Below are 122122 nucleotides of genomic sequence, written 5' to 3' on the forward strand. Positions count from 1 at the left end.
TGTGGAAGTTTCAAATTTCAATATTTTATTCAGAATACAACATAGATGATATTATCAAATGTTTAAACTGAGAAAATGTATCACTTCAAGGGAAAATAAGTTGATTTTAAATTTCATGGCATCAACACATCTCAAAAAAGTTGGGACAAGGCCATGTTTACCACTGTGTGGCATCCCCTCTTCTTTTTATAACAGACTGCAAACGTCTGGGGACTGAGGAGACAAGTTGCTCAAGTTTATGAATAGGAATGTTGTCCCATTCTTGTCTAATACAGGCTTCTAGTTGCTCAACTGTCTTAGGTCTTCTTTGTCGCACCTTCCTCTTTATGATGCGCCAAATGTTTTGAAAGATCTCGACTGCAGGCTGGCCATTTCAGTACCCGGATCCTTCTTCTATGCAGCCATGACATTGTAATTGATGCAATATGTGGTCTGGCATTGTCATGTTGGAAAATGCAAGGTCTTCCCTGAAAGAGCCTTTCCAGATGTGTAGGCTGCCCATGCCACACGCACTAATGCAACCCTATACCATCAGAGATGCAGGCTTCTGAACTGAGCGCTGATAACAACTTGGGTTGTCCTTGTCCTCTTTAGTCCAGATGACATGGCGTCCCAGTTTTCCAAAATGAACTTCAAATGTTGATTCGTCTGACCACAGAACACTTTTCCACTTTGCCATAGTCCATTTTAAATTATCCTTGACCCAGAGAAACCGCCTGCGCTTCTGGATCCTGTTTAGATACGGCTTATTTTTTGCCGGCAACGGCGAATAGCACGGTGGATTGTGTTCACCGACAATGTTTTCTGGAAGTATTCCTGAGCCCAGGTTGTGATTTCCATTACAGTATCATTCCTGTATGTGATGCAGTGCCTTCTGAGGGCCTGAAGATTACGGGCATCCAGTATGGTTTTCCGGCATTGACCCTTACGCACAGAGATTGTTCCAGATTCTCTGAATATTTGGAAGATATTATGCACTGTAGATGATGATTACTTCAAACTCTTTGCAATTTTTCTCTGAGAAACTTCTGATATTGCTCTACTATTGTTCACCGCAGCATTGGGGGAATTGATGATCCTCTGCCCATCTTGACTTCTGAGAGACACTGCCACTCTGAGAGGCTCTTTTTATACCCAATCATGTTGCCAATTGACATAATAAGTAGCAAATTGATCCTCCAGCTGTTCCTTATCTATACATTTAACTTTTCCGGCCTCCTATTGCTACCTGTCCCAACTTTTTTGGAATGTGTAGCTCTCATGAAATCCAAAATGAGCCAATATTTGGCATGACATTACAAAATGTCTCACTTTCAACATTCGATATGCTCCACTATACGATATGTTATCTATATTCTATTGTGAATTAAATATAAGTTTGAGATTTGTAAATTATTCCATTGCTTTTTTACTCACAATTTGTACAGTGTCCCAACTTATCTGGAATCGGGTATGTATTTGAAATCATGAGAAACCTTATTGCATACATCTGGACTCCATCCAACTAATTACAGGACTTCTAAAGACATTGGATTGCACCCCAACTCATTCAAAGGTGTCATAGCAAAACAGTGTGAATTCTTATGCAGTCAATTCATTTTATCACAATTTGCAGAACTTATTTTTCACTTGGACATTATGGACTGTGGCAAACACTCTTGATTCAATCCATTTTGATTTCATGTTCCCGAATAAAATGTGGAAAAATGGGGGGTAAATATTGGTCAGAAACATCACTCTCTTGAGCAGTTTTAGGAATGCAGTGTAGAAAAACTGGAAACCATGAAGTTCAATATCTAAGATCATCTATTTAGGGGTTTCGAGTTTATTGCAGCATGAACATTCATCTGGTCCACACATCATAAGTCAATTTTTCGGCAGTGTTATTTATGCACCATTGGTTTGATAGGGGTGGATAAGAGCTGATGAACATAAAGCAATAAATTAATGCTGCAGAAGGTCCCCACGGCAATTTCCGTGGGGGTGGATGCTTGGAAAATGAGAAACTACACTCTTTTTATGTGTAAGTATCCAACTTGTTCCTTTTATTTGGTTTTATTTGTTTTGGCACAAAGACTTTCAGTGCTTGACTAAGCCTACACAGATAACAGTTGACAGCCCAGTGGGAATCGCCATGAATGCTTTCTGTAAAATATAGCAAAACACTGATTTACAAATTCATTCCATTAACCTTCATGTGACTGAGGCACAAACATACCTGGTCAAAAACAGCGCACTATTTCGGTGATAGTGAGCCTTTAGGAATGTAACTACAAGTTAAAGGACGTAATTAACAATTCTGTAACTTCGTATGTTTTCAAGACACACGGAGCTGATCAGCCCGCACAGGTTCCATCAACTGGCTAGCATGTGTCTTGGTACAGGAGCATCCCTCAGAAAAGATCCACAATATCATCAATACCGCATTTAGTAAAACTGAACGTTGTGTCAAATATTTAAAATCAAACAACTGTGTCTTTAGTTTCAATGGTGCTTAAAGCAGCAATGGGATTCGCCAGTATCAGCAATCAACCAGACCATAGGAAAAATGCATGTCTTTAGCCAACATCTGATTTCCGTCTTAGACTTCATTAGGTCCCTGAGAAGGGCGCCCTCTGCCTCTTTAGCGGAGTGTGTGTGTGTCAGGGATCGGGTCAACTCCTTAATTTATCGCAAATAAAATGTAAATATGTTGCTGTGTTAGTCGTTAACAGTTATGGAATTCAAATTAAACAGATGTTTTTAATTGGAATTGACATCTAATCTGTGAAATTTCACTGAATTAAAATTCGATATTTTGACATCTAGCACTGAACAGAAGTCTCAAATTGGTTCAATTGAATTCAAAGGGAGAGTTTGAATAAAAAAAAAACATGAGTGTGTATGTGTATGACTAATTGTGATGACCAGGTCGGGCCGTGCACAGACCACATGTATGTAAGTGTGTGAGGTCTCCGTTAAGGTCTCCATTTGACATGAATCCTTTCAAAAAATGTAAATGTCTTAAACTATCAGCGGTATAGTTAAAGACATGTATTAGGGGCAGAGCTGAAAAGCAAAAGGAAAAAAAGGTTTAACACTTTTGAGATGTTCTACATGTACCACTGACCCAATCATTGCTTATTTCCTACTGTCTCAAATATCAGATGAATAACATGAAATCTCGTAGTTACTGCCGAATATGAAATTGAACAGTACAGTTTTACACAGAAATAATCATTTTGTGGAGCCTTAGCCCAGTTAACAATGCCTTAAATTAAATGCAACTGTTGTAATTATATTCAGTGAGCAGTGCAATGAATGTTTATGGAGCAGAACATCATATTCAGTTTACCATTTCAGGTTGATATCGTAGGGCAGGGACCACACGGTCATATAAGACCTGATCATCCATGGAAATGAAGTGACTGTATTGCTGATAATGTCTTTCACAGTGACACTCTGTATCCCCCTTGTTAACATAGAAATGGCGGGGAAAATATTGGGAAGTTTAACAAAATGCAGGACACAGTGTCTATCTACTGCAGAATTAATCTAAGTAGAACAACAGAAGGTTCTAGTTTACAAATGGTGACAGCACAAGATTGTGTTGTCATATTGTCAGTTCTGCGAGTAATTACCTGACAGAATGTTACTTTAAAACTAATTTAATTGAATGTTTCGTGGCTGCGCTCATTGGATATCATTTCCTGATCTGACTGGCTTCCTGAAGTTTTACATATTTGTCACAATTAATCTCCTGAAAGCATTGTGCCGTTAAATCCGCCTGTCCTGGTCTTGAAGAAAGCATTAGAAATGGCTTGTCATTTGGTTGATGTATCCTGATAAGTGAAAGCCTCAGATCAATAAAAAACACTTAAAATACATACATTTGTGTCTCAAATGACGAGAGCGGTAGTTGAGTGGCCAGAGCACAAGAAAACCAAACGCGCTTTTCTCATGGGCAGAGGATTATATTGGTGCGTTTCTTTTCCCACAACGGCGGTTCCTTCTGTCGAATGGCCCCCCTTAACCCGATGTCTCCGGCCTGTCCGTTAGACTGCCGACAAGCTGACCGCCACTCATGGTCATGCCTTCACCATGAGTGACTGACAGAACAGAGATGGCAACATATGAACTGGGTTCACGTTAGGATATATGGCTCTCACTTCGTTCCACTGCGGCCTGTGAATGCACACACAAGGGAACTAGCAGCTAAGTGTCCATTACCCGCAGGTAATGTTAGCGAATCACCTATAATTTCAGGGATTGAGTCATTATATAATTTAGATTGGCTAGTGGAGCTCCTCTGCCTGTCGCCAGCACCGTTTCCTGCTCTAATCCCTTTTCCAGGACAGTATCAGACATACAGGAAGAGTGGGCCCTGCCAGGTCACTGATGGCAGACACCGTTACCATGACAGAAATTACTTAAGTACAGATTTCCTATGACCTGGTGCTAATGGGAGTACAAATCCATTTACAGCCGAGTACTTCCTAAAACACAGTGTAAAATCTTATGTAATTTGGTTTCCATGGAGATGGCGGGAGATTGATAGCCATGGGAAGAAGTTTAGATTAGAAGAATAAAAACAAAGGATTTGCAGGCAAAGAATAACAATCTTAACAACTCTTAATGAGTAGCCTAAGCACAGGGCAAAATTATGTAACAGCACTGCAACTCAGGGATCTCCCCAAAGCACGAGGCGCACCTGATCTCATTATGGGCCCAGAGAATGTACTGCCCATTCAAATGTATTCATCAAACCAAAGTGATAAACAAAAAGCTATAGATAAGCTACAGTCCTTGCCAAACCATTACAATGGCCTAAAAATGAATTTAAAAGGACTGCTTGATTTAAAATATGTTGAGTGAAACAGTGCCAACCATCCCTTCCTTATTTCAACTGACAAAAGTGCCATTCGACTTCACAACCATTATAATAAATGCCTCAAAAACATTTCCTCAGTCAGCTTACAATGCCATGCCAGCTACCTCTGAGGCTCAGATCACAAACCTAAACCAACTTACGAAACCTTGGCCAACCCACCAAACCCAACCAAATGATCATAAAGCAAAAATAAAAATAAATCACCTATTAGAAAGACACCAAAAAAAAAAGGATGTAAACCTCAGTGGCATTTGGCTTCGGTCAGATAACACGCAGTGGCAGAACTGTAAAGAAAAACAAGTAAAAATTCTCCCTAGCTGAAGAGACTACATTACGCTATTTCAGGTCAAGTGGGCATCAGCACCAACTGATTCTAGGGGTGTACTTTTCTGGACTATGAAACTGAATTTCTGTAGACTTTTTATGAATAAATGACAGCAAAGTATTTCAGTGTCATTGATCCAGTCACCTTCATCTGTCAAGTTTTGAAATGACGATAACATGGTCATGTTAGAAAGACGCGGGGCACAGCCGCACACAGAGGCTAATCTACGGGAGCAAATCACTCCCTCGGACTCCCAGTCCAACATGGACATCCGATTCCAAATCAATAGTCCTGTACAAGTCAAACCGAGGTTAAGGATTCAGGGTGCCAGGAGGACACGCTCGTTAATTAAGTCAAAATGTCCCCCCGGGTAAACCCAATAAACCATTACAGGCACACTGTTAAAGAGATGAATACATGGCCACAGACTGATGACGCCGTACATTCTGCAATATAAGGGGAATTCAAGGGAAGACAGAGAGGATCTTCGAAAATGGGCTTCCCACCAACCTGCTCATTACAATTTTCTAAAGTACTCCCCCCTTTCCCAAAACAGTGTTAGGACGAGGGGGGGTACAGCTCTGGATCAGACCATAGGCCAGGATGTCTAGTCTGGCCAGGTTAGTCAGACTCGCAGTCATGGCCTCTGGAGAGGACACTCCCCTGGTGAATTGCCTCTGGAGAGGACACTCCCCTGGTGAATGGCCTCTGGAGAGGACACTCCCCTGGTGAATGGCCTCTGGAGAGGATACTCCCCCGGTGAATGGCCTCTGGAGAGGACACTCCCCTGGTGAATGGCCTCTGCTAATGCCTCAGGCTGCTGCTTGCGAGCTTAACCCCAATGAATTGTTCTTGAATCACCCCTGATTGCAGCAGAAGTAGAAATTGGAGTCAAAACATGGTGTGATTTCAAAGAATAACAAGTAATTGGCAGTATCTACGTCATGGTTGACAGGTACAACATGGTTTCCTCATCCCAGAAGGCACCGAATCTTGGCACGACCCTGAACACACGGTTTTTCTGTGCACAAATCAAGGCTTTGACGCACTCCTGCCGGTAAAGTACCACATTACCTCACACAGAAGGTGCAAAGCTAATAATGTAGGGCATTTCACAACAGTACTACTTGATTCACTGTTGGTAGGGCAGCTTGCTCATGCCATCAAACCCCAGCAACATGTACAGTACACTGCAACTTCACAAAACACTTATCTGAAATTACCTTTGTAAATCTGCACCATTTTTTTGCTGAAAGCTCTGAATAAGAGTGTCTGCTTAATGGTCTGACGAGTGTCACATTAAATGTAATGTCTTTTTTCCCCCCCTTTAACCTTCCTTCTGCCAGGCAAGTCAGTACAGAACAAACCCTTACTCACAGTGACTGCCTGGCAAGAGGAAAAAAGCTCTCCACCAGCAGGATCTTACACTAAAAAATAAGCCAGTATTGGTGGCACCCCTGGAATTCCCATGAAGCAACTCCAATGGAAGTATCTTCTTACAGAAGACAACAGCACACAAGTCAGCAGACGTAAAGCCAAGGCCCATCAAGACAACCCCTCCAAACCCTGATGATAGACCCACAACACCACATGCCACAGGTCACAGTCACAGTCCAGTCATTTATCAAACGCACTGATCCACAGCCACTCACCGTTAATGCACACATTTAAGTAGCTAGGAGGAACTACAATCACATCTCAGTAGTAATAGTGAGCACACCAAATAATTAGCTATCGGGCAAAGCCAGTAGTGTGAATAAACATGACAAGTGCTCTAACGCGAGCAGACAACAGCACATGGGACAGAGTAAAGAAGGAACATTGCACAGCAACTGTGTCCATATTGGCCTTTCTGTCTATCAATGTGTCTGTCTGTCTGTTGTTGGTCTAATTAGAAATCAGACTACAAAAGCCAGACTGGGTTTGAACGTTAGTGTGTTTATTGTGTTACAGTATTAACATCTTTCACAATAGCGCCCTTGAGTGTCATAACAACACGTGGTCCGTGTTTTCTTTCGATTTTCTTTTACAATTGACAAAAAGATACAGGTTACTGACGGCAAATGAATGACAACACACCTCCTGTATAGAAAAAGTCCTGAATCCAACAGAAATAAAATAAATAAACATTTACACATTTACTGTTACAGCATCACCTTGGAATTGTTATGCATGAAAACATAATGGAAAGAGTTGCTGTCTCAAAAACAATTAATTTTTTCTAATCTCCCCAATTTCTACTAAATTAAGTACTAATGCAGAGGCCATGAGGGAGGTTGTTTGTTCAATAAAAACACACATATGACGGAAAAAGAAACATGCGCAGCGAGTGCAAATCAATCTAAATACACATATAAATACAGTGTATCATCTATAACCATTTCATATTTTCAGAATCAACATATATTACCGTAAATCATTCATGGACTCAACTAAAATGTGGACAAATAAAAGAAACAGTATTAGCCCAGGACTCAAACATGCCCTAGGTATCTATATAGGATCAGCACTTTCACTTCACCAAACCTAAACTCAATCCTAAACCCAAACGGACCCCGGCGACTTCAACCTACACCGCTAGAACAACATAACAAAAATGTAGTGCTGCCATCATCCGTAATGGACATCATCCGTAATGGACAGCGGAAGGGCACTTGACACCGGACGTCACTATATGGGCTTGACCCCTAAAAGAGCGTCCTCATCCCACTGACCCCTAAAAGAGCGTCCTCATCCCATTGACCCCTAAAAGAGCGTCCTCATCCCATGCAGTTTCACAAAAAGTGTCAGAGCACGGGACAGTGGGAGTAAAAACCCTTTCCGGATTGCCTCAACAATCTCAGTAATACGAATAACAATTCACGTTCAAACGATTCGTTCCGCCCACTTCCTATCGGCACAAATGAATTACATTAAGCTGTGCAGACAGAAGTAAATAACACATCTCTGCCAGTCTGTTCACATGGAGTTTCATGCAGCAATTCAAGTAGTTCATCTTAAAAGCAGAGTCCTTCCTCACATTCCTGTATATTCACAACGAATCAGAAACAAGAGCATCTCCGTGACGACATAAAAAAATGCAGCGAAACTGTAAGCAGTGTGTTTGCGGATACTGAATACGAAAATGAAGAGGCACAATTTTAGCCTGGATGTATTAACTGTAACATGCTTGTTTGACTATTTGCTTGTATAACTTAAGTTCCTGTTTTATAGATTTCCTTCTTTACTTGGAGGTAAAATTGGGCATTTTAGGGTTGTAAGGATCCAGCAACTTGCTTCAAATTGCCAGGTTTTCCAGATCCCAGTAGGAAGATTCCTGGAATCAGAAGTATTGAGTAAATACTGGGAAGCCTCCAAACAGGATTTCTGGAAAGTCTGGGAATTTTGGGGATCACTCCAGACGCCTATCTCTTCGGCCGGTCGATGTCGTCGATGGCTGCCAGGAGTTTCTGCCGGGCCTTCTTGTTGATGTGAGAGCCCAGGCACACATTCACCAGGTTTGCCAGCTGTTTCATGGAGTACTCCTGTTAGGACAAACAGACACACATTACGGCCAAACGCGTCATTTGTCTCAGATTGTTTTTAGCGCACAACATGCTTCTCATGGCTGAGGAGTTTCTCGCAGGCTATTGTAACAACAGGCAATTGTAGCAGTGGTTAATAACTGTTATGCTTTCACTGCACAGATTTTAGATAATGTATCACCAAGCCCACCACCCAGGTTTGAGATAATGTATTCCTAGACCCACGACCCAGGTTTGAGATAATGTATTCCTAGGTACATGACCCAAGTTTGAGATAATGTATCCCTAGACACATGACCCAAGTTTGAGATAATGCATCAACAAGCCCACAACCCAAGTATAAGATAATGTATCACCAAGCCCACGACACAGGTTTGAGATAATGTATCCCCAAGCACATGTAGTAGTGCATCTAAAAGGCTTCTTAAGTCAATTTCGCTGGTCTATTCAGAACAATCAACATAATGCTCTTAGCAGCAGCACGACGCCACGGCGGCAGACTGTGTCTGGTAAAGGCTCTTGGTGGAGACGTGGAGCGCTCCCCACCCTGTGGTTCTTGATGAACTGCTCCATGTCGTTCTCGGTCAGGTAGTAGGCCTTGACATAGGTCTCCACAAACTCCTTGTCGGGTATGGGCCGGATGTCAGTCAGCCTCTCCAGCTTCATCAGGAACTGCTGGAAGTCGAGCTGCATCAGAGCCCGCCCCTCGTTGCTGCACTTCTTCACGTTGGCATACCTACAGGGTGGATGAGGAGATGTTCAGATCAAAACCGCCCCCGAAACACCCACACACACACACAGGAAGTGATGGCTCGGCTGTAATGCAGTACTCCTGGAGGCATTGTAGGGGGTTACGTTTGTTAGCCAAGGGCGCAACAGTGGGCAAAATAATGCACCAGATGTCCCTGTTTCTGACAGACTGCAGTTCAAGACAGGTTTTGGTAGACATGACTTGTGCTCTCTCAGTGCACAGGGCACAAGAAAGAAACTAAAATGTCAAAAGACAAATTAACAGGGAGCAAAAGCCACAGCAGTTTAATCTTAATTCTGCTCAGTTTTCTTTAAGGCATATTTGTCCCCAGACAGTTCAATTGTTTGTGTGTGTGTTTGTGTGCGCACGTGTCTATTCATGTTTGTGTGTGTAAGCAGCAGAGTGGAACCACATCTACCAGATCAGTGGCTGCTGACATCAATGTTTGCTCTAGTCCTGACAGAGTTCTGAGGACGGGAGATACTGCCAGAGTCACCAGGAAGACCCATCTCCCCCACCTCCCATCTCCCCCGCCTCCCATCTCCCCCACCTCCCATCTCCCCCACCTCCCATCTCCCCCACCGGCCTCACCCTCGTCGGCCTTACCCCCGCCTCCCTCTCCCCCGCCACCCTCTCCCCCGCCTCCCATCTCCCCCGCCTCCCATCTCCCCCGCCTCCCTCTCTCCTGCCGGGCGCTCTCCTGACTCCAAATTAAGGGGATTCTGATTCTCTCTCCTTGGTTCTCCCTTTTCAAATTAATCTCTTTCGGACACTGTGGCTCCTTCCAATCTCCTCTCTGGTGAGTCAGACTGGCAACGACTCCTATCTGGACAATGCCGGCTGGAAGTGGGAAAGGAAGCAAACAAAAACAGCAAACAGACAAGTGGGAGAGTAAAGACAAAGGAACAAACAGACCCATCTGGCCGCACAGAGAGGCCCAGCAGGATCTACTTGGTTGGAGAAGAGATTTAAAAAAAAATAAACAGGTCCCACACCATGCGAGGTTTCTGCCTCACCTCTGTCCTATTTCACAACATGGTAATTGTAATAATCTCTCAGGGCCAAAAAGGATGTGGCACCTCTCTGTATCATACTCTGCCTGTCACCCAACTCTGCCTGACCCCTGACCTCACACACAACCCATGGAGGGGCACGACGACACAGCAACCCTGTGACGGACACGGTCCAAGCTGGGTCTCTATGACAACACAGCAGGCCCGGGACGGCGTGCTGGGAGAATCAAGCAGACAGAGACGCGAGCTGACACCATATGGATGTGTTGACAGGACATCTCGGGAGACTGTCTGAGAAAAGCTGCTGAAAATCCAGGGAGCGCCACGCAGTAGCACGTTTCGCTGTGCTTCAAATATTTTATTTATATATTTACATTTTGGCGAGCAGATGTTCAAATAAGTGTAGGGTGAACCCGAAAAAAAAAAAAAAGATGAGACAAAAGTAGAAATAAAACAGAATCAAACTTTTCCTGATCGATGGTAGAGCTTAAAGCGTCTGGTGGTCGTGCCTGGCCATGGGAGGTGCACAGGGCTCTAACCCAGCCGGACTCCATAACTCACGGAGAGGTATTCAGCATATGGCACACGGACGGTGTTCATATTTACGAGCAAAGCCCGGGAGCCGAGGAACAGGCCATTCGACCAAAAAGGCCAAATACATCAAAATAATAGATGAGGCAGCTAAAGTTTCCACAAATCTCCAATCCACTGGCACTTAAACCCTGTATTCCATGTGTGGATATTTGCACATCCTCAGAGATTAGGAATGGGAGCTTCACACCATAGATGAACCAGCAGTAGGTTTGTGTTCACGTTATTTTCCCTGCTGTTGTTATCATAAGATAACCGCGACTCGTCTACAACTTTTCACTGCAAATTATTATTTTTTTTTATCCAAACAAATTGTCAGATTCTTGCCTTTACAATACCGAATCACATCAGATGTACTGTCATGTAAAAAAGAAAGCACAGCCCCTGGAAAGTTGTCTTTATTTGTTTATTTTACATATTTGGACAAATGGCAATTAATTTAAGTAATTGATAAAGGTAACTAAATTTAACAAATCAGACAAAACAGATTTAACTTTGAAATAATTTATGCAATTAAACAAAATTACCTTTCCTATCATAGAACATTTCTAAAATTAGAATCAGGTGCACCAAAACAGATTAAATTAATTACGGAGTAACTTGAAAGGCTCCAGCCTTTCTTACAGATTAGAAACTGGTTTGGTCTTAACCATATGGGTGTGTGGTAATATGGAATGACCAATATACCTATCCAAGGCCATTAGAGGAAATATAATTGATGTCCATATGTCACTGATGGGGTACAAAGACACCGTATGACAGACCATTGACACATGGAGATAATTCCAGACCACGGCGAATCTACAGTACGTAGGACAGGTGATTCCACCAAATTCAACCCAAAAGCCTGGCATGAAAAATACTCATAGAAGCCTGAAAGAATCCCATCGAAATATCAGGGGATATACAGGCCTGTCTTGCCACAATGAATGTCAAAGTGCATGAGTCAACCGAAAGAGACTGAGCACAAACTTACGCCCACGTGAGAGGTCAGAAAACACTGCCCTGAAGAAGGAATATCAAAATACAGCTGACATTTGCCAGACAATTTACTCCGGACAGACAATTGTTTGCACCACTGCCAGACGCCATGTTGGGTGAAAACAAAACGTTGTCCTAGAACAGAAGGACCTCATACCAACCGTAAAGCATGGAGGTTGTGGCATTATGGTTTGGGGCTGCTTTGGCCTCCTCTTGAACAGACAAACCTGCCATCAATTCAACCACAAATTCCATATTGTACCGGATAATTCTGGAGGAAAATGTGAAGTCATCTGTCAAAAAGCTGAATAGGACATGATGTTAGCAACAGGACAACAGTCCGTCATTGAAGCAAAGCAACAACAGAATGGCTGGAAAAGAACAAATTGAGGGTTATGGAATATCCCAGCTCTATATCCTATCAAAGGTGAGGAGACTTGAAGTGGGCGGGCCTTGCAAAAAAGCCCTTGAACATGACAATTGAAGCAGTACTGTAAAGAAGAGTGGGCAAAAATGTCTACTAGTTAATATAAAGACTTTTAGAGAGTTAAAAGAAACTGAAACATGAAGTTATTTCAGCAAAAGTGGGCAACACCAGCTACTGAAGCAAGAAGTGTACTTACATTTTCTGAACTACGAAGTTGCATTACGGTAGATTTTTTCTGAATAAATGATTGCAATGTATAATCTTTCAGTGTCATTTGGTGAATTACCTCTACCTGTCAATATTTTTTGTGTGAAAGTTACATATCCATAGGTCCAAATATGTAAAACAAAGAAACAAAAAGATGACTTTCCAGGGAGTATACTTCTTTTCACATGTATGTTGACTGGTTGAGCATTTTTACAATATCTTCACATTTTATTTACTTGGATTCAATGGAGGCGGCACCACTCAGAGGCAGCAGTGTATGCTGAAAACGTTTTCCTTTACATAGGAACTTAAGTTATTGTGTAACTGTTAGTAACCACAAGAGCAATATATCTCTGTCTTCTGAAGCCTACAAACACAACCTCTGAAAAACCCAAACTGTTTTACATATTGAGACTTTGGAGGTATATAACTCACCCCTCTACCAGAGTCCTGTTGGCCAGACGGATGCAGTGTTCCCACAGGACATTGGACACGGGCAGCGGAATTCGAACATGTTTGGACACATCACTCAACCTCTGGTTAAATTCCTCAAACTCCTAAGGAACAACACACAAAAAAAAACAACATGACATTCCATTAGATCTTTTTGATTGATGCTTCTAGTCCAGTGTTAAATAAACATAACATAGCAGGTTTTCAAGACTTAAAGATAAAAATCCCTAAAGGGAATCCACTATTTTGGCAGAGATACGTGTACTTTAATTAGATTAGTTGATTGAGCATTTGGTGTGTTGATGAGCCAGCAGCCTGTTCAACAGATTCCACTGCTCAGCTGGTGAAAAACACTGGTTGACAAGCGTTCTCTGGCAGAACAAATATCCATGTGACCTCACAGCCCTCACATTCTTCCCCTGTCCCACAGATGTCCCAGCAACCATTGCCATACAAATGGCTGCCGACTACGCTTTATTCCAACTTGAACAGCAGAGATACATCAGTCATGAACATGTTGATTCAGCTGGGATTAAACCTTCTGTGAATTCACCTACTGTCCTTCTTTCAAATCACCCCAAAACATACACAGTAGAAATGTACTGTAGCATTTTAGACACAAACATGTTTCCGCTCAGCAGCCCTTCTTACACCAAAAGCTACATGTATCGAAGTGTTCTTACTAGTTTGTTGCAGAGTCAAAGACCCCCAAGAAGTATAACCTAGGAATTTTAAAAAAAAGGTCAGCAATCCTTTAAACGTTTTCCTCAGTGACTCACTCACTCACTGCGCCAGATGTCTTCTCAATTTGGGTGATTAATTTGCTGCACAGCTACAGCAAACACACAGTGTGTTTCTTACAGTCTGCAATTTTCAATTACAAGTGAATGAATGCAATTATGTTGAAGGGTGTAGTGGAACATATAGGGAAATGGCACAGAAACAGAAATGAACATGGCAAATTTTTCACTAAAGAGGTTGGGCGGAAGGTTTTGCATCCAAGTGTCATTACAAAGGAGAAAAAAAAAATATATGCAGTAAAATCCAAAATGTAATCACAATTTCATAGGTCACAAATCTAGAAATAGGGTTTCTACTGCATTATGTCAATGCACAAAAAAAAACTCTTCTTTTTCCAAAGACAAATGGGTCAACAAAAAACATTTTCTTCCAGAAAAAAAAAGTTCGTGAACGAGTCAATATAAATGCTAATATAAGCCCATTTTGGATGCTAATAAAACAAACAGAAACACTCCCATAGAGCATGTTGTAATATGTACACCGTGGATCAATAAATTGATCAGAAATCTATTGGAAGAGTAGCAGACATTTTAAAGTGACATTTTCTCTCAGTTTAGTAGAAACAGTAATGCATTCCGACTTAAAACCTAGTTGAAATACATACCAGACACACCATGTCGCATCAACTCAACTCTCGGGGTCCACGCAAATCTTGATATTTAACTCAGACCAGTGAGGCAGACAATTTCACTCTGACTATTTGGCTTAGACAAAATGAGTTTGGCTTAGGGCGGCTTTATAGTGCTTCCAGAGAGGCGTATTCCAGCCTGCCGATCCAAGGATGCTGAAAGGTAAGCCTGATTTGTTCATTAGCGGGTGAAAATTCCCAATGATTGGAGGCAGAGTGGTGGTTTGGAAGGTGCAGTTCAGGACTAAAATTCTATGGCTGTTCTAAGACATGATTATGCATATTTGGCGGATTCTTTTGGCTTGCGGCTTGCAAGTAAGGCCCACGGTCATGCTTCCATCATAAAACTCCCATCTGTTTCTAAATACCAGAACAACTTCCCTCCATATGCTGCAGCTTCATGCTAATCGAGGCGGGCGTCCCCATACAAAATGCATGATTGGATAAGTGGAAGGCATGAATACCAATTTCATGCTAATTTGAAGGGGAACTTTAAGCCTTGAGATAGTTAGAGTAGAAGACCTTAGAGGCTCACCTTTCCTTAACAATCCTCAAACATACCTTCTCAAATCTGTATTAAACTGCCCAAACCTTTAGCGTTGTTTGAATTATTCATCCCTTCGCTGGCAAATAATTAATAGGGAAGGACCTGTGAAACGGATAAGAAGAACGAGAAGCTGAAGCATCAGACCAACATCTGGACATGTTGAAAGAGATGAAAAGGACCTTGTGATACTTCCGGGTCAATGAAAAATGGACCAAACAAAAAAAAGCCCCTGTGCGGTAGGTGTTGCAACTAGCTGGTTAGCCATGTTGGACAGGAATTGTAGGTGAGGACCTGTTGGATGGTGTATTTTAGAGTTTCTCACTATGTATGCTGGCAAGGGCACATATGACAGACAGGTAAGATTGCGGGTGAAGGGTTTAACATATTTGTTCTGAGAAGACCAAAGTCAAACTTTTAGGCAGAAATGGCAAGCGGAGTGGCTTTGGGGCTGCGCATGAAAATGTTTGAGTGGCCCAACCAAAGCCCTGAACCTCTGTGGGGAGATATGAAGATTGCACTGGTTACCAGGTCCAGTAGGAGGTCATGTTTGAGTCCTTGTTTGAAGGGAAAACATTAACAACACGTGCAAGGCAAGTTCATTTATCGACAAAACATTTAAACTAAAATATGTAAGGGATGGTGGCTTTTACTAAATAGTTTGGTTGAAAATGTAACCTTGGTTTAACAGTACAGGTGTGAATGTCCTCAACAACAGAATTCATGGTCAGCACGGTCCAGAGCAACTGTCTCCACTGAGGTCTGAGGCCATCCTAGAGCAACCGTCTCCCCTGCGGTCTGAGGCCAGCCCAGAGCAACAGTCTCCCCTGAGTTCTGAGGCCAGCCCAGAGCAACCGTCTCCCCTGAGTTCTGAGGCCAGCCCAGAGCAACTGTCTCCCCAGCGGTCTGAGGCCAGACCAGAGCAACTGTCTCCCCTGCGGGTCTGAGGCCAGTCCAGAGAAACTGGTTCCCCTGAGGTCTAAGAGCAATAGGGGGGATATGACAATTATACTTTAACCATGGTTAAATACACTTTGCCAACTTCCTCAACGTGTTCCCCCAAATGTGTCGTTTATATACAAGATAACTGTATGTTTTGTGACGAGAGTACATTCTGTTTTGTGACGAGAGGACATTCTGTTTTGTGACGAGAGGACATTCTGTTTTGTGACGAGAGGACATTCTGTTTTGTGACGAGAGGACATTCTGTTTTGTGACGAGAGGACATTCTGTTTTGTGACGAGAGCACATTCTGTTTTGTGACGAGAGGACATTCTGTTTTGTGACGAGAGGACATTCTGTTTTGTGACGAGAGGACATTCTGTTTTGTGACGAGAGGACATTCTGTTTTGTGACGAGAGGACATTCTGTTTTGTGACGAGAGGACATTCTGTTTTGTGACGAGAGCACATTCTGTTTTGTGATTCTGTTTTGTGACGAGAGGACATTCTGTTTTGTGATGAGGACATTCTGGAGAGTACATTCTGTTTTGAGATGAGAGTACACTCTGTTTTATTCATTAGTCTTAGGTTGTGGGTTGGTCAGCTGTAGTCCTGGACCAGCAGTTGCATCAACAGCATCTTTCAAAAAACAATTCAATTGTGTGAGTCTTCGTTAACAAGTTCCTCAATGGAGATCTGAACATCACCAGAACCACGGCAGAGGGTTAAGTGAAGGACAGACAGACACACAAACACACAGAGAAACACAAAGACACACACACACACACAAAGACACACACAAAGACACACACACAGAGAGAGAAACACAAAGACACACACAAACACACAGAGAAACACAAAGACACACACACACACACACACACACACACACAGAAACACAAAGACACACACAAAGAAACACAGAGAAACACAAACACACACACACAGACAGAAACACACAGACAGACAAGCACTGGTTGTCCTTGACCATTTCATTTGAACCCCCCCCCCCCCCCCCACACACACACACACACACACACACACAAACAAACACAAACATTTGGAACTCACACATGATACATTACCTTTAAAAGGACATCCACGTAGATGTTGTGCTGTGACATGATCTCCCTGATGTCCCATTTAACTCCAGCCATCATCAGCAGCATCTGTTCATAGTCTATAGCCTTGGCAGCCACAATCCAATAGATGGGTTTACGCAGCTCGCTGGCCGTGGACACAGTCTATAAAAGGACATGCAGGACCATGTTCATCAGAGACCCATGGACACAAACAAGGACAGTGTCACTGAACACTCCCTCACATGACCTCACACAGTTCAGTCAAGACATAACATACCACAAAGGTGAAAAGACATTAAGACACATAAGATAAAATGTTTGTCCCATTGAAATACCTTCTTTGAAAACGTGAACGTTTTTGGGACCGACCTGTGAGTAAAACTGCTGTAGAAAGGGCTTCTTAGTGCCCGGCATCATGGAGTCCAGGTGAGACTGCAGGAAGTCAAACTGCTCAGCCAGAAACACCCTGGAGAGAGTGCAAAAATCAGTGCAGGCTTTCAGCGAGCCAGACAGGCCTCCCAAATCAGCCGCACAAGCAGGGTTAGAGGACTACAGTGTGGTAGGGGGGAAGCCAGATGGAACAGCCCAGGAAAAGTTGCCATTATATCACAGTTTTAGAAACCTCTCTTGATCCCTGGTGCTTGTTACCAAGGTCGTCTCAGTCCTAAAATCCCAAGAAGGTGGAAGGAGGACGTTTTTTTTCTCCGGCCAGCTCCTTTGCACCACATCCTATGGTATGTTTTTAGGTTCACTGGGGATTTATCATCACCAGAAAACTACACAGAGCAGAGCATTAGCGTTTCAGTGAGAGATTCAGTCGGGGAGTTCAACTGTGAAAACTAATGAAGGCAAAAGAAATGGTCGCCCTGTCATTACCCTGCACCGGGGGGCTCTGGTCAGTCCAGGCACAGCGTAACAGGGCTGGAGTCAGGTCCATTTAAATTCCATCGCAGGGACTTAGCGGCATCTGATCATCAGGCCAAATGGCTGGCAGCTGGCCGAGCCTACCCAGTACTCAGAACCACATCAATGGGACGACAGCGTTAGAGTCGAAAAGACGTGACAGCAACCAGCCATTCCTTCCCAGGTCCTCAGCTACCTCGGAGTTACTAGATACCGCTCCAGAAAGCAATTAAACCGCCGGAACACGCACATCAAAAGTTATATCAAGGATGCCACGATAAAAGATGTGGGCTGCCAATGGCTCGGCCCGCTTTCGTAACAAACACAATCCACACTCCAGAGGGAACAAGGAGAATACACCTTTTGAAACATTAATAACCCAGTTTTGTTTCTCAGAGAAATCATTACATAAGGATCTGGGCTGGAAGGAAAAAAGCGCATGCTATGATCATTGTGTGGGGCGGAAAAGTAAAAAGATGCATTCTGAGTCTCTCCCCATGAGGACATGCCATGTTTGGTTAAATTATGTAGGACATACAATAAACTGAAAAAGGACCCAGTGGTTCCAGTCGTAGAAAAGAAATGGAACAACATTCAATTCCCTCAGGAAACTGACTAAATCAAGCGAAAAAGTAAGTACTACCAAAAAGGCCCTCAGAAGAAATATTATTTTTTATTCACTATTAATGTCCATGTCTGGAAGGGGTTACAAAGCCATTTATAAGCAATTAAAAGTACATCATTCCACTGACCAACAAATGGAGAAAATTCCATACCACTGGGAATCTCCACAGGACAGGTCATCCCAATAAATTCACCCCAAAAGCTGACCAAAAGATGCTCATTAAAGTCTCTAACAATGCAGGGTGACATCAGGGGATCTACAGGCCTGTCTTGCCACAACCAATGTCGAAGTGCATGAGTCAACTGTCAGAAACAGACATTGCACAAACTTGGCCTACATGGGAGGTCAGAAAGAAACAAGCCTTTACTTAAAAATAAATAAATATTAAGACACAACTGACATTTGCCAGGCAAAAAAAAACATGTAAATGGAATATACTTTCTGGGCTAAATGCAAAGCTTATGTCTGGGAAAAAGCCAACACAAAACAACGCTGAGTAATTGCCTTTTGAATTTAAATCATGGTGGTGGCGATAGCGTGCTGTGGATAAAGTATGCTTAACATTAGCACTGACTGGGGAGATTTACAGATGAAAAGAAACAGGATACCGCCAATGTTTCTGGTCCTGTAAGTGGAAACTTGAAAGTTGTGAGAATTCGGTGCAACTTCAAGCCCATGTCAATAGAACCCTACTCCAGAGCATTTCGGCTCGGCCGTGTAGCGTATGAGTTGGTTTTGTTGCACGAGAAAGGGATTGTTGTATGTTATTTCGATCTACAACCAGTTTCCAAAAAAGTTGTTAAACTGCGTAAATGCAAATAAAAACAGAATGCAATGATGTGAAAATCAATTATCCCTATTCAATTGAAAATAATACAAAGACTACATATCAAACGTTGAAACTGAGAAATGTTTTTGTTTTTGGAAAAGTTCCATATTTGAATTTGATGCTCGCATCATGTTTCAAAAATGTTGGGACGGGCATAATTACCACTGTGTTGCATCACCTCTTTTTTAACAATACTCTGTAAGCGTTTGGCAACTGAGGAGACCAATTGTTGTAGTTTTGTAAGTGAAATGTATTCCCCCATTCTCGCTTGATATAGGAAAGCAGCATATGTTGCTCCAAAACCTGTATATATTGTTCAGCATTAATGGTGCCTTCATAGATGTGCAAATCAGCCATTTCATGTGCACTAATGCACCCCCATACCATCGCAGATGCTGGCTTTTGAACTGTGCGCTGATAACAGGCCGGATGGTCCCTCTCCTCGTCCGGAGGACACGGCTTCCATGATTCCGAAAAATTATTACACATTTTGATCCTTTAGACCACAGGAACGTTTTTCACTTTGCCTCAGTCCATCTTAAATGAGCCCAGGCTTAGAGAAGTCGGCAGCGGTTCTGGATCTCGTTTATATATGGTTTCTTCTTTGCATGGTTTGCATTTGTGGGTGCAGCGACAATCTGTGTTCACAGAAAATGGCTATTGGAAGTGTTCCTGAGTCCATGCAGTGATTACAACTACCGAATCATGTCAGTTTTTTATTGCAGTGCAGCCTGAAGGCCCGAAGATCACGGCCATCCAATATTGGTTGCTGTTCTTGTCCCTTGTGTACAGTCATATCTCGGAATCCTGGGAATCTTTAAATTATATTATTTACCATAGATTATTATAACCCCAAAACTCTTAGCAATTTTATGTTGAGAAAAGAACCCCTCCCAATCCTCACTTCTGACAGACCCATCCACTCTGGAATGATCTTTTAATATGCAATCATGATACTGACCTGTTGCCAATTGACCTAATTAGTTGTGTGATATTCCACCAGGTTTAATTCTTTGGCATTACACAACTATTCCAGTCTTTGGTCGCACCTGTCCAAACTTCTTTGAAACACGTTGCAGGCACCAAATTCGAAGTGGGCATATTTTTTTCAAGACACAAATACATTTCACAGCGTCAACATTTCCTAAGTTGCCTTTGAACTTTTTTTAATGTATTTGCACATCACTACATACTTTTAAGATCCAGTACAACATACGTTTTTAATTTACATTTTACGTCCCAACTTTTTGGAAACAGGGTTGTACTGGATCTTATTCTCAAGGTTTACTAGACCTAATTCAAACGGTATGCAAACTGTTAACCAACCAGTATAATACACCCTACATCAGGACAGCAGTTGAAAATGCTTCTAAATGAGTGAAGAGGGAAATGTGTATGAGTGGTTGAACATAAAGAGCTGGTCTTTAATTTGCTGATGCACTCCGACCCCAACCGGTGTACTTACCAAGCAATCATTTTAAATGTAAACTTTGTGAATATACAGAACGTTAGAAATCCAAGCCATGGTTACATAAGCGCGCAAGTACACATTCTTCACTAATAAACGCTTGTTCCTGCTAAATAACTACCCCCTGAGAACCAACTGAAAGGGACCCAGAAACACATTGAGACATATTGATGAATCAATGCGGATTCTCGCGAACAACTGCAAAGGTTGCGCCAAGCACAAGCGCGAGACACAAACAGAATGGCGAGTGCATTAGATTCACCCGTTGAACATTAAGAAACCCACGTGTTGTCCAACACATCGCGAGAAGTACAGATGAGTAGCTCCCGCGTTAATATGACAACGGACACATAAACAAGCCTCGGCAAACACATTTGCTTTTATGGACTCTGAACATTTTCATTACACGTCACTTGCCACCGCGAACATAAAATCATATGTTTACGGCAGGGTTGAGGAACGCTGCTAAGCCGTCGGGGGGCCAAGCACATTTTACAGGGTTATGCTAATATAAATACGGAATTAGGACAATAGAGAAAGCTCTTTCCATTATTCCTCAATGCCTATAATCTTGATCTGTGCCCAGAGGCGGCAAGCCCTCATTGATTATTCCATTAAAACAGGGAATGAGGTGTCACAGGTACGGTAGCCCTTTCAGAAGCCTAACAGCCAGTAATGGCCACATTAAAGTCGCAGTGCTGTATGCTGAGCATGTTTGGGCGCTTTGTTGGAGGTCTTAGGTGGTGTCCAGACCTTGCACTGCTCCAGTGCAGTACATTAAAAAAGGCTTTTATTATACACGGAATTATGCACAGGCACTGGGGTGGACGGATGGATGCCTGACCCCCCCCTCCCCCTTTGTTGAGTGGTATCCTTCTCGACCAGGTAAAGTTCTACGGAAACTTTTTCATTCTTTTCCCAGTGTATGGACATGCTCGCCGTGATCTGGAGGCGGATGAGGTGGCAGGTGCTGGCATACCGGATTCCGTGAGCGCCTTCGTACAAGAAACCTCCGACTGAGGAACAACTCAAGTCAGGGCTCAGCCGGAGCTATTATTAGGCTTTAAGTAGGCACACGGGGGAAACGTGCACGTTTTGCGTGCGAGTGTGTACGAGGCATGGGAATGATGGAGAGACCGAGAGAGAGCTGGAGAGAAAGCGGGAGGGAGGGAACGAGAGAGAGAAGCTGGGTTCTGTTTTGGCATTAGCCTAATGCACACTGGTCATTTCGACCTGCCCAAGCCGGCACTCTGCTATTCTCAAAGTATTGTGCAGGAGTCTGAACATGTACTGCTGCAGCATGGGTAAGAATCCAGCCAACGGCTGTTTTAGGAGAAGAGAAAAAAATAACTCTTCAATATTTATCCCCCAACATCTCGTACAATAAAGAAATGCTGGAAAATATATTTTGAATGAAAAAAGGGCAGAGACTAACAGTGCCGAACTGCAAACAACAGCAAAATGCAAATTGACCAGAGTAATATCCACAAACTCAATTTAGGTATAAAGAAGTGATTTAACAGCCCGCCTTCCTGCACCAGCAGCATATCCAGGATCAGAGAGCATCCCGGTGGCACCCTACATCCCATACACTGCACCCATGGGAGGGGACCGAAAGTGTCTCCTGCGTCACACCGCTTGATGAAAGGAACACCCCCAGGGTGGCGGGGTGCAGTCTGGATACGCCCTCGATTGACTGATGTGGAATAGTGATTGGCTGATGACAGCAGTCAGCTTTAGAGCCCTTGTCCAGCGGTAGGAGAGGCAGGGGGGTTGAAGAGGGACCCACATAACGAGATTCATAAGATTCATTCTGTGATTTTTGCCCACTGGTTTTAAATGTGGCGCAGTCGAGACCAACAGGGTCCCCAGACATGGTGTACCGTGTCACGTCTGTGTCAGTCGGTTCCATTGTAATCATTCACTTCAAAACCTGGAATTTTGTGGCCATCTGAGGTATGAAAGTGATTTCACTTATAGATTACGCAAATCCAGACGAAAATAGGAGGTCTGAAAAAAACAGCCAGCCAACTGTAAAGTTACTTGGAGATAATTAACGAAATATTTAAATGCTTGATTCTGCTGACATACTCTAGGTCAACGCATTGGTTCTTAGAAATGGTCAGAGACTAAGGGCAGTGCCACTGGTTATTAGGGGCCTCACATCACCCACCTCACAGTGACAGTACGGTCAACATTTAGAAAATACGGATTTAAAAAGTAATTGCTCATAACCTGCATGTTTTCCCCCCTTCAAGTGGCATGTTTGCCTTGCTTCAAAGTGGCCTTGCAAAATTACGCCTATGGTGCAAACGTGCCCAAACCCCACATATCAGCGTCGCACCAACGCCCCCAACATGTTCTGTCTCTACTCTGTATCCATAAACTGATGTGTGGTGCAATTTGAGAGCACCTTCCCAATTATGTGTAGGCTACTGTGGTGTGGACATTTCTGTGCTTTTCTGAAATAAGAATTGATATAGTAAAACCCTGCAACATGTGGAACTGTCCCTGATAACTAACTACAGTGCTCTCGTCGAACAAACAAACTGACATTCTGGGGGGAATTTACGAAGGTTGTCAGAGAGACAGGGGAAAGTGCGTTCTGAAATTACCCACAAAATTGTACCCTGAAAATAGGCAAGACAAGATGTTATCCCACACCAAATTTAGGATGGGGAGAAAAAGCAAATAGGGAAAAAGCAAAAAATTGCATGCTACTATTAACTCATTAAGTGGTGAGAAAACAAGCAGGTGTTGCTCTCTCAGCTTGTCATGTTCCAGCTGAAGCACTTTGCCAGCTTTTGAAAACAAGCTCTTCAACCCGGGTCAAACACATGCTGTCTAACTAACGTGTTGACTCTAGTGCATAACCGAAAGAGATTGCGCGCATTAAAACAAAACCCGTTGAAGGACCATACACTGGCATTAAAACAGGATTTCAAAAGAGTTCCTGAAGGAAGAAAGAGAAATGACTGATATATATAAGAGAACACAAAGGCATTTAGAAAAGAAAGGTTTCTTACAGTGACTCGGTGGCGACAACCCTCTGAGCCAGGCCAAAGAGGGTTCCGCTGGCTGTTAGGTCCACCAGCTGGCTGAGATGAGGGCTGGGCACCTTCTCCTTCCTGTCCTCCCCTGGACCGCCATGGACACTGGAGCCCCCTTCGCCCGTAGGCTCCTGTAACAAACGGGCAGAGACAAGACAATAGTTGGCCCTGACAGACAAAACAAATATATAGAGAGGGAATAAGTTTCAGACAAAAAGATAGAGAGGTAGAGGTGGAAAGAGGGAGAGACTGGTTAGCGTTGAAACAACATCAACTAAGAGACAGAGAAAGAAAGAAAAAGAAAGAAAGAAAAAAGAGAAAGACAGGCTAACAGACCATGGAGACATACTGTATATAGTCTTCGGATGAACTCTTTGAAATAACAGGCTAAAAGCACAACATACATTGCCCCAGGGTCCAACTTTTAAAGCCGGAGCATTGAACTGTAACTGCAAACAATACCAGCCAGAGACAAGCGTTGGCTGTACCACCCAGAGCTCAAACAGGGCGCCAGAGCAGTGTGACGCGGTGTTTGCATCTAAATATCTGTACGATTGCTATCGTAATCCCATTTTCTATTGAGTGCACTGCTTTCGACCGAGGAACGACTCTGGTTAAGTGCAGTATAGGAATAGGGTTCTATTTGGGACACATACTCTGATCTTTAGATGCAACTCATCTCTTGGGTCAGGATAGACAAACACATTTGCTGGCTTAACACACAGTAGTAACGTTGTAGTAAGCCTTAATAGTAAGACAGAAGTAAAAATTGTGCTATTTCATAGACAATGGATTAGCAAAACAATCACCTTTACAAAATATTTAATTAAAATAAAAACTGTGAAAATACTTGCTAAAGTATTTTTCTAAAAACACTGGTCTGAAATTTCTAGGTACCAGATTTTTTCACAGACCAAGATGGCTAAATAAACCATGATGCTAGGCACTGACCAGCTGAGCTGATAATTACATCCAGTAACTCAATCCTTATCAGCCAATTAAAATTGTCTACGTAGTGTAATGGTACCCAACATCATCTCACTAAAGCAGCTTTACCAAGTCCATTGATCAACTACACCACCACACAACGTTTGTCAGGATAACTAATGTACAGTTACAGATACCCACTTCCTGAAAGGTTCCAACACTTGTGGTGTGATTTTGGACGCCTTTTTACATATACTGCTACAACCAAAAATAGGAAAAGCATTGGCACAGAGAATTTATTTTTATTTTTACAATAAACCTTTAACTTTGATTACTAAGTGGTTAAAGATTAGCTATATGTGGCACTTTACGATCCTCTGTGCTTAAAATGCATTCATATGATTGATCAGCTATGGTCTTTTCATGGCATAGACTTCAAGGTTCACCTGCTACTAGTAAAATTTGTGTTTTGAATAATAATCACATTACAGAAAACAGGTAACTGAAAGGACATTTCCCCACCCACATGTAGGATGACTTTTGGCTGTCCATACCCTGTTGCCTAGCTTTCCTTAGCTGAATTAGATGTCACAACATTGCGTTGACTAGGTTAGACAATTATTGTGATTTAGTGTTTCCTTAGGGCCTAATGTTGGCCTATACGTTCTGACAACAAACCTAGGCTTTGTCAAACATGCTGTTGATATAAAGCAACCTACTTTAGCAACCATTCACACCAGATGTTGCTGTTGTATTTCTAGAAACGTACATGGAACTTTAGTGCAGTCTACATTTCACTTTCACAAATGCGTGACCAAAGCACTTCGGTTAGGGCTTACAGCCTACGATATAAACTCGAGGATCAGCAGTGGAGGGTTTTCTGAACTGTTCTCCTTCTAAATTATATTCCCTCGAATGGGATTTGAAATCATTACAGCAACATACCATCATGGTGGACTAAATCAAGTCAAATGCTCTGTGTGTTGGTCGATCATGGCACCACACATCACCAAAGACTAGCGGCAGCAACACTAGATAAATGACTTATTTGATAAGACAACAAGAGACCCTGCCATGTCCTGATTCAAATAACTTGTTACAGAAAAGTGCCTGATACGTTATTTTCTGTTGTTATAATTATCTTACCCCCAGCCTGGTGAATAATTGTTCCCGTATGGTCTATAAGAAAAGCTTTCAGTAGCAATTTGAATTTAATGAATTAAAACAAATAGTTTAAACGAATGTTGACTATGAAACCTGTGGGGTTTTTGAAAGGTCTGTGAGATACACTGAAAGTTGCAAATCTGATATTTTTCCTTAAAGTCAACCATCATCAACGCTCCCAGGATAAGGGGAAACTAAAATCCTTTGCCAAACTAGTTAAAAGGAAGGGTCACCAAAACAGGGAAGAACTAAAACTTTGGGCTTTGTCAGGTAACGACTGTACGAGATAACCAAAGGTGCTGTTCTTGTCATTGGGCTTAACAGACTAAAATATCAGCTGTTTCTGACTAACCCATCTTCACCCAAAAAAACTATTCACCACAACCAAGCACAAAAATCAAAAAGAAACAATCTATTTGCACCTTGAAGCAGACCTTGGTTTTGTATTTAAAAAAATTAAGAATACAGGATTGTGGGCGGGGAAACTGATTGCAGATCTGGATAAACTTAATGACAGCCACCCATAGACAAAACAATAGGTCCTAAAACCTTTAACCCATGTATTTCCTGGAAAACACGATGGTAACATGTTTTGGTCACTGGCAAATTTCACTTAGGGTTACAACAGAAACCTTCACTGAAGTCCAAAATACCAGTATGATAATGTCTTTGGATGCTCATGTTCCATAATTCCACCCATGACAACAGATACACCCAAAGATCTGCCACAGGTGGTGCCAAAACATAATTATTATAATAGGTACACTTAAATTAAACAAGTACTAAGCTGAAAAAGATGAAATAAACAGTAATAACAAACATTAACACATTACGATCATTCCAGAATGTGAATATATTTTAATCATCAACATATTATTTAAATCACTGTTGCCAACCCCTGTATTAGACTATGCAAGAAAGCAATTTGGTTAAGCAATACCTCTCTGGACTAAATCCACAAAACGATACACAGGGAACTACATTACAGGCCGTTTCTGAAGCACAAACATGATTAACATTCTGCACTGGTGGAGGTTATCCAGAAAACCCATTAGCCCTCCACTATTCAGAACCTGAACGTGACTCACGATACAAGATGCACTAAAGTAAAAGTAATTTAGGAACTGACAACGACCCCAAACCTCCGTCCAAAATCTTTATCCACCATTTGTAGAACAAAAATAAAATAAAAATCTCAGCCGAGACTATTCTGAGCAGTGTGCTTTCCAAGCTAATGGTGATAAGCTCTTGGATTCACACTGTAACCCATGAATAAAAAATTCAAAAGCCTAGTGTTGTTATATTTTTACAGCAACAAAACCATTAAAGCCTTAAAATATGCACAATCTTGCCTCTAACATCTACAGCCACTTCATGAAAATCCATGTCAGAAAGTCGAATACACTTCTTGGGTACCTGTTCTCCACTGAGCTTGCCATCTGAGGTACAATACAAACTAAATTGTAAAGCTATTAATCCAAACCTTAAAAAAATGGCAGAGCAAAACAAATCTCCCATCCCTCCCGCTGATTGGATGGGGAACTTAGTTTGTAGGTTCCATTCAGATAATTGCTTACATGTACATATCGCACAGCTCACGCATCAAGTCAGAATTTAGAAAATATAATCTAGAAATGCATGCTGAGAGAGCGTTATGCAAAAGCGCCCTGAAATGTCAGTTTAACAGGACGTGCTGTGAAAATTAATATCCACTTCTTGCTGGACAAAACATGACAGGCAACCAGTAAAAAAACATTTAAATCAATTGTATTCAACATTCTGGCTTGTAGAGACAATTGTGTCTGGTTTTTCACGTGACATGTTTCAGAATCACCCTCCATGGAGCAACTACGGTAACGGTTTGACGTTTAGGCGACTGTAACTCACACAGCCACCGACTCATTCAAATGTATTAGTAACAATTTACTATTAAATGCTCAAAACAACACACACAAGTTAATTGGATGAAACAGCATTAACATAACCACTACCGGTTCCCGTCGGAACCGGTTCAACATTAACATTAACTTACAACGACGACACAGCAGCGCACCGAACATTAAATCAATCCCGAGAAAACAGTTCACATTAAAAGGATTTGGAGGCGTACAAATCAGATGTGTCAACTGCAAGTTTCTTGTTTTATATCTGCAAAACGGTAATGAGATTAAAGAGATGAATTAGCAACAGGTTACTGGCCCCTAAATAGACACCAGTTTTTAGAATTGTTAGCCCTTTAGATCAATCCACTTCAAAAAAGGTACCATTTACCAGAATATTCTATACCATGGTATAAAGGTACAGTAACATGTATAATGGCACAGTAAAATGGTATATCAGTATATGATCCGATCAATGCCATGATTCAGAATATACAACGGTATGAAGTGGACGCGCCATATTAGCACTCAGGCGTATGTTTGTAGGGGTCATATTTTCACCTTAAACAACACTTAGGTCTGAGAGAGGACTGAAGCACTTCTCAACTACCAGTAGCACTGCAACGTGAAAGGAAGAATCTCGTACGGTACTGAAGAAAGATCGAACTGTAGATTCTACGCCACCACACACCAGATAATATGGCATGATGCCGTTGTTAGGGAGCCACTTTTCCACCACTGACATCAGAGACATTCTCCCCATTCCTTTAGTGTCTGCGCATCAGGCTTTCTCTTGCCAGAAAAAAGAATGAGCCAATAGCTTATAAAGACAGAAATCTTTGAGTTTACTTGTTTAAATGGTACAGCTGGATTCTGATATTCGGGGAGATGCTTATCCAGAGTAGTAGTTTCCATTACCCTCCTGTTTGAGAGATGTCCAAAAAAGGCTATTTTTGTCTGAAGGAGTCACGGCTTTCATCTCACTTGACAATTAGTGGTGTCGAGTGACATGTGTTTATTGGCTGCAAAGAAGTTTAAAGCCCAAATACAAATGGATATTTCCATTAAATCATATGGACGTAACAAGTCAACTTCCTGGAAGTTTAAAGCCCAAATCCAAATGGATATTTCCATTAAATCATATGGACGTAACTTCCAGGAAGTTGACTTGTTACGTCCATATGATTTAATGGAAATATCCATTTGGATTTGGGCTACTTTGACTTTATTTTTATGTTCATGTTCTCTTGCTATGAAATCGGTGCAGTTCAAAGCCCATAATGTCAGTGCAAGTGTATTTTCCCAGTGAAAGACCGGGAAAATACTTAACATCTTAACATCATTTACATTTTACTTTCTTAATAAATCAATCAATCAATCAAATGTATTTATAAAGCCCTTTTTACAACAGCAGTTGTCACAAAGTGCTTTACAGAGACACCCGGCCTTAAACCCCAAGGAGCAAACAACAGTAGTGTTGGATTTCAGTGGTTAGGAAAAACTCCCTAAGAAGGCCGAATTTTAGGAAGAAACCTAGAGAGGACCCAGGCTCAGAGGGGTGAACAGTCCTCTTCTGGCTGTGCCAGGTGAGATATTAAGAGTCCAATTGGAATAATAAATACACTTCTCTGGGCTAAATCCAGAGTCTATTTGATTCTAGACTAGGTCAAAAGTATGACCAGATGGACAAGGACAGGGACAGCCAGTCATCCAGTCTGTAATTAAAGTGTTACGTGTTCCAAATCACATTTGTTATATATTTTCTCTCCTCCAATCCTCCCTTTTATATATATGATAAACTGCTCAGGAGTACTTTGCTTTCTGTTCATTCAAAACGAAATGCAATTGAGGAAGTGTGAGTTTCTGTAGTGAAAGGGAGGCCGTCTTTTACATGAGGTATTGATTTCGTTGGTTAGACCTGGAACAAACTGGTTCCCAGGGTGACTCAGCATTTATTTTAATTATCTTATTCTCGTGGCGTGTTACAGTTGAGTTAAATAAAATAATGTACTTTTTTGTCACAAGCGCACTATCATAGGGTGTGAAAGACACTGCGAACTGCTTGCTAGACATTTCCCCTCTGCAGTGCTCCGTAATGTAATGAAGCGCGGCAAAACCAATCAGTCATGTTTGTGAGGCACATTGAGTCCACTGCACCAGTTCCCATGATGCATTTGAACATGCTCCATAAGCTACTTTCATACCCCGTGGGTAACATCACTTCTGGATTACCGGAAGCCGGTGATATAATCTGATCACAAACACCCAAGATCCATCAAACGCGTTGTTGTGCTTTGTCAGCTCTGCGGCAAAATGGCTTCCCACTGGAGGCTTGCCTTGGAAGTTAAACGTCTGGAAGCGAGACCGGTTGCTTTTGTGGACTGTTGTGTGCTGGCGTCTTGGTTAAATTGTCAAGTGACCTTCACGCAACGCAGTCCAATCATCTCCAGCTTCCAATTAGAAGTTGGTCAAAAGAGTCGCAGTGTTGGTGCCAAATCACTACAGTTGCATATTGGTGTCCTAAATGTATCAGCTCAATGGAGTAAATTGCTCTGGAGTTAAATGACTAAACATTTAATTGAAGAGCTTGGTGGTCTCTGTCTGACATGTGATCGGACTATAATGTTTGTCTAATTGAGATCTCTTCAGTTGGTTGACGACGTTGTGTGACTGTTTTAAGGTGATCCATGAGCACACTTTCCTCCCCATGTGATTTAGCTATTTTCTTTTAACGTGGATTGCTTTGATGCTCCATTCTGCCTGATTGTCTGCCTGCTTGACTGACTGTCTGCCTGACTGTCTGTCTGTCTGTCTGTAGGCCTGTGAGTGGCCATGTCAGAACAGAGGCACGGTATCACAGTAGTATATTAGAGTCAGTCCACAGGGTCACCCATTCATTTCCATTTCCTGTCTCCTTAATGCTCTTGTTGTCACCCTGCATGATGTTTTGCCAGTGAATGCTGTGGGAATTCATAACCACACTTTATAAACTGATTTTCTGCAACATCCTATCCTGTTTTTCATGAAAGGAAAAGTCTTAATTGAAAAGGGGTCAATAAGAGATTTACCTAGAAAGCGAGAGATTGAATAATCAAAAAAATGAAAGCAGCAGTCCCAGATTGACCTTTACAACACTCCACGAAGTTCAGAAGAAACTGAAAAATGTGCCCCCCCTCGAGGAAGCAGCCCTCATGAGCTGTACATTTATGTCTCTTTTGGTGACTGATTCATTTTTTTCAGAAGATATGCTATTACTGTAGATTGGATTCTCCTTAATGCTGTTACTGACTCAGTTTTGGGATGTTTTATAGAATTCAGCCAAAGGGCTTCTCAATGTTTTTTGTTCTTCACTTAATTGAATCTTTTTCCCCTCTTGGATGCTGCGCTCAGTTTTGAGAAATCATGTCTGTGGCATAATGGAATAAATTCAAAGGGTTTTGCAAGCATTAACACATTGGCACAGTCTATATCCATTCAACATGCTAAATCACTACTCTCCTGTTTTCCTCACTGCTCAGATTTTTACTTTCAGTGAATGTTTTTCATTTCAGTTTTTCATTAAAAAAAAAGAATTGTTTTCATAGTCAGAATTATTCCAGTTGAGTAAACGACATCCGCTGTTACAAATAGAAATACAACAGTGTGTTTTTACTGTGTAGCCAGTACAGCTCATGAAGTATTGCAGTGTTCCTTCCCTGGGATGTTATATCCATATTACTCCAACATTTCAGTTAAGGTCGTACAGTTTTTCGTATCTGCCCTACTGTGCACCCTCGTGGAAAATGCCCAGGAAGTTGACTTGTTACGTCCATATGATTTAATGGAAATATCCATTTGGATTTGGGCTTTAAACTTCCAGGAAGTTGACTTGTTACGTCCATATGATTTAATGGAAATATCCATTTGGATTTGGGCTTTAAACTTCCAGGAAGTTGACTTGTTACGTCCATATGATTTAATGGAAATATCCATTTGGATTTGGGCTTTAAACTTCCAGGAAGTTGACTTGTTACGTCCATATGATTTAATGGAAATATCCATTTGGATTTGGGCTTTAAACTTCCAGCAAGTTGACTCGTTACGTCCATATGATTTAATGGAAATATAAATTTGGATTTGAGCTTTAAACTTCCAGGAAGTTCCTATTGGACGTAACAAGTCTCCAATAGAATGTCTTCTATTTGAGACATTCAGTTAAGGTCGTACAGTTTTTCGTATCTGCCCTACTGTGCACCCTCGTGGAAAATGCCCAGGAAGTTGACTTGTTACGTCCATATGATTTAATGGAAATATCCATTTGGATTTGGGCTTTAAACTTCCAGGAAGTTGACTTGTTACGTCCATATGATTTAATGGAAATATCCATTTGGATTTGGGCTTTAAACTTCCAGGAAGTTGACTCGTTACGTCCATATGATTTAATGGAAATATCCATTTGGATTTGGGATTTAAACTTTCAGGAAGTTGACTTGTTACGTCCATATGATTTAATGGAAATATCCATTTGGATTTGGGCTTTAAACTTCCAGCAAGTTGACTCGTTACGTCCATATGATTTAATGGAAATATAAATTTGGATTTGAGCTTTAAACTTCCAGGAAGTTCCTATTGGACGTAACAAGTCTCCAATAGAATGTCTTCTATTTGAGACATTCAGTTTAGTCCCTCAATCTTGTGAAAATGTTTTTGTGACTAAAACTTTTGGTAGGTGACTAAGCAATTCCTAAATCAGAATGGTGCAAATTTTTGACACGAAAAAAAAGAATCAATGACGAAAAAAGGAATCAAAACCGATAATAGTTAAGTACAGTTTCCTTTTACATTCATGCCTAAAAACATTGTGGCCAATATTATGGAGTAATTGAAATTACTTGCTCAATTTACGGTTCATTAAATGCTTATGCAGTTTTGGGCTATTTAGTTCTGACAGTAGAGCTAAATGAGCAAAACAGTTGAAATGTGTATTTTTGACTGTCATATATTCAAAGTGCTACATAGCTGTCTCTCTCCAACCTTCAAAAAGTCCTTGCTATTATCCAGAGGTGGGCTCAGGCTTTACAAATTGTTTTAATTGAAAGGAGAAATAAAATACTTCTGAGGCTTTAATCGACTGATCCTTTTAAGCAGGTATGTAGTGTCAGTTTGCTGACTAGCTCCAGTTTCCTGTTCACTCAACATGTTTTCCCGTCTGGACTCATATGTCTTCAATAAGAAGTAAATTGTTCTGTCATAATTTAATTAACCATCTTGTTAAAAAGATTATTCTTTGTCAACATTGTAACGGTTACGTCCCTTCATATACCATAATTTCATAAATGGGCTCGTCCTCGCAACCTGCCATTTCTTAATTAATACCAAAGTGTAATTTGCTTTTTGAAATGCTTCATTAAGAAAAACATCCATATATATAATGTAGGGCAGGTCTTGAAAGCAAATGTTGAGCTCCTGTTTTCAAAGGCATAAGCCAACACCAAAGAAAATGGACACATTGAGAACACAGAAATGAAACAACAACGGAAAGAGGAGGAAACGGTAATCATGTCCAGGCCTCGAGGCAATACCCCAACACACAACAATGCAGCATAACCAAAAACATTTGCAAATCCCTTCGACACTCACATTTCTTTATCTGTAGACCAATAATTCAAAATAATAGCCTGAATAACATACGCGGTATAACCCCCAAGCCCTCGGAGTGGTTAACGCACCCCTGTGCACCCTCACTTGTGTGTCAAATATCTTCCTCCTTACCGAAATACAGTACCCCATATGTTCCCCTTCCTCTAAAAAGGCCTAAAAAGGGATACAATGAACACTATTGACAGAAGATTCCTAGGTTTTTGATTCATAACAGTGATAAGGAGATAATGAAGGAACTTTTTTTCAGGAAAAGCTTTCCCTTCATAAATAAGATATGAGCACACAGACATATTTATTCCCTGGGAATAATCTTGTTCTATTGTCTAAACCATAATTGACATCAAGAATCTTGACGTATTTTACATGATGTGATGAGTAAAACAGATCAGCTAGCTGATATTAACTGATATTACATACTTATTTCTCCAGTCACCAAAACAGTGCTTCAAAATAAAAGTCCAACAGTTGTCTTCCACAGAAAAATATTTCTTTCTGAACAACAATTAGGCCTAATACACAACCTTGTAGCAAGTTAATAAACCACCATTTAAAACGGACAGACATTTTTTTCTAGCAAGCAATCTTTTTTTGATGAGGAAACCAGTTCAAAGATAAATCTGCACAGCATTCCACTGATCTATAAAATTCCAATGTGATCCTTGTGTCAAAATGATTGACCATCCCTGAGATAAAATATGATATCAGCCTTGAAATATGCAGACAGTATCCGACCAATATACAGCACTGGAAAAAATTAAGAAACCACTGTACATTTTACTTTCCGTTACAAAAAAAGCTGAAAAGGAAAGTTTTGAGTGAGGAACAGAAGCGTTCAATTTGCAGTGGTCTCTTAATTTCAACCCTCCTGTTCCTCACTCAAAACCTTCCTTTTCAACTTTTTTTTTCCATAGCTGTATTTGGACAGGTATCCAGTTATATTTAAAAATGTTCAATCAAAGGCAAAGCTTAAATGTCTTTCCACAGAATCCTGGTCATATAAAATTCAAAGACTGGCATATGCATTTCCGGAGCCCAAATATTTCTTTAACACCAGTTATGTAGCACCATGACAACTTCAGGGCTTCAAACCATGGCACCAAATGGATAATATATGTGGTATTGTTTTGTATCATGAAAGCACAGGGGGAGTTCATGTAGCTGCACTTGATAATTAGAAGGAAAAAAAATCAAGCCCTGGAGAAAACAAAAACAAGATGAGTGACTGCCCTGGGAACAATCGGAACAGACATCTAGCTGCCAATGCAGACTTCTTCCAATTTTAGGGAGCTCAGACATTCAGATGTTGATCGTCCATTCACACAAAGTTCAAAGTCTTGTAATCAGGACATCTACATGTTCTAGAAGAGTCCCTACTGAGAAAGGGTTGAGGTGTCAGGAGTGAAGATAGCGCACTGGGAGATAGTGTTGTTCTGCTCCGCTGGATAACGATGACTTGCTCTTGATTATGTACAGATTAGAGCTTGTGTCAGCGACCTAAGGCACGTGCTTGAAATTGCATTGGTTGTCACGGCAACGTTATATTTCCCAGAACAATCTTTTGATCTTAACCAGGCAATAATCTTTTAGGATTTTGCAGCAGTTCTTTCCAGTCAATCTGCCTCTTCCTTCCCAGCTAAATACAAAACCAAACTGTGTTGATGAGATTTCACAGTGCTAGCTTTCTTCCATTCTTTTACTAAGTACAGAACCAAACTGGCATCTGCAAAAGAAAAATCTACACATGCCTTTTAAAAGTCTATAAATGGAGCAGGAACCTCTGGAATCAAACTTCCTGTGTCACCCCTCAATCCACTTCAATCCCCATGGGGAGTAAGTCTTTCTTTAGGACTCAGATTATCTGGTAGATACCTTGAAAAGTGACACATGACAACTGACATTTTCACCCACTTAGACAAACAAATGTATCTGATGGACATTTGGCCTTGTTCTATGAAATAAAACCATTGCATTGTAAAAACTCTCTTAGGTGCCCAAAACCCAATTTTGAGTGAATTGAATTCAATGATTTATTTGGCTTAGGAATTCCAACCCCTGTGAGACAGAGGTGTTGTTAAGACGACATCCTGTTGAGGCCTGACATTCTATTTTTCACAGGAATATAAATGAGATGACACACATGCCAAACTTCTTTAGAAATAAATTAACCCATGACTGAAAAAACCCAACTCCACTTTTAGAGCAATACGAAAAGAGAAGCTCAAATCAACCTGTAGCTATGACAAACCTAGGACGAGGACCCAAGTGTATAGTGCCTTCAATAATGTCCTTGGGACTCCATTTGACCCAGACTTTCTGTTCAGGCTCTGAACACATTACCTGAGCTCCAACATCAACATTTCGTAAAAAACAAAACAAAAGGAACTCTGATCCTGGAGCCGGAGGGTAAATGGTATTTTCTTTTGTTTTCTCTTTTGGAGTGTTTCCTGTTGGTCTTATTTTTTCATTTGAATGAATCATAAAATATCTTGAGCTTCAACTGCAGCCACCACTTCAACAAGAGTGACAATCAGAGTGCTCCATAGCGAGCAGACCCCAAGGAGAATGATTGCTCTCTATTGCATGTTGACAAACTTAAATGGATTAGCATGGCTTTACTTGAACTCAAGCCTGAAGATTTACAGTGCAAGGAGGTCTCCGCGCTCACAGCTTATCTATGTTGGCTTTCTTTATGACAATCAATTAGCTCGGTATTGCTGTAGGCACCGCCCGCACTTTCACAGGACATACCTGCGGTGTCGTCTGCATAACACCAACATTTCCTCGGTTTTGTTTCCCTCAAATCGTACCGCAGCGCGTGTTGAAATACACCCCGAACCAGACCCACCCAACGACACGGATTACTTTGGCCTTGGGAATGCTCCCATGAGCATAATTTGATCATCTGTAGTTTCACCCATGCAACTCAACAAACTGTCGGCAAACCAGGCCCTGAGTCGTGGTCTTGGCTCGACGGTAAGCCTGCCTACGTGTTGTTCTTCAGAACCGCTCTCTGAACCGGCTGGGCCGAAGACAATGACTGTGTTATTGTTGGGCTCAATCAACCTCTTTTCTTGAAACTTATTACGGGGAAACAGTGTTCTCAAAACCGGTAATAATACGTTTCTTAGAAAGCCTGGGAGCATAAGAAGTAAATTCGCAACCCCCATTCAAAATATATGACTGAAGAACCTTTAAGGCTTCAAAACACCTCGAGACGGACGTTTAGTTTCAGTGAGAAATCTGATGTATTAGTGACTCAAATGATCTTCCAAGAGCCTAAAACGATTCTCCTTTCAGCCCAAAGAGAATTTAAACTGTGAGAAGCCGCCCGGTCGCCCTCGGCAATTACTGTCCCTCATTCTTTCATCCAGCGGGAAATATTGATAATGCACTTCTCATTAGAGGCACGTCGAATGGAATTAGCGCTGTCATTTCCATCAGGCCAGCGTTCTCTCAGAGACACCCAGTCACGGGTCCTGGAGGATTAGAAGGCCATTGTCAGGCTGCTGTGTGTCTGTGACCTGGTGCAGGGCCATCACGGGTGACAGACTGGCAACACTCTAAACTCCTAATTTAAAGAAACAGACACAGAAAGGAGAGAGAGAAGTCTCATTTGCCTGTATATAAATACATACTGCAGACGGACAGTATACAGGGTACTTCGCTATTTAGTATCTACTACTTGTCATATTGTTTATTATGCACCGCCTCATCATTATTCACATTCACACCCTCCTGAGGTGATCTCCTCAGGACCAGATCCTGAGCCAAACTAACTCCACATCAAACCGTGTCATGTTTCACCATAAAACTATACTACGCCCCCAGGTGGCCATAATTAAATAGAAAACGACGCAGCCACCGGGTGGGGGGTGAGCTCAGTCTCAGACGGGGGGTGGGGGGTGGGGGGGTGGGGGGGGTTGAGACCGCCCGGCCAGAGTTAATCTGTGTCCAGCCGTGAAAGCCGCGTTGGGCTGTGCAGCTGTGCAGTGCCAAGACTAGGTGTGGTGAACCACAACCTAACCACATGCCTACGCTAACCTGCCAGCTGACAAGCAAAGGAGATAATGTGTGTGTGTGCGCGTGTGTGTGTGTGTGAGAGAAAGACAGTGTGTGTGAGTAAAACAGTGGGAGACTTTTAATGTGTGCGTGCGTGCAGTCCTGAGAATGTGTGGGTGTGTGTGTGTGTGTGTGCAGGAGAGTGTGTGTGTGTGTGTGATAGTGTGTGTGTGTGTGTATGTGAGCACAAGAGCTAGTGTGGGGGCTGGATATTGGAGATGCCATCGGAGCTGTAGCTGACAGAGTGTTGGTGCCCAGGGGAAGTCTCTCTGGTGTGTCTCTACGGAGAGGAAATCACCAAGGATGGATGGGATTCCTGTCAGCGTCCACAGACACCAAACAGCCCCAGACGCGGCTCCATAACACCGAATACCAACGCTCACATCCCAACCTCCTCCGGGCTAAAGGCGGAAATCCTCTCCAAATAAACCCAGGGGTTTCCTGAACACAGGTTAACCCAAGTCCTGGGCTGAAATTCCCCATTGGGTGTGTCTTTAGTACCTGACTAGGTTCCATCTGTGTGTGGCCATTTCAACAATCAGGTAGAAATGTACACTGCTTGAAAGTGGAGACCCCAGGCAACCACAAACAAACAAGGTAAACAGCACATACGAAAAACTGAGCCGACGTTTATGACATCAACGTGATCAAAGCCAGACCAGAATAGGCGTTCGCGCCGCGTTTCACATTTCAGCACTTGGTAAACGACCCAGGTAGCATGATCACACATGGCAAATTTCAACACCGCGGCTGGCAGTCCAACACAAACAGGCACAGCGGAGACAAAAATACTGACGGACAGAGCAAGAGAAAGAGAGGCAGTGATATATTAAGACACAGAGCAAAAGAATAAGGGGAAAAGATTGAAATGCTGTTGCCAGCTAGCGTTAGCACCATCCCAGATTTTGCTAGTGGGGCATAACATCTGCAGCAGGTGAACAGAGGCTGGTTTAGGGCATGGGACTGGCTTCAAGGCAATTATCAGTGGGAGAGCAGGGATGAATTTACAGCCTGGTTCTCAGACTGTCAGAGTTTTGAAATGTGATTGTTTTCCTGTTGTTCTTTGTTGGTCCACAGTATTGACAGGGAGTGTAGGAAATGGAGTGCGTGTCTGTGTGTGTGTGTGTGTGTGGGGGGGGGGGGGGGTCCTAGGAAAGCCTAGGGCCAAGTGTTTGGACATTAATAAAGCCTACTCTTGGAGTGAACAACACACTCCATTGAAGATCTTAACTGAAAGTGCTTTTCAGCGGAGACAAGGGCAAACCCTGAATCTGGAAAACTGCTTCTTTACATACTTGTTTACCGACCATAAAGATTTCACCAAATGTGGTTTCAAAGGAATACGGGATTACATGCAGTGTGCAGAGAAGGGCACTAGAGAAAGAGAGCGAGCAGACTTCACTCGCCCCCAGCAACTGAGTTGTCTCTACAGGCTGACAGTCATTCATATTGGCATTCAATATCATCTGAGTGAAATTGGTGTGTTTAAATCAAGCCAGCAAACAGGAGCAAAACCACATGGCCCTGAAATGGAAATTGACTGTGTAATTAAACTTTGTAATGTGTTTACAAATTAGATACCACGCCCCTGTTTTGTGTGAGTGTGTTTATCATCTCAATGTCAATTTTTTTTTCCTTTCAGTTTTTCTTCAACGCAATTACGCGGTGGGGGGGAAATTGTAAATTCATGATACTAGTCAAACAACCGCGCCGCATGACCTCTTTTAATTACTGTACACTGCTTATGTGAACACCAACACTGGTTCTCAGTCATCACAAAGTCACACTGAGGTACGGGTAGACGCAAAGCTACTACTGATGCAAGTGTTTAATAGAGATTTAGGGTCAGGAAACAAAGGGAAGGAGAGGGAGCAGAGATCTTTTCGTGTTAGAGAGGGGAGAGAGCCTGGGAGGGGCAGAGTGAGAGAGCGATAACTCTTTGGATAGGGAATGAGCGATGAATGATGTATTAACCCGATTTAAGGGCCACATTTTATCAAATGGTGGCACTTTTTCCATTGGTCACAGATTGGTCTCGGGCGACGTATAAAAACGCACAACAAGGGTGACGCCCCTTCAAGGCGTGGCTTCCAGAATAAGAGGCGCCTGGGCGCGCGTTTAATATTAACGCACCATGTAAATATTTCAAAAGCAGGTTTGAAACGCAGCCTAAAACCCACTTTGTATATCCAAAGAAATACTAAAAGCTTTCACCGCCACTTTAGACAGTAAAGAATCTGCCACATTCGGAACAGGGAGAGAGGAAGACCGACACTAGAGTGTGTGTAAGTGTCAGCCGCTCGCTGGAGCGAGGATGTTTGAAATAGCTCTTAATCAAGTACACGGGGCTCGATTCGGAGTGATATCATTATGCACTCGCGCCCTCTGTGTAAAAAGCCTCATGTCCCTCTGGCATCCAGAGAAGAGCAGCTCATCCTGTCCAAAAATCAGACGTGTTTGTTCACAGGTCTGCATTTCACAGCCCCTCTCAGCCCTGTCCCCCAACCTCGTCCGTATGTGCCTGATCTCCCAATCAGAGGTTCTTGTTAACCGTCCTGTCACCCAACCTTCTGCCAAGCCGCTCCCCTCAAGAGTCCCTCACAGGAATGAGCTATGCTGGAACACATGCTCATATCAATCGCGAGGCCCTCCATCAGAAGGGACAGCAGCAGATGTCTTCCCCGTTAGGGTGACGCTGTGCATTAATAAAACCAACGATTAATAAGATGAGAATTCACATAACTGTCGGGTTGTCCCTCAGCTGGCATTTAACTTTCTTCTGTGCTCAGCTAATTCATAGAAATACAAAAAATAGAATGGGCTGGGGCAAACCCGGTCCCACAATGCCTTAGAGCACTTTATGTGTTTGGTCCATCAACCAGGGAGCTCAGTCCATCTGCTTGATTCAGTCTCTCTCTATGACATTATCTTACCTAAACTGATTCCATAAGGAGCACTGGATGAGGAGGACCGACCTCACGGCGAAATGACAACCTGCCACATAAGCCCGCCAGAAAGTTACATACACCTCTCAGAATATATCTACCTAAATGTGTATAATTGTTACCCTGGGGAACAACAAGAGTTCAGCATGGAGAAGACCTCTTTAAAGGTGGACACTGACCATAAACAAACGTGAACTACATCAACAGAGTAAAAGCTTCTTCAGTGATGCGTTTCAACAGATCGAGGGAAACCAAACAAAGAGATAGAGGGAGAAAGTGTGCAATGTGGAAGAAAACCCAGAACGGCTTAACGTTGCAGTGGAGCCCATGTGTCTGAAAAACCTCTGGTTTATGTTGATGTCTCCTGGTCATTGCAAATCAGACACAATGAGCTGCATCAGGACATAGGAACAGCGCTTCACTTCCAACAAAGCAGAGTCAACGGAAACGTTTGAGGATTGAACTGACTAGATAACATTTCATCACGTGTGAAGTGGAGCTCAGTAGGAGTAATGGAGACAAAAAAGTAGATGAATACAGAGAGGGGGTGATTGGGAGGGCGTGTTTCTACAGAGTGCGCTTCATAGAGAATAGGGCACTTCATAGAGAATAGGGCACTCCATTGAGAATAGGGCACTTCATTGAGAATAGGGCACTTCATTGAGAATAGGGCACTTCATAGAGAATAGGGCACAATTTCGGACTCTGACTCTAAGAAGTGGATCCATTTCATGACTTCCTTAAACACTGCTACATTGCAACTGTTTCTATGGCGATGACTTCAACCTAGTGGCGGGGCTGGGTTTGCTGGGTACAATGACTGTAAATGAGGGTGGAGGCTGGACGGAATGACCAGCCACGACGGCTACATTCCCATCCCAGATGACACAGCCGGGGCGAAACGTTTGGAAGCATTTACAGTGGGAGTTAAAGGGACGGACAAAAAACACTGCATTAGGGGAAAGAGGGAAAAAATGGGAGAGAGGGAGGAGGAGTAGAAAAGTGGTAGAGAAAGAACGGAAAAGAGATAGAGATAAAAAGAGATCAAAAGAGATGGAGCTGAAGAGAGATGTGTTTGCCTCCTACCATTTCGATCAGGCTCTCCTGGATTCGGTTCAGCGTTGTTCTCAGTCGACTGCTGATCAGACCAAGTCCCGATGATTCATACTGCAGATACACAATGTCATTTTAATTCTCTCTCTGTCTCTGTTACACACACATAAAACTGGTATGACTGCACAGAAATCCAATGGGTAAAACCATGAGAGAGACCAATGGAGAAACAGACAGAAAGACAGAGAGACAGACAGACAGACCGACAGATTGATACATCACCATAACCATGGATTAACCAGGAGCCCCCCCTTTACATAACCATGGATTGACCAGGGGCCTGCCTTTACCTAACCATGGATTAACCAGGGGCCCGCCTTTACATTACCATGGATTAACCATGGGCCCGCCTTTACATTACCATGGATTAACCATGGGCCCGCCTTTACATTACCATGGATTAACCAGGGGCCCGCCTTTACATTACCATGGATTAACCATGGGCCCATGGATTAACCAGGGGCCCGCCTTTACATTACCATGGATTAACCATGGGCCCGCCTTTACATTACCATGGATTAACCATGGGCCCGCCTTTACATTCCCATGGATTAACCAGGGGCCCGCCTTCACATTCCCATGGAATAACATATTGGTTCAATTCCACTGTATAGTTTGGGTGTATAATGTCCATGTCTGTGTCCTAGATTTCCGGTGAAGCCTAAAATAGCTTGTTTCATTTGCACGTATGACTGGTGGAGAGAAATGTCAAGGCAAAGGCCAGCAGTGTTCACCAAACATTCACATTTCTAGTGACCTTCATCGACCGTGTCAGGATGCAAATATCACAAACAATTAAACATAGCCCGTCTGTCCTTGCCCAAACGAATATGTAGCCATAACATTTAAAAAAGCTTTGCTGGCTGTCGGAAGAATCATTACTGGACATATACTTTAGAACCCCTATTATTTCTCAATGGAAAATGTTTAAATAAAATTGTTAAGAACTGTTACTCAAAGAACCATATGAACAGCCTACTCGCTAAAGTTATTCCAATGGTTCTTTGAAGAAACCTCTTAAAAGGTTCTAGGGAAACTGAGGGAAATGTGGAGGTCAGGATAGAAAAATGTCTGCAACCAAAAACACATTTCAGGGGGTCAGATGACACAGAAAAACTGTTACTAACAATGGAAACGTCTTTTGTGGTTTCAGTTTTTGCCTTCTGGCTATAATACCTGTTCAATTTCTCATTAATGCAATTATCTAATCAACCAATCACATGGCAGTTGCTTCAATGCATTTAGAGCATCTTTGGGATGTGGTGGAACGGGAGCTTCATGCCCTGGATGTGCATCCCACAAATCTCAATCAACTGCAAGATGCTATCCTATCAATATGGGCCAACATTTCTAAAGAACGCTTTCAGCACCATGTTGAATCAATGCCACGTAGAATTAAGGCAGTTCTGAAGGCTAAAGGGGATTAAATACAGTATTAGTATGGTGTTCCTAATAATCCTTTAGGTGAGTGTATATTCCGTATATACACCAGTATAACAGTTCTTAACAATTCCCTTTCTTTAAATTTTTTTATTTATTTTTAATTAAGTAAAGGGTATTCAAACCATGTCCAGTAATGATTCTTCCAACAGCCAGTCAAATAGTTGATTCAAAAGGAAGGTCATGTTTTTGGAATCAAAAGCCTAATGTCAAAATTGAGTTGTGACACTGGTAGAATTGTGACCAGGAGTATTTTCTGATCAGTTATTATAGTCAGGGAAATCTCCTAGCACAAATTATGACTGAAACCAGGCCTCAGCCAGGCGAGAGAATGACACCAAACGAGAATTAGAAAGAAAGGACAGAAAGAAAGATGAACCCAAGAGAGTGACAGAGAGAAAGAGATATATATGCATATAAAGTGGGGAGAACAAGTATTTGATTGAGTGTGAGGACAGGTGTCTTTTATACAGGTAACCAGTTCAAACAGGTGCAGTTAATACAGGTAATGAGTGGAGAACAGGAGGGCTTCTTAAAGAAAAACTAACAGGTCTGTGAGAGCCAGAATTTTTACTGGTTGGTAGGTGAACAAATACTTATGTCATGCAATAAAATGCAAATTAATTATTTAAAAATCATACAATGTGATTTTCTGGATTTTTGTTTTAGATTCAGTCTCTCACAGTTGAAGTGTACCTATGATAAAAATCAGACCTCTACATGCTTTCTAAGTAGGAAAACCTGCAAAATCGGCAGTGTATCAAATACTTGTTCTCCCCACTGTATATATAGACAGATACAGAGCTAGAGAGAGAGAAAGAGCGAGAGATAGAGATAAACAGACAGAGACAGACAGACAGAGAGATAGACAGACAGAGATAGACAGACAGACAGAGAGATAGACAGACAGACAGACAGAGAGATTGATAGATGAAGAGAGATTGACAGACAGCGAGACAGACAGCCCAACAAATAGAATGAGAAAGATGTGGGTATCAATATGTGTTGCACATTACAGGTGATGAAGGAAAGATTCTTTACTGGTGACGGAGAGGAAAACCAGTCACACCCTGCAAAAAGGGGCTACATGCCCTGAGACAGGCTCAGCAAAGCCAACAGAAAACACATTTAAAAAATATATATGTATATATTGTGCAAATTACACAAAGAACTGGAAGAGCAACAGCAGGCAAATAAGAGCGATATAATCAAATGTGTGTTTTTATATTTTGGAGGAGAGGATAATTGAAGCGTGACAATTGCAAACAAAAACAAGTTGTTTGAGTGTTTGTCCTTCAATCACTAATTTGAAGAGGATGACATGACTGTGTGTGTGTGTGTGTGTGTGTGTGTGCGTGCGCGAAGAGGGAGAGAGGAAGAGGGAGAGACATGGAAGGGCTGAGTACGTTTGCATATTGTGCAAATAACACCCTCTTTAAGCGTGGTAGACAGATGGTCGTCAAGGGGACAATAAAAACAGAACGCTGTACCGATGTTCAGATTCCTTGCAAACTTTCCAGAGATCCTATATAACGCTGCAACAGCCTCCCTCCCTCCCCGTCTCTCTGGGGAAGATCCAAGACCAATGGGAAAGCATTTCATCGTCTGGATGGTGATTCATTTTGCCGTGAAGTGTATTTGCGATTCTCCAGATCTCCTTGCCTGTTCCCCCCAAACTCCCCCACCATCCCCCACCCTCCCCGTCCACCCCAGTGGGTTAAAGGCATCCTGTTAACTCTGGGTAAGAAAGGGTGAACGGCTGCTGCTTAGGCACCTTAGTGAGCGCGCGTGCGTGCGACAGAGTCAATATCATGTTTATAACGACGCCTTCACCTATCAGAATATTAATACTGCTCATTATCTCCAGGAATGGCGGGATGCATCAACCTTATCTCGACGCTGGTGGTAATAATAAACCATCCATAGTCCACAGCCACAGTCGATACGTGCATATCAATTTCCAGGGGTGCATTGTAAATATTCATAAAGCATTAGCATTTGAGTGTGTCTGCCTCTGAATGAGAGCCACATTGCAAAGTAACAAGATGGGGCAGAGGGATGGAGCCAGGAGGAGAGGGAGGAGTAAGGACACGCGTGAGAGACAGAAACAGAGAAAGGCAGAAAGGGGAGAGAGGCACCCAGGCAGAAAGGCAAACAAGAGACAGAGAGACAGAAAGCGAAAGACAGACTGGAAAAGAGAAATAGAAAAAGAAAGAAAGAACAAGACAAGCAGGGCGACAGACATCCAGGCGGATAGATATACAGCCAGACAGATATATATATACAGCCAGACAGATATATATGTAGGCAGACAGATATACACATAGACAGATATATATATATACAGCTCCGGAAAAAATTAAGAGACCAGGTGCAGTGGATAGAAATACAGACAGACGGATAGAAATACAGACAGACGGATAGAAATACAGACAGACAGACCCTGTAGCTACTCTGATCACATCCCTCCTTGGGTGTCCTGAGGAAAATCCTCTCATGATTCAGGCAGCAGTGGAGCCTCATTCACTCTGGCACACGGCGGCCATTTTGTTGACATCACTAAAAGTTCCCTCAGGGTTTACCAGTCACACACAGTGCCAGGCACCCTGATCTCTTTGTTCCGCGGAAGCCCTAGCCACTAGAATAGCCTCGGAGGACATTTAACGTGATAACAACACCCTGGTTGTTTTGACACTCGCAGAACGGCCGTGCCGTGGTTCCTTGGGGGTTCGTAAAAACAACTGAGGACCGGGGCAGGATGGGGGGGGGGGGGTAACCTGAAGATATTCTGGATAACCCCAATGCATGACAGAGATCAGTTAGTCCCCATGTGTCCCTACTGTTAGCGCACGGTCTGAGGACATTTAAATCGACTAAACGTTTTCACGGCCGATTGATTCACAAAGTCGATTAGAACACCACTGCAGGATTAAGACGACTCTCCGAGAGTCTGAAACAAAAGGAAACCGGCAGCTCGGTCCCCTTCACGGTTCACCGTGGTTTTTCCTCACCGTATCGTTGCGGCCGAAGAAGGTGTAGACGGCATACAGATAATAATCAAACAACTGGGAGACACAGTGGATCACATCGAAGGATATGGGCTTCAAAATGTTCATCATCTGCATGTACTTGCCTGCAAGGAAGACATTAGAAATAATATGATGGATTATTACACACGGTTCTCCTATTAGGAAAGACTCACTTGACTATTTAAAAGGTTATTTTCTGTTGTACGACATGGGAGGTATGGCATGGGAGGAGGCATGGGAGGTTATAAATAAAGAGGTGGACAGGCTAGTAAAAATCATAACATTTGAGCCTAGGTTAAGCTCTTATTAACTATAACTGATGAGCCAACTGGTGTCAAATGTTTTCCTGTCAAGTTTGGGTCGGAAGCACAGTTATTGTATACATTTAAAATAATCTGAGAGGAAGTTGAGTCTCTTTACTCGAGGCTTGAGAAGAACATTATTTAGATTTTACTTTATTTTACATGAACGTTGGCAGTAAATCATTGTGAATCAGCTTCATTCAGCTATATAGATTATTATACTGTACAACACATTCAATGACAAAAAGGGACGCATTTTGTATCTCTTAACAGAAATGTACAAAAGCAATATAGCGAAAAAAAACGAATTGACATTCGGGGGGATTTTGAATGACACAAATGTTTCAATTTCACTATTTCATGCAAATCTTCAGGGAGATCGGAACAGTACGTGACCAGACTGAAAACAGTGTGATCAGAATGCCAAACATTTTTTTTTTGTCAATCACAACGGAGCAGTTTCTTTCAGGGGTGACTTCATTTTATGAAGTTAGCGAGACACTGGAGCATTTACATGTATTCTATAACTGTATGAACATAATATGAATATACACGAAACACAGGGCGGTATCATGGCTGCCAGTTAGTCAACAATGACAAACAGCCATCCAACCTTTCTTCTGCTGAGACCAACACTTTCTCTTCCTGAGAATGCTAGAACCCTGCCAAACTGCATCAGAGCGCTACCAGAAGAACGATCAGAGAAAATGGTGATATATTTGAGAATGAGTGGTTGTAAAATTAAACAAAATCAATAAAATCTATTTGGCCTACAGTAAATTCATTGTGCAAAATATTCAGAATGCATTACGTGCAATTCATCCTTAAAAATATATATATATCTATCTTCACTAGCTCTGAACCTTAACTAGACTAACTCAGTTTACCTTAGGATGTTCTCTCCAATTAAAGCAAATAAAATTGACAGCAATGCCTCTGGGCCACACAGCTGACGTAAGACATTGCACTTCTGAAATTAAAGGTCACTGGGGTTTGTCAGGGATAACGACCGCCTAATGACGGCCAGGGAAGACCAATCACATTCAGGTCAGCTTGGCAACCGGGCCCCGGCTTCTCACAACCCTAAAGACCTATTAGCTGGTTAATTGGTGTTATTTCCTAAGCTAACGAAGGTCTCCCGCAGGAGAAGGGTCATCACCGTCCTCACCGAGGGTCCTGGGAGGCGAGAGGGGAGTCCATTACTCACCGACTAGGCGGATCACGTTGAGGGTGGTGTTGGTCAGAATCGGAGCGGCGGAGCCCTTGTTGAGGCTGTAGTCGGACTTCTTCCTGCTGCGCAGCGTCTCCCTTGATGCGCTGATTGGGGAGGGAGGAGGAGAGACGTATGTGTCTGTGTGTGAGACAGCAGCTCGGGTCTGACTCCCTAAAGCTTCCAAAGTAGAGCCCAGGCATTCATTCATTTAAGTACTCCTAATTAACCAATTAAGAGGCAAGACACAAGAGAAGGGCTAAAGATGCAGGTAAAAGACTTCCAGGGTCTGGGATGTCTTGAACCGGTTGACCTAAGCCTCCCCGCCCTCCAACTAACTTCATGTAACACCAGTTACTGGTCCGTGCCTAATCATGCACCAGGATGTGACTTGCTAGCAGCCCTGCAATAATCTGACGACTCCTTCTGAGAGAATGGTCAATTAACATGTCAGAGGCAGATTGTTAGACTGGGCGCAATGCTGGCACTGAGAGTACCGTGTAGGAGCTGGCATGCAGCAAGGCATGGATGTCGACAGCTACTCCAATTAATTCACTAAATATGAACGATGCTGAAGAACGATGCTGAAGAACTGCTGCTCGTATGGACATTTCCTGGCAATGAGCGGCGTTATCATCGCACATGAATATACAGTCTACACGGAGGCCAACTGTCTTCCCATCACCTGGTAACGCAAGACAAAGGTGTTTCCCACGTCTGTGTTTGTGATTAATTCAAGGGAGTAGGGGAATAAAACATTCATAACCCTTCCATGATAAAATGGCAAGCCTCGCTAATAAAAACAGCAAATCTGGACGTACATCACACTCATTTAGGAAGCCGTCTGTAACAACAGAGACATCTAAAATTGCACTCATAGGTGAGAAGAGGATATATGGAATATTTCCATTTTTACACACCATCAAGGATTTGATGTGCCAACTTCCATGTGTTAGGATGGGTTGATATGGGATGGGTTGATCTGATAAAAATATGTACGCTAAGACTTTCAGATGTTTTAACACTACACTGAGGAAATTATTTAACAAATTATAGGTATGGTGTTTTCAGCCTGAAAATAACAGGACTGGTTTGATCCTGTTGACCATCCACAAAAGATTTGTCTACTTACAAAATAATGAGTCTGTCCAAACACTCTCCTGAGCACCGGCAATGTGAGACCTTTAAACTAACCTCTTGAGAGGAACATCTCCAGTCTAAAAGGGGACCTTTAAACTAACCTCTTGAGAGGAACATCTCCAGTCTAAAAGGGGACCTTTGAACTGACCTCTTTAGAGGAACATCTCCGGTCTAAAAGGGGACCTTTGAACTAACCTCTTGAGAGGGACATCTCCAGTCTAAAAGGGGACCTTTGAACTGACCTCTTGAGAGGGACATCTCCAGTCTAAAAGGGGACCTTTGAACTGACCTCTTTAGAGGAACATCTCCGGTCTAAAAGGGGACCTTTGAACTTACCTCTTGAGAGGAACATCTCCAGTCTAAAAGGGGACCTTTGAACTGACCTCTAGAGAGGGACATCTCTGGTCAAAAAGGAGACCTTCAAACTTACCTCTTGAGAAGGACATCTCCAGTCGAAAAGGAGACCTTTGAACTGACCTCTTGAGAGGAACATCTCCGGTCTGCTCGTCCACGTAGTCCTGCTTGAGCTCATCAGGGACGTCACTGTCGCTGTCGTAGTCCTGGTAGACGCTCTTCTCCAACTCATCGGACTCGTACTACAGAGGGGGAATCATATGATCATTCAGGCGAGAGGCAGAACTGTGTATTGACCAGTATCTTCACACCGGTGTGGTTTTTTCGGAATCCGCTTTTACGCTAAGTAACCGTTGATGGTGGTAAAACTTCCAACAAGACGTGATCAAACCCACATTACTATTCTTGCACTCTAAGTACCAATCACCAACAAAAGAAGACTTGACTAGTGCTTTACTGGAAAAGTCTTGAGGCGTTGGGACCCGCAAAGCCACACATAATGCACCAGCAGGAACAATACCTTACTCTATGTAGATCAGTTCAGGCCTCTACAATTTAAAGTGAAGGCTTTATTATCGTTCTCCTCGGGTAGCTGGCTCTGGAAACTGAAATGCTATTGTGAACACAAAACTCTGACACTGAATCGTTTGAAGTGCAAAGATCTCTGCAAACCAGGAGTAATATGTTGGCACAATATTGCTGTTCTCCCGGAGCAAGCGGAGAAACATAGTTACTAAAGCTGTAGGCGGTGAGGCAGATTCTACCACGATATCGTAATATGATCCAAATCTAGCGAAAATAAATAACACCCCTGACTGAGCTTCAGCAGCTTATGTTGTACACAAGCCTCCGGCTATGAAATTACATTTAAAAAAGAAATAATTTGGATTTTACTGATATCCTTTGGAAAAAAATATATTTACACATTGATTGTAAAGGCAGAAGTGAAATAACTGCTCTCGAAAGCTATACACAATGAATAGCCTAATAAATCTTATATCCTGGCACTGAAATAGAACACTTCTAGTCCACAATGAACAGCCTAATACATCTTATAACATGCCACTGAAATAGAACACGTCTAGACCACAATGTACAGCCTAATACATCTTATAACCTGGCACTGAAATAGAACACCTCCAGTCCAGTTATGTATGGAAGCACATTGTTCTCTCTCATGCCTAAACTGGCCTATTCTTTTATTAATATAGGTGTACTACAGCTCAAAGCAACAGCGCTTTCCAAATGACAACCCCCAATGGCAAAATAAATATTCTATTTATTTTTCATTACAGCACAAGCTCAATTTAAATACAAAGAAATTTCAAGCCGTGTCAATGTGAACCTTGGAATCCATATAAGCACGGTCCAAAACATAAAACTCTGTAACGACCCTAGTGTGACAGTCCGGGCCACTAAAAACCACTTAATGTCCTCAAAGGATTATGTGCGACTTAATCACTGCTTTTATTTATTCAGTAGCTCGCCATAACTCAGCGTGGGGCGCAATGATGACACGTGTTGCCGGGAGTACCAACGGGATTCCTGTTAATGCCTTTCAAGATCTGATGTAACGCAGCAGATGTAATGGATAAACGAATGGTGATGAAACAGCCTAGTGAAGAGAGACAACCAGACCGAAGCATGTAGAAGACCAAAGATATTGCCCATAACAGAAACTGGGCACTGACCATTGTGTTTCACTGAATGGGGACGGGGGAATAAGTCACCTTCTGATTCAAAAAACCTTAATTAACCATAAAGTGCTTAAGAACAACTTACTTCATGATTAACAAAATCACACAATATATAAAGGCTAGGACTAGTGCTTTGACTGAATTATGTAAAATGAATATCAACTACAGGAACAGAACCTACGGATGTGTAAATGACACGGGTGTGGCGGGCGAGATAAAACCGCCAGTGTCGCCTTACCCCATTGGAAGCCAGCACATTCTCCGTCTCCTCCTCTTTGTTGTCGATCTGCCTCTCAAACGGGTTCCCCTCCCGGCTGAACTGCTCGAACAGAGACCGGTCCTCCGGACCTGGGCCGGGCAACACCTGCCTACTGGGAGAGACGGAGGGGGACCGGCACTGACCCATGAACCGGAACTCCTGCAGAACGGGAGACGGACTTACAGTTAACGGACACACGTTTCAACACGGTGAACGCGGGTTAAGGCCTGGTGGACAACCGGGGCTGATGCCAAGGAAAGGCCGGGAAGATCGAGGAAAACACCCGGGAACATAGCAGTGTTCTGGGTTGCTGTATGACCACAAGATGACAACAGGATCCTGCATACTGCAGCAGAGGAACAGAATAAGTAATCAGACTGATAAAGCAGCAGAAGTTCCCTTCACAAGTGGGAGAAGTGGCCGGAACCAGTTGTCAGTCTGAACACAACAGCACCGCAGATACTTCCCAGGCAGAATTAGGCAAACAACCTCCTTGTTTTGTTTGTTACATTCCAGGCCATTAATCTTTTACAGGGAGATACAGCCGACCCACAATGCCCTGAGGGGACCAGGCAGGAAGCAGGCAATATCACTCGCTAGCTCCTTCTGTGCATTATTTATTCTACGGAGGTCCTGTTTCTTAAAGAATGAACAAATCCTAAACTGTCTGAGTGAACGGGAGCAGCATGGTCACCGAAACGATGGAACAGACTTGCCTGCTGAAGCGGCATGTTTAAAAATTGACATTATCACATTTACATTTAGCCAAGAGGCTCTTACCCAGGGCCATGCCCGTACATTAGCAATCGCATACATCCACGGTGCTTTTTCATGTCGGTTATTGCTGGGTTGGGAGGGGGGGGGGGGGTGGGTTGATGAGACAATTGGAGATAAAGTGGGGATAATTTTGGGTTGACCGTGATGGCCTGGCAGCCAGTCATGGAACCGTCACCAGGCGATCCCAGAGGCCTGGGTCAAATGTGCACTGCAAAGAGACTAGGGTGATGTCTGGGATCCACCCAAGGTTCTCCGACTGTCCGTTTCAGCAGAACAACCAAGGCTACGTCTGAAGGGTCACTAATGAGAGTTTTTGACATGGCCACGAAGCCATTAAGCGGTCTATTCCGCATGGGACACATTTCACAACAGGAGATGATGCCTGAAGCACTCAGTGGGAACGCTCTTTCAAAGTGTGCAGTTGGTGATCAAGGAAGAGAGAACATGCTGTTATGGAAACTAAACGCTTCAGGTTTTCTTTCCAATCTACAAAGACACTGTTCCTTTCTTGCAAATTCTTTATTCAAGGTTTTTGTCTTGATGTCAGTGATAACGGTGCGCTTTTTCATCCAACTGTCTGGAAACCAAGTACAGAAACACAGTCTCTGTTGAACTACTCTAAGAAGGATTTCCCTCAGTCCTTTTAAAGTGTTAGAGAATGATAAGACCCACTATCATCCAACTGTCTGGAAACCAAATACAGAACTATAGCCTCTGTTGAACTACATTTCCCTCAGTCCTTTAAAAGTGTTAAAGAATGATAAGATCCACTGCCATCCAGGGATGTGGACATATGCAACTATAAAGGTTGATATGGCACAAACACATAAAATAAACGATTTGTTGATTTCCCATCCTTCTGAAAACTCATTGGATGAGAAAGTCAGAGGTCTCCAAACCGTCTAACCTTCTCATTCAATAGGACTTGAGAGGGCAAGGAGACAGGAGGAACATGAAATCGATGAAAACAGCTAGGTTGTTGACACTGGAGGTTTGCTATGGTAGCTACTCCAAGTTTTCTATCTAAGCTTTCTACAGTACTGTAGAAATCCCATTCAGTAACAATTGGTAAAAAACATTCATACCTTCTAAGAGATTGCATTCCTCCAGTATTTGTACAAACCATTCGTTTAGGACGAAAGCTGAAGAGATCCATAAGCAATGGCATTTAGTTCGGCAAATATCTCATCCATTTAGTTTGGTAAATATCTCATCCAATTTAGTTTGGTAAATATCTCATCCAATTTGGTTTGGTAAATATCTCATCCAATTTGGTTTGGCAAATATCTCATCCAATTTGGTTTGGCAAATATCTCATCCAATTTGGTTTGGCAAATATCTCATCCATTTAGTTAGGCAAATATCTCATCCATTTAGTTTGGCAAATATCTCATCCATTTAATTTGGCAAATATCTCATCCATTTTGTTTGGCAAATATCTCATCCATTTAGTTTGGCAAATATCTCATCCATTTAGTTTGGCAAATATCTCATCCATTTAGTTGGGCAACTATCTCATCCATTTAGTTGGGCAAATATCTCATCCATTTAGTTGGGCAAACATCTCATCCATTTAGTTTGGTTCTTGAGCATCAATTGAAGAGGTAATGCTGGTGCATCAATCAGCTTATACTGTCTAAAGGCGTCTTTTCATGTTTTCGACCAAGTCTGCCATAAAATGGCAACTCAAACCAAACTCAGCTACTTTTCCCTGCTTGCATTTGTGCAGTGCTAATCCGTGCCAGCGCTTTTGCCTCTAGGCCACTTCCCGCTGTTACAGATGGGAAGCAGAACTTGCCAGTAGCATTGTTAAGAACAAAGACAATGTCTGAGTGACAGAAAATATTTTCAAAAATCATTAAAATAAAAAATAACAAAAATTGGCTCCTACTCGTGTGATTCCACTTACACATCATCTGCACGATTCTAACCATAAAAACATAAAACCGACATCACTGGTGTAACCACCTCTGGTGTAGTAGTCGGCGAGCAATGGCGGGATCTTTGGGGTGCTGTTGCAAGGAGGGAAATGAACCAAACTGCCTTAAGTGTCTCAACTTAGCTTAAGTATCTTGGTTGCTTGTCCCTTGAACTCTCACAGCCAACCACTGTTGCCGGCGTCTAAAGTGAGCCTTAGGCATTATCGACCAGCACATCCAGAAGAATAAGGGAAGCCCACCGACAAGCAGTATAAAGCACCGTCACAAGGTCACAAATTTAAACAATACATTGCGTTGAAAAGGTCAAAATAGGGCTCAATTCATGAATATAAATTATTACGTTAGCAACAAACTATCAGAAATAAAGACTGATAGTTTCACTATCAATAAGTCTTTGGTTTCCCCTAAAAACAAAACAGTCCAACATAACCCTGGCTCTGTGGCACAAGATTGTCACTCACGTGGAGCTGGGCGATGTTGAAATTGGTCTTGACAGGACAGAGCTCCCACGTCTCGTTCTCCAGAAACATCCTCAGCTCCTCCAGACGAGTCCTTAAGGGGCGGAGAGGAACGGATCAAACGGAATGAAGAGAAAAAACAGAGAAAGAATCAAGTCATCGGCTTGCAGATTTATAAAGCCGATGACTTGATTCATTCTCCTGTTCTATCAGAATTCCAGAGAAAAGGCTCAGACACAGTGGGGAAAGGTCTCTGCATGGTAAACTGGACATAACCCCATCCCCATTAGTTGTTAAGGTTGTGGAAAATCAACATGACACCTTTGATACTTGTTAAAGGTGATTTAGTATTCAAGCACACAGAGAAATGGCATCGCAGTCAGTACACTTGACACAGCTGATATCTCAAAGCATCTCTCGAGTCAGTATAACACATCAGAGGCCAGTGCTCATTTCAGTGAAGAGAAAAGGCAGCTGCCATGTCATTTGCACCTAAGCCAGTGTGGCTCCCGATACGCATTTTAATGTCAGAACGTGTTAATGCAGCCATCAGAAAGGCACCACACAGTCAAGTTCGCTGACAACTAATGGCTTCTGGTTGAGTGTTCAGGCATAATGTGAAAATGATGCATGAGCTGCCGAGCGGAGAGGGCCAACAGAGGAAGGGGAGGGGGAGAGAATGGAGGGTGGGGAGCAGGAGAGGAGGTTGAGAGACGAGAAAATGAGGAGGGGGTGAAGGGAGAGGAGAAAAAGAGGAGGGGGAGTCGGGGGTGAGCCGAGGTAGAGAGGGAGCGAGGCGGGAGAGGAGGGCTACAGGGGAAGAGATAAGGATCAAAGGAGAGTGAGGTAAAGGGAGAGAAAAGGGAGAGAAAAGGGAGAGAAAAGGGCCAGCAGGATGAGCAGGGTCTTGGTGGGAGCATGCGCTAGCATTGCTGACAGAGGAAATGAGGTAGCCAGGGCTAGGCGGCGGGTGACCTCACCGGTGATAGTTCTTGAAGTAGTTGACGCTCTGGCGTTTGATGGATTCCTGCAGCAACTCTGACTTACTGCCACAGAACTCCTCCCCCACGTCAATCAGCCTAGGACAGGGGCCAAAGAAAGAACGAAAGCAAGAGAAAAATATGTAAGGAAAAGAATGAAAGAGAGTGGGGGGAGGGCAATCAGGGACACCCTGTGGAGTAACTTCACAGCCATTTGGCCCTGAGACTGATCCCTGAGGAACCCCTATTCTTTTCACCCGCTGAGCCGTGAGGACACAGCCGACCTAAAAAGCAGATTCAATGGTCCTTAATTGACCCAAATAACATTGTAAAAGAGCCAAATGATGTCTTTTCAATGGCAGAACAAGCAGAACCACTGATGCCCACATTACTCTGTTAATACAGGGGGTTCCACAAGAACAGAGGGGGGCCAAGGGGGGGCGTTTGGGGCCTTGGTCCCCCTGGTGTTTAAACCAATTAGTGCTAATGAGGATGTGGTCATAAAATAAAATGACTGGAACAGGTATCCCGTTCAAATCTGTGTTTCATGATGGCTAGTTATATTCCTACACCTGTGGGAGCTACCTGCTGATAACGTCCAGGAACACAATGAACGGTGGTACCTACCTGCTGATAACGTCCAGGACCACAATGAAGTCATCATATTTGAAGTTGGACATGTCTGTCCCCAGAAGATAGGCTTTCACTTTTAGCTGGACTTCCTGTAGGAAGGTGAGGGAGATTAGACAAGAGTCCCATCTCAAGGAGGACTTTCGCAAGCAAGATAAAACATGCAAGAGAAAGGCTATGGGGAAATGAGAGAAGGCTTATGTTCAGACCTGCCAGATCCTGCTAAGTCCATGCTCCAGCTTCTTCTTTACATAGGAGCGGTCCACAAGGGAATCGTCAGTCTCTGAAGCACCTGCCTCATCTGGGCAGACAGACACATCACAGTGCCACAGACTTAAACACAATTCACACATTTCATTCAGTCCGTCTGTCATGGATTGCTTTGTTGTTAACAGGCACTCATGATGTCAGTTGCTTGATCTGGACGTTGTGGGACTGACAAAAGAACAGATTGGATCGGGTTAACAGATGGCCGAATTAAAACAACCAAAACACGGGGTTAATTGAAATATGGTGTCCTGGCAATTGGAAATGTTAGAACTTGAAAATCAACAGGGATTTGCCCGTCCTTAGAACGGATCCACTAATGCAGATGCTTTTTCAGCCTCCATCTCAATAACAGTAACATTGTCCTCTCTTTGAAGTCCCACCCACACCCCCAACCCCACCCTCAGTCATTCTCCACCCTCGGCCAAACAGTAACATTGCCCTCTCTGTGAAGTCCCAACCCCACCCTCAGTCATTCTCCACCCTCGGCCAAACAGTAACATTGCCCTCTCTGTGAAGTCCCAACCCCACCCTCAGTCATTCTCCACCCTCGGCCAAACAGTAACATTGCCCTCTCTGTGAAGTCCCAACCCCACCCTCAGTCATTCTCCACCCTCGGCCAAACAGTAACATTGCCCTCTCTGTGAAGTCCCAACCCCACCCTCAGTCATTCTCCACCCTCGGCCAAACAGTAACATTGCCCTCTCTGTGAAGTCCCAACCCCACCCTCAGTCATTCTCCACCCTCGGCCAAACAGTAACATTGCCCTCTCTGTGAAGTCCCAACCCCACCCTCAGTCATTCTCCACCACTGACCACACCCTCAGCATTCCCCAGCAACGTGACGGCAGCAGTGGGAGAGAACAACACAGCGCGGGGGACAGACACACATCACATCCGTTTTCCTCTGCCATTCAGCCAGGAACCCAGATAGCCAAAGAATCACAACAGATGGAGAACAAGAAGATGACCTTTTGGGGGGGGGGGGGGGGGGGGGGGTTCTGAAGACTAATATGAGGGTGGGGGATGTTGCCATGGCAGCCCAGGCAGTATGCGGCTGGTCAAATGGCTGCATAGCTCTCCGATTTCTCTCTCTGCACTGACCCCAATTTGCGAAACAAAAACCCATTTTACAAAATCACAGCCCTCACTGACAGCTCTTCCCAAAGAAACCAGGGCAACCCTCACAACCTTCATTTCGTCATAGTCTCCGAATGAAATTCAAAGGAGCACCACTGCCCCAAGACGCCTCGTAAAGCCAAACTGTAAAAACAGGGCTGGCTGAGATCCAGGGAGGAGAGCTGCTGGGGGGAAAGATACCTGTGGGGGAGAGCTGCCGGGGGGGGGGGGGGGGGGGGGGGGGGTTGCCGGGGGAGCAGAGGTGGCGGGGGAGCAGAGGTCTTGTGCAGGACTGACGCTCTGTGTTCCCATCCCTCACACAGGTAGACAGGGAACACATTTTCATACATCTTCTACATAATGTTTTTTCTGTATGCATTCAAACAGTCCCCGTCATCAGTCACACCTGACTCTGCTCAGGAAAGGGATTTAATCTAGGCTGTGCCCCAAATGGCATCCTATTCGCTACGGGCTCCGGTCAAAAGCAGTGCACTATGGGAGGCAGTATAAGAGCGCTGTGTGGGACGTTGAACCGGCATGAACGGATCAGAACAAGAACATGCCCTTTAAACACCCGTGTGTAACATTGATGTGTGTGTGTGTGTGTGTGTCTCTCTCTCTCTCTCTCTGATACGGTCTTCATAGACGTGTGAGCTGAAGGAACTGAAACATTTTAATTCAGTTCGTTTACCTTGGGATGACACTTCAGTCGGCAGTACATTCAGATGTATCTCCTTGGTACCATACAGTATACATCCCAGAACATGTGCTGCATGGGCCCAGCATGACGTTTTGCAATGTCATTTCAATACGACTTGTTGATGCTGTTCTATTGCACACAAGTCTCCGTCTCTGTGTCCAAGACCATATGTAATGCGTTAGTTCTTAAGGCTTGGTAGATGATTTAAGCAGACATTAACAATTGGGGCCAAGAAGGCACGGATTGGAATGTGCCCACTGATAACATAGTGGGCTAAGCGGTCACTCCAATCCCCCAGAACCGTAAAGCATTCCCCAAGTCCTTCTGGTGATAACAAGGACTTAGTCTTTGAACAGGCGGTTCTGGCTATTTCCTCAGCATCTCTCCTAGCCTCCTTGGTCGCCACCTCAAATCTCTGGAGTACTGCTACCTTGAACACTTCTAATGCAATTGTGGACTCTCGCTCGTATTTATATATTTGTTTATATTCACTCATTGACTGCGTGGATCCTTGGCAGTGAAAGAGAACGTGATCACTGGGATGTAACTTGGATACATGTGAAGTGGAACCATGAAACATAGCTCATTTAGGGGATAGACACTGATTTCCACTGAAGAAAATTGGTTGAGCATTAAGTGACCTTTGAACTTTGTTGGAAAAAGTCAGAGAGAGGTCAATGAAACCGATACAGTTCGAAAAGGGCAAATCCAGGAGAGAACCATGACAGTGAAATAAACTCACTCTGGCAGCAAGCCGGGACAAAAGGAGTAGAACAAGACCTTGGAGAAAACAGTAAGAAATAAAGAAAAGACCTGGCCAATGAAGAAATGGCAAATGAAGACCTTGTCGGCAAGAAGTTAATATCTGCCCAAGACAAAGACCCTCTGAAGTGGCTAAACTGCACTTGTGTTTGCAAAACAGCGTAACATCTGAGCACTCAAACACAATCCTCCTTTGAAATCACTGACATTAACCTCAATCTAAACGGTCAAAGAAAATACAGCACAGAGGCTGAAAGGTTGGAGAGGATTTGTATTTGACCTCTACCTATGCAAATCCAATTAAAATGTAAACATCTAGTTATATAATACAGGTGTGTAATTTATTCCAGTGATTATGAGGTAAGGAGTCTTTATTCTTAAAAGGTCACAACCCCCCACCCCCCCCTCCCCCGCTGTCAGAAACAACAAGGAATTACCTGGACAAGTGAAGAGAGGCATGCTCTGACTACGGGTGCATTTTTGCGATTTGTTTAAAAAAAAAAAATTGCTACATTGTGCTGGTCTGAACATGCCCTTGAAGGTGAGCTCAACTGAACCTCATAAGGATTCTCGAATGCAAAGAGACCGCTGACAATCAACATCTAGGGTCAAACACACAGAACCGTATTCATGGTAGGTGTCAGGACGTGAGGTGCGTAGGTTCCACCTGACATTACCATTGAAGGAGTACACATTGTTCTTTTATCTGCCTTCGGGCAGTTCTCAGGTTCATCCAGAGGACTGTGACATCTTATTGCTTTACGCAAGTGGCTTGCCGGAGGGTCACCAGACATGGGCGTCCGCACTGACCCACATTTTTATTTCAACTAGGCAAGGATCGAACAAAAAGACAGATCCACGGGTAGAATCTGTGGCCCCCAACCCGTTGTGTTTCCCCTTAAACACTGCAAATGGTATATGAATTAGAGATGCCCCCTCATTGATAAAAAAAAAAAAATCCCCCTCAGTCATTTCATCCTGGAGCTGGTACAGGACCAGCTTGTCACGATACGGCAGGTGGCCTAGCAGTTGGAGCACTGAGTCATTATACGAGAGGTCGTTAGCTTGAATCCCTAAACCTACAAGGTGCAAAAGCAATACAAAATAAAAAGATGTCTCTACGTTCCCTTGAGCAAGACACTTATCCCGAATTGCTCCAGGTGCGCCATCAGTAATGGTATCCGGGGTGGATGTGAAAAGTCTTTATATCAGCACAGCGCTACATATCTTGTTGATTGATTCTTAATGGAAACATGGCAATGAACGATCAACCCTGCAGCACCACTGCCAGAACTTTGTCAGTTCCTGAATCTGCATTAAGCTAAGAGGTAATAGGTCTTGGAGGGAAAACAAAGACATGCTCGTTGGCAGCTGAAAACGACATGTAATCAGTTTCCTTAATGATGTCAGCCATGAGAAGGAAGCACAGCTAGGCTGCACGCTCAGATGTGAGTCAGTAAAATCCAAATACTGCAGAAGGAAGAAAGATATAATCTCCAGGGATAGAGTTTACACACATAACCACACGCACGCGCACACACACACACACACACACACACGTTTGTCCAGGGCAGCCAAAGGGTTTTCAAGGTTTAGAGGAAAATGAGAAAAACACACTGGAGTAGGACACCGAACAAAGACCCTAATGGACTGGTCTAAAAGTTACATAAAGTGGTAGTAATTGTGATGAGGTTATGTGTGAGTGCGGGTGACAACTTTCCCCATGTCCCTTGTCCACATGTAAAATAATGATAATATTTATCTCCTCTGATTGTTGTTATAGTGACTGGCTGCCACTGTGGTAACAGTGGACCCTACTCCTGTTATCATCCTGACGCGTCTCCAGCCCTGGGTAACGGAACCAGGCAACTCCCTCCCCCAAATGATCATGAATACATGAATACAGAGCAGGTGATGTCAGCGCTAAGACTACTCATCAGAGCGACACGTTTTAAACGCTTATTTTACAGATTTGTAAAACAATACTGATATTCGTTATGCCTTGCCTGATTGGATTTGTCACCTTCACTGGTCTGACATTCGTGATCTGAACTAAAATCCCCCTCACTATTTTGTACTTCTGAATTCATGCCTCCAGGCCAGCGTTTGAGCATGTACCGCCGCTAGTTGCCAGAGCACAATGTGTTATTCGGGAAGTTAATAGCGATTTATTATCAGTTTCTCAGGAACAGCAGCGGAGTTCCTTTGATGGAAAACAATCGGCCCGGCCGAGAATGGTTCGAGCAGACATCCAGACCGTGTCCCGGAGAGGGCAACTAACTGCACGGTTGTTTTTCCTGACTGACCCAGTGACTGCCGGAGTCATGCCGCGTTAGAAACAATGAGCCCAGAAAGAGAGAACGGGAGTTGGTGGCACAGCGAACCATAACATGACAGGCTGACATGAAGGTGGGTCAGGGTTAACACAGGAGTGAAAAGAGATAGAGCCTGCCCGACAGCCTGGGAGAGGGGAGGAAAGAGAGAGGAGAGGAGAGACGGAGTATTTCCAGCTTACTTTGTATCCAGACTGGGTCTCAGTTTGATACCAGCAAAATATAAACCAAACGAGGGATTGAACTCTTCTTCTGCAGGAAGGCATCAGAGGAAGGGTCAACCAATCAGGGCAAGGTGCTGGCAGTGAAGACTGCTGATGTAGAAAGGGCTTCATGAAACGTGACACGAACTGATTGTTGAACTGCATCACCACAAGCCTGCCTGTTGGCCAGCAACCTCCCCGGCCATTCTCCTGGACCCGTTGTCATCAATGAGTCGCTGACTGGAGGCTTTTGTTTTTTTTTGGTTGGTTTGCGGCACACCGTAAAGCAATGGTCAAGTGAACGCTTGGGAGCTATGACGACGAAAAACCGCCAGTCTTTGAAAAGCAAAGTAAAGACTGTTATACCACAAAGGGGCAGACTTTCACTGAGTTTCTAGAAGTGGTGCGCCAGACACTGCTGTAACCAAAAGCCTGGATGCCCGCGGCCACTGGCTAACTGGCTGTAGGAGCAGTCTATGTTGGTGAACCACGTGATTCACCCACTCAACTGACCACTGACATCCACGCACACGCAGATGAGATCTTCTGAGACACACTTAGTTCGTCTGATTCTTGCTCATTGCCTTGCCTCACTGCAGCAATTTCCAGCAGGCCCACAGCCATGACAGAGACAATAAAGAATTGCTCAAACAGGAAGTGGGAGCCGTGGGTGAATGCATTCCTTTGCCGACAACCATGGGTGGCTGTCACACGGCAAAGGCAGGCGCGTCCAACGTAAACATTGCCGGGATAATTTGCCCTTTCACGTGCGGGGGCCGGGAATCAAACCCCAGGCTGCAATGACACAGCAGTACTGTGAGGCAAGTGACTTTTCCGCAGCGCCAATCAGAAAAAGCACCGGACTGACAAAAGACATTCAGGGACTTGGATGGACTCCGGTCAAACCATCACCGAAACACCAACGTAAAAGAATAAACGATCCAGTAATTTCCTCTTTTGACATTGTGACTGCATTTCCGCCTCATTATTGTAAAGGCATCCGTGAAGTTGATATCCGGAGTGTGAAAACCCACAACAAAGCTAGCCACAGGACGGGGAAAGCAATTTACCTGCTGATAGCCCTGGCAAATGAAAACGAGAAGGGAAACACAACCTTAACAAATAAGAGATAAAGCAAAGGAAGGCAATCAGAGGTGTAATTGTCATTTCCACCAAAGGGATTGCCACATTATTCAATGTCCCAGACACGCATGATTAGCCAAGAAATCCTGTGCATAAAAATGCCTAGAGGGTACAGATCGGGAAGAATGGATGTGGCGATGTTTGAATACAGTCCTCTGTTTGGCTACTGTTAAGTATGTAGCCTCCATTTCTCTTGGATTCAATTTGGAAAGGCAGTAGTCCAATTCGCCTCTAGTATATCATAAACTCACATGGAAGATTCAACCTGCGACTAACAAGAGATGAGAATGAGATAAAGGTGATCTTGCAAAATCCCAAGTCAATAAAAAAAACATTCAAATAAATAATCTAGCCCACCTCTACCGACAACGAAACCTAACATTTCGATTTCATTTCATGCTGGGTTGATCTGGGACTTAAGCAAGGCTGTACACATGTGAAGGCCAATATAGTACCCTTTGTCCTGGATTGATTGCATGTTTAATGTGTTCCAAGCAAAGTCAATACAGGGGGCTCCGAGCGGCGTTGTGAGACCGTAACAGAGCCACCAACAACAACCATTTCTTCTCTCACCACCAAGGATCTATATAAGTTGATTGAACATGGGCAACGGCTGAGCCAATACAGAAGACTGCAAGGGAACTTCCCTTTATTGAACAGAAGAGGTGACCGATGTTTCTTCACAAGTGGTGGCGTGAAGGTGTTTTATTTTTTAGATAAACTCAATGTGCACAGGATAATATTCCCTGAAAGTCTTGAGATTCAATAGCAGTTTAAAGCTCATCGCCGGCAAGCAACGGGCAAGGGAAAGCTTGATTCCTGCAATAGCAATCCACAAAAAGCAAGGTAAAGACTGTTATGCCTTAAAGGGGTAGTGCTTTATAATAACTGAGATCATTATGATTTTGCATCAGTAATACGGTAGTTTGCATAAAACAACAAAACGGTATTGAACATTTACACCAAACAGACAACAAACTGACACGAATATCCCAGGACCTCATGATGGAAGGCTCCGTCCCACCTGATAAGAACTGAACATCGCTTCACCCATTGAACTTGGAAATATGCATTGACTAAGGTTTGGAAGCTGGAGTACTATGTTCTAAATCACAGCCTATTCTGTTTTTAAGTGTAGTACCTAGCGTTCCATTTGGAACTCAAAGGCTCAATGGCACCAGTGATTTGGGGGATAAGGGCACCAGGGTGGGTGCCTATTCATTTGCTTAATGAATCCAAGGTACTGAAGGGGGAAATTGAGCCCCCTTTCCAAAGAGAGGGCAAGATACGTGTTCGAGCCAAAGCCACTGCTGATTGACAGTCTTTGAAAAAGCAAACAAAGAAATAACTCAGATGAGCTACCGTTAAATCAGAAATCCAGAGCAACAGAACTTCACTCAACGTTAAACCTAAAACCTTATTGCCATGGGAACAGAGCCAGTGGGTGAAAATATTAAGGCTGCAAGCAACTAATGTCTTTATCATCCCAAAACAAAAACATTTTAGACCTAGCTGTCCGCTAACTCCAGTTTAAAGGTGTACTCTATAAGTAGTGCCACCTACCCAGTAGATAGGTGATATTGCTTTAAAATCGTATCATAGCGTGCTACAGCTAATAACCCAGTTTCAATGAAAAGGTTTGGGTTAAGATTTGTCATAAACGTAAAACGAACACTCCACGTGACATTCCCTTGATAAAATAAAGACCAGTACAAACAACGCGTCATCACCCCTGGCTTTTGTACAGAAACATCCCTAATAAATACATGAATCCTCAAAGCAGGTTGGGACATGAGGATTTGTGGACGTCTCTCTCTCTAATTAGGACACATTAATAACCAGGACACAGCGTAAACAAGCTGTCCCCCACAAAGTATCAGAAGTAATCTCCTTATTAAAAGTTGTATTATTATAATGTACAGAGACAATTCCACAGTCCCCTTCCCAATCATTATAATTATTATTACCATGGAGCACAATTATCTCTTAGAGAACAAACATCAATCAAAACAGTCCTCAAAACTGAAACGTACATAATAATGACACGTAAAACATGTGTACCGTGTTTTAATGTTTGTCTCCAGCGCTTGCCGGGTGGATTATATTACCGTTCCAATCTAATAATTACAATGATCAGATTGAAAAGGATCCGGAACTTTTCAAAGTCACTGGCAAGCTGGCGTCAGCAAAGCACCTATCACTTTCAGGCCTGGCTGGCTCCATGACCTTCTAAACGCAGAGCCTAAGAGCCACTGAAGCAAGGCTAGAAAATCAATTCCACTTCACTCTCAACAAGGTGTCAAGTGTGGCGACAGGTTCAGCCTCGATTACTGTACCGTGCCACGCTCATTCACAACCATTTCCTTTACATGAGGGGGGGCAGACGAGGAGCGCAAAAAGCAATACTTCGAAAATCCATCCACCTCTGGGTCTGTTGGTCGATAATGAAAACCCTCTCTCCTTTTTGTCTAGCTGAATAGGCAGGAATTGATTTAGGGGGGGGGAAATGAAATAAAAATAAGGACCTTAAAAGGCACGTGCTAAAACCACACAACTGTTGGGTTCTAACAACCTTTAAAGGACGAGAGGAAGCCGAGTACTGCGGAAACACAAGGTGAGAGCCCGTAACGTGAAGGTGAGAGAGGAAAAAGGACACTAGACTATAAGATGAAGGGCTTCGTATGTATTAATCGTGTGAGGGATCAGGGGTACAGGCTAGGTGGCTGGATGGAGGATGTTCTTTAGTGGATAGGATGGCATTAGTGGGGAAGGCTTGTAGCAGGCGTGTGAATAAGTACACCTCCTGGAAGGTTGTGACATGTTATTTTCCCCTCAATCTGGAGAAATGCAATATGATGGAGCTGAAAAAACAAGTAGCTTCAACGGCTAGCGTTCGGCCGAAATAACCTCATGTAGCCGTTTCCAGCATTCTTCAGCTGCACCGGAGCGTCTGTCCAGAGCACACTTTTCCAGTTCCCGCACATTCCCTTCCCCTTCAAGAGTACGACATTTGTGTAGAGGAATCAGATCTTTGGACATGAGACTAGACTGGGGCCGGCGCCCGGACAAGCACGCTGTGTTGTGCCAGAGAAAAGGGGAGGGGTTAGTCAGTGGGCGGGGCATACCTGTGATGGGCGTGGGGGCGTTCTTCTCCTTGTCGTGCTCCTCGTGCCAGAGCATTGTCCGGTGGTAGCTCAGCATCACCTCCCACAATGCCTTGCACAGGTCGCTCAGGCACGGAACGTAGCTGTCGGGAGTAATGTGCTGTGGGAGGAGAGGAGGGGAGTGAGGTCTGAGACGCTGCCTTTGTTTTATTCAAAATGAATAAATGCCCACAAAGACAGTATAAACTATCAGAAAATATATATATATTTTTTTGCTGATTCTCAATAGGAAATTGGTTATTTACAGCTTAAGGGTTAGAATAAAAACCAAAACTAGGGTCAGTTTTAGCAGTGGTTACCCTTAGGTTTAGGCATTACAGGTTAGATTAAGGTGAGGGTGTTAAGTTTAGGCCCAAAAATGTGGTTATTGAGGTTAAGGTTAATAGTCTATAATGATACAGGTCAAAACAACAACACTAATAATTATAACTGATTACATTCAAATGGCAAATGTTCCAGAAAACCAATGCACTTTACGGGGAAATTCTACTGCTCTACCACCAATGTGTGGCACCCACTTTGGCGATGGACAGCGAGCAATTTTTGGCAGAACTCATCGGCTACTAGAACTCAGTGATGTGGGATCTATAGTGACCAGAGTGTCAGGACACCCGTTTAACATCCCTTCCAAAAAAAGACGCAGGGCCAGACCCCATTCAGTGCTCTGGGGCATCGGGAGGTGATCTTTAGACCAGGGATCCCAACATTTCTAGCAGTATCGGGAAAACAAGACAATGTCAAACACTATTCAGACACAGTATCTGTGCAAGCCTAACATAAACCCAGTATTTTTATTGCACATAAACATCCTCAGGGCAAAGCATTAGTTGCCTCGTGTGGGATCATTTTGAGCACAAAGAAACGTGTTAATACCGCACACATTAACCTATGAAAATGTGGATAGTATAGAACAGATGTAGATTGAGGGCTGAAGGGATGGAGAACTGGAAAGACCGCAGTTAATAGCACATTTCTAAATACAGTGTGTGTTTTAAGTTTTCCAGAAGTCCTGATTTCTACATTCCTTAGGTTTCTCAGCTTCGTTCTGGTGAAAAATACATACAAATATATTTTTATTTGGGGAAGAAAACAGCCGACTTGATAACAATTTGTCCCCCTTCAACATGGTGGCTGGTATTGCTGTACCTGTTTCCAGCTGGACTTAGACACTCGCCATGAGCAGCCTAGCAGTGCAGAGAGCTCAGAGGAGCTTGCAGCTCGACGCGGACTGTAGGTAATTTCTTCAGACCAGTTTTACTTTGCTGCCGGAGGCAGGTCTGATGATGCCACGCCATTCATTTGTTTAAAACATACGTGGCTGTGTGTGTGTGTGTGTGTGTGTGTGTGTGTGGAGTGCTTGAGACCTCTCGTTCCCTCAACCAAGTAGCATCAAATCACTGAGAAGACGGCAAATAGCAACACGGACCTAGGCTGTGGAAAAGCTAACAAGAGCGACGGTTCCAGAGCAATTTATGTACCACAGCCGTCTAGCCCTACCCCCTGGGAGTTAACCACCAGCCTGTAAATTAAAGGTAGCCAGAGTTCAGGCTCCCAGACACCCCAGCTGCCAAAAGTTTTCTCGGCGCGCCTCTGGGTGAGACCTTTGAGGAGAAAATTCACGATCGCGAAATTGCAAGTGGAGCGAGTGATATCATTGGTTGACCTCCTGTCTCTCCGAAGGCATGACATGGCAACACTGTTGTTGCCAAGCTCCAATGCTAATAGAATACATGGAGCACAATGTTATTGTCTGATTTAAGATAAGTTAGTGTCTTTGATTGAAGCTGGCAAGTTTATTACTGTTTATGAGTGTTAAGAAAACACCACGGCGAAAGCACAAATCTCTTTCCCCATGTGGGGAATTTTTTTCACAATCCACTTTGTGCCGAATCAAACATCACCACGCCGCCAAGCCTGAGGCACAGACCTCGAGAAGGTTTGCGACTTTGGTACAGGAGACGGAGAAGAGAGGATGGATGAATGTCAGATTTAAAGAACCTGAGGGGAATTTAATACCAACATGGAGCCCTGTATGGAAATGCTACAAATACCACATCTAGTCACGACAGGAGAAACACAATACAATATGCCTAAAAACTGTCCACTTGAATATCTAACTTCTTGGGTCTTTATATTCAATAATGAAATATTCTCTTTTCAATTTGTGTGAGTTTAACGCACAGCCTGAGATTTGTAATTCTTTGCCTGGTGTGGTAGAAATTAATCATGAAGTTCAGTCTTGATAAAGAGTACTCGTTCTTAGCACAGTGGCAATTAATCACAGATGAAATTCAGCAGACAAAAAATAAAAGCTGGCAGCTACCTCAGCAACAAACTCCAACAGGCCTACAGCATAGACCGCATCTCCTAATTGGTGAGCCTACATTTGTCCACAGAGCTCTCATCAGGAGTAGTGCCCAGTAAAGGGAGTGCGGGAGGCATTCATTGTCCACTTGGTAAAATAAAACGTCAAAATGACATTGAAACAACAGTCACAGGGACACTTTGCTGAGGGGATAACAACACTGACGAGGCAGCTTTGCTGTCTTCCTGAAGAGCTGAATAAACACTTGCTGTTCCCTCCCGAAATCAGACTTCGAGATCGGTTTAATGGGGAAAGCAGTTACATAACTGTGTCACACACTGACCTCTCATAATTCACATGTGAACAAGCCAGTCAGGATCTGGGCTGAGTTCACTAAGAACCAAACAGAAACATTATACTTTACAATCATTTAATCATCCATAATTAACAGATGCAACTGATGCAACAGATGCGCTGAAAACATTTGTAAACTTAGCTTCAGCAGTTGGTGACCCCCTTTGGCTAAAATTATGTTTTTGTAGCGGTATCAGTCTCTTAGGTCAACTGGGAGAGGAACCGTTACACACGCTTCTTTACAGTGATGCCTCAACATTGTCATGTCATGGGCTATCTCGCACGAACAGCTCGCTTCAATTCCCCCAGAGCATTTCAATAGGATTGAGATCTGGGCTTTGGCGTGGGCTGAATCAAAAGGGGTACAACCTGTCCTATGTAGATTGCCAGTGGTTTGGATTTTTCTCCATTTGTAGATGATCCCCTGGACAGTGGGATGTGATACTTTGAATTGCTTGGAAATGGCATTGCAATCCCTACCAGATGGGCAGCAATAACCCTCCTTCTGAGGGACTCTGATTGGTCTTTCGATCTTAGCATGATGTGTTTCCCAAATGTCCAAAACCAAACCAGACCAAATTTCTGATCTTTATGGAAGGCTTGGCCCTCCTGTGTCAAATATTTTTTTTTTTATAATAATCTGCACCAGTTTTGGTTCTGATTCTTATTTCAGCAAAATTATGTGATGGGAAAAGTTGGGGTGTACTAACTTTGTTTTGGGAAATTAGCTCAAAGCTCGTGACCAAATATAAAAACCAGAAAAGGAACCAAGCAAGTCTAGGTCAGCCGGCCCGCGATTAGAAAGGATGAATGTTGTTGTCCCTGGCTGGTTTCAATCTGCAGTTTTCAATATAGCAGACTGTCTTTAACCATTATGCTATTTAAATAGCGGGAATGCAACTTTTACCGCAGCAATTACTTTTTTGCTGAAATAATGACGAAATGATGCTTAAATAATGCTCGCTCACACTTACGCGGTCCAGCAAAAATCATAATAATGCCTAACCTTTTCATAAGGCTGTATGCCTTCCTAATTCCTTTTAGATAATAGCAGAAAATCACAGACATGTCAGACACGTCAGCCAATAGTTTGCCGTCGAATATAATGAGCCATTATTGGAGAGTAACTTCACTGAATCCCAAAGCAACACAATATTCTACCAGAATTTCACCAAATATATTTCCAGCTTTCACAAACATGATGCTGCCCCACACGGTCACAAGTTCACCTAGACAATTTAAAGTAGCCAATAAAAATCTAAAATTTGATTTTCCCTCAAATAATGTAAACAAGCCTTCTGTGATCCAACCTTGCCATTTGACAGTGATGTTCTCCCGCTATGTATAGGACATCACACCGCGTTGCCTGGAAACTGGGAACAAGGAAGCAGGGGGGAGGGGCCGCTGGCTCTCTGATCCGTAGACGCCGTGATAAGAGGATGCAACCTTCCAGGCTTCTTCAGAGGTTACGGGCGAGCCCTCCAAACCCCAGCGGGTTAGCCTCTGTTGGGCAGAGCGACGGACAAAGAGACACCCCCACACCTCCCCTTCTCAAACTAGGAGGCAGGGATGAACTCTAACCAAAGGAGTGGCTGATCCGTGACCCCAGAGGGTGAGATGCACTGAAAAGGGCCTGGAGCTCGATCACTCCTATGCTGCAAAAGAGATAGACTTTTAGGAATGTGGGATTTTTCAAGAGACAGTTGATGGATGCAGTGTGCATAAGTTGAGTGGCACAGGGACGCCTCGGACCAAAAGGTTAGTGAAGTGTTATGGGGATGGCTTTGGTATGAGGGAGACGGGGTAGCTAAAGGGCCTTTAATGTTTTCAGCTGATTACCATCCATTTGGAAACATTATCCTAGTTGTTTGGAGACAGTATCCGACCAGGAAACTGCAGTAAAAAAAAAAAATTTTTTAAAAGGCCTGCTTTTATGTCGGGCCGACACATTACACTGGACTGTTTCTCTGAATGCAGCCAAATTGTGAATGCAGAGTCGTCGGTCAGAATGCAAAAAATATAAACAGCATGTAGTTTCTGTGGAATATGCCCCTGGGTCAGGATATGGCCTATACCAACCTGATAAAATAAGCTTTTCGAAGTGCTCTGTTCCTGAAAAAAAAGACAGACAACTCCACTGAATACCAAAAAGGAGGTTACTTTGGTCCCGAACACCTCAAAACACCCCAATTTCCTCCCAAGTTGGAGATACTGGTGAGGAGGGTACAACATGGTGCATTAGAGGGAGACTTCATATGACGAAGCGGGCGACCGTCCCAGCAGACCTAACTGTTTGCATTTCGTTTTGTCTCACTCACGCTACAGTGACTATTAATAAGCGCCGGCGCACTTTCAACCGAGTCCCTCTGCATCGCTCAGACGTCAACCGACGCGCCGGTCACGGAGTCCGACCGGGACGGAAGGGAATTCGGTATTCTCTGAGGTGCCGTAGAGGTATATCGTCCACAGACTTCACTGCCTTCGACAGCATTAGGGCAAGCTGACTCAAATCGGGTGCACAGCGGTAACGACCGCGGCTACAGACCAATATGACACACAGTATTTTTAACCTTAAGCCCGATGACAGGCAGGCTAATAAGACTGTAAGATGCAGAGGTCATGTGGTGGAACGGGTGAGAAGCCGTACCGTAATCAGCTGACACTAACAGCAACATAACGTCAAGTGATTTGCAGGAAACAGAACAGTACAGTCTGTTTAATCCAAGACAGCCCGCTGTTTGTCGCAAAGAAGTCACTTGAATATTTTGGGGCGCCAGAATACTGAGGTGGTCTGAAGTCACTGTGTCGCCGCGGAGTTGCGGGTTCAACACCTGGTCGTGCTGTAACCTGAAGGCACACAGGGGCAGTGCAAATTGGCCCAGCACCATCCAGGTTGTGGAAAGGGATGGCCAGCGCCTGAGGGATGCCTTGTCACGGTCACGCTCCAGCTACCCGCATGTTTCTGGGTCAGGTGCCTGGAAGCTAATTGTAGCTGTTGAAGTTGGAAATGTGCATTCCTCCGACTGTCGGTCCCAGCTGACTTCCTGGATGAGCGAGCAGTTTAATAAGAAGCGGTGTGGCTTTGCAAGAGGCCCAGTTAGACAAGGAAGAGAAATAATAATAACACAATCAGGAAAAAAATCTCTCTTTTAAGTTGTGGGACAAAAAAATATTAACTGAAGAAACGGAAGGAAGCGATAAAAAACATCACTTGATCATCCAGGCCGGGATATTTCAAATCACTGATACAAATGAAAGCAGACTCCCTTTGTAAATGAAAGCCCACAGCAAGTTGAGTTGTTCATGGTACTCAAGAAGATAGACACCTTCTCTATCACAGCTGGAGAAAGACCAGGGGTCGCACTCAAAGAATAATTTCACTACACAGAAGACAGAGTCAAGGTGAATTAGCTTACGATGTGCCTTACTCACTTCCTCTATGGGTTTTTAACTAAATCGACAGATGAACAATAGAAAATGACATTCACACTCCGCATAACATGAAAACTATTACATCACACAACGAAGATACTGACGGTCACCTGGGAGTGTACCTTGAGCCAATAGAATACTTGTACGCTTGATGATGTAATCAGGAGGGGGCGGGGCAGCAGGGTGGTCTAGCATGGCCTACAAGGTGAAAAACCTTGTAGTCTGTCGCTGAGGTACTCAGTTAAACCAAATAATAATAATAATAATTTGGTTCTGTGGCCTGGCTGGTTCTGAGGCACAGCAGGCAGAGGTCTGAAAATAACCAACACTCCTTTCAGTCAACCACGAAATGTCTCCCTTCCCCTAGACACACCGTTTCATAAAAATTATTGGAATATCTTACATGCCAATACGTACCGTGTGTACAGTATGTACAGTATGTAAGGGATGATCCCTTTTCAAAACACACTGTCATAACATACCAGACCCTCTTTGAAGGTTGCTGCGACACATCCTGTGGTTGTTTCAGAGTACTTCTGTGACGTGTACTTCTGTGACGTGTACTTCTGTGACGTGTACTTCTGTGACGTGTACTTCTGTGACGTGTACTTCTGTGACGTGTACTTCTGTGACGTGTACTTCTGTGACGTGTACTTCTGTGACGTGTACTTCTGTGACGTGTACTTCTGTGACATGTACTTCTGTGACGTGTACTTCTACATCTATTACAGTCAGAGTAAATAGTCTGAAACCCCATTGACACCCTATTCCCTACACTACTTTTGCCCAGGACCCACAGAGATACTATCACTGTACAATCTAGTCTAATCATTTCTCACATATCCTAATGTTGCCCTAAACCTTCATAACCTCAACCACATTTTTATCATTCTGATAGCTTACATGAAAGGTATTTCTTGGGGCTATTCAGCGCCGATCCAGAAGGTAAAAGACCATTCTGGTTTTTATCCTCTCTGTCAAATCAGGGACTGATTCAGACCTGGGACACCAGGTGACTGCATTTAACTTCTAAGTGAAAGAAAATGTGTGTTTTGGCCCACCAGAACAGAGTTGAATTCCCCTGTCTTAGACATTTTAGGCCCAGTGGTTCCAGTGATAACAGTTATTTGAAGATCTTGGTCCTTTTTTGAGGGGGTGGGTAAAAAAAGAAAATGAACACCAGCATGTTTTTCAAAAGGTTATTTTGAGGACAATATAAAAGGGGTAATTGGAAGAGCCTTTTTAAAATGGTAGGTTAGAACAAGTTACATGGGTCTTAAATTGAAGAACCTCCCAAGGACACTCCAGGAAAATGTTTCGTCTTAGAAAGTAGGGAAAAACGCAATTCAGGACGTAGTCAGGAAGTCCACAATGAGAGACAGGAAAAGGAGAAAGACTGATAGAGAGACAAAGATGGACAGGGAGAAAGACGGTCAAACAGAGAGAGATAAGACAGAAAAAGAGCCACAGACTGGGATAGAGAGCAAAAGACAGAGGGAGAGAGAGACAGAGACAGGGGGAGAGAGAGACCGAGGTAGAGGGAGAGAGAGAGAGACAGAGGTAAAGTGAGAGAGGCTTGAAGTGAGGAAGGGATCAACGATCTGATAATGTTAAATTCATGAGGCGCTTCACAATATGATTTAACCTTTCTACGTACCACAGATCCCTTGAATTTTAATTTCCACGACTCAGTGCAAAGTTCAGGGCAGTAGTGAGGACAATTTGCATACGGGGCTGGTTATATTTTATGGACCCGCACAGAAGAGGGACTCCTGGGAATGAGAAGAGGAACAGAGAATGTGTCCCTAAATCCCCAAGCAACTTTGCTTTCTTGTGTATCTTCCGAATCAGCTTGCTCTCTCTCAAGCCTGTGTTCTGTCAAACCAGGAAAATAAACTTGGCACTCAGAACCGAGGTTACATCAGCAGTGTTTGGGTTAATGCGGGGTAAATAAGGTGTTCTTCAATCACCTGTTTTTAGAATATATTCGGGGAGATAAACAAACAGAAGGTAACAAAACCACTTACAGAAAATAAACTGGATGTTTTCTTTGTTGTCGTTGGTATTATTGAATATGAAAACAGCTGAATGTGGCTTTGGTTAAAGTCAGCGCCACGGAGTGAGCCGATTCACTGCAAGACCAGGGTTTGAATCCTGGTCCCGGACTAGCCCGGGGGTGCCACCCAGGTTGAGAGTTTGGCTGCCTTGCGTTTTCACACTCTAGTGAGTCTTGGAGGCAGCGAGTGCACTTAAGGGTTCCACTACAGACTACCTGCTTGAGTGAGCAGTGTGATAAGCACCGGATGGCCCTGGAGGACACACTTCTCTACAGGGACTGTCCCATGTCCCCTGGGAGTTGCTGTGATTTAATTACAGATTGGATATTACCAAACTGGGGCGAAAGAAGGGCGAAACTATAACAATTCAAAACACAAGATAAAAGGGAAAAACAAAAGCAAACCTGAGGCTTATAAGTGGTTTGCATCTCATGGTGTACCCACTGCCATTCTGCTGGTGTATTCTGCATACAGTAGTCTTTCACTGACACGCCGAAGCCTTCCTCCTGGACCCTGATCTGTTGGACTGTCGTTGCTGGTGTGTTTGTATGTTTGTTCTTTCTACCATTGGTCATCCATTATGGCGGTCTTCCTCGGTCCGCCTGTTTGCATGCAGAGCTCACTGGTTCTTTGCGTCTTTGTTGTTCTTCTTCTTTGTGAGGCAACAATTGACTTTGTCACACCTGATGCTTTGTCTACGATTTAACTGTTCTGATTCACCTGAAACGTGACGGCCAGCTTGTCTTGAATCGACACTTCTTTGGCCCTCATGTTGTCAGACCTCAGCAACAGGCTCCAAATGCAAAGCCAAGAATCAGGTCTAGACAACTGACAGCTCTCTAGCCAACTGACAGCTCTCTAGCCAACTGACAGCTCTCTAGCCAACTGACAGCTCTCTAGCCAACTGACAGCTCTCTAGCCAACTACACATCAGTCTAAAAAAAATGTATAAGACTTTCATAGCATCAATGAACAAAATAAATCTTAGTTGTTGAATACATTTATTTTTGTAAATTTTTTGTTCGCAAGTTATCTTGTTATCAAAATGGGGACAACAGCCCGAAAAGTTTGGGAATCAAGGCTCTAGGCTTAATTGTAAACAACTGGTCACAGGACTTAACAGAATGAGTTGGACTCATCAACACTTCTACAGACAAACAACTTGACTGTCTTCAAAGAGAAAACGTTCCACTCTTTTCTTGAATAGGCTGGAAGAAAGATTAAAGCACCAAAACATTTCACACCAAGTAGCTTAACGCCATTCTCCCCCGTTCTTAAATGCACAGTCGGTCTAGGCCTTTCCCTTCTGTCTTAAAGCACTGTACTGCCAAAAATATAAAGATTGTATCTTCCCTAAAACTACTTAACAGTCTGAAGCTTTGGAGAGGGAGAGAGAGAGAGAGGGAGAGGTGGCGAGAGACAGTGACAGGCAGTGAGGGAGGGAGATAGCGGGAGTGAGAGAGGGGGAGTGACAGAGGGAGGGAGAGATGGGGAGTGACAGAGGGGAGGAGGGAGGGACAGAGAGATGGGGAGTGACAGAGGGAGAATGACAGAGGGAGGGAGGGAGGACAGGAGAGAGTGAACTACCAGGCTTTATGTGTCATTAGAGACCAAGCTCCAGGAGTCTGAGGCTCCAAAGTGATGAACATAGACGAGGCTCTGTAGAGCACAGTACGGGTGTCAAGGGGGACTGAGGCATCACATGGCCCGACGCTCACATGACACAGGCCATCAATCCCAAGTTTGGGACGGCCGAGTCGACGCAGAGGGTCGACAGAGCGTGGGACTGATATTTAGATATTCCCCCGAAAGAGCATACACAAGTCAACTTGATCCCTAAATACTTGCCTAAAACCTGCCTGCAACTCTGATTTTTGCTATTTCTCTACTGTCATTGTGCCAGGCAAGTGTGACTAAGAACAAATTCTTAGTTTCAGCAACAACCAGTGAACAACTGAAGCTGACGTTCTTGTTCAGGCACAGGACAAAACCCTTTTCACTTTCTCAGCTTAATGATTCAATCTAGCAACCGTCTTGTCATTGGTCAGGCGCTCTAGCCACAAGGCTACGTGCCGTGGTTCCAAAGGTCTGATGCTTCTCGCCACGTGTCCGCCGGCGGCCGGACGGACAACAACAAAACCCAGGGAGAGGTGACAGCGTCAGCAGGACTACCCCCTGTGGGGCCCAGGTGCATGCCCCTGCTCATTAAGTACGCTTCATAAGGAGCAAGCGAGTGTGCAGTGCAGAGTGTGATCTATCTGGCCCAATGAGAGCGCCAGAACCAGAACCATTCAGAAGCAGCGTTTCAGAACAGCCCACTTGTTGACCACTTAAGTAAGACGAACAATCCCATAAAAGTACATGATTGAAACACCTATCCACAGGCAGATAAAATAAATGTGCAATTTTTCTATTCAATCTCTTCTGCTTTGTCTCCCTCGCTCTCTCAGTCAGGAGACTAGATATATGACATCACTCATGAAGCAAAGAGGGCATTTTCTGCTTGGCTAGAGTACAATATTATCCCACTGGGAGTCATGTGTCTGAGTGGCTATCAAGTTGACGGAGTAGCAGGGGTTTTGACTAGTGTAGCACGTCCTTTATTTGAGATCTACAGTAACAACAAAATATGGGGGCATTCACACAGTGAGCATCGAGCCAAGTGAATAAAATACCCCCCCTCCCAAAGTCTGCCCATGCTCCACAGATCGCACTGTACTAGAAAACTGTACCAGAAAAACTGCCCCAGATAAACTGCCTGAAATTCAGGACCTAGATATACAGCTGACCAGGAAGAATTACAGCCCCAATCACAGCCTGACACCAGGACCTAGAATAACACCTGTGCAGGTAGTCCACACCTGGTCCGAAATGTGCTCAGACGACACGTACTCTCCGGAAAGTCCCAATTGGCTGTGCGAGAGCAGGAAGAGAGGGGCGGCGAGCTGGCGTCCTTACCGTGCAGAGGTCCTTATACTGCATCTTCTGGAACTTGGTGTCAGCGTTCCCGGCGCAGAGCTCCACGTACCCAAGGACCACCTGGAACACGGTGTTGTGGATGGCCTGGGTGAAGTGCATGTGCAGCTGGTCCATGGCCGTCTGAGGGCAGAAAACACAAGCTACAGTAAGGGACAGACAGCCGGAACACCTGGGTGAAGAGTAGTTGGTCCCCGAAAGGAGGCTGGAAACGGCTTATTATAGGGGTCAGATAGTGTTGGGACCTTTGTTTCGAGTTATTACAGGGGTCAGATAGTGTTGTGATCTCTGTGTCAAGTTATTACAGGGGTCAGATAGTGTTGTGATCTCTGTGTCAAGTTATTACAGGGGTCAGATAGTGTTGTGATCTCGGTGTCAAGTTATTACAGGGGTCAGATAGTGTTGTGATCTCTGTGTCAAGTTATTACAGGGGTCAGATAGTGTTGTGACCTCTGTGTCAAGTTATTACAGGGGTCAGATAGTGTTGTGATCTCTGTGTCAAGTTATTACAGGGGTCAGATAGTGTTGTGATCTCTGTGTCAAGTTATTACAGGGGTCAGATAGTGTTGTGATCTCTGTGTCAAGTTATTACAGGGGTCAGATAGTGTTGTGATCTCTGTGTCAAGTTATTACAGGACCAGATAGTGCTGTAACCTCCGCGTCGAGTTATTACAGGGGCCAGATAGTGTTGTGACCTGTGTGTCGAGTTATTACAGGGGACAGATAGTGTTGTGATCTCTGTGTCGAGTTATTACAGGGGTCAGATAGTGTTGTGAAAGGGCATCTGAGATGTATCCTTTTCAATTTACAGCCTAATTAAGTGTTCGGTACTGAAACACTAAAATACCACCAGGGGCAAGATTGACATTTTTATTTTATTTCCCCCGAAACACCTAAACTGATTAAAGCGCTTCCTTTGCTCAGCGTGCCAACTGTCTGTTCATTAATGAATGTCAAAGTTGGCAGAACAGCACAGGGGGACGCTATGCTTCACTATACTGGTCAGTGGCACCAATCATCGGGTCAACCATGTTTGACCTCTTAGCTGCAATACTAAGACATCGAGAACCACATCCCAAACGGCATCCAAATTCCCTTTTCAGAGCGCTACCCCCGACCAGACTATAGGGACCGAGCGGCTCAGGTTGAAAGAAGTGCGCTACATTGGCGGTAGGGAGATTAGGGAAATTAATTTACCCAATTCAACAAACATTAGCTAACATGGGCTCTTTAATTGACTGTCACTTAAAAATCACTGAGGCGCAACAAACATATATTAAGTTCTCATATCTTCTCTCGCCAAAGTAAGTTTAGTCCAACTTTGTGTTGCGCACGTGTGTGGGTGTGTGTGTGTGTATGTGTGTTGTGTGTGTGGAAATAGATCCAGGGGTGCTAAAACCAGAACTGCCAGTTCCCTGTCCCTGATACAGGCAACAGCAGTTTGCCACTTGGGAAGGAAACCTGGACTCATTAGACTAATGGTGGCCCACAGGAGCGAAGGAGAGAGCTGCTTGTTTACCTGAAGGAAAAGCACTTTTCAACAACTTAAACACAGCCTCGCTATGATGAGGCCCTGTTAGCTTTGAAGCCTGACGTAAGGTCATTAACCTGCTCGCATAGGTCAGGAGTGGCAGCACGAAATACAAAACAATGTGTGTGGACATTGTGTGGGTGTGTGTGTGTGTGTGTGTGTGTGAGACTCACTCAAACAAAGAAAGCAAGGGCTCTGGACCGAACAACAACATTGTGGAGTTTGACAGCTGGTACCAGACTCACTAGCCACTGCAGCTAACCCCCGTCCCCACCGTCCTGTCTGAGGGCTGTCAATTAACAGTCAGCGGAGACTCTAGTGAGGCGAGTATAATTGTGTGTTTTTCACAAGAGGCATCGCCAGCACGGGGACACATGGTTCACAGGGCCCCCACGCACGTCTGAGCCCAGGTCGAGAGAAATACGGACACGCACTAAGAATCACAAGAGAACGGTGTAAAACAGTCCCCGCCTTCAAAGCTATAGTTTTTACATTTTCTAGGAGCACTGGAGCATCTACAATACAAATGCAGGTCAAAGAGTGAAACACTGAGGCGTGTGTGAAGGAGAAGGGGTGATCGCTGAGGGTTTGCCTGGCAGCTGCCCGACTTGTTACACGAACGTGCTGTCTTCTTCGGGTAACTTTCATTGGCCAGGCACTACACCAAAGTGCATTTAAATTTCACATTTAAGTCATTAGGCCGACGCTCTTACCCAGAGAGACTTACAGTACAGAGTGCAAGCACACACTGATAAGTAGACATTGATTTGTTCAGCCAACCAGAGGCTGTTCTTCTCTCTCAGGCACACAGCCAGATTCTGAGAGAGCGGCGAGGGTGGTCCACACACAGGTTGCCGTGACTGCGTGTGTGTGTGAATGTGAGAAATATATAGAGAGACAGACCACCACTTTATCTAACACGCAGGGGGTAACAACGTGAGAAAGTCACACTGACAGTAAAAAAACAACTGCCATTTCAGCCCTCACACGTACACACAACTAACAAGACAGACACAAACAAAAATACAACTACAGATACACACATAAAACACAGTTGTGCAGTTTCTGTGGCATATTACACCAGTCTCCTTGGCGCTGCTCTCGCACAATATCTCGTATTCACATTGGTATATAATGTCAGACCAAAATGACGGCTGATAACTAACTAACAATAACTTTATAGGTGTTGGTATAACTTTGTCAGCTGTAATACCAGTTTTGCAACTAATTAAGGTTTACATTTCATAGCAGTATTAGCTAACATAACCTACCGAAAATCACCAGTTTGCATTGTTTCTTAGCATCCCAGATATCTTTACATGAGTTTCTAGGCAGCCCAGATATCTTTACATGAGTTTCTAGGCAGCCCAGATATCTTTACATGAGTTTCTAGGCAGCCCAGATATCTTTACATGAGTTTCTAGGCAGCCCAGATATCTTCACATGGGTTTCTTAACAGCCCAGATTAATCTTTACACAAATTTCAAACCCGAATTTGGACCAGGAGACCAGAGAACCAGAGTTTATGAAGGGAACAGGCTGACATTTGGAACACACAAAAGAAATTATCCACCCATCTCACAGTGTGTGTGTGTGTGTGTGTGAGAAACTGGGGCGACTTGATCATAGAAAGGCTTCACTAGTGCTTCCTGATGTGTAATTTGGTTGTGGTGGTGGTGGGGGGGGGGGCAGGAGGGGGAAAACAACAATGTCCCTCAGACACACCATGACTGAAAAGCTTTCCCTTCAACCCACTGCAGCAAAGGACCGACAACGAGGTTGACATACAACATTTTACACAACAATAAAATGACAAAAGCAAAACAAAGCAATAACCTTAACAGTGACAACAGCTAGTCACAAATGTCTCAGCAATTGCCAGTTTTCCATCAGCTGTGGAGATTAGTGCCAAGTGCCTCCCCATTATCAGGGGTGTTCAATGCACAGGCTAACGTTTAGCACCGGGACCCCAAACATCAACAACAGAAAAATAGAGGACATTTGAAATAGCATGAGTTGCCAGTGGCTGACTGTCAGCAGTCCACGTTTCTGTTTGGTTATTATTCGTCTCTGACAAACTGGGACGGTTGTGTCAAATAGTTGTAATTCATGGTCTCGTGTCGGGTCATCCGGGGTTACTGAGGACAGACTGTCTCGTGTCGGGTCTTCCGGGGTTACTGAGGACAGACTGTCTCGTGTCGGTTCTTCCGGGGTTACTGAGGACAGACTGTCTCGTGTCGGGTCTTCCGGGGTTAGAAGACTGACTGTCTCGTGTCGGGTCTTCCGGGGTTAGAAGACTGGGCTTAATGTGTAATGGTACATGCATCCGCAAAGGGGGCTTACAGATTAGTCATTCAGTGGTCGTTTAAAAAAAGAAAAACACCAGACACCCTTTAGAATGCGAGGAATAACATTATCCTGGGTATGACTCATCCTCTCATCTACGCCTAGGGACAGATGGAGTGATGGAGCGATGGAGCAAGAGATGAAGGTAATAATAGAGAGAAGGAGAGAGATGGACAGATAGAGAGGCAGACAGGGAGGGAGGGAAACAGATGGAGCAAGGGAGGGAGGCAGAGGGAGAGTAAGGAAGAACTGAGGACAGAAAGAAGGGAGGACAAAATGACGGCGACGGAATCCGTCAGAGCGGCAAGTGGGAGGGGCTCACCTGCGTCTTTCCCAGGAGCGTGTACGCAAGCTGGACCTTGGTGTAGTGGGAGACGTCAAAGTGCTTGCAGGTCTTAGACAGAGCCACGTCCAGCTGCTCCTGTTGGGTGAGCAGAGGGGGGAGGCGGTGGAGAGAGGGGATTAGTGGTGTTAAGATACTGGATGTGGACATGAATCAACCGCCAAGGCCAAGGTAATTAGCAATCGCTGCGAAGGCAGAAGGGCTGAGGCTGCAGTCTTTAAGGCGGCCTCCCAAACAGCGCACTAGTCCCCGCACGGGGCACTAAAAAGTAGAGCGCGGTTTGTGAAGCGGCCTACATGTCAGTCACGGGAAGCAAGCGGACTGAGACGAGGACTGGGCCTTCACTACAGTTCAGAAGAGCACCCCCGCTGAGGTTAAACGGGACGGCCATGTAAGAGAGAAGGGTAACTGCTTAAATCTGAGGACGACAACTTGTTTTATTTCCAGAAGAAAAGTTACTTCACTAAAATATATAAAAAAAAGACATTTTATTATGAAGTTTTATGAAAATTATAAAATGGTCGGTTGGCACCCTGAACGCTGACTGGCTGAAACCAAGCGAATGACAAAAAAAATATTGTAAATGTTTTTTCAAGTGGTTTATAATAGCAATTAGGCCCCACAGGGTTTTGTGCTATATGATTATTATAGAATGGCTATAGGCTGCCTCCAAACACTCTGCGTTGTGTCATGCACGAAAGCAGCTCTTAGCCAGGGGATTCTCCAATGCACCAAAGCCCTGAGGAGTTGAATCGCTAAAATACAGTACTTTAGTTTGGGAAAGCAAAATACTACACCTTCTGTATATCAAACTTTCTTCCAAATACATTACTGATATTCACATACAAAAATACTTATATATAGCAGCAAATATAAAAGAGAACTATTTGCAATGTTAGCTAACAGTGGAATGAGACGCCAGAATTTGCAACATGCTTCACTGGGATCGTCGGCAGCATTAACATTACCAGTGAGGCTGATCTGGCGAGTCTGACGCGAGGTAGAGAAAGCAGGAGGAGGGGAACGTGACAAAAACGTGCGGAGGATTTCGCTGAGCTCAAGTCACCCTGGGGATTGAGGGAGGGGGCTGGGGTCACGGAACACTGGCCACCTCTGAATTACATCTCTTGCCGACGGCACCCACCACCCACCATTCACCTGCCAGAGGCGCGCAGAGGATCAGGGTGAGACGAAGACGCCGTGTACCGCAATGGCGCATGTGCCCGAGTGTGACTGCACGCGTGTGTGCACGCATCTGAGAACTTTCAAGGGGTAGCACAAACAGTCACATGGTGGCTGCTGTGTGTGTGTTTTCTAGAGACCCTACTCAAGGGAGAGATACAAAGTTTAGCTATATGGCTGTTTCACCACGAAGCTCAACGATGCTTGGTGTTTAGGAGCAACGTGGTGGAGCCAGTCTGTCTGTTTAAACGGGCTGGAAACTGTTTTCTTTTGTCTTGTAAGCCAATGTTCTGCACGGAAGGAGAGTTCAGATGGATAATCATGTGACTTGGGCTCCATATGGATGAAGATTTTTTTAATGCGGGTCGCCTTAAAAAATGGGGGTCGCCTAAACGTGACAAATTAAAACCAAAGCTTTACAAGTAAACGAATAATTATCGGGAAATTATGGGTAAACATTTTCCATAGAGTGCGGTAATCTCCCTTGCAGGAAGCGGTGGCTGGAACGCTTGTCATTCATGGAGAGCGGTTAGCCAATGGGCGCTCAAAAACCTTGTTCGGTCACGTTTTGAAGAACACGACAGACCTAAAATAAAGACATTGGAAAACTAAGTATGTTCACCAAAAAAATGTATTAGTCCTGCTCTGAGAGGCTTAGTGGATACAAGCCCAGGTTTCGTATCAGCCCCCCCCGCCCCTTTTCTGGGGAATTTTCACTATATCTTTAAAACAATACAAGAAAAGCTCCTACATACCTCTATCTGCTCCAGAGTGTCTTGTAGCTTAGAATTCAACTCACTGCAAAGGAGATGAGAGGAAAGGGTTAGCTAAGGTCCCGGACGATAGACGAAGGAAGCACGTGGCAGCTGTGTTGCTTCTCACACAAAGAGACAGGAAAATAGCCACTGTCCATTTTGTACAGAAAAACACCGCAATCCCACAAATGTATTTTCCAAAGCGATTACTGCATGCGGTTGTACTTAACGGAATCAGACTGAACGGAGCGGCCAGACACATTGTTGCGGGTCCACTAACTGAACCAGGACATTCACGTGAGTCTGTTACCTATCACTGCTTTAACTGAAAGGTCTCCAGGCTCAAAATATAACAGGCCTTGAAAGAGGATACGTTTCCTTAACAAGCTGCATTTGTGTTAGATAATAACACTTGGTTTGAATATAAAGGCCTTGAAAATCTTGTTTAGCATATACAGTGAGCAAAAAAATCCCCTGCTGGTTTTGTATGTTTGCCCACTGAAAAAAGATATTATCAGTCCATAATTTTCATTGTAGGTTTATTTGAACAGTGAGAGACAGAATAACAATGACAGAAATCCAGAAAAATACATGCCAAAAATGTAAATAAACTTATTTGCATTTTAATGGATGAAATAAGTATTTCATCCCCTCTCAATCAGAAAGATTTCTGGCTCCCAGGGGTCTTTTATACAGGAAATTAGCTGAGATTAGGAGCACACTCTTAACACTAGAACCGCCAGGCCTTTTTCCCCCCATTAACCACCAGAGCCGAACGCTGTTTGGTGTCATTAGGATACAAATCGTCCCTATTAGCATGGACATTCTCCTCCGCAGCATCACCATCCAGCCAGAGCATCAGTTCATCTACTGGGTCATCATCAAACTAAATAGAATATTCTAATAAAAATTATGAAATGCAGAATTTGTTTGTTTTAAATGGTTAATGAATTCGAAAAATACAAGAATGCGTTTATATTGAAGGTCTCATCATACAAAAAAAACGACAAAAAAATAATATATAGAAAAATAAATAATTGGCTTGTAGGATTTTTCAATAGGTGATATGAATAAGTTATCGAAAAACCGAGTGGCGTTATTAGAAAAAGACAGAAACGAGATATCGTTGGAATTTTGTTTTTGTGAATAATTATTTAGCATAATACATTTGTAAAACATGAATCTTCTTTCAAATAAGAAGAGAGAATTCAAAGAGAGACGATAGGATGTGTGGGCGATTAAGTTTCTCTTTCCCTCTAAAAAATAATGTAGATTTACATTTGATTTAAATTTGATTAATTACTCTACACAATAAGATGAATCTCCTATTGAAAAACAGTAACGTGATAAGTAGCCTATATCATTTCAATAATAGCCTAATTAAGTTTGAATCCATCTGAGTATCACGCATTCATCTATTGACGTCATGCATTCAGTGAGGGGTGATTAGCGCCTGGGTACCAGGTACCAATGCTAAGTGGCGTGGGCTGTTGACGGATTAAGTAGGAAAACAGGGTAAAAAAAACTGGTAAATCTTCTCTAAATAGTTTTCTGTTTGTCAGTTTAGAATTCCGACAACATAATGTAATATAGGCCTATTTAGGAAAAGTCATGGAAGGAGGAGGGAGTAGCTTTCAAAATGGCAGTTTTATTTTTATTACAAACTCAAACGCCAATTGGTGTAGGCATTTGGCGGTTCTAGTGTTAAAGGGAGTGCTCCTAATCTCAGCTTGTTATCTGTATAAAAGACACCTGTCCACAGAAGCAATCAATCAAATTTCAAACTCTCCACCTAAGACCAAAGAGCTGTCCAAGGATGTCAGGGACAAGATTGTAGACCTACACAAGGCTGGAATGGGCTACAAGACCATCGCCAAGCAGCTTGGTGAGAAGAAAAGTTGGTGTAATTATTCACAAATGGAAGAAACACAAAAAAACTGTCAATCTCCCTCGGTCTGGGGCTCCATGCAAGATCTCACCTTGTGGATTTGCAATGATCATGAGAACGGAAATTCTATACTACTGTTGTTTGCTCCTTGTGGGTTTAAGGCCAGGTGTTTTGTAAAAGCACTTCGTGACAACTGCTGATGTAAAAAGGGCTTTATAAATACATTTGATTGATTGATTGAACGGGGAGGAATCAGCCCAGAACTACACGGGAGGATCTTGTCAATGATCTCAAGGTAGCTGGGACCATAGTCACCAAGAAAACAATTGGTAACACAATATGTTGTGACAGACTGAAATCCTGCAGAGCTCGCAAGGTCCCCCTGCTCAAGAAAGCACATGTACAGACCCGTCTTAGGTTTGCCAATGAACATCTACATGATTCAGAGGAGAACTGGGTGAAATTGTCGAGGTCAGATGAGCCAAAAATTTAGCTCTTTGGCATCAACTCAACTCCCCGTGTTTGGAGGAGGAGGAATGCTGCCCATGACCCCAAGAACACCATCCCCACCTTCAAACATGGAGGTGGAAACATTATGCTTTGGGGGTGTTTTTCTGCTAAGGGGACAGGACAATTTCACCGCATCAAAGGGACGAAGGACGGGCCATGTTCCGTCAAATCTTGGGTGAGAACCTCCTTCCCTCAGCCAGGGCATTGAAAATGGGTCGTGGATGGGTATTTCCAGCATGACAATGACCCAAAACACCCAAAACAATGGCTAAGGCAACAAAGGAGTTGCTCAAGAAGAACCACATAAAGGTCCTGGAGTGGCCTAGCCAGTCTCCAGACCTTAATCCCATAGAAAACCTGTGAAGGAAGCTGAAGGTTCGAGTAGCCAAACGTCAGCCTTGAAACCTTGATGACATGGAGAAGATCTGCAAAGAGGAGTGGGACAAACTCCCTCCTGAGATGTGTGCAAACCTGGTGGCCAACTACAAGAAACGTCTGACCTGATTGCCAACAAGGGTTTTACTAAGTCATGTTTTGCAGAGGGGTCGAATACTTATTTCACTCATTAAAATGCAAATCATTTTTCTGGATTTTTTTGTTGTTATTCTGTTATTCTGTTCACTGTTCAAATAAACCTACCATTAAAATTAGACAGATAATTTCTTTGTCAGTGGGCAAACGTACAAAATCAGCAGGGGATGATTATTTTTTTTCCCTTACTGTACATTTCGTTTTGAGCTAAGTTTTAGGTGAAACAAGCTCTTAAAACATCTTTTTTTTCCAACTAACTTCAAGATACCTGCCATTTTCAGATGCCTAAATATTTATGCTCGTGTGCTTGTTTCAAGAAGTCTTACCTAGTGTAATTTCTCTTGTTCGACTGGCAGACTATTTCACTTATTTCGAGCAAATATCTCCTTAAATGTAGTTGTTAAACAGTCATGTTTTGCAGTGTGACGATGAGCCTCGACAGGACACAGTGCCCACTGAGTCTTAGTGGCGTTTCTATCCAATCACTGCCAAAGCCACCTGGGTACGGTCAGAGGCCGGGCAGGCGCGGGGAGCTGAGTCTATTTCAGCAGCTGAATAACAAATTACTAGAACGGCATTTCAGTGTATGTCAATGTTCAAACTACTACAGTAATTACATTTCTATGTTTCTTTCTCTCACACGCAAAAAAACCTTCTGACAGGGGTCTACGCACTGGGTCCACGCACCAAGCAAGACGCCCAGACTCCACCGCCCTGTCTTCCATGATCAGAAGGAATGCATTAATAATAAAACAATTAAGTGAAGAACCTCAATTAAATGCATCCACTTCTTCGAGGAGCCATGGGGAACGAACAGGAGGAGAGAAGGCCCTGCGAGAAAATCAAGGGTTCCCATGTTCAATTAACACCGATAATATGAAGCAGTTGCCGGGGAAGTCTAAAAGATGGAGAAAGGCAGGCAGAGGACACCTACAGTGGGCTGGAAGGACCCATAGGAGGCAGGTATGTACGTGGGAATACTGTAGGTGAAGAATAACAGAACACTGAGTACCGTCTTTATTAAAGGGATGGGAGGCAGGGATACACAAGTAAAAAGTAGACAAAAAAGTGGAGGGGGAAAAAACTGGAGGAAGGAGGGGCACTAAGGAAGAAAGAGTCGGTTTGACCTCTCCCTGAATGAGGCAATCCTATTTCCAACAGAGACATTTTACCCAGCGTATATGCTAGGGGACTTCTCAGGGAGAGCGGCTGCTATGGATGTCAATCCCCCCCACACCACACCCCTCCTCCACACCCTCCCAACCAGCTTAACCTAATTCTCCATGGACAAACCTAAAATTAATCTCTCCCCCTGGCCCTCAGCAAGGCTTCATCACCAGACACCCGGGCATCATCACCAGACACCCGGGCATCATCACCAGACACCCAGGCATCCAACCCGTTGTTGGGGTCACATGACTCTCACCTTCGTGCCATCGTGGCCGCTCAGGTCACCCCGGGTGGGTTCCGATGTAATGCATTCTTTCCTCGACGGACTCTCGCGTGACATAGCGTTCAGGCACTCAGCGGAACGGTGGCGAGGGAAGAAATAAAGCATAAAAGCTCAGGCACAAAATAATTGACAGAACTCCATGCCCCAACGCAACCAGCTCAGACCACACAACTTGACTCTTGCCTCCAACATCATACTTTAACACAAGGACTGTAGAGAGAGAGGATACGTCTTTGGATCGAGAGCCTGGGCTGGCAGTGGCTTTGAAACTGGCAGCGTTAACACATTGGCCAGTAAATCCATTAACTCAGACTGAAGAGGCTGGAGACGACTGACGTGTCTTTAGCGCGTACCATGGAGGAACTCGTCCCCGTCCCCGAGGTTAGAAGATCATCTACTTCAATCGGCAGACAGCTCTACTACGGGTGTGACACAGATGCCAAGAGGCAAATGACACGACAGACCTCAGAGAGGCTCGTCGTATTTCACGGCAAGGTCTTGACGTGACACATGGAACCACTCGGACATGGGCTGCTGGGTCTTTAGGCTGTCTAGCAGGCCTGACTAGAAAGTCACAGCCACAGAATGGACAAAAAGCGGTGTTACGATGAGTGGTGACACTGAAGTGCTTCTAACACGCTGACACTAAAACTACATTTGCCAATCACATCCGATGACCCGGTTGAAGAAATCGGGCAGACAAAAACAAAAACACTTACAAAAAGGACCCCGGCTCTCTGGCATCGCCTGTGCAGAGAACAGTTCAAAATGTAATTCGCTGATCACATCTGATCACACACATCTAACCAGAAGCCATTCTGGTAACGGGAGCAAGGACCATCAGGGTCAAAGTTCAAACAGTCCAATTGTGACCTCATAGGTCGGGGACATCCGGTTTAACTGACATTGACTGAAAACTACAGCCAACTAAGGAGATGGGGGCTGTGTGGCAAGGATCAGGTGGAACATGGGTGAGGCTGGAGCATGGGTGAGGTGTGGAGAGCGCTAAGCAGGGGTGAGAAAAGTGACACTATAGATTGCTAGCTCATCAGTATCCACGGCAACGGCCCCATCGCCTCAACTCCTGTAAATTATACATTTTCTTCGGGATCCGCTTTGGAGGTGCCCAGGAAAATGGCAAATCAGACTTTTATTAACAGCATTCAATGGTGATTACATTTTTAAAAGCTAATGTAAAATGGGAACTCTGAGTCTCTCCGGCGAACTAGGCTAAGAGAGGGGTAAAGGATGAGGCGGTCATTGTGTACTGAGCTGGTCGTTACCCTCATTATGTGGCAGTGAAGCCAGGAAGACAGACTCCGATGGGGAAGGCAGGAGGAGAGCAAGACCAGCGAGCGGGATCCAGACCCTAACCTGCGTGACCCCAAAATAAGTCCACTATGAAACTAAAATAACCTAAAGAACGTGGGAACTAACAAGATTGAGTTAGAGATAACAGAGGCCAGTCCAAATGACATGTCCTTCTCTGGGCAGCCAATATGGGGCCCAAACCTCCACAATACGGGGCCCAAACCTCCACAAAACGGGGCCCAAACCTCCACAATACGGGGCCCAAACCCCCACAAAACGGGCCCCAAACCTCCACAAAACGGGGCCCAAACCCCCACAATAGGGGCCCAAACCCCCACAATACGGGGCCCAAACCCCCACAATACGGGGCCCAAACCTCCACAAAATGATTGTCACTCCCTTTCTCTACTACCCACTGCAGCACAATGACTCAAGGAAGCCAAAGGAACAAAGAATAACTGGTTGGTCGCTGAAAAAATAATAACTGGTTATTTTCAATAAGCAATTTGTGGTCTCATTTAGAATAATGTGTGATAGTGGGATGGCTTCACCACGTAGAGAAGTTACTCTCTGGTCGGAGCTGGCCTGTCATTATCAAACACGCAAAGACACAAAAGGTGATATCACAATCCTTGTGAGGACCAACAATCATTTAAATCTGTTTTCACTAACTGTAACCTTTACCCCATAACACCTAACTCTGATTGTACTACGAACACCTAGGCCTAAAAAAGCCATTTGGAGCCTTCGGGTAGTCACAAGTATGGTAGAAGTACAGCAAAACAAGTATGCTAAATACCTCCACATTGGAGGGTAATTAATGAAGAAAATAGGGAAATAAAATGAGAATAGATTTAAAAAACAGTGAAATGTACAGTGGGGAGAACAAGTATTTGATACACTTATGTCATGCAATAAAATGCAAATTAATTACTTAAAAAATCATACAATGTGATTCTCTGGATTTCTGTTTTAGATTCCGTCACACACAGTTGAAGAGTACCTGTAATAAAAATACAGACCTCTACATGCTTTGTAAGTGGCAAAACCTGCAAAATTGTGTATCAAATACTTGTTCTCCCCACTGTATAAGACGAAAGAGAGAAAAAAGGAGATAAATAAGTGAAGAAAAGGTAGCTTCTATGAGCTGGCCAGGCAGAGAAGTAATTCCCTCACACAGACCAGGAGAGGGAAGGAGGAATCTGGCTGAACAGATAGGGCTACCTGCAGGCTGATAAGCTGAGAGAGTAGCCATGCCGGGCAATAAGTAGAGTGGGAGGAGGAAGAAAGCACTGGAGATCGATGGCTGGCTTAGAGGCAAGAATCGGCGGAATCAGAGGTAGGGAGGGAAGGAAGGGGGGGTGAGAGAGGGAGAAACAGAGAGGAAGAATTAGAAAGAGAGGGAACGAGATGAGTGGGAGAAAGACCAAAGGACAGATAGAAAAAATGGAATTAAAGAGGGACAGGAACACAATCACGGACGGTGAAAGTGTGTGCCGGCCAAGTCACAAGACACATAGGTGCTCAGCAAACTCTGACCCCCAACCAGCCTGCCACCAACCCCAGTAGAGGACAGCCAGACAAAATAATGAAAGGCCGTCAAATGAGTCACTGGCTTATCGATCCAGGCCAGTAGCATCCGTGCTGCGACCTAGATTAAAACACACGTTACAGACGGCCCGTCACCAATTCAAATTCAACCCTGATGAAGGCTTGTTTAGCGCGGTTCTCACCAGAGAATGAGAGAGGCGCCCGAGCAGTCTGGCCTTCAGAAAAGTGCTTTTTCCTCATTAAACCCGACATTCTCAATTCACGCTACTTCGGCGTGTGTGTACGTGCAAAATATTAAAACGTTAAACCAGTAATGTAAGCAAATGGTAAGTAAATGTTACACCCGCATTTTAAAAAGATGAAGGTATTTAAAAGTGTTTATATTACGTACAGCACGGCTACATTGTGCACATATTTGAACGATGAATGGCATTCATAAAACGGATTGATCAATAGTGGTGAAGTTCACGATGTTGAGATTCCCTGGTACTCATGGCAACGCCTCACAAAACCTACTGCAGTGTTTCGCCTGAAATCTACCAAAGATAATCAGTGTCCGAATTCTTTGTTTTTCTGTACGATCCATGATGTGTTTCTAATGCCGTCAGACATTTGGCAAGAGATGAGGAATTGCAACACCATTTCCACTGTGTGTTTTTGAGCAGTTGCACATACAGTGCCTTCGGAAACTGTCTAGATCCCTTCACTTTCTCCATATTTTGTTGTGTTAAAGTCTTCACTTACCACTTATTTTTCCTACAAATCTATAAAATATCCAATGAAGACAAAGTGAAAATCTTGGCCAATGTGTTGAAAATAAAGAAAACACAAATCTCTCATATACGTGAGTATTGTGAGGCTTTATACAGTTCTTTGTAGAAGCACCTATGGCATCAACCACAGTCTTCTGAGGATTGCCTCTACCAGCTTTGCACAACTAGATTTGGGCCGGTTCACCCATCCTACCTTGCAGATCCTGTTAAGCTCTGTCAGATTTCATGGGAAGCGTCATCGAACTTCAAGTATCCCCACAGATGTTCAGTGGGATTCAGGCCCAGGCTTTGGCTGGGACATTCAAGGACAAACACTTCAGCTTTTTCTCGGCTGTGTGATTCGAGGACATGACATGCTGCCTCCCTCAATACACCCCAGACCGCACAACCATAGAGGCTAATTGGTTCTTGGACAGACGGGACTACTTTAAACAATATCGGGGTGTCTAGTTTTACGTCATTTCTGATGTCGTAGAAGGCCCTTCCGGCCTTGTTTCTCAGGCAATTCAAAGCCTTGCTGTGAACTCATGAACTGCACCAGAGCACTACTGGAAACAAATGCTAATCTAGGACGGATGAACACGTTCACGCAAATGCTAGTGCACCGAGTCATATCGCACTGCATCGCATGGACTCATTGCCGCTCAATCGCAGCGTCAACACAGAGAGTGTCATGGCTCGTCCGGGTAAGGGTGCATCAAAAGGTCCTATTCCCTCGTTGCTACGACCTCTGCTAACGTTTCCACACAACTTGACCCAGTCCCCACACAGATTGCTCTGGAAATGCCACGGCACCGCAATGCCACAAGGCAAGTGAAGCGTTCCGCTAGAAACTAAAAAACTCTTGGTGTAACGAAAGTCATCGACAAAGAGACACTCAAATTAACTTCTGGTTCCGTATTTCTTGAGCAAAGTGATGGAAATAGGAAGGAAACACATCTTTTGGAAAATGACAATGAGGTACTTGGGCCAAATTCCATTTCCCTCCTGGAATTGGAATGATGCTGAAAGCTACAAAATCGGCATTCACCCAAAGCACCGGAATGAATACCACTCGTTACCTGACACATATCTCAGTTTCAAGACACGTCTATGTTACCAGTTATATTTACGTACTCTGTCCAGAAGAGATTGCGTTAGCTGACACAGTTGGTCTCTTATCATACCTGATGCAGCTGTAGTGTTTGAATGTGCTGGCAGCCTTCTGACATTCCAGACACAACTGGATGGCACCTGGGAAGTCCTCCTCCTACAGGACAGATAGATGGACACAAGCCAAGGGCAGTAAGAGCAGACATTAAACAGACCACTGTCAGACATTACATTAAAGAGTGGGCCAAGAATACAGCTGAAGTCCAATTCGGCACATATCTTGGTGTGTGCAGGAATAGGATGAATGAGGTAGTTTGTTAAAGCGAGTCAAAATATCAAATGTTTAGGAACCACTGTTCTCTAAACCCATTCATCTACATGTTTATACATTTTATATATCTATATATCTATATCTATATATCTGTATATCTATATATCTATATATATATATATATATATATATATATATATTCAAATATAGCAGATGTCACAGGTGAAATTTCTGTCTGGGCCAGCAGCCTTGACAGTGTTAACTAGGCATCCTGTCTGGGCCAGCAGCCTCGAAAGTGTTAACTAGGCATCCTGTCTGGGCCAGCAGCCTCGAAAGTGTTAACTAGGCATCCTGTCTGGGCCAGCAGCCTCGAAAGTGTTAACTAGGCATCCTGTCTGGGCCAGTAGCCTTGACAGGGTTAACATTTGCATTAACACCAGGGGCTCTCACCGGGAGCCAGGCATTATTTTCCTCAAAGCGTGCAAAGGAGTTTAACTTGCTGTGGGCCAGGTGAATTCTCCCTTTACACTCTGTTACTGCCTGAAACCCACACCACGCCCTTCCCAGGCATGACCCAATATACGCCATGGAACACACGTTCAGTTTTGCCTCTAAGCTACAGTAGTAGGTGCCACTTTCGTGCTCAATGTGGGCAAGAGTAGTATTTAGGTCGGCTTGGTTCAGAATATCCGTTCCACCCAGATCCCCCTATGTGGCTCAGGCTATGCTGACAACAGCAGCCGTAAGCCCAGGAGGGTCTGACATGACAAATGGGATAGAGATTGAATCACAAAGCTCATCTGGAGCTTCACCTGAACTCAGTCTCCTGTTGGTTAACTGTAAGTGGGGTTGTGTTCATCTATGACTCCCTGCCTTTTATAGATTCTGTGGTGAAGCACCAGTGATTGTGTATGAGTGTGTATGTGTATTCATCTCCATGTGTGCGTTTGCAGTGTGCCCACAGAACAAATTAATGCATTCTAGTGGCATAACTCTTACCTCCAGCATCTCGCTGAGTCTAACATCAGTCCTTTGCTGTGAAACAACAAGTAGAACAGTTGCTGGTAACCATCTTTATCAAGAACAGAAACATCTGAAGCTCAACTTCAAAGTGCATTACCACACAAACGGACTTCACGGTGTAGGTTATTCATGTTAATATCGCGTCCATTTAGTAATGCATTTGTATATCAGGATATGAAGCAAAATGCTGACTTCACCACTTACCAGGGTTTTGATGGTTCTCAGTGACTTCAGCAAACCCGTGAGCAGCTGTCTCCTCCTCTGATTGGCCAGTAGCCCCAGGCTGGCCTCGGTGAAGCCCTCCTTTGAAACACTCAGCTGCCTGAAAACAGGAGGTGACATCGTGAGACAATTTACCATCCGAGCATAGTCCTGTCGGGCCGCGGCCACACGGAGTCTTTGGGTTTGTCGGTTAAACTCATCTCGGCTTTTTGCCTATGAAAACGGATGGGAACTTTCTAGACAGAGACGGGTCGTCTCAAAAGTGTACCAGCATAGGGCTCCCATTGAAAAAGTATTGGAAATCATACATACAGAGGGGAAAAAATATCCCAGTCTGGTCGTGACAATTTTCATGTCAAGTTAGCGTGCAATGAATTAATGCTGTCCATTCAAACAGTGGAAAGTAAATTGATCTGGTGAATCCATGCAGAAAGTAATATTCAGCCCAGGCCCGAAGACAATGGCCTTCAGAAGGGCACTGGGCTACAGTCAGAGGGCTCACCTCCTAGCATTGGTGCAGATCACTGCAGCCAGCTGCAGGTTGGTTTGCAGTGAAGTCACCCTCTCCAGCTCCTGACAGGGAACAATAACATTTAGATTAAGATTAAGTGATCAGTTTAGATTAGCACAAGTTACCCTGCAAAATACAGTCACACGGTTCTCTCTCTCAAATGCAACAATTTTCATCTCCTCCCAATTTGTGGTGTTCAACTTGTGACATGGGTTCTCGCAGCTGTGTCTTCTGATGCGAATATTGCCAGGCCATTTTGCTTGTCATTGTTAGAAATCGGCCGTTTCGTATAGTGGTTGTAATAATTAGCATACCCGTTTGTCAAGGGAGAGAGAAAGTATATTATTTATTGCAGCATTAGAAAGTCTTGTTCATGAGGTTACGGACCTGGTCTTCCTTACACAACCTCAATCTCATCTCAGTCAATCTCTTCTCACTGTAATGTTGGTTACCAGCTAGCCTATACATTAAGGGCGTTTCTAACTTTTTAGGAGTCAACCCCCATGCCATATGGCCATCGTAAACATTCCTGTCATTAGAGCGCTACCTACTGAGAGATAATCTAAACAGAGAGGTTTCTGTTGTTCTCATTATCTAGGCACATTCACTTCCAATGAAACGTACATTCATATTGTAATTGTTAATGCTCAGATTCTACATCATCACACAATCAGGATGCAATCTAGAACCAACAAACTTGGAGCGAGCTTCTATGCCTAACCACTACAAACGTGCAGGCGCCTAACCTGCCAAGGGTGAGTCATGACAGCCCTGTCGCACGCCCCTCCACTAACCCAGCCACCGCAGTCAGCACTGTCAACCTGCTAGGCACTGTTAACATTGGTGTGATCAGGGTGTTACGGCACAGCACGGACACCAAATGAGATCAACGCTAGAGTTGGATTGGAGTATAATGAAGGGTTTCTGTAACATCTTACATCAACCCAAAAGAGTGGAATTCCCTCCCGTCCAATCCAGTTCCCCTGAAACCTGTACATCCTGAACGGAGAGGAACAGGTAGATTACCACTACCAAGCACAGAGTACCAGAGCACCACGCCGGCTGTGACCCACAACAAATCACTTCACCACATCCCCAACTGTCTGTGGGGAATGAAAGAAACAAATGGAAGCTTTCCATAATGTAACGAGTGGAATTAGCGGTTTGGTTTTACTTGGAAAATGTCAACCCAAAAGCAACATCACAAAAAACGAACATGCCCTCAGCTACCGACAGACTCACCAACTTTGTTTTTCTTCTGGATTTCAGGTTTTTTCTTTTTCTGAAGAGCTAGTTGTCATCGCCTTGAGGTGAAGCTCACTCTGACTGACCTTTTCTTTGAATGCACAGTGAGCCGTTGACAAGCACAAACAAAGGGGCAGCATTCAGAGGAAAGACTTCAAAACACTGTCACGTTAAAGACGTGGAATATGAGGTGGAAAATTGATTCAGCACGGTAGATAAAAAAAGACAAGCAAAGACCAAGCTTATGTAAAAAAACAGACATCTAAAACAAACAATCCCATTCAAGCTGGATGGAGAATGGCCTCCTGATCAGTTTAATCAGTTGACATCAAACAATTAACAAACCACTAAATGTCTGAGGACATGGGCAAAGCAGTCAGCCTCAAGAAATTAAGTCAACATGTTTCAAATAAACACTTTCCAGTACACCTGCAGTACCCTCACTCACACTTAAATCCAGAATCAGTTTCTCACTTTCTAACCTTCACGTTCAACACAATTGTTTTATTTGTCCATGTACAGCAATTCATTGGCATACAAGATCAAATAAACCTTAATATAGTGAAGGACTAGGTACTAAATTGGTAGGGTTAGGGTTTGATCAACAAGTCTAAAAGGCAGTATCCTAGCCTTTAGCTGAATTGCACACTGCCGAGGGAAAAACTACATTCTAAACAAGCACTGGGTGACTACCAAACACCACAACATCATCAATGAACATTGGCATCAATTATCATCTATGTGGGACCTCTCACTGGGCATGCCAGTGTTTGGACAACTCCTGAGTAAGATGGGGGGTTAATTCCACACCAGCGCAAGGATAATTCAGAGGCAGCAGGTCTTTTGAATAAGTAGTATCCTTGGGAGGGACCTTGCCTGTGGGGCAGAGTGGCCCCAAGGAGGGGGGGGGGGGGGAGCGTTAGTTCTGACTGCAGCAAGGGGCCCAAACTGAGTGACTCATGCCGTCTCACAGCAGCACGGTCGCATCATTAGTGAGACCAATGTTCTTGCTATCACCCTACATCCTGTATAGTGTTGCCTGAAGCTAGTTGCAGCGCCGGCGTCTCGCTAGATCCTCAATTACAGCCAAGGAAGAGGCCATTACGTCCGGCGAATGTCAGGCAACGTTGTGGTGATGTCCCTCATAGAGGGAACGCAAACTAAACACAGAGGGACAGCGGACACTACGCCATGTCTCTCACAAACACGCGCACAAATGCACACAGGCACTTACACTGTACGGACACACCTGATCCACGGCACTAAGGCTGCAGTCCAATGCTCAGAGTAACATGCATTTGCACAGAACACACTTGACATTTTTATTTATAAATTTCACCAGAAAATCCTCTTAATCGATTGTCAAGTTTAAGCTAACCTATTTAAAAAAGTTAGTCTGCTCAAGATAAGATTAGAACATTTCCAGATTGCGTCCCCTTCATTCCCATGATTAACTACATTTGTGCATAGCTAAACACAGCAGAGATGCTTTGTACGCCCAAGTGCCTATTCTAATCATCACCAACAGTGAAGAATTCAAGGAATCTGTTGATCTAGCTTGTTGTGCGGTTATGACTGCCAGTAGTGTTTCATGCCCAGTGAGTTGTCACATTGCAATTTTAGCGGTGGAAGCACTTGGTAGCCTCTCTTTTCATTGGGCCTCAGAAAACCATGACAATGGCCATAGTGGATTGAGTGCATGTCAACCTCTTGACTAATATATACCCGTTTATACCGGTTTCAGAAAAAAAATATTAGTCCATAATCTTAAGAAATTATTGGATAAATTATTGGATGAAGACCTTGGTCCTTCCTTGTTCTTTTCAGTTTGGTTCTGCTTGGCCACAATGAAAGCGATCCCATAAAAATACTTTTATTCCTCTTCATAAATGCTGGACTTGACCTGCCTCATAGCAAATGAGGGTTTCCCCAAACTACAATGATCCTCAAAAATATATCGGTTTACAAACACACACACACACACACACACACAGAGAGAGAGAGAGAGAGAGGGGGGGGAGAGAGAGTATAAAAGTGTTTCCTGACTGAGTGAACATCAACAGTAACCCAGGACCACAGCCCCAAGCACAGCCTGCTGTGTTGATTGGTGGAGACACACAGGGCCAAAAGGCCAATCATGGGACTCAGCTATAGATTCAAGTTATCCTTTATAATCCTTTAGATCTCTATATGCAGACCATATGTTTTTATATGTAAAGAATTGGTGGGGCACAAACCATTTCAAAATATAGGATACATTCCAGTAAAGCTACAAAACTCCCTCTTGCTACTGATGTGTTTATTTTACATGATAAATAATTTGTGTCCTGTGACGTCGCCCGGCATGGCGCAGCCGGGGCCCCACCCTGGAGCCAGGCCCGGGGTTGGGGCTCGTTCGCGAGCGCCTGGTGGCCGGGCCTTTCCCCATGGGGCCCGGCCGGGCCCAGCCCTAACGAGCGACATGGGGCCGCCCTCCCGTGGGCTCACCACCCACAGGAGGGACCATAAGGGGCCGGTGCAGAGAGGATCGGGCGGCAGTCGAAGGCGGGGGCCTAGACAACCCGATCCCTGGACACAGAAACTAGCTCTAGGGACGTGGAACGTCACCTCGCTGGCGGGGAAGGAGCCTGAGATCGTGCGAGAGGTTGAGAGGTTCCAACTAGAGGTAGTCGAGATCACCTCTACGCACGGCTTGGGCTCCGGAACCACACTCCTTGAGAGAGGATGGACTTTTCACCACTCTGGAGTTGCCCATGGTGAGAGGCGGCGGGCTGGTGTGGGTTTGCTTATAGCTCCCCAGCTCTGCCGCCATGTGTTGGAGTTTACCCCGGTGAACGAGAGGGTCGTTTCCCTGTGCCTACGGGTCGGGGATAGGTCTCTCACTGTTGTTTGTGCCTACGGGCCGAACGGCAGTGCAGAGTACCCGACCTTCTTGGAGTCTCTGGGAGGGGTGCTGGAAAGTGCTCCGACTGGGGACTCTATCGTTCTACTGGGGGACTTCAACGCCCACGTGGGCAACGACAGTGACACCTGGAGGGGCGTGATTGGGAGGAACGGCCCCCCTGATCTGAACCCGAGCGGTGTTCAGTTCTTGGACTTCTGTGCTAGTCACAGTTTGTCCATAACGAACACCATGTTCAAGCATAAGGGTGTCCATCAGTGCACGTTGCACCAGGACACCCTAGGCCGCAGGTCGATGATCGACTTTGTTGTCGTCTCATCTGACCTGCGGCCGTATGTCTTGGACACTCGGGTAAAGAGAGGGGCGGAGCTGTCAACTGATCACCACCTGGTTGTGAGTTGGATCCGATGGCGGGGGAGGAAGCTGGACAGACTCGGCAGGCCCAAGCGTACTGTAAGGGTCTGCTGGGAACGTCTGGCAGAGTCTCCTGTCAGAGAGATCTTTAACTCCCACCTCCGGCAGAGCTTCGACTGGATCCCGAGGGAGGCTGGAGATAGTGAGTCCGAGTGGACCATGTTCTCCACCGCCATTGTCGAAGCGGCCGCTCGGAGCTGTGGCCGTAAGGTCTCCGGTGCCTGTCGAGGCGGCAATCCCCGAACCCGGTGGTGGACACCGGAAGTAAGGGATGCCGTCAAGCTGAAGAAGGAGTCCTATCAGGCCTGGTTGGCTTGTGGGACTCCTGAGGCAGCTGACGGGTACCGACAGGCCAAGCGGACTGCAGCCCGGGTGGTTGTGGAGGCAAAAACTCGGGCCTGGGAGGAGTTCGGTGAGGCCATGGAGAAGGACTATCGGCTGGCCTCGAAGAGATTCTGGCAAACCATCCGGCGCCTCAGGAGAGGGAAACAGTGCCCTACCAACGCTGTTTACAGTAGAGGTGGGCAGCTGTTGACCTCAACTGGGGATGTCGTCGGGCGGTGGAAGGAGTACTTCGAGGATCTCCTCAATCCCGCCGTCACGTCTTCCATTGAGGAAGCAGAGGATGAGGGTTCAAAGGTGGACTCGTCCATCACCCGGGCTGAAGTCACAGAGGTGGTTAAGAAACTCCTCGGTGGCAAGGCACCGGGGGTGGATGAGATCCGCCCTGAGTACCTCAAGTCTCTGGATGTTGTGGGGCTGTCTTGGCTGACACGCCTGTGCAACATCGCGTGGCAGTCAGGGACAGTGCCTCTGGGATGGCAGACCGGGGTGGTGGTCCCTCTTTTTAAGAAGGGGGACCGGAGGGTGTGTTCCAACTATAGGGGGATCACACTTCTCAGCCTCCCCGGGAAAGTCTATGCCAGGGTTCTGGAGAGGAGAATACGGCCGATAGTAGAACCTCGGATTCAGGAGGAACAGTGTGGTTTTCGTCCAGGCCGTGGAACACTGGACCAGCTCTATACCCTCTACAGGGTGATGGAGGGTTCATGGGAGTTTGCCCAACCAATCCACATGTGTTTTGTGGATTTGGAGAAGGCATTCGACTGTGTCCCTCGCGGCATCTTGTGGAGGGTGCTTCGGGAATATGGGGTCCTGGGTCCCTTGCTAAGGGCTGTCAGGTCCCTGTACGACCGAAGCAGGAGCTTGGTCCGCATTGCCGGCAGTAAGTCAGACTTGTTCCCTGTGCATGTTGGACTCCGGCAGGGCTGCCCTTTGTCACCGGTTCTGTTCGTAATTTTTATGGACAGAATTTCTAGGCGCAGCCAGGGGCCGGAGGGTGTCAGGTTTGGGGACCACACGATTTCGTCTCTGCTCTTTGCGGATGATGTTGTCGTGTTGGCCCCTTCAAGCCAGGACCTTCAGCATGCACTTGGACGGTTTGCAGCCGAGTGTGAAGCGGTGGGGATGAAAATCAGTACCTCCAAATCCGAGGCCATGGTCCTCAGTCGGAAAAGGGTGGCTTGCCCACTTCAGGTTGGTGAAGAGTGCCTGCCTCAAGTGGAGGAGTTTAAGTATCTAGGGTCCTGTTCACGAGTGAGGGAAGGAACGGGAGATTGACAGACGGATCGGTGCAGCTTCTGCAGTAATGCGGTTGATGTATCGGTCTGTCGTGGTGAAGAAAGAGCTGAGCCACAAGGCGAAGCTCTCGATTTACCGGTCAATCTACGTTCCTACTCTCACCTATGGTCATGAGCTTTGGGTCATGACCGAAAGGACAAGATCCCGGATACAGGCGGCCGAAATGAGCTTTCTCCGCAGGGTGGCTGGGCGATCCCTTAGAGATAGGGTGAGAAGCTCGGTCACCCGGGAGGAGCTCAGAGTAGAGCCGCTGCTCCTCCACATCGAGAGGGGTCAGCTGAGGTGGCTTGGGCATCTGTTTCGGATGCCTCCGGAACGCCTTCCTGGGAGGGTGTTCCGGTCCCGTCCCACCGAGAGGAGACCCCGGGGAAGACCTAGGACACGCTGGAGGGACTATGTCTCCCGGCTGGCCTGGGAACGCCTCGGTGTCCCCCCGGAAGAGCTGGAGGAAGTGTCTGGGGAGAGGGAAGTCTGGGCATCCCTGCTTAGACTGCTGCCCCCGCGACCCGGCCCCGGATAAGCGGAAGAAGATGTATGTATGTATGTATGTATGTAACAAACAGCGTGGCTCCAAAAATCACTTTTAACAACAGAGCGGCTTGCTTCTACCAGGTGTTCTTTTTACAAACCTAAATTAGGAATGCAACCAAGCTCAGAACCAATGTGCCTACAGGGCCATACCTGAAAAACAATGAGCTCAACACCACTGAAGGCCACAACGAAGCGGAAATGCACAGACCAGAACCACAAAGGCAGGATGATAAGCTGAAGGTTCACATGAACAGAAAGGTGGCATGGCAGTTCTTCCTCTGGGCAAACTTTTTGTTGACTTTGGGAATGAAGTCATGTAGCTGCTGAATCAGCTGGCTTTCGATGGACAACATGGCCAATGCGTTGAGTCACGGCTGTCCCATGGTATTGCGACTGAAGGTTTTACCCTCTTCAAGGTGGAAAGTTCCTCTCTGACTCGGATGTCATCATAGGTGTTGTTATGATAGTTTTCAGCAGAGTTACAGTCTCAGCAAAAGCCTTCTCTAGGTTGTTCTCATGGATGGATTTTAACAGAGACAGGGCCGTCTTACCAGTGTGAAGCTCAGTGTGGCGGTACAGAGTGGTCAGCTCAGACTTAAACTTTTCTTCGTTTCCTAGAGGCCATAGTTTCACCACACATTCCAGCTCAGATGTAGGGAATGACAGGACAAATTGTGGGAAGAGCAAGCTGTCACCCAGCTTGGCAGGGATCAGGTGGTCACTTTGTGAAAACCACGGCTCCACCTGGGAGACGACTGCGTCGCATGCCTCCTTCTGCGCTGTGTTGGTTACCCGCATATTCTGGACATTCTCCTTGAAATGGGTGAGCGCACTGCTAATCCCAGATGCACCGATGCTCCGTATTTGCAGTGTGTTGTATAAAACTCAACTTCAACTTCTGGTATAAGGAAGAAAAATTCCAGCAGCTGCAGAAAGGCTCAGTCCCAGTTTTTTTGACAGGCCGTATGCCTCACTTATGGTTGCAGCAAGGTCAGGTTCAGCTGGTGAGCATAGCAGTGAACAAACTGGGCATGTCTCTTTAATTAGCGTCTGTACCCCTCGGACGTTTCCACTCATTACAGCCACACCATCATAAGTCTGAGCGATCAGCTTTTCTCCCAGCTTCAGTGGTTCCAGCAAACCCTTGATGCTATTAGAGAGGCCAAGTCCAGTTTTATCTTTGACTTCCTCAAACTCCAAAAACCTCTCTGTCACTGTATTGTCAGGCAACATGTATCGCAACACAACCACCATTTGTGATTTCCAGGTGACATCAGTTGTCTCATCTGCCTGTATGGCAACAAATGATGTTTCGTCCACTTACTTGGCTATCTCCTCCCTGTACACTTCATACATACAGGCAGATGAGACAACATACAGTATAACGGTTCGTTTTGTACAGTGCTAAATGTCCCTTTGAAGATGGGCTGAGCATCATAGTGCCTCTGAAGTCTCTAATCACCCTCACACATAGTCTCGAAAATGCATCTGAATATTCCAGGATTCAGGGAGTCCACCGACTCGTCATGCCTCCGCAGTGCGGTTTCACGTTTTCCACACAGTTTAATACATGTTATGATCCGACTGAGAACGTACCTGTTTTACTTCACCTGTTTGTTATGCTGCTCAATGGAGCGCCTGTATGCACTGTCAACTTGGGCTGTGACATTTACCCTTCCAAGTGAGCCCAATTTCACACCATTGTCTAGATGACTCCCGCTGCTCTCTTGTTTTGCAATCCTCTCAGAAAGAGAGTTTCAAATCTTTGTAACCCGTCCTCGACCAAGTATCATCTCCACCAAATATCAGACATGGAAAACAGAAGAGTGCATTCTTTTGTATGCTAACCATTAGCCACTTTTTCTTCAAAAACCACTCCACGTTAAACCCGCAGTTACTTTTATCAGCAGTTTGAGTGATGACAATATCCCGTGGCTGATGGGCACCAAGTCGCTTTACTTCAAGTTTCTCCTCCAAATTAAGGGTTTCAAACCGGTGCTTGAGTATGCTGTCACGCTTACTTGGCCCTGGAGTATCCACTTTATTCATTTTCTCAAGTTAGCTGGCGTTTGTGAAGCTAACAAGCTAGCTAAAAAAATCTACCCTCCTCGGTCTACTTGCCAACTAATGTTGGCACCAGACAGACAGAAAGGCCAATCAGGTCTGAAATACGAAATTACGCTGTAGTGGGGCTACCGGCTGGCAGCCCCACTTGGCATCAAATGTGTGTGGTCTACATTGATCACACAAACAATCTGAGAAAGCATATTAATATTTTCACACATAAAATGTACATTGCATTGTGAGAGAGGGGCTAGCCCTACATTCACGCTTAGCCTATGGCCTACTTCTGCGAACTCGAATCGGCAGAACGCAGTCTGAAGCAGCAAACCCAGGGACCAATGAACATGAAATAAAATCCTAACACAAATGATATGCAATTTAGGAAGACGCTATATTCATAGATAATAAATTATAGGAAGTAATCTTGGATAAATAAAAATACAAATGTTGTTGCAGTTCTTTCTGTTGACAACAGGTGGGGCTGTGCCCCTAATGACCAGTCGCCCCTGATGCAAACACATTTAACCTCCCCAGTAGATTTGACAGAGCATCCCCATCAGGCAGCAGACACACAAATGTGCTTTAAGAGAGGCAGAGGGATTAGGAGAGACAGGAGGGAGAGAGAGTGAGAGAAAGGGTGGAGACAGAATCCCACATATACCCACACAAACACAGAGAGACAGCAGCCTGGGGCAATGATCCGTTAGCTCAGCCTTATCATCCCCCAGCCTCCCAGCAACAAGCCATCCGGCTAGTAAACTGACAACCACAGACCACTGACAAGCACAGACCCCGTATATTTTCTCGGGCTCAAAACAATTTGCTGCGAAAGGCCAATTCAAAGGCACAAGAGAAAGCAATCCGCCAGGTTAAAACGGGCCACATTCTGTTGCTTAATCAACCATGGAGTTGGGCGGACGCCCGAGATCTGACGGGGAGCGAACCCCTTTTGACGGGCTTTACATCAAGCTGCCGTACTTCCGAAGGGGGCGGCCGCATCCAAAAAGGCACACTATTCCTACGCAAGGACCTACTTGTCGAAGCCATGAAGGCCTTGATCAATACTGCGCTAAATATGGAATGGGGCGTCGTTTTGGGGTGCCACAGCGGTATCAGGAGACAAAGGTCAATCTCCGAGGTGCTCGGTCAGCGGAGACCACCTTCACACGGCTACCGTCCTGCATTCATGTACACCCCCTGAGCCCTTCTGACCCGCATTCTGACACATTGGCTATGCATTATACCAACCCGCCAGGCCCCATCTCATTCAGATGAAGGGCGAGAACTCGTGTCAGGGGCAAATGTCTTTGGACTTCTGACTGCCGGGGAGAAAATTAGCGGGGGAAGGGAGACCGTGTCTGCAGTCACAACGTGCGCATATGCACACTCTGTTGCCCGGTCCACCAAGCCAGGACATGGCTTTAAACGGACAGGCCAGAGCAGCGAGACACTCGATCTCCCAAACTGCTCCAGTGACACCAACAGGGAAGACCAAGGAAGCGCTGATGGGAATTTCCATGGCGTGCAACTGCTCGTACCACAGAAATAATCAAATAAGCGTCCAGGTCCATTTAACTCCTTTGCCAGCAGTGCGCTACCTGACAACATATGGAGGGCAATTCATTACGATGCAGCCTCCAACTCCGGTAACCATCTCGTTTTCACTGACGGCCTTTTTCACAGTCTGCGGCTGGTTTGGGCACTCAATTACAGGGTTTCCCTTTTAACTCCGCAGATAAGCACCGCGGCAGAGGTGGCCCTCATTCGAAATGACCAAGCCTGTTCCTTGGAGCTATCCATCAAGCTGTATCAGAGCTGGACCTTCGCAACGAAGAAACTGGCCTAACACCTCAACCTCAGAATAACCAGCCACTCTGAAATGGAGAACTAGCAGAAAGAAATGATACGTCAATCAGTTACACCAACGTCCGATCCCTGAACTGACTGTTACACAAATGCTTTGGATCCCTGTTCTCACCAGGGCAACGTTGATTCATTATCGACTGTGGGGACTGAAAGACACAAGACGCCAACACCTGAATCCGCGGGACGTTGCTGTAATGAAAAACGCATCTCCTACTTCTGCAGTGTAAGCGAGGATGTCCGAGCCAATGACACAACCGCCACGTGGACCTTGGCGTCACCCTCAGGTTATTTTTGAGGACATTAACGGACACAAAACAGTCAGTCCATAATCACACAAACACGCTGTCTTGGCCCTTGAGGGATCTGTAGGGGCCAGTAACAGCTGGCCAGATGTGGAAATCGAGGGAGGTGAACGGGCTGGAAACCTCTAGCAAACCCAGAATGGCAGCTGTCGTCCGAGTATAGACTCTAGCCCTAGCCAGAGTTTATGTGGGTGCTGTGTGAACGTGTCAACCTTCATATGCAGCTATAAAAGGGCTTGACAAATTATGACTAAACACTGGCAAGAGTACGGTGGCGAGCGACCAACAATTCTAAAATATATATTTTGTGGAAAATTGACAAGAGTAACAGACCAATGCAACAGCCCTGAAGGACACCGACATGACATTAGAGAAATGTCCATTTAAAAACAGAATAATATATATATATAAAATATACTAAACGGTTCAGCAGTGGCCTGAGGCCTGACCGGTGTGAATCCTACCCTGTGGACTTGATAAAAGCTGTCTCCCGTCAGACAAGACATGTCTTAAAGAGCTCCCATTGGGGATCAGCGAGAGGAAGCAGCCTGGGGATACAGACGTCCCACTGTGAGCTGCTTCCCTCTCCTTTCCTGTCCCCTCTTCACCTACCTCTCCATCGCCTCACTCAAAGGCAGAGGCTTTGATTTGAACAAGTACAAAACGATCGCTTTCTCATAAGGGGCTCGCTTTCTCACATCCGTCAGTTACGACGGACGACGCCTGTTCAGCGGCCAGGATTTGATTTAAATGCATTAAGAAGGTGTCTGTCACTGAACACAGGCATCTTCTACGTCGAGTGACATATTTCCCTTAAAGAAAGAAAGCTGTTGGTAGTGTATCCCGTTACAAACATGACGGACTGACAGTAGATACCGAAAATCTCTCACTGATTTTACCTCTGGATAGGTTGTTCTAAAAGAAACTGGCAAACCTAAAGAAGCTTCAGTGGATCAGTGGTGTGGAGATTAATCGAAGAAAAATAAAATCTGTACAAGAGAACACCTCTGGCGAGGATGTTCAAAGATAAAGTATACAAAGAAAGGAAAAAAGAGAGGGGGGTGGGTCATACCTTGACATAGGATGGCTGCTTTTCCAGGATGAGATCAGCAACCTTTTTGGAAACCTACAGAGAGAAGAGAAGAAAAGACATCAAGTCAGCCTCTGGTAAATGTCATCCCAACAGTGACACTGGAGAAAATGGAGAAAGAATAAGTGGCTGTGGTGTCTGTATACCATCAGTAATTCAGGCTTTAGTCAAGACCACTTGTCGCCTGAAATGGCTGTCCTGTCGTTCTGAAGTAAATTAGCCTATAATACCCCATTACTACTTTAGAGTAGCCTATTGTGTGTTGTATGGGTGAGTAAACCCTGGGAGTCCACTATGTCTTCGTCTACACCCAAAAACCGAACAGCTCAAGGCAACTCGTGGGGGAAAGATGCAGCAGGGGAAAACATGCTAATCTCCCCACTAAACATGAAAAAATGACCTTATATTTAGACAAATATTTTAATATACAGTATCTCACAAAAGAGAGTACACCCCTCACATTTTTGTAAATATTTGATATCTTTTCATGTGACAACACTGACGAAATTACAATGTAAAGTAAATGTCCAAATTGGTTCCAAAGTGTCAATATTTTGTGTGGCCACCATTATTTTCTAGCACGGCCTTAACCCTCTTGGGCATGGAGTTCACCAGAGCTTCACAGGTTGTTGAAGCTGTTAGAGACCTTGCGCTCCTCCACCTTCTGTTTGAGGATGCCCGACAGATGCTAAATAGAGTTTAGGTGTGGAAACATGCTTGGCCAGTCCATCACCTTTACCCTCAGCTTCTTTAGCAAGGCAGTGGTCATCTTGGAGGTGTGTTTGGGGTCGTTATCATGTTGGAATACTGCACTGTGGCCCAGTCTCCGAAGGGAGGGGATCATGCTCTGCTTCAGTATTTCATAGTACATGTTGGCATTCATGGTTCCCTCAATGAACTGTAGCTCCCCAGTGCCGTTAGCACTCATGCAGCCCCAGACCATGACACTCCCACCACCATGCTTGACTGTAGGCAAGACACACTTGTCTTTGTACTCCTCACCTGGTTGCCGCCACACACGGTGGACACCATCTGAACCAAATTTTATCTTGGTATCTTGTGCATCATCTTTAGAAGAGGCTTCCTTCTGGGACGACAGCCATGCAGACCAGTTTGATGCAGTGTGCGGCATATGGTCAGAGCACTGACAGGCTGACCCCCCACCCCTTCAACCTCTGCAGCAATGCTGGCAGCACTCAAACGTCTATTTTCCAAAGACAACCTCTGGATATGACGCTGAGCACGTGCCTGTTCTGAGTAGAACCTGCCCTGGCAAACCGCTGTATGGTCTTGACCACCATGCTGCGGCTCAGTTTCAGGGTCTTGGGAAACTTCTTATAGCCTAGGCCATCTTTATGAGCAACAATTCTTTTTTTCAGATCCTCAGAGAGTTCTTTGCCATGAGGTGCATGTTGAACTTCCAGGGTCGTATCCTTAGCATACTATTGCATACAAACATCCTATTTTCCACATCTATAAGTGGTTTTTGGGGGAAGGTAATTCTAAAGAACATCAGGTCAATGTTGCACTGAATAATATATTTCACTAAATCAGTAGAGAAAATGTATATAACAAACTTGCCACCTCCATAAACCAATATTTTATACACACAAAATATCATGCGTTGACCCTTACTTACAAACAGGTAAAAGTATATGTACTGAAATGCGGAGCAGGACTGCTTGGTTTGGCCTGCACTATAATGTATTTACATTTGTATGTACATGTGTTCACAGTGCAGACTGCCACTCCGAAGGCTTGTGGTCAAATACGGAGTGCTATTAATTCTCCTATTCAGCAAATACACATAAATTGATGTATAAGTGTGTTGGTGTGCATTTTTTGTTTCTCATACCCAACTCCTTCTGACACCCACTGCAGATTTGGGTTCATGGCCAAGGACCAGTCACTGTTGACATTGTTCCCTGGAACAATTCGTGTCAAATGGTTCACGCTCAAGCGCACCTCAACAGATTTTTTTACCTTGTCGACTAGGGGGATTCAGATCAGCCACCTTAAGTTTACCGTCCTAAAGCTCTAACAACTGCCACAAAGGCCAAGGGATTTGCTGTAGAAGGATAAGACACACTCACAGAGACACAAAGAGACAGGAACTTGACGTTCCAGAGCCGTGTGGAGTCCAGTACACACCTACACACGACGAAGCCTTTCTTGTATGGGAGAATGTCGGGGAACCTAGCTAACTAAGACGCTGAACAGATGGGGGACACTTTCCAGCTGCTACACTCCCTCGCTCAACCGCGTGAATTAGAATGTGTCTGTGGGTAATGGACAAAGAACAAGAGAATGTAAAACAGAAGTGAGGATTGCCTCAGAAAACAAGGAACCGCATTGTTTGTTGCGAAAAATAAACTCAGCGAACGAAAAGGTAAGAGAGATTAAACTGGGTCTTTATGGTAATACACGCAATATGTGGGCACATGCAGGTATAGATGCTGGTGTGAAAAAGACAGGTTCTCTGTGCTCAACAGCTCAACTTTGATATGAAGGGGTCACGTCACATAGAGCGCCAGACCAATCCCGTAGCACCATCTATTGGAGATCCAGGAAGACAGCTCGTCCACGGTACAGAGAACAATCCTCCCACAACTGAAACAGCACTAATCTATGAAAAAATCATCCAAATCCTCAAAAGAACGCTGTGCGGAAGTACCCCTGACAACCTGAACACCTCCATGTGAAGAATATCCCTGCAATCACCTAGGATTTGACAGAGCAAAACAGAATTGTAGAGTTCACATTAACTGCCTGTGACACAGAGCTAAAATAATAGACAAATTGTGTGACTAACCGCCTCATCCATTTCTGATAAGAGCTAAAGGAACAAGTTGTCAATCAGCCAGGAATACAGTTTCAATCAGAGATTTGCGTGTTCCCTACAGCAGCTCACCACTTGACAAGAGCAGGGTTGCCATGTCTGCTCATTAGAAGCGACTTCGGGATTCTTTTTTCAGAGTCGCTGGGAAAAGTTGTCTGTCACGGGTTGTGGTGTTTTGGGCTTGTTTCAAAAACACACATGCTCATCTGGGCTTTTTGTTTTGACCGTTTGGGCTTTTTGTTTTGACTGTTAGGCATCCTAAAACTGAGAGGTAGTTCAAATAAAAGCTATAACCTTCCCATCTACTGTCTGGCCCTGATGCCTACTATCTGGGCTACTACTAGCAGTGATCAGTGGTAGAGGTGCATTCAATCCAATCACCTTTGTAGGCAAACAATTGCAAATACATTAGCCTACATTAGCATGTGTTCGCCATCAAGGTGTTCACAAATGTTATGAAAACATAGTAACTATGTAGTAAGCTGGTGAAAGAAAGATTTGCTTAAAATATAATTCCACCTTTAAGAGAAAGATTTTGTACATTCGCCAAACTGGAAGATTTTGAACTTAACTTCAAAGGTCAGGTACTCGCCATCATTAGAGCAGCCGGCTCTCTCACACATTTAAATAATACACCTACTGAAGGGTGTGTGTGTGTGTGTGTGTGTGTAAGAAAGGCGTTTCTCTTGTGATATCTGCCAACACTGGACAAGAGCATTAGCTAGCAAACTGAGACAGCAACAATGGGCAATTTGCTTGCATTGCAGTCAGACAGAGCTGTCATAACCCCTACATATTCCTACAGTTTTTCTACTACATATGTGATTTTTAACCTAACCTTGAAGAGAAAACATAATGGCCAACCCTAGCCTAAAAAAGACCAAAAAGCGATTCTTTTTTTTTTTTTCACAATTTTGACATTGTGGCTATAGGAACTGTAGAGAAAACTATTGGAGAATTCTGTGGCAGCGGCATCCCCTCGAAGGGCGGGCGGGCGGGCGAAGCAGAGGCGGCAGCGGGAGAATGGAACTAATTACAGATTAATCGTACGCCGCCTCCTCTCTCCCTTACAAGGGTAACACAGCAAGCTGAGGAGTGTTGTTCTGCTACTACTGTCTGCAGCCGAGCGAGGAGAAAAAAAAAACACCCGGAAAATCTGCCTAAGCAAATTAACATCAAATACATCTACTAGAGATAAAACAGCCACTATGAGAAAGCAATAGTCCTACATTATCTTTAGAATCATATCAGAAATAGCACACAAAGTCGAATCCAATCACCATGAAGGCTCTAATGAGCGCTAAACCATTAGGCGTGGCTGTTCACATTGAGTGAAAAGTGCTAATTTCTCGCATTGCCTAATGACCAGCGTTTCATGTAGTACAGCCTGCAGACGAGCGGGACAGATCAATCTTGACCAAAAACATCCTGCCATCTGAACGGTCTCCTCTGCCGCGGACCTGAGTGGACGGCCAGCTGCCAAAGCAGGACCAACAGGACTCAGCCACATCCAAACTATTAGCAGCTACATTACACTAATCCACAAACTGCACTCATCTCTCCCTAGAGAGATGCATATACACAACTCTCACCGCCTGCTGTTTTAAATATAAACGTATGTGTAAATGGAAGTATATTTAGTGTATTCTAGCAGCACCTTTACACCAAGTAAAGGTCTGGATGTGTGTAAATGTACTCAGCCAATAAAGGGGATTCTACAAAGTACTAAATGGCTATGCCAATAATGGTGAGAGACAAAAATGGTTTTGCTAAATGACGGCTACAATAATAGATTATTTTTTCTAAAAGCATTTTAATTAAATAACATGTCCATGATCGGGAGGTTCAGCGCATGCTTGGGGGAGTACTATATCCTCTAGCATTCCTAAATCCATGGAAGGAAGTGAGTGCAGAGAATCAGAATGTATGGAAGTAGGGAAGGATGGACAGAACGTTAGAGAAAGTGAGAAAGCGCGGGAGAAAATGTGTGTTTTAGATTTCTAAAATGATTCAAATATAGTTCCTCTGCTTGCTATGTCCTCCAGGCCAAGCTTACACGGAAACCTCTGTTGTATGAAGTTTCACATACAATTATCCTCACAGCAAGCTAAAACGCACAGAACATCAACTGAATTCCCATTCTAATCACGCTGACCTATCATTAAACGTGGGCTCATAGCTTCTGGCAATGAACCGGGTCCTTCTTAAGACCAATTATGTGAAGTGCAAATCGCTTACGTTTTTCTGCAGTGTGAACATTTCTAAGGAAGTTGGACACCTCAGAAGAGTCCATAAGGAGAACCAAACTGTTAACACATTGGCCTGCAGCAGATACACAACCAGTGACTATTAATCACACTATAACTGGGACTGTGTAAGGCAGTCGTGCTGATTAAACGCGCCAAAATCCACTTGAGACGGCAGAAACCAAATGCACTTCAGTAGAGTTTGCATTCCTTTTTATTGTCACGCGTAAGCCAAAAGGACAAGCTCCAGGTTTCAGGACAGATGGTGACCTGATTTCTGCCTTCAGTTGTTAACTGGACAACACTCCATCCTAAATCCTCCAATACATTCACTGGACTGGTTGAACGGGGAAATAGAGAACCTCCCCTGGCTTTTTATTTTTATTTTTAACCATTATTCAGATGAGCATGACATGAGGGATCTTGTTTCAGGCATTTCATTAAAACACATGCAACGTTAGTCTATGCCCATGCAGAAGCAAAAAGCTTCAGGGACACTACTGCATTAAAGAGGTGATTAAATGTATGGCAGGCATATGCAAGTGTTGCATAGCAACATAATGTATTCAACTAGTGAATCCATTGTTTGGCACACTTGAAGTGTCTGTGGGAGTGTCAGTGGGAGTGTCAGTGGGAGTGTCAGTGGGAGTGTCAGTGGGAGTGTCTGTGGGAGTGTCTGTGACTGGGTGCTACACATCTCCACTCACCGCTGCTTGCTGCCTCTTCCGCTTGTCTCTATACTCCTCCAGCTCTTGCAAGTTCAGCTCGGGTGGGAGTTTCTATCATAAACACACAATAAAAGGATGGTTACACTACAATACCAAGATACAAAGCCCATACCCAGCGGAGAAAGACATTCTGCGAAATGCACCTATGGAGAGAAAACAAATCAAAGTTGACTTCTGAAACCTTCTGAAATCCGAGCGCCATCAGCTCCGAGACATGCACGCTTTCTGTTTAATTTGTTTCTTTTCGAGGCTAATGCTAATTTGTTTGGGTGTCTCCTGCTCTGCGGTTGTACAATTCCACAGAGCAAAATAATTTGACATGCATCTTTCTCAAAGTTTTTTTTCCCCAAACACAAAAAAAAAAAAACAGATGCATATACCCAACTCTCACACACCAGCTTAGACACATAACAATTGTAATTAAATTACAATCTTGGAGCACTGCTTTATCTGTAAACAAAAAACAATAGGGACCGAATCGGCAGCGAAGACCACAGAGGCTCTGAGCCCCAAGGATAATGAGTAATTGCCTTCACCTTGGCTGAAAGTCTCATTATCTGATGTGGAATGTGGTGGTGGTGGTGGTTGTTTCTGCGACACTCCACTGAATCTAATGACATTTCACACCGTTCCTCCACAAGGGGATAATCCCTGAAGGCGCCCGGTGTACCCTAGAGAGGACGTCCGGGGCGGAGAGGCGAACTCCAGGGGGGATTTCCGGAATCCGAGGGGAGGGATGTTTAGGCCCCCCCCCCCCGTTGCTAGAAACCGAGTTTGTGTGGCGGTGGGTTTTTGGGGGACCGTACCTACGGATCTGACTTGGTTATGTCATCGCCAGGCCCGGTATATAATGGGCCCTGTGGTGGGCCCCAAGTAGTGGAGTAGGTTATGTCAACAAGAACCAGAACCCACGAAATCAGATATCCCAGACAGCTCCAGATGTAAGCTATGATCTGGAACCAAACGGAAACAATGGCGCATTGTAATAAGACAGTAGCAGATCCGGCTGGGTGTGAGCGCGCTCCATGAGCAAGGAGGTTCCCGATGCGATAACGGGCGTGAAGCGGACGGCGGGTGTGGGCAACTCCCTGATCACCGTGTCGCGGAGCGGGTCACGTCCTGCGGGCCTGAAAGCGCTACCGGGCCTCGGCCCCATATGGCATCCTATTCCCTACGCTCGTTCCAACCAGAGCCCTACGCACTGGCTAGGTAACGGCCAGTGCGTAGGGCTGTTACCCCTTCGCGTTCACCCCCACCCCCACCAACCCACCCACCCACCCACCCAACCTGCTCACCTCCAGCTCATGCTGCATCACATCGAAGGAGTCGTTGGAGTAGTAGACCTCCTCGATGCTGTTAATGATCTCCTGCTCCGCCTGGGGGTCGACGGGAAGCTCCCTCAACTCCCTCAACTCCTCCTGGGGGGTTAGTGGGAAAGGAGTGGGTGACAGAAAGGGGGCGAGAGAGAAAGAGTGATGGATTGATTTATCACGGGGGGGGTCTGTAACACTGAGGAGGGGCCCATCCCAGAGGGATGGACACTGAGGCTCTGTGAGAACTCGCCAGAATATCTCCGGGAGCCGGCAGAGAATCTATAGACGTTTCAGAGCCTAGCCATCCATTCGGCTTATCACTCCTGCAAGTCCACAAATCAACTTCTCATTTAAGCCTGGCAGGCTGTGTTCCTCGAGCCAATGCACCACAGCTCCTTAATGAGGATGAATATGGGCATATATCAACAGCACAAAACACACAGTTGGATATTATCTCTAAATCAATCCTTTGAAGCTTGACAGAGGCACTAGCCTCTTCAACACTTGGGTAAGGAAACCCAGTTCAGCCATTCAGCTCCAAAACAGGGGGATGTTCTGGACTAACGTTCACGACGCACATTTCACTATATCCAGCAGCATGACGGTCGAGTGTATCTCAGGCACTGACGACGCGTCACACGAACACGCCCGAGCGGCTCTGAAAATACCTTCACAGACAGATGTCGGCGTGGCCGATCAGAGGGTGTGTGTAGCTCTGGCACAGGGTTAGGGCGAACACAGAAGCCTGTGCGTGAGCTCAGCAACCCTAGCCAGGGATTGGCTGAAAGACTAGGGAGGGAGGGAGGGAGAAAGGGAGGGAGTTGAATGAGTCATCACTCGCTGGTAAAGACAAAACCAAATGAAAAGGGCAGACATGCAAATTGACAGGAAGTGTATCTCTCTTCAGATAATTAACATCGATAAAGACCTCATCTGACATCTGTGCCCCCCCCCCCCCAGTTGCCCACTCCTCCATTTTCCGCCCGCTCTCTCACCGTGCTTTCAACAGGCTTCAAATTCTGGCATTTTTCCTGTGGGAGTATTATTTAAACCTGTCTGGAAACAGCTAAAAACAAAACTAGAATAACAGCGTTGGACTTCATACGGCAGTGTTTCCCCTACAATCTTTTAGCCTAATAGCAGCGTTGTCAATGGATTTTTTTGAAATAATTTTTGGCAATGCAAACAGTTATCAGTGTAAATAGCTAAGACATAAACCAGATACAAAGTATGCAGACAATATAGTGGAATTATGTATTGCTTACGAGAACTATCACCGAAATGGGAAAAACTAGACAAGCCTCCATGATGGCAAAGCGATCTATGCAACACTTATAGGATCAAACTGAACCAATAGTATAGGTTTAAGCCTTTACGATGTCACTAGCTATGGAGTAGCTGGGAGGCCTCAGGCTAATTGCCCAGCATTGTCAAGTGAGGCGGATACTTCGTAAGCAAGGACCCCTTACCTATGCTAACCTCTGCCACCCCTGCTAAAAATACATCCTAGGAGAAAAGCTAGTTAAAGACTGCAAAGAAGTGAACAATCTCTTGCCATCACTCCGCTTCACAGTCTTAACATGGGTAGAAAAGGACAAATTAAAATTGCAATTTGCACCTAACGTAGGCTGTTAAAATGAGCCCCATCAAAGAATCAATGGCTGTTCAGCTGAATAAGTTATTGAATGCAGACAGCGAAAGAAACAGCAAACAAAAGGTTTCCTTTTATGGAGAGTATGTAAAAACACAACACTATGGGGTGACCATGGGAGCGGTGTGTGTGCGCGCACATAATTACTTCCTATGCAATTTCACATTCTACCCAAGCAATAATATTCAAATCCATCTCTTTGTCATGATGACAGTAATGTTGAATATTCATGAATACCTAGCCTAATTGATCATCATATGTTCTCAGCTCTTGAGCAAAGGGTTAACTAGTGTGATTTACAACAGGGATATGAAAGAGAATCCAAGCAGTGCTCCAACAACAGATGCTGAGATTAGCTTGCTAACCTATCCGTCAAGCAATACCCACAACAACATCAATTTGATTCCTTTGGGCACTTCAAAGCACTATGATAAATAACCTCATTACTGCGCTATTAGCGCTTGTAAATTGTACACCAACTTTCCCCCCGATTGAATGTCAAAGACATACTGTAGTGATAAACATCAGCTTTGCCTATGACAGAATACTCTATGCATTTAATTTGTTTAATAATAATTGTTTAGCCAAACGCGTCCTCTGTTTCATCTGGTCAGTTTAATGTTGATGTGAATGGTGAAGATGTTCTACTCTGAAGCCCAAATAATGCTACAGTGACACCTAGTGGTAGCTCAAATATCCATTCACATTGTGAAGACGTTCAACTCAACAGTGGTGCCAGAGAGACACTTAGTGGTAGATTCAAGAACTATTTTAAATGGAAATGTCAGCACATCCACAAATGACCTTTCTCCTCTTTCACCTGTTCACTACTACCCCCAAATCTAAAACCATAGAAGTGGATGCATAATCAGGAGTGTGTAACAGCCATATTTATAAAGCCAGACACTTTCTTTAAGATTTGAGAAAGAAAAACAAGTTTGCACTGTAGGACGAAGAAGAGATGTTTTGGGATGTGCCAACTGAACACCAGGTTTGATAGTTAAATGAAAGGCAGCGACCGTTTCTTCAGGGGACTGTGGAGTGTAGATGCAATGTGAGGGAATTTTTTTGAGTGGCCCCACATCAAGCATATTTTAAAAAGATTATATTTTTTTTATTATGATTCAATTATGGCAGGTGCGCATATGTGTGCAACAAAGATCTAGAGACACCTACAATCTTAACAACATCAATGTGTCAGAGAGAAAAGGCTTGCTTCCTTTCAAAAAAATGAGTAGGCCATACGTTCCGCTGCATCCTAAATAACAAAATTTCCTTTTTAGCACACTACTTTAACCAGCGCATAGACACTTTTCTGCCATTTGTCCCAAATGGCAAAAGTATATCAGCGTACACTGTAAAAAAGGGTAGGCTGAAATTCTTGCAGCTGGGGTGCCAGAAAAATACCTGTAAATCAGCTATTTGTGTTCTGATGACTCACACCTTACCAACTTCTACCAGACACAATGTTGGCAGAAATATGCAAGAATCAGAGCTCCCAAAGTAATTAATCTAAAGCCTCAAATCACACCAAATAGAATAGTCTTCTTTTCAATGGTTGGCACACAAACACGAACATAATCCCCAAAAGAACATTCCTAAGAGTAACATTGTACATAAAAAACAAAGCTCTGTCACCTTAATATCAATTACTACAAACATTAACATTAACAAAATTAACTGCCCCAAAGCATGCTGGGATATCAATAATAAAACAGAAATACTCCGTATTCATACAGGGTTTACTATGTAAAATGTGAATCAAAGTCTGAGGAAAAACAGATAATTCTTGTGTTTCCTGATAACAAACCTTTCTTTAAAACAGAATTTTAATGCAATTCTGAAATACAGAGAATTACATGTACAATTTAAAGTAAATTACCGTAAAATAACATTTATTTTTGACAGTGAAGATCTGAGTCAGCCGAAGGATCAATGCCCCTGTGAAATCTCCTTCAGCCTCAGGAGAACAACAGAAGTAATAAACCCACTTGTCTTCTACAGCGTCAGAAAAAAGGCCATCAACATCCCAACATGTTGTGAAAGAGCTTTGACCATTCCAGAAGCAGTTCTTCAGTAAAGTTCTACGTTCTGAAGCAGGTGTATGATTACGGCAGATCACGTTTTTCCAGCTGATCTGTATCAGAGTCAGGAAAACCTTTAGAGACTCGGCCGTAATCATGTATGATATTTCTTCCCTAACTGGTTATGTTGCATATGGTCATTCGTATTTTAAAACGGGAACAACCCCAATTTTCAAATGTGTCTACAGGCCTAAACCTCCCGGACTTGGCGTTGTGCTGCCTGTTAAAGTACGCACCACTCTCATGGAGAGCAATGGTGTATGTTACACCATATTGTTATGAGGTCCTGCCTACTCACCTGAGCACTACACACCACTATGTAATACAGCAAGTAAAATCAAACTGACTGACAATGTCCCAGTGTACACACCCCAGTCATCAAACACAATCGATTGGGAGACACGGAATATGTTTCAGGAGGATCATTTGGGTCGAGTGGTCATCATTTCAGTTTTTGAAAGCTCTGACAAACATGGAGTAAACAACTCATGACTGATGAAAGTGCTCGCGTAAACCCACTGGCTGCCTTCAAAACACAGTGGCCACGTCACCCGGGAAACATATTGTTCTCTTCTTGCTGCCAGGAGCCATTTCTCCATGTCCCTGCATTACACTGCAACCAAAACCAACTGTTCTGTTCCCGACAACCACAACTTTAGCGCTTACGAAATATAGAAGCAAAACGTTTCTTCTGCGGTGTGCAGACAATATCTGCACGCCCCAACAGTCATGTTAACCATCTGACCAAATTCAATAATTACATTTTTTGTTTCCATGAACTACAAGACACCCAAATCAAATAATCCCATGTTTATTCTGACAAGACAATATATGAATTGTTATTATCCCTCAACACTGAATCTTTTCAAATGGACATAGCTGTGCTGCCTCCCTTCAACAAAACTAAAAAGTGACATTCGGTGTCGTTTACTTTTTGTGAAAATGGAAGGCAGGCATGCTTAGTACAGCCTGATCAAGAAGTCGCACACTAAAAGAGCAGTAGGATGCCGTTTGGAACACAGTCAGCCTAAGTGTCCGAGGTGGCATTGTCCACGTTTAACTAGGCCGGAGTTTGACAGGCAAAATGGACCTGTAACACCCATCTGCACCCAACAACTGCAGGAGAGAATAAGCTGCAGCCAACGATGACAGCCTTAGACCAGAGGAGATTAAACGTGTAACTGAATCAACCTGGCTCAGAATCACCATGTGTGGGGGGTAATGGGGTCGGCCAGTGCAATTCAGAGCCAGAGCTTATAGGAAGAAAAACAAACAGCAAAGTCAAAGAAAAGAAACGCACACGGCTCCGGAGGAACTTTAACATAATAAACAGGACAGGTTAACATTCACTTTGATACTAATGACAAATGCTGGCAATTAAGGCCTCACTCCCCATTCCAAAACACTAAAATACGGGCTTGGCCGGATAGCTTGGCAGGACGCCTGACAGTGTAATTGGTGAAAAATCTGTCTCTATCCTACCGACCCCTGGCAAGACAATGATGCCCTTGAAGGACTAGTAGCTGCAGATGCAGAAAATGAGAATGCTTCATTTTCATTCGCAGGAAACACATTCAGAGTCACTTGCTTCATGTGACCACCGTTGTTCAGGCATATGAGGCAGTCCAAAAATCACATGCCTGAACAACGGTGGCCACATGAAGCAAGTGAAAGTGTTTCCTGCGAATGAACATGAAGCATTCCCATTTTCTGCATTTGTAAAACTAGAGCTGTCCGTTCAGATGACATACTGGGCCTGTGACCAACATTCAGACTCATATTGCATGTCTTTCAGACTAGCCTGTCCACACAGCTTGGCCACACAGGCATATGAAAATGGGAGTTCAGAGGGAGACGGGGGCGCTGGAAGCAATATTTTGGAAAGGGGGGCTGTGAGGGGCCCCTGGGAGGGTTGTTTGTTTTAAGGCGAGTTTACACCGAAGATTCACAACAATACGAGTTTTAAGTTTCAACTACTTGCAAAAAAACTGCGGTATGCAACATTAAAACCAACCAGTTCACGCCACTGCGACTGGACGAGACGGTGTATCGTAACATTTCTTCGCTGCACGGTTTGTGTCAGCTTCTTGTGGCGCAGCTCTGTGCTGCCTTCACGGGAACAGGACGTCAGCCTATCATCTATAAAATGTCCCCAACATGGCGTTTATTATGTAAACTCTGGAAAATGGACACTCTCTTTCTTGGGATTGCCTGTGGAAGAATTCCTTTCTCTTAAAAGCGTTAATTTCTCTGAAAGATGCACCGTGAACGCCATGTGATCGCAGTGGTTACACATTCACAAGAGAACGGCCCCTCAAATCAACTTAGCGTCCTGCATCCAGACGCACGTTAAACCACTATTCAATACAAGTGGCTTTTGTGAAAGAAACTATCTTATTAGACTTCATTGGAGAGCTTACCTTGCTTGGGATCCTGAAATTCTCTACAGGGCTAAGGTCCGCCATGCTCTCCTGTGGGCTTTTCAGACCCTGTCAACAACCACAAGGATGAAATTGGTACCAATACGATAGACATGTTTAGCCAATCAACAGACAGAAAATACACTAGATTGGTCAAACTGGCGAGTTCCTACAGCAGGACAAAATCGAGAGGCTTTGTGTTGTATCAGGGTTTAGTGAAGTGTCCTGTACGCCACACTAATACATAGAAAACTATGTAGTGCTCATTATTTTGCACCTAGATAGTAGTTACAGGCAACCGGATATGGACAGAGATCTCAAGAGTCATGTCTAGCTACTGTACGTGATAAACCTTGCTATACGTACAAGCTAGACACTTACTAGCTAATATTACCTTGCAGCAAGGTAAGAATTTCCTAATCCGCCCACTTCCACATCTCCATTTACCCTTCCTTACTGCAGGCTATTGACAAATTAGCAATCAGAGCACGTCTGCACCTTGCTCGTTGTCATGTTTTCTCTTTAGATTAGACAACAATCTATATCTTAAGTTAACTGAGAGTTGGTCTGTTGCTTAAATGGAACATCGTTCCAGTTGTAGGATCAGATGTCAACTGTCTACTGCTAACGAGTTACGTTAGCTAACGTTACCTAGCTTTTGTTATGTGTCACCGTCACTAGCAATGCTACTACATCCGTTTCACTGTAATGCTTTGGACAGGTGACATTTCTGGGACTTTGATCACTTACCTGCCGGGCCATAAGGGACTTTATCTTCTGCATCGTGAAAGTTATTCCTACAGAAAATCGATTAATGGGAAATGATAACGCTTTACTGTAAACGGTTCAGGTTCAGCTCCAGCTGTCCGAGAGGGGCCATGTTAGTTATCGATCACGTGATTATTCCTCTTTAGACATGGGATGTGTAGTTCGACGATTGAGGTGAGAGCGATTTTTGCCTACATTTCCCTGTTTTTATATTTATATTTCTGTGAAAAGTGTGCCCTTTCCTTTTCGTGAGACATTTATTTTATTTAATCCAATTGCAAACCAATTGTGTAAGTTTTACATCAAAGTATCTCTTGCAATCTCACCGGAAAACAATAGGTGGCAATAGGGCGCAACTTCTCTGTAAGTGAAGAATATTCGACATGTTTTGTCAAAAAATTAAGGCATTAATAAATTGACTCAGATTACACAACTGAAGCAACCGAATTTACCCCACCTGATGCTTTTTATTTTAAGCATCAAACAAGAGTATGTGGTAGAACACAGCCTGCTCTCACAACACATGGAGCGGCCAAGTCCAGTTCTTCCTCCTGCTTAATGACACCTCTGACTATTTCCAAGTCAAATGAAGGAGAGAACTCCCTCCAGGCTCCTGGGTTGTTTGTCATTTAGTTGTATTGAGTGGATCCTCCCGTAAAACACACACAGAGACAAATGCTGCCTACTTGGAGGTGACATCATAAAATAGGATCTATTACAAGCAGAATGTATTAAGTTAACATTCTGCCCATTACTTATGGTCCTGCTTAAAATCCTCACATGCACTTCTATAACAAAGAAGGAACTCGTGCTTTTGCTCTGAACGTGGCTCAGTATTGATGATGTGTAACGGCAATATGATATTTGATTGGGTATGAATTAAATTGTGTGTTTAAATATGAGAAAAAATAGGTATAGACTGCTGATTGGTTTGCTCATGTCATCGTCCTTAGCATTCACAAAAGGTTCTGTTGAATTGAGAAGTTTTAGTTGTTTTTATTAAGTGATAGCAGACAATATAATAAGTCTGTAAGATGTAATCTATTCAGTTTCCAAAGTTCTTCGAAAAAAGTTTTTATTTCACAAAGAACCCATAACTAATTTTAACATGCATGTCACAAACTGACATACTTGCAATGTTGTTGGATTAATTAGATTATTTAGAATTTTGCATGCATATATTATCTATACTGTATCATGTATCATCTATACTGTATCATGTAACATCTATATTGTATCATGTAACATCTATCATCTATACTGTATCATATGTCATCTATACTGTATCATATATCATCTATATTGTATCATGTAACATCTATCATCTATACTGTATCATATGTCATCTATACTGTATCATATGTCATCTATACTGTATCATGTAACATCTATCATCTATACTGTATCATCTATCATCTATACTGTATCATCTATCATCTATACTGTATCATATGTCATCTATACTGTATCATATGTCATCTATACTGTATCATGTAACATCTATCATCTATACTGTATCATATGTCATCTATACTGTATCATGTAACATCTATCATCTATACTGTATCATGTAACATCTATCATCTATACTGTATCATATGTCATCTATACTGTATCGTGTATCATCTATACTGTATCATGTATCATCTATACTGTATCGTGTATCATCTATACTGTATCATGTATCATCTATACTTGCCATGTAAGTTCTTCAGCCAAAGGTGGCACAAAATGGGCTATCAAGGAAGGTAATGAATGATGCATATCCAAGTAAGAATTAGAACATGAATATGGTGTGTATTATTGCATTCGACACACTTTACTGCAAAGTTCTATTGTAAGGGCTAGATGTCTGAGGAATACTCCAGTGTGTAGCATTCTAGTGTTCCACAAAACTATGTAGTAAGCCCTACATGATTGAGGAATCCAATTGCATGTGGTATAGTATTCTACC

General features: G+C 44.1%; 1 protein-coding gene across 1 annotated transcript; it reads right to left on the bottom strand.

Annotated features, from left to right (window-relative positions):
- Positions 1–7113: 7113 nt before the first annotated feature.
- On the bottom strand, positions 7114–120285 carry vps50 (VPS50 EARP/GARPII complex subunit). The gene is made up of 28 exons (XM_010891516.5): positions 120151–120285; positions 119401–119469; positions 113228–113350; positions 111912–111983; positions 106102–106155; positions 94056–94126; positions 93536–93653; positions 93308–93343; positions 92112–92194; positions 82929–82971; positions 80971–81069; positions 76754–76894; positions 65609–65747; positions 56167–56258; positions 55955–56049; positions 55328–55426; positions 54351–54441; positions 51152–51331; positions 49340–49458; positions 47720–47829; positions 46193–46314; positions 41715–41795; positions 23990–24144; positions 17508–17604; positions 17142–17300; positions 13125–13246; positions 9266–9455; positions 7114–8719 (listed from the first exon to the last, which is right to left on the bottom strand). Exons 1-28 carry the CDS (start codon positions 120181–120183, stop codon positions 8600–8602), a joined length of 2913 nt encoding a protein of 970 aa, XP_010889818.4. The 5' UTR covers positions 120184–120285; the 3' UTR covers positions 7114–8599.
- Positions 120286–122122: the final 1837 nt, after the last annotated feature.

The sequence above is a fragment of the Esox lucius genome, chromosome 10 (assembly GCF_011004845.1).
Source record: "Esox lucius isolate fEsoLuc1 chromosome 10, fEsoLuc1.pri, whole genome shotgun sequence".
Taxonomy (NCBI): domain Eukaryota; kingdom Metazoa; phylum Chordata; class Actinopteri; order Esociformes; family Esocidae; genus Esox; species Esox lucius.

Coding starts and splice junctions, on each gene's coding strand:
- vps50 (XM_010891516.5), bottom strand. CDS start 120,183: ATGCAGAAGATAAAGTCCCTTATGGCCCGGCAG. Junction 113,351..119,400: donor ATTTCAGGATCCCAAGCAAG/GTAAGCTCTCCA, acceptor CTAACCCCCCAG/GAGGAGTTGAGGGAGTTGAG. Junction 81,070..82,928: donor ACACTCTGGAGCAGATAGAG/GTATGTAGGAGC, acceptor CTCACCCAACAG/GAGCAGCTGGACGTGGCTCT.